The 117,879-nt window shown below is 42.0% G+C and overlaps 9 protein-coding genes across 15 annotated transcripts; 4 read left to right on the top strand and 5 right to left on the bottom strand.

The window, feature by feature from the left end:
- Nucleotides 1-240: 240 nt before the first annotated feature.
- Nucleotides 241-3,544, top strand: LOC131110028 (putative phosphatase phospho1). Its single transcript, XM_058062670.2, has 2 exons — nucleotides 241-358; nucleotides 1,897-3,544. The coding sequence occupies exon 2, from the start codon at nucleotides 1,907-1,909 to the stop codon at nucleotides 2,657-2,659; it is 753 nt and encodes a 250-aa protein (XP_057918653.2). The 5' UTR covers nucleotides 241-358; nucleotides 1,897-1,906; the 3' UTR covers nucleotides 2,660-3,544.
- A 5,704-nt stretch (nucleotides 3,545-9,248) lies between these two features.
- LOC131109496 (gap junction gamma-1 protein-like) lies at nucleotides 9,249-17,683 on the top strand. The gene is made up of 3 exons (XM_058061595.2): nucleotides 9,249-9,389; nucleotides 10,252-10,310; nucleotides 16,071-17,683. The coding sequence occupies exon 3, from the start codon at nucleotides 16,082-16,084 to the stop codon at nucleotides 17,429-17,431; it is 1,350 nt and encodes a 449-aa protein (XP_057917578.2). The 5' UTR covers nucleotides 9,249-9,389; nucleotides 10,252-10,310; nucleotides 16,071-16,081; the 3' UTR covers nucleotides 17,432-17,683.
- Nucleotides 17,684-24,868: 7,185 nt separating this feature from the next.
- Nucleotides 24,869-38,817, top strand: LOC131109493 (disintegrin and metalloproteinase domain-containing protein 11-like). The gene is made up of 27 exons (XM_078788801.1): nucleotides 24,869-25,033; nucleotides 25,125-25,316; nucleotides 25,579-25,715; nucleotides 26,487-26,563; nucleotides 26,671-26,737; nucleotides 29,717-29,799; nucleotides 30,045-30,102; nucleotides 31,544-31,601; nucleotides 31,871-32,004; nucleotides 32,210-32,284; nucleotides 32,502-32,573; nucleotides 33,510-33,676; nucleotides 33,784-33,868; nucleotides 33,928-34,018; nucleotides 34,765-34,816; nucleotides 34,953-35,052; nucleotides 36,255-36,326; nucleotides 36,407-36,499; nucleotides 36,585-36,665; nucleotides 36,742-36,792; nucleotides 36,889-36,952; nucleotides 37,662-37,767; nucleotides 37,835-37,954; nucleotides 38,062-38,230; nucleotides 38,331-38,445; nucleotides 38,510-38,600; nucleotides 38,745-38,817. The coding sequence occupies exons 2-27, from the start codon at nucleotides 25,259-25,261 to the stop codon at nucleotides 38,785-38,787; spliced, it is 2,319 nt and encodes a 772-aa protein (XP_078644927.1). The 5' UTR covers nucleotides 24,869-25,033; nucleotides 25,125-25,258; the 3' UTR covers nucleotides 38,788-38,817.
- A 1,508-nt stretch (nucleotides 38,818-40,325) lies between these two features.
- fkbp10b (FKBP prolyl isomerase 10b) lies at nucleotides 40,326-44,826 on the top strand. The gene is made up of 11 exons (XM_078788797.1): nucleotides 40,326-40,424; nucleotides 40,497-40,701; nucleotides 40,865-41,010; nucleotides 41,896-42,085; nucleotides 42,245-42,390; nucleotides 42,466-42,655; nucleotides 43,363-43,508; nucleotides 43,591-43,780; nucleotides 43,860-44,002; nucleotides 44,074-44,237; nucleotides 44,316-44,826. The coding sequence occupies exons 2-11, from the start codon at nucleotides 40,505-40,507 to the stop codon at nucleotides 44,508-44,510; spliced, it is 1,707 nt and encodes a 568-aa protein (XP_078644923.1). The 5' UTR covers nucleotides 40,326-40,424; nucleotides 40,497-40,504; the 3' UTR covers nucleotides 44,511-44,826.
- LOC131109497 (7-methylguanosine phosphate-specific 5'-nucleotidase-like) lies at nucleotides 44,268-51,781 on the bottom strand. Of its 2 annotated transcripts, XM_058061596.2 has the most exons (10): nucleotides 51,604-51,781; nucleotides 50,911-50,988; nucleotides 49,578-49,679; nucleotides 49,441-49,510; nucleotides 49,300-49,346; nucleotides 47,236-47,321; nucleotides 47,066-47,155; nucleotides 46,814-46,976; nucleotides 46,507-46,707; nucleotides 44,268-46,445 (listed from the first exon to the last, which is right to left on the bottom strand). In XM_058061596.2, exons 1-10 carry the CDS (start codon nucleotides 51,661-51,663, stop codon nucleotides 46,326-46,328), a joined length of 1,017 nt encoding a protein of 338 aa, XP_057917579.2. In that variant the 5' UTR covers nucleotides 51,664-51,781; the 3' UTR covers nucleotides 44,268-46,325. The 2 variants fall into 2 exon arrangements, with proteins under 2 accessions (XP_057917579.2, XP_078644924.1); XM_078788798.1 differs by lacking the exon at nucleotides 50,911-50,988.
- A 550-nt stretch (nucleotides 51,782-52,331) lies between these two features.
- On the bottom strand, nucleotides 52,332-64,235 carry aclyb (ATP citrate lyase b). Of its 6 annotated transcripts, none has more exons than XM_078788809.1 (30): nucleotides 64,095-64,235; nucleotides 62,299-62,480; nucleotides 61,981-62,103; nucleotides 61,569-61,631; nucleotides 61,161-61,351; nucleotides 60,965-61,044; nucleotides 60,666-60,796; nucleotides 59,812-59,930; nucleotides 59,599-59,735; nucleotides 59,463-59,524; nucleotides 59,233-59,350; nucleotides 59,009-59,163; nucleotides 58,843-58,936; nucleotides 58,628-58,684; nucleotides 58,184-58,213; nucleotides 57,745-57,886; nucleotides 57,506-57,674; nucleotides 57,330-57,434; nucleotides 57,063-57,259; nucleotides 56,916-56,997; nucleotides 56,732-56,842; nucleotides 56,437-56,564; nucleotides 56,257-56,350; nucleotides 56,027-56,181; nucleotides 54,977-55,127; nucleotides 54,752-54,895; nucleotides 54,551-54,664; nucleotides 53,642-53,724; nucleotides 53,419-53,495; nucleotides 52,332-53,336 (listed from the first exon to the last, which is right to left on the bottom strand). In XM_078788809.1, the coding sequence occupies exons 2-30, from the start codon at nucleotides 62,455-62,457 to the stop codon at nucleotides 53,242-53,244; spliced, it is 3,366 nt and encodes a 1,121-aa protein (XP_078644935.1). In that variant the 5' UTR covers nucleotides 62,458-62,480; nucleotides 64,095-64,235; the 3' UTR covers nucleotides 52,332-53,241. The 6 variants fall into 6 exon arrangements, with proteins under 6 accessions (XP_078644935.1, XP_078644934.1, XP_078644937.1 ...); XM_078788808.1 differs by having other exon boundaries at nucleotides 63,964-64,204; XM_078788811.1 differs by lacking the exon at nucleotides 64,095-64,235 and adding an exon at nucleotides 63,821-63,839.
- Nucleotides 64,236-66,482: 2,247 nt separating this feature from the next.
- LOC131109499 (dnaJ homolog subfamily C member 7-like) lies at nucleotides 66,483-74,359 on the bottom strand. Its single transcript, XM_058061600.2, has 14 exons — nucleotides 74,203-74,359; nucleotides 72,848-72,936; nucleotides 72,607-72,731; nucleotides 72,418-72,531; nucleotides 72,215-72,289; nucleotides 71,572-71,690; nucleotides 71,334-71,487; nucleotides 70,447-70,611; nucleotides 70,288-70,379; nucleotides 70,142-70,215; nucleotides 69,931-70,077; nucleotides 68,441-68,596; nucleotides 67,515-67,589; nucleotides 66,483-67,418 (listed from the first exon to the last, which is right to left on the bottom strand). Exons 1-14 carry the CDS (start codon nucleotides 74,271-74,273, stop codon nucleotides 67,381-67,383), a joined length of 1,494 nt encoding a protein of 497 aa, XP_057917583.1. The 5' UTR covers nucleotides 74,274-74,359; the 3' UTR covers nucleotides 66,483-67,380.
- Nucleotides 74,360-75,564: 1,205 nt separating this feature from the next.
- On the bottom strand, nucleotides 75,565-112,564 carry LOC131110063 (zinc finger protein 385B-like). Its single transcript, XM_058062754.2, has 11 exons — nucleotides 112,481-112,564; nucleotides 111,100-111,277; nucleotides 109,557-109,688; nucleotides 95,342-95,617; nucleotides 83,802-83,953; nucleotides 83,620-83,727; nucleotides 80,551-80,734; nucleotides 77,795-78,115; nucleotides 77,504-77,721; nucleotides 76,105-76,215; nucleotides 75,565-75,996 (listed from the first exon to the last, which is right to left on the bottom strand). Exons 3-11 carry the CDS (start codon nucleotides 109,606-109,608, stop codon nucleotides 75,766-75,768), a joined length of 1,653 nt encoding a protein of 550 aa, XP_057918737.2. The 5' UTR covers nucleotides 109,609-109,688; nucleotides 111,100-111,277; nucleotides 112,481-112,564; the 3' UTR covers nucleotides 75,565-75,765.
- Nucleotides 112,565-114,104: 1,540 nt separating this feature from the next.
- On the bottom strand, nucleotides 114,105-117,198 carry LOC131110064 (ras-related protein Rab-5C-like). The gene is made up of 6 exons (XM_058062755.2): nucleotides 117,055-117,198; nucleotides 116,277-116,545; nucleotides 115,294-115,445; nucleotides 114,947-115,069; nucleotides 114,760-114,853; nucleotides 114,105-114,437 (listed from the first exon to the last, which is right to left on the bottom strand). Exons 2-6 carry the CDS (start codon nucleotides 116,446-116,448, stop codon nucleotides 114,292-114,294), a joined length of 687 nt encoding a protein of 228 aa, XP_057918738.2. The 5' UTR covers nucleotides 116,449-116,545; nucleotides 117,055-117,198; the 3' UTR covers nucleotides 114,105-114,291.
- Between the last annotated feature and the right edge of the window lie 681 nt (nucleotides 117,199-117,879).

Raw genomic sequence — 117,879 nt, 5'->3', positions numbered from 1 at the left:
ATCTACAAGTATTTTGTATATAATATAATACAATACAATATAATAGTAATATAATGTAATGTAATATAATATAATTATATAATAATATAATAGACAATACAGTTCGTACTTTGTCCTTTTGAATTACTGATATTTGAATACAGATTTAAATGTAATTTAAACGTGCCTGAGCGGAAGAGGGTTTTATTTTGAAAGGGCGTAGCGGACGTTGTTAGATGCTTTACACGGGAATGCCCTGGTCCCCTCTGCTGCTGCTGCTTGTATTGGAGAGGAGAGTCTCCTTTAACAAACCATATCGCGTCACCGGGATGCGGCTGCTAGCCGGTCTTCTTCTCTTCTCACCTCCACCACAAGTCCGGTAAGGCCTCGTTTTCTATTTTCGGCTTTCTTTATTCTGTTTTTTTTTTGAACGCCTCCATTTTCAAATGTTAAGGCTTTTTTTTTTTTTTTTTAATCCCCGACGCTCGTGCTGGCGCTCGGCTTGTGATGACTTTCAGTGGTTGACCTGGCATGCAAAAATAGCCCTGCCGTGTTTATAATTAGATGACTTAGTGTGCAGATATGTGCTGCTATTAATAATGCACAGAGCATACTAGCCCTTTGCTATGTCAGCTGGCAGACGTGCTATACCTTTAACAACATACGTACCACATCCATGTTTGCATTATTACTACTATTATATTCTATTATATTATACTGATTGTAGCTTGACTGTACATGTAAGTGGACATTGATTAGCACTGTGAACTAATTAATACCTAAAGGTGATTTATCTTCCCTGTAAGTCTGACCCACCCGTGTTATCAACAGAAAAACACAGTTTATCCTTTCAACATCACAACATGACATGCTACACCTTTTGATTGGCTCCTTGTTGCTAGGCAGAATTCAAAGGGCTTCATCATAGCTGCCCCGTAACCCAAATAACATTACATATTAACTATATAGCCAACATCTATTTATTTTCTATGCCGCTTATACTAATGAGGGTCGTGGTATGCTGGAGCCTATCCCAAGGTGGGGTAACTAGGCAACAAATAAGCATTATTTTTATTTTTTGCTGAACTAATCACAATTCCGCTTGTTGCTAGGCAGAACTCGGTCATTGCGGCCCCAATGGCCGGTTTGGCGAATACTGTCACTAGGCAGTATTCATAGGGCTCAAACATAACTGCCCTTAGACCAATTGACTTAACAATACATTATATTTTTAACTACATAATTGTACTTTGCACGGCGATCAAGTGGTTAGCATGCAGACCTCACAGCTAGGAGACCAGGGTTCAATTCCACCCTTGGCCATCTCTGTGTGGAGTTTGCATGTTCTCCCCGTGCATGCGTGTTGGGTTTTCTCCGGGTACTCCGGTTTCCTCCCACATTCCAAAAACATGCTAGGTTAATTAGCGACTCCAAATTATCCATAGGTATGAATGTGAGTGTGAATGGTTGTTTGTCTATATGTGCCCTGTGATTGGCTGGCTGGCCACCAGTCCAGGGTGTACCCTAGTCTCTTGCCCGAAGACAGCTGGGATAGGCTCCAGCAACCCCCGCAACCCTTGTGAGGATAAGCGGTAGAAAATGAATGAATGTATTGCAATATTTGATTTGACTAATAATATGCTATAGTCAACCACAAGGCAGCGATCAATTAATTAATTTATGAATTTTTGAAACTTAATGACTGTATTATGGACATGCTACACCTTTGATTGGTCCCATGTTGCTAGGCAGATTACATTGGGCTCAATCAGAACTGGCGCTTATGCCAATATCTAACACAGCAACAGATCACAACAGAATTTATGGATGTTTCTAAGTTGGCTTGTTGCTAGGCAGAAAAATTAAAATTCACTGAAATCAGGCATTGATATTAATTTGTTTATGTTCTCTATAAAGCCTAATTTAGATGATGACGGCGCCGACCCAACAGCGTTTCCTGATCTTGTTCGACTTTGACGAGACCATCATTAACGAGAATAGCGACGATGCCGTCTTGCAGGCTCTGCCGGATCAGCAGCTTCCCGACTGGTTGAAGAACAGCTACCGCGAGGGCCACTACAATGAATACTCTCAGCAGATTCTGGCCTACATGTCTGAACAGGGTGTGTCCCCCGACGCCATCCACTCGGCGGTGGAGAGGATCCCACCCACTCCGGGCCTCCTCAACCTCCTGCAGTTCCTGCAGAGCCACCAGCAAGACTTTGAGCTAGCGGTGGTCTCGGATGCTAACACGTACTTCATCGAGACGTGGCTGAAGCACGCGGGGGTGCGCCACCTCTTCAGGAGGATCTTCACCAACCCGGCCAGCTTCAACGCCGTCGGCCGTCTCGTGCTGCAGCCTTTCCACGCCCACTCGTGCCCCCGTTGCCCTGACAACATGTGCAAGCAGGTCATCCTCAGAGAATACCTGGCTCTCCGTCAAAAGGAACGCGACGGTTCCGCCTTCCAAAGGGTCTTTTACATTGGCGATGGAGCCAATGACGTATGCCCGTCCATGGCCTTGGGGCCCCGGGACACGGCCCTCCCCAGGAGAGACTTCCCCATGCACAGGCTGCTGGTGGACCACTCACAGGAAGGCAAGTTGAAGGCCAACATGGTAGCTTGGAGCAGAGGCCAGGATGTCGTGGACTATTTAAAGAAAATCATGGAGGAGAGATGATGACGATGAAGAAGAAAACGTAACAAAAAGGTGCTCTCATCTCCCAGGGTATCATATAAAGATATCCTGTGGTGGAACCATTTTAATCACTGAGACGTTGCTATTAATACTAACCTAGACTACCACATTCATTGCACAGTTTCAAACTCCGCCAAGCAACTATCTCTCCAAATATTAATATTTTATTTAATATTAAATGCAGAAAATGTGCAATCAATAGCAATAGTAGTGTTTATCACTGTTTGTTAGCCAGCAAAGCTACTTCAAGTTCGTACGACATAGTCATGCTATTTTTCCCCCCCTACTGGGGGAATGGTTTGACCGTGTCAAACATCAGAAAAAGAAAATATTTTTTCTCGCAAAAGTGGAAAAAATAGTAATCTGTCCATTTGTTAGCAAACAAGCTAATTCCTGGTTTACAGACGATGACGGGAAAAAAAATTATGTAACATAATTGTGTCTATTGCGACTTAGACAACACAATGAAAATATATAATATTTAATGTAATAAAAGTGGGAAAATTGTAAGGCATTTTTTGTATACCGTTATCTATTACTGTTGTATAATAATATTATATTTTATTAATAATTCAATTAATATAAAATCCTATTTAATATATTAAATAATTATTATTAATAAAATAAATAAGTCATAATATAATATATTTACATACACAAATAATATTAATTTGTTAATAGTAATAAAATATTAACTGAATGAAAAGTTTAATTAAAATTTAAAGTAGCCTGTTTTTCTTTAATTAATGAAAAAAATACTTTGAAAAATAATATTATGCATATATATTATTATTATACTATATTATATGATTAATATATTTTTATAATTGTATTATTTATTATATAAAATATTTAATGTTAATTAAATTTTTAATTCCTGGTTCATGGGAAATAATTCAAAATATTTATTTGCAAAGTGAAAAAAATGGTATATTTACATTTCCTAGCTAGTGGGCTACGTCCTGGTTCACGAAAAATGATATTAGACATTAGAATAGATGAACTGGTGTGTGCTATTTTTCATTCTGTTCACAAAGTGTGAAAGTTCACATTTAATAACACGCCACCCAAATTATGAAACAGACACACAAGGGAAAATAATCACTTTCTGTGAGTTTTTTTTCTAATTATCTGATCAATCCCATAAAGCAATCAATCACGTCTTTATCTCAGCAAGATTATTTCAGAACAAAACATCTTGTCGCTGTGAGGACCGTTTCAACTCAAGATAGACGTCCGTCTGTGTCTCCTTTTAAGAGAGCTCAGATGTTGCCTTTGAGGTCAGGTGACACCATCACTGATACCTAATCTAAAACTAATCTAGGACTTTGATACAAGTGTAATCTACACCACACTAGTACATGCAAACACTAGCGTTTGCACTTTGGCCCGGGGACTAATATGCTAACTAACACGTGTGCAGTATTTAACAAGTTTTCCAAAGTATTGCAATACTATGAATAATATATGTGTTTAATATAGTGTATTTCTACACTGCAAATGTAGTACCTGTTGAAATAATTTATCCCCTAGTGTACATCATAATGCACTTTAATTTGCTGAACATGAGTCCTAATTAATGAATATATTATACCCTAAATTCAACTCTGGGTTTAATGTGCAATAATTACTGCAATATAATGTAACAGAAGTATGGATAAATAAGGGAATATATTTGTATGGGATGTGCAACTCATATTTGATTGAATTTGCTGCGTTTTGAATGGTAAATTGTGTGTACAATGCAGGTATAAAGTATAAGAGGAATATAAAGCCATCATGTCACCAACCGGTTCCTGGGACTGTTTGTTATTAGATTCATTTTAAGTCCCTCGGGGTATCCTTGTTGGTTAAATGATGGGATAGCGAGGTAAGTATTTGGTAGATGTTGCCGTGGCTTCCTCGAAGCCGGAGTAAAATGTGTGCTCGGATGCATGAGGCTCTTGTGGTTTGGACAGATAAGGATAGAAGACAACACTGGGTCTGCATGATAAAATACTGGGTACGCCTAAAAAAATATATATTTATATATTAAAATATATATAAATATATATATATATGTTTTATAAAACAACAAAATTTTTAATTTATTTTTTAATTTAATTTAATTTAATTTTTTGGGGGGGGAGGCCACCTCAATATACCAGTGTGTTACTGGTATATTGACGCCTTACCACACTACACTGGCAAGCGACTTCTCAAAAAATATATATATATTTTTTTTATAAAAAAGAAAAATATATATATTTTATAAAACTTCTTTATTTATTTATTTATTTCATTTAAAATGTTTTTTTTTTTGGAGGCCACCTCAATATACCAGTGTGTTATTGGTATATTGACGCCTTACCACACTACACTGGCAAGCGACTTCTCAAAATATATATATATATTTATATTTTTTTTAAATAAAAAAATAAATAAATATATATATATATATATATTATAAAACACATTTTTTTTTTTTTTTTTTTTCATTTAATTTTTTTTTATATACCAGTGTGTTACTGGTATATTGACGCCTTACCACACTACACTGGCAAGCGACTTGTATTGCTACATACTCGCTACATTGCTAGTGCTGTGTTTTTATTTAGACGTTGTAAAAGTTAACGCCTGATGTAGTACTTGTAAGTATTGCACGTTACCATGAATGTACATGCAAGTTACTACATATCTACAGCATGTATATAAAACCATAAAATCTTGTTGGAGGTGTTTAGATAGGTCTCTCTGGGGTGGCACGGTTGTCGAGTGGTTAGTGCGCAGTTAGGAGACCAGGGTTCAATTCCACCCTCGGCCATCTTTGTGTGAAGTTTGCATGTTCTCCGGGTACTCCGGTTTCCTCCCACATTCCAAAAACATGCTAGGTTAATTAGCGACTCCAAATTATCCATAGGTATGAATGTGAGTGTGAATGGTTGTTTGTCTATATGTGCCCTGTGATTGGCTGGCCACCAGTCTAGCGTGTACCCCGAAGACAGCTGGGATAGGCTCCAGCACCCCACGCGACCCTCGTGAGGAAAAGCAGTAGAAAATGAATGAATGAATGAAGGCCGACCTGGATGTTTTGTAACCATGCCATTGCTGCCAGCTGGTGAGCCCAATGAATATGTTGTTTATATGCTTGACCACAAGAGGTCGCCAAAAACACATCGATTGAAGCCTCTTCAGCTGTTAACGTAAGAGTCCTTCCCTGTCACGCTGACCTCAGCTAAAGTCAAAAAAAGCAACCCTTGAGGCTGCGTTATTGTTAATATGTGTGTGTGGGGGGGGGGTTAGTCATTCCCTCATGCATAATTGGGTTTGAAATGCTTCTGAGTCAACACAAAAGTTTAACTTTAGCTCATGTATTGAATTTTCAATGTTGCATTACAGTTAATGGGAGTTTATATGAATTAATGCATTTTTGTACAATCACTGATTGGATAACTACCTTCTAGTTTTGTTGTTATTATTTCTTAGGATTTGTCAGCAATAGAAAATATTCATTCATTTTCTACTGCTTATCCTCACGAGGGTCGCGGGGGTGCTGGAGCCTATTCCAGCTGTCTTCTTCAGGCGAGAGGCGGGGTACACCCTGGACTAGTGGCCAGCCAATCACAGGGCACATATAGACAAACAACCATTCACACTCACATTCATACCACTTACTGAGTCTTTTGCGCTCGCATAGTAGTTGGTTAATATTCTGCATCATACATTGGTAGTGTATTGTCTGGTTGATGTGGCACAATACTCTTACTGTAGTACTGTAGTTATATATGCAGTATATGTATTTACATTCCAGCAGCCATTTTTTATTCATTCATTCATTTTCACGAGTGTCACGGGGGTGCTGGAGCCTATCCCAGCTGTCTTCTTCAGGCGAGAGGCGGGGTTCACCCTGGACTGGTGGCCAGCCAATCACAGGGCACATATAGACAAACAACCATTCACACTCACATTCATACCTATGGACAATTTGGAGTCCAGGCTAGTAACCTAGCATGTTTTTGGAATGTGGGAGGAAACCGGAGTACCCGGAGAAAACCCATGCATGCATGGGGAGAACATGCAAACTCAACAGAGATGCGGAATCAAACTCGGGTCTCCTAAATGCGTGGCCACGCGCTACCCACTCGACCACCGTGCAGCCCCAGATCAAACAATTCATTCATTCATTTTCTACCGCTTAACCTCACGAGTGTTGCGGGTTGCTGGAGCCTATCCCAGCTGTCTTCAGGCGAGAGGCAGGGACTGGTGGCCAGCCAATCACAGGGCACATATAGACAAACAACCATTCACACTCACATTCATACCTATGGACAATTTGGAGTCCATGCTAGTAACCTAGCATGTTTTTTTTTGAATGTGGGAGGAAACCGGAGTACCCATGCATGCAAACTCCACACAGAGATAGCCGAGGGATTGAACTCGGGTTTCCTAGCTGTGAGGTCTGTGCGCTAACCACTCAACCACCGTGCAGCCTCAATAGAAAATATAATATTGTCAAACAATTTAACATGTTCACTTGTTTTACTTGTTTACGTGATCAGGATAATTGAGGCGTTGGGAGTGAAACTGACTCGGTCGCATTGTCCTTGTCACATTGTCGCCTCCTAATGAGCATCACAGCAAAGAAGCTGAATGAACAAAAGTGTACTGCCCTTCACTCACTTTTTGTTCTTTTGCAGCCCGTCTTTCCTATTAGCACTGAAGGCAACACAAAGTACTGAGCCTTTTAATGTATTTGTGCAGTATTGATGGCTCAACAACAATTCCCATTGACCTCCAGCTGTAAGTGAATGGACAGGAAATCCAATTAGCATGACTGGAGAATGATGACAAATTGAATGTCAATATCAATAAAGCATCCCATCAATAATAACAGAAGACAAAAGCTATTGATTTTGTTTTACCTTTGCTTTCATTTCATTCCCGTCTACAAAGGTGAAAGATAACTCACTCAGCCTCGGAGGCGGTCACGCTGCATTATAAAGAGGTCATCGGTGTCAAAACACTCAAAGGCTGATTAGGTTTGAGTTCCGTCTTGTGTTTGCTGATGAAGCAGACGGAGAAAGTTGGGAAGTTGGGAGAGGAGAAGCTGGGATCTTCCCAAGTTCGTTTGCATCACTTTTAGTAGCGGCAAAATGGGCGCTTGTTTTATGCACATTTTTCGACCCTTTGTATTGAGTTGTGGGCTCCTATAGAGCAGCTGCACACAATAACCCTCATGGAAAATATTTTAGATCTTCCAGAATCTGCACCTATTCCAGCTGTATTTCCTTTGATTTATGCTTCCTGCCAAAACGTTCAAATTTATTTAATTTATTCACACTCAAAGTGCTTCCTAACTATGAACCATATAAGGAAGTCCGCCCCTCTGTGATGTCACAAAGGAACGGTTTTACCACGCCTTTTCAAACAGAGCGTTTTGAGCCATCCTAAACTTTTTTCAGGGCTCCTTTCAGATTTCCAAAACGGTCTGTTTTTGGATCACTCAGCTCACACCCGGGGCACGCCCATCTAAGAAAGTCCGGCTCGCTGTGACATCACAGCGATCCTGTGTTAGAAACAACTGTCTGAAACCAAGCCTCCATAGCCATCCTAAACTTTTTTCCGGGCTCACTTCCAAATTTATTGAATTTATTCACACCCAAAGTGCTTCCTAACTATGAACCATATAAGGAATCCGCCTCTCTGTGATGTCACAAAAGAACAGTTTTACCACGCCTTTTCAAACAGAGCGTTTTGAGCCATTCCAAAGACTCACTTCCAAATGCCAAAACCTTATCATCTGAAACTTTGGCATAATTTAACACGAGAATACAACATTCTAACTACATTTATAGGTCAGAAAAGTGGAAAAATCATAATAGGTCCCCTTTAAACGTACGTACTGTACGTATTACATAATTTTCTCTGATTGTTTTATTGTTGCGAGTGTACATCCTGTATGTACAGTCTTATGTGTTGTTATTACGTGTTGTTCTCCGATTGCTTTATCACTTTACGTATTATGTATTACGTCTGTCTGTCAGCAGGAAATGGTTCGACCGTCAATCAAATGGAGCGCTAACTGACGTAGCACAACAGCATTGTTACTGATTTTGGAACATTGTCAAGTTTTGATCAAATTGTCAAAAGGGTATTACACTCCTTGAAATTCCCAACTACAATCTGCACATTGATTCAGGAATAATTTAAGAATATATAAATACAAGAATATAACACAATATTATTTTACATACAGTTGTTTGATCAAAATAAAGCAAATAGTGGAAAATAAGTAAACAAAGCAATTATTTGTGCAATACAGTTACAACATATACATTTAATAATTTAATAATATTAACAACAAAAAAAGATTTGAGATTATATACAGAATACAAGTGAAAAATATCGATCCATATCACCTGTATCGACCTGATATAATGATACTACCCTTGTTATGGATGCATTCGACATTTGGAACGATCCGCCCACCCCTTTTTCATGAAGTAGTCTCTGCTCTTCTCTCACTATCATCATTATCGCCAGCCTTTTCTGATGCAATGCGTCGCCAGTTGAAAACTATAAAGATGTTTTTGGTGATTTAAGAAGTCTTTTGGGGATGTTTTGGTGTGGTCACGTGTCCTCCATTGACGCGACCTGTGAAGTCTACACTTCAATGAGCGCCACATTTCAAAGAGGACCCCGGAGAGAGGCTACAAGTCTACGAGTGTGACAGGTTCGTGTGCTGTTACCTTCGAAAATTCAACTTTTAAAAATCCCGAAATCAACATTTTAAGTGAAATTTAAGTGAAAATGATTCAAATTACGGTAACAAAAAAGAAAAAAAATCGAGCGAGTTTAGCCAATTTGACCAGTGATGAAATTAGCTGGCCAAGTTTTTGCCTGCTCACAATGTGAGACTGTATTGTGAACGTTAAAGTAAGGAAAATAATATTTCTTAATTGATGTTAGGATGCGAATATTATGATGCGTTGACATCAAAAGGTAACAATAATTGCTGTGATTTGAGATTTCTCCGATTTAACTTTTGTATTTATTTTTTTAGGTGCAAATTATGGTAACAAAAAAGAAAAAAAATCGAGCTAGTTTAGCCAATTTGACCAGTGATGAAATTAGCTGGCCAAGTTTTTGCCTGCTCACAATGTGAGAAATCTTAGACTGTATTGTGAACGTTAAAGTAAGGAAAATAATAAATAATATTTCTTAATTGATGTTAGGATGCGAATATTATGATGTGTGGACATCAAAAGGTAACAAAAATTGCTGTGATTTGAGATTTCTTCCATTTAACTTTTGTATTTATTTTTTTAGGTGCAAATTATGGTAACAAAAAAGAAAAAAAATCGAGCTAGTTTAGCCAATTTGACCAGTGATGAAATTAGCTGGCCAAGTTTTTGCCTGCTCACAATGTGAGAAATCTTCGACTGTATTGTGAACGTTAAAGTAAGAAAAATAATAAATAATATTTCTTAATTGATGTTAGGATGCGAATATTATGATGTGTTGACATCAAAAGGTAACAAAAATTGCTGTGATTTGAGATTTCTCCGATTTAACTTTTGTATTTATTTTTTTAGGTACACCGGAATTTAACGTTTTTTTGAGACTTGGGGTTGTGAAAACAAAGAAAACACAGGTACTTTGTTTACTTCTCAGAAATACACAGAATTATGTTTTATATATTGTTACCTTTGCTGGGAGTACTTTCTTCGGTCAGCATGTGTCACTACTTTGTAAATAGTTGTTAATATTACCTTTTATTTCATATAAGTTGCTGTTTATTATGTTGTATAGTATTAGCAGTTGCTCTGTTGGTATTAAGTTTAATATGTAGCATTAATCTCTTTCATCTTTTTATGATGGTTAGTCTTCTAAGTAATTATCCCCCTTTCATTACCATTGAGCTTTAAAGGGGAACTGAATTTTGCCCATCATTCACATAAACTCATATTTATTTCCCTTTTCCGTCATTGGGACACACCTATTTTGACTACGAAGCCCTCAAAAAAAACCAACATTGCATGGTTTGATATACATGCTGTGATCATGCATTAAAACGTGATAATAACATGTAATAGTTGCAGTATGTTGCAATATTTTGATGATTTATAAACACTACGTATACTTACGCTAGTTCTGTCAACAACAGCAACACTTACAATGTCCGCTGTCATTTGGATGGTTGTGTCTTCCAGCACGTGACATGTGCTCCAGTCCTCAGGTTAAAAAAAAAAAAAACTGACGGCAAACAAGCATCTTCTTGAGTTTTTGTCACAAAATGGAGACTAGCGATCAGCTACACGTCGTGTTAGTTATAAAAATAAGTTTTTCATGTTAGCTGCTACAATAATATTATGACTGTAGCTTGGTTAATGTACAAGTCAGTGATGTAAATGGAACACTGTTGCCGTTTTTTTTTGGGGGCGGAGTTATCAAAATATAATAATTAATATAAATAATTTTCTTGCGCTAGAAACACACAGAAAGGCGAATGATGGGCCAAATTAAAAAATTGCAGTTCCCCTTTAAGCTTTCAGTTCCATCCTGACAAAAAACTAAACAAAAATATCATTAAAATATAATCATTTGTTTTACTTACAGCTTTCATGATCTGAACTCAAGGATACATTTTTTTCTATGTACACAAAATGCCTATTTTTCTGCAATATTGTTGACAAATATGTTTGAAATCTGATGTCACAAGTCTTGATGTTGCATCATCAGGGACAATTTGGCAATGCTTCCATTAATTAAATCATTTTCTACCGTTTTTTTTTACACCCTGGACTGGTGGCCAGCCAATCACAAAAGAACCAAAATTAGCATAATAAGTCCCATTTGTAGGAAAAAAATGCATCCAAATCATGTGAGACATGAACATACAAGTTTTTCCATTTTCTGTGCATTCTAAAGATATAAAAACAGATAAAAAGAGACTACTCATGAGTGTACATTCATTCATTTTCTACCGCTTTTCCTCACAAGGGTCGCGGGAGTTGCTGGAGCCTATCCCAGCTGTCTTTGCGGGGTACACACTGGACTGGTGACCAGCCAATCACAGGGCACATATAGACAAACAACCATTCACACTCACATTCATACATATGGACAATTTGGAGTCGCTAATTAACCTAGCATGTTTTTGGAATGTGGGAGGAAACCAGAGTACCCGGAAAAAAAACCCATGCATGCACGGGGAGAACATGGAAACTCCACACAGAGATGGCCGATGGTGGGATTGAACTCGGGTCTCCTAGCTGTGATGTCTGTACGCTAACCACTCGACCGCTGTGCAGCCCACACAGTGCTTCCAACTTACATCAAAACAGCAAGACCGCGACATTGAACATTTCTAAGATCGTCTGAGAATTTCTGTACAAATAAGACATCGAACAATCAACCTGACCACCATAAATGGTTTTACACTTGGGTAGCGTTTTTCCACCTGCAAGACATTCAAAGCATTTTGACAGCATTTTACCCATTGATGACGCAACATCAGGACCAACTGAGGGTCCAGTATCTTGCCCGATGATACTTCTCTAATGAGATCCCGAGGCACTTTGTGCCATTCGTCCACTTGCATCACCTCATCTTGCAGTGATCCGTACACAATTCCTGGAAGCTGAAAACATTCCAGTTCTTGCATGGCATGGAATACTCACCAACTGAGCATGTTTGGGATGTCTTAGATCGGCAGACACATCAGCGTTGTCCAGTGAGTTCCTGCCAATGCCAGGACACCCCCAAAATACTGCACGTTTTGGAATGGACTTTTGTTGTGGCCAGCCCAAGGCCGATATGTCTAATCAGCAAAGCAGAATTGCTCAATAGCAAATAAGTGAGTAGTGAAAGAGAACTTGAGTTCAGCTCATGAAAGATGAGAGAAAAAGTGTTGTGCTTGTATTTCTGTTGAGTGTATGTTATTGTATTTATTGCTATCAAAAACTAGCTAGGTATTAGCAACACACATACTGTTGGGTCCACAGCTTGAAGCCCTCTTAGATACGCATGTGCTTTTAAATTACGCTCACTTTTTTTTTTTTTACTAGCTCTGTGGTTGGGAGACATCTGGGGAAAATTTCTGCCTTTTTGGCATCCAAGGTGACACGTCTGGCAGAGCTGAGCTGTTGTTGTTGTAACTGTGAGAATGTGAGACCTAAACTTTATTTGTCATGTTGAACGGACTTAAAGGGATTGTTGGGATTACTTGACAGGAAGTTGTCTGACATCCCCATCAGCAGTGGAGTCCATCAACGGTGACGCTCTTTCTCCTGCTCTATTGTCTTGTTTTTTAGCCTTTGTAAGGGTAAAACTTTATTGTAATAGTAATAATAATAATAATAATTGTATTAGTAGTAATAATAATAATAATTATTATTATTATTATTATTATAATATAATAAGTAAAATAAGTAATAATAATAATTATTATTATTTTTTTTTTACCCCTGCGGTGCTGGGGTAGAAAAAAAGCGGTAGAAAATCAATGAAGGAATGAATTATTATTACTATTATTCATTCATTCATTTTCTACCGCTTATCCTCACGAGGGTCGCGGGGGTGCTGGAGCCTATCCCAGCTGTCTTTGGCCGAGAGGCGGGATGTAATAATAATAATAATAATTATTATTATTCATTCATTCATTTTCTACCGCTTTTTCCTCATGAGGGTCGCGGGGGTGCTGGAGCCTATCCCAGCTGTCTTCGACCGAGAGGCGGGATGTAATAATAATTATTATTATTATTATCATTATTATTATTATTATTATTGCACCCTGCCTCTTGCCCGAAGACAGCTGGGATAGGTTCCAGCACCCCCGCGACCCTTGTGAGGATAAGCGGTAGAAAATGAATGAATTAGTATTAGTATTAGTATTAGTACACCCCGCTTCTCGCCCGAAGACAGCTGGGATAGGCTCCAGCACCCCCGCGACCCTCGTGAGGATAAGCGGTAGAAAATGAATGAATGAATTATTATTATTATTATTGTTATTATTATTATTATTACACCCTGCCTCTTGCCCGAAGACAGCTGGGATAGGTTCCAGCACCCCCGCGACCCTCGTGAGGATAAGCGGTAGAAAATGAATGAATGTATTAGTATTAGTATTAGTATTAGTATTAGTATTAGTATTAGTATTAGTATTAGTATTAGTATTAGTATTAGTATTAGTATTAGTATTAGTATTAGTATTAGTATTAGTATTATTACACCCCGCTTCTCGCCTGAAGACAGCTGGGATAGGCTCCAGCACCCCCGCAACCCTCATGAGGATAAGCAGTAGAAAATGATTGAATGAATTATTATTACTATTATTATTATTCGCATTATTATTATTAGCATTAGTATTAGTATTAGTATTTTTGTTGACATGGATTCATTGCTTCTTTAATATTGCACTGAGCATCCATGAGAGAGATGTGTGTACCACTTTTGTTGTTGTATAAATACACACGAGCTGCTGTCGCGCCTATGTTATTTTTCATAATCATCTAGTAATAATACCAGTAATAATACAGTATGTGTAACATCATCCTCAAGCTGCAAGCCTTTGTAGCCATTTCCTCACAAGCCTCATGTGGGCGGATACTTTAAAGAGGGCAGGCTTAGGTACATTGTTGGTTCTAAATGTGTGATTTTACAAAGTTTAAACCAGATGAGAGGATTTCCTGTTTATGGAACATCTGGATGCTCCATAGTAATGTCCTCCAGTAAAAAAGCACAATCAAGCACATGCAGTTAACAATAGCAATTATGGTTATGCATTCCACTCCTGGCACTACCCTTCCCTTTTGTACTGGAAGCCAAAACGCTTTAGGGTGCACATCGACCAAAAAAAGCACACATACGTTGTTAACGTGTTGAAAATAAAATGAAGGCAAAAAGACAAAGAGAGACGGTTTGTGTATTTAAATGAATCTCCCAGTACGCCATGTTGGGAGCAACCATAAAAGTTTGTGTTTTATGTGTTTTATGTGTTCTATGTGTAGAAAACATCCATTGTTGCCTCCACAAAAGAGGTTTTGTTCTGTTGTTTAGCAGAATGGGGCCAAAATTACTGGACCAATTTCTAAAAAATTTACACTATAGGTAATTTTGCACGATTTCTGCCCAGTGTTTCGGGGACTGGTTTAAGCTGTAACCCGGCATGTACTTACTTACATTACACGGGTTGCTCCTTATCATGTTGAAAAACTGTTCCCCAAGGGAGGGTATCATGCCTTGCACAATGTCATACAACATGTTGGAATTCATGTTTAGCCTCATTGAACCATAGCACGGTGAGCGAGTGGTTAACGCGCAGGCCTCACAGCTAGGAGACCAGGGTTCAATTCCACCCTCGGCCATCTCTGTGTGGAGTTTGCATGTTCTCCCCGTGCATGCGTGGGTTTTCTCCGGGTACTCCGATTTCCTCCCACATTCCAAAAACATGGGCTGCACAGTGTGCAAGTGGTTAGCGCGCAGACCTCACAGCTAGGAAACCCGAGTTCGATTCCACCCTCAGCCATCTCTGTGTGGAGTTTGCATGTTCTCCCCATGCATGTGTGGGTTTTCTCTGTGTACTCCGGTTTCCTCCCACATTCCAAAAACATGCTAGGTTAATTAGCGACTCCAAATTGTCCATAGGTATGAATGTGAGTGTGAATGGTTGTTTGTCTATATGTGCCCTGTGATTGGCTGGCCACCAGTCCAGGGTGTAACCCCACCTCTCGCCTGAAGACAGCTGGGATAGGCTCCAGCACCCCCCGTGACTCTTGTGAGGAAAAGCGGTAGAAAATGAATGAATGATCGGAATCGGCAGGATAAATCCCCGATCAAAGCACCGCTAATTATAAGAGCCCTCTAGACATGAAATAACACCCCTATAGTCACCTTTACATTAGAAAATCATAACCATTTTGACCTATATGCGCCCTGTGGTTGGCTGGCGACCAGTCCAGGGTGTAACCCCACCTCTCGCCCGAAGACAGCTGGGATAGGCTCCAGCACCCCCGCCAATTAACCTAGCAAGATTTTGGAATGCTAGGTTAATTGGCCACTCCAAATTGTCCATAGCTGGGATAGGCTCCAGCACCTCAGAGAAACCCTCGTGAGGAAAATCGATAGAAAATGAATGAATGAATGAACCATAGCTCCCCAGTGCTGGTGGCACTCGTGTAGCCCCAGACTATGACGCTGTTACCACCACCATGCTTGACCCCTTGATAAAACACAATTATCTTCTTGCTTGTGTTTCCACAGCAATTACTTATTCTTACATATAATATATATACATAATAATAATATACATAAATATAGTACACAGATACTCACTATTGGGAGGCAATGTATAGCTTGTCCTTGATTTTATTTGATTATTTCTGCAGTAACAAAACATTGTTGTGTTTTCCAGGTGGTGTAACAATGAGCTGGGGTTTCCTGACCCGGTTGCTGGAAGAAATCCACAACCATTCCACATTTGTGGGCAAGATTTGGCTCACCGTCCTCATCGTATTCCGCATTGTCCTGACGGCGGTCGGAGGCGAGTCCATCTACTACGACGAGCAGAGCAAATTCGTTTGTAACACCGCCCAGCCGGGCTGCGAGAATGTCTGCTACGATTCATTTGCACCGCTCTCGCATGTGCGATTCTGGGTCTTCCAGATTATTCTAGTGGCCACGCCTTCTGTCATGTACCTGGGCTATGCCGTTAACAAAATCGCCCGTGCGGAGGAAGAAGCGGACTCTGGAGGAGCGAGTGGTTTGTCTCGCAAAAAAGCCAAAAATCATTGCCTCGCCGACAGGAAGCAGCACAGACGCAACAAAGTCCTGCAGGATGATGAAGAAGAAGAAGACCCCATGATCTATGAAATGGCTGAGCTGGAAAGCAATGGCGATGTCGCAGCAAAAGGAAGCGCTGCACAAGCGAAAGCGAAAACACGTCACGATGGACGCCAGAGCATCAAAAAAAACGGTCTGATGCGTATTTACATCTTCCAGCTTATAGCGCGTTCGGTTTTGGAGGTGGCCTTCTTGGGAGTCCAGTACAAGCTTTATGGGTTTGCGGTACCTGCCACATACATGTGCTCAGTGCGCCCGTGTCCGTACACCGTGGACTGCTTCATATCCCGACCCACGGAGAAGACCATCTTCCTCCTCATCATGTACACCGTCTCCTTGCTTTGTCTGGTCCTCAACATATGGGAGATGCTTCATCTGGGCACAGCCACCATCTGCGAGATTTTACGCTCCCGTCACGGGAACATGTACGACGAGGATGTCTTCGGACTGTCAAGAGGGCCAGGTTTGCTTCACACAGATGAATATAACAGCTACCCCTCTTCCTGGAACGCACCGTCAGCCCCGCCGGGATACAACATCGCTATCAAACCCTCCATGGTCTACACACGACCCCATGACCAGCCACTCCCGTCCACCAACCTCAGCAAAAGCAAAACCTTGTGCCCGCAGAACCCTGCCAAAGAGGAGGGTCAGCGTTACTCTAATGGTAAAGACAACCCGACCGATGCCCCCGGAAGCGCCCACAAGGTGGACCTCCAGCCTCAGCGCCGGCAGGAGGATGAATATCAAGCCGATGTTCTGCAGCAGACCCACAGCAACAACCAGCGCAAAGCTCCACGTGTACATAATCACTGGCATGCCTCCAAACATACCTCCGCTAAGGCAAACAGGGGAGGCGGCGGCGGCGGCAGCAACAGCAGCACCAGCGGAAGCTTCAAATACGGAGAAATAAAAGGTTCCGAGTGGATATAACCAGGAAGAGTTTTCTACCCAGAAGTGCCTTGTTTTTAAATGTGCCGTGTAGTATTCATGCTGCAATACTTCCAACACCAGCATATATGCAATAAGAAGCTACATCACCACCAACTTGTTCCATTGATTTACCCTGCAAAGCCTTGAACTTAACTGCTGTGTATGTGAAAATGCAAAAAAATATATATTACACCTGTTTTATTGCCCGACAATAAACTGAGGCCAACAAAGACATGTTGTTTTCAAACCAGTGTACTGTACAATGTTTAGAATATCAATCCATTCATCGATTGTTAATGTTTTAAACTCCCAAATATTCCCAAAGAATATGTGTCCTTAAAGTGTTTAAGCTGTGTTAAGGAATTTTATGAAAATTGCATGTTCTTAAAAATATTAAATGTTTTGTATGCCTCCCATCACCACTTGCCTGTGTCAGAATCGTAATAACAGTGACACCTGCTGGACAAAATAAATCAATACTCACCGTGATGCGTTTATGTAATAAGAAAAACGTGGAAAGCACATTATAACAACATTTTCATGTGCTTTTCATTTTAGTCATTCTGGTATATCGAGGTTTTTTTGTTTATTTCGGCTTTTTCCTGATTATGGAGTCGCCATAGCGGATATTTTGATCGTTTTAAATAAGCTTTTAAATAAATAAGATGGGTCCAAGTACATCATAAACTACAGTGAAATTTAAATTAACGTGACAGTGATAAAAACACGAACACATATAAGAACAACGAGAACAATTCTATAAGTTTTTTAAAATATAAGAGGGTAACCTATATTCAGTTCATGAAGAGCAAAAACGTCGATATGTTTACAGTACTGAAATTACGTAATGTGTTAAAGGCCCCCGAATGCAGCATTCTACCGGATGTGACTAGTTCGCCGGTGTTTTTAAAAAAGCGGCGGTAGCTTCTGGCAGCCATTGCTGAACAATACGTACTCAAAACTATAGTTTAAACGTAAGTGACATTGTGTTTAATTTCCCCCGGTGATGTACAGTGTATTTAACCATTAATATACCCGTTTCGACCCAGACTGCGAAGTTTGACGGGAGCTAATACGGTTAGCCGCTTAGTTAGCTTGCTTCCTTGCTAACTTCATACTGTTGTGACGTTGTAGCGTGCTAGCCTGGCCTACCATTGCTTGTAAACACTGTAGCATTATTTTGGGCTTATGTTCAAAAATAGAGCCAAATAGATCCTTTAGGTACGTGTTTACTCCTAATTACAAATTCCTGCAATTTGTTCAGTATATTCCAGTGTCTCTTGTAAAGTTTTAGCTCTTCTATTGCACCAGGACCATTATGCTGCAACAGCAGTGTGTAGAGCAGCTACAACTTTTGGGGAAACTGAGTCCGGGTCCGAGAAAGCTTGAGGGTAAGACCTTCTACTTGGACAATGTGAAGAAACGTCCTACAGCCTTGCTTTTGGAAGCCATATCTCTCCTGGGAGGGGTAAGTTTGTGATGTTATAGCATTTATGGACTGTTTGTCTCCCAGCTGAAACAGTGTATTTGTTATTCCAAAAAGAGCATCGAGAGCTTCCTGCACAGAGATGTGAGCTTTGTGGTCACTGGAAGTCAAGCGGGTCTGGAGGAGCAGAAGACAAAGAGGAATGATAAAAGCGGACAGCGGACAGTCAAGCAGATAGAAAGTGTCATGTCCAGTGAGAAACAGCGACCAGCAACTCCACGGCCAACGGTACTGGACAGACCACTAATGGATGTTCTCACAAATGATGGATGTCCACAATAGAGCAATAACTCCTTTAATTTTTTTTAATTATATTTGTCCTGTGCAGGTTTGTGGCAGCCGAGGAAAAGCCCTGCTTGAAAAAGCCATTCGCAACAACGTAAGTGACTAATCTGCAGCCTTCAAATTGGAGCAGTCAGACAGAAATAGTATGAATTGTTTTGTTTTTTATCCGATAGGAACGTCTGCAGGGGAGCAGTGTTTTGGCCAATGCCCGCTCATGGGGAGTAAAAATTTTGCATGTGGATGGTATCCTTTTAAGGCAGTGGTCTCAAACTCAATTTACCTGGGGGCCACTGGAGCTAGGGTCTGGGCAAGGCTGGGCCGCATCAGGTTTTCCAAAAAAAAACCAAACCCATTTATTAAAAACAGAAAAATATACAAACTTTTTCAGTGCTTTGGTTCCGATTTTCTATAATAAAAGCTCTGATAAAACATTCCACTGTTCTCAAATATCTTAATTTTTATTTTTCTGCACAAAATAAGATGAAAAATAAATAAACAAATCAAGAATAAAGAAAATCAATCAATCAGTAATAAATAAATATAATAATAATAAAACGGCAAATAATAAAAACTTAAGAAACCACATATAGTTGGTGGGTAGACAAATTATTTTTTTCAGATTAAAATGAACAAAGCATTATTAGAGCCCTGTAGACATGACAAAACACGACTATAGTCACATTTATACTCTTTTTATTTACAACATATTGCGCAACTGCAGGGTCTTGAGACACATGCTAACTCGCAAACTAGAGAGCTAGCGACCTAAACGGTAGCCTTCAAGTTATTTCCTTTCAACTTAAATAGCCAAAAACTTACCACTTCCACACGGATAGGGAGGATAACTATTAACAGTTATTTAACCTTTAACATGAACATTAATCAAACGTAATAATTTTTTCTGGGTACATGATACCATACAGCATCCATATCAAACTTGCGCGGGCCGCACTAACATTAAACTTTCATATCAAGGCGGGGGGCTTAAACTAGTGTCCTGCGGGTGACATTTGGCCTGCGGGCCGCGTGTTTGAGACCCCTGTTTTAAGGCTTGCGTATACTCACTTGTGCTGTGTAGTGACCCTTACCTCACAGAAGATGGCGCCATGCGAGTGTTTGTTTGTGACAGTGTCTGAATCCATGAATTCTCTTTGAAACATTTCTTAATGGAGCCTTAGATGTTCTTTCGTACTTGAAGCAGTTGAACAGTGAACGCGTCGGTGCCAAATCCAACAGACCTGAGGTAAGGAACATAACATTTGAGGATGCAAACTTAAAACTTAATAACATTTATCTGCATGTGCGATACAGAGGACGTCCACCAAGCAGCCCTCGTCTCACGTTGTTAAAGGTGAGTAGTCATTCTTCTAACATGTTAGCTTCCAGATATTAACCCCATGTTGTGTTATCTTCTCCAGCTACGTCGCTGAGATCTCCTTTTGTCAAAATTGAAGACACAAGCCGGTGAGTTTCCAATGCCATTCAAGGAACCGTGAAACTATAATGGATTCAAGTAGCTGGAAGCTCCAGTGGGGGTCTAGTGGGGAAGGTGATATCCACCATGTAATGTGAAAAGCCTACCCACCCCCCCGATGCCCAGTTGTGTGTGTACACCAGCAGGTCTTTTCATTTGCGCTAATGGAAGTGCTCATACTTAATGTGTGGGGAAATGAAGTTTGAAATTGTTTAGCAGATGAAATGGCATCACTGTAATTTATTTAATTACGTTACATTTTTTTTTTTAGCCTCATTAACGCACGCGCATCATGTCAAGCCACACCGCTCTAGGGTAGTGTAGCCACACAGTTTGACGCCATCTTTTTTTAATATCTTTATTCTGACCTCAAGACATCAACAGCAGTGCAATTCTAACACAATATATGTATCTAACTCACAAGCCTCCTCATTATCACTAATGACTAAGACGCTAAGGTGGGTACTCCAAAAATGACAACGTCTTTATTATGTGTGGTCTTAGTAAACGGAAAGGAAAAGAAAAAAAAAAAGTGAATTTTCTTATCACTCGCTAACATTAGTCTTACTGCAGAAGCACAGTTTGCTGCATTCAGGTATGCTCGGAAATCCCAGAAAATACATCCCCACTCAAAACGTGAATGGTGTCTTAACACAACTCCTCTCGGCTTGTAATTAAACGTGTGAGTCATCTACTCTTAAAGAGACTAGTCTGAAGGGAATAGGTTTTCGGACATGTGGTATCTTGTAGCTGGAGTTAATTTTTCAGTTCATTTGGAGCTGATAATACATACACATAATACAGTACAGTACAGTGTGTGTGTGTATATATATATATATATGCCTATTTTTAGATAGTTTTAGTTTTCACCTGTAATATATTTATTATTTTTATTATATTTTATCCTCACGAGAGTCGCAGGGGGTGCTGGAGCCTATCACAGCTGTCTTCGGGTGAGAGGCGGGGTACACCCTTGACTGGTGGCCAGCCAATCACAGGGCACATATAGACAAACAACCATTCACACTCACATTCATACCTATGGACAATTTGGAGTCGCCAATTAACCTAGCATGTTTTTGGAATGTGGGAGGACACCCAACGCATGCACGGGGAGAACGTGCAAACTCCACACAGAGATGGCCGAGGGTGGAATTGAACTGGGGTCTCCGAGCTGTGAGGCCTGCGCGATAACATCTCCATCACTGTGCAGACCTATATTTAATTATATTTATTATTATTATAGAGTTATTTACAGTCTGAGTGATATTCACTGACCAATATGTTTATTATTGTGGTTGTACTGACTGACAGCTGTTTCTAATAGTGTGATTGCTGTATTTATCTACATTATTTTATTTTTTTTTAAACCAGGAAGTACAAGCCGTTGCTTATACAGTCCATGACCTTCCCCTCACTGTGCTACCTGGGACGATTCAGTCCCTTTGAGCCGCCGCCTCCTCCCTGCTTCGACAAACAGTTGGCGCCAGCAGGGAATAAATCCAGGTTGTTCAAACTAAATTTATCACTTTATTACTTTTAGTGTCATAGCTCACAATAAAAATATGTTTGATTTGTGTGTGTGTCCGTGTCCCCATCAGGCCAAACAACAAAGTTGAAAGCAGCAGCAAGGACAAATCCCAGACCCCTCCACCTTGGCTGCTACGCAAGAAGAACCTCTCTTACTGCGAATGTTGCCTGGAGTCCTTCTCGAACTTGGAGGAGGTGAGATTCTACGCTTAGCTTTTTCACTAGGAGCACAGGTGCTACTAAATGACAAAATTTAGGAGCAATGTTAAATACAGCATCTTTAATAATAATAATATTATTATCCCACAATTTATTATGAGGCACATATGCGACTAATATGTTAGCATCATATCGCCCTACCTCAGTTTGTGTTTGATGTTTATGTATCGTTCTTTGGTCCCTGCAGCACTTGCAGTCGGATCAACATCGCGTTTTTGTGCTAGAGGCCTCCAATTATCGTGCGCTGGACCGCCTCGTGGCTGAAATGGTCTTTCGATTCGACACCAGTCCCAAAGAGGAAGTCTTCAATAGGTGAGCTATCATCACAAAATATACCTGATGTGACTAATTACCCTTTTTGATCTAATTAATTATGCATTTTTATACGTAGACCACCAGCATCTATTCCCGTCTTATGTGAACTGGAACCTCTGAGTGATGCTGAGATGGAACACGAAGGCGTGGCTTTAAGAGGACAAACCTATATCTGTGGACCTGATCAAGATACTCCTCTTGAAGTCCAGCCCGGCATACCACCAGACGATCCCATCCCAAATCCAGTCGCTTCTCAACTCTCTTCTGACCGCGATAGCCTGCCCTGTCCTGCGACTCTAACCATAGCAGTACTGGAGGTGGCGCCGCAGCCTCATCTGCTGTCCCCCCACCGCGATCCATCCGCACAAGACCCGTATTTCGACCCGTATTCTTTACCTCCTGTCCTCAGCCCGCAAGTCATCTCGCAGGATGATATGGAGGCGCACAGTCCCTACTCGGAACCTCCTGTCCTCAGTCCTCAGAACTACACCACAGAGGACTATGTAGACATGTGTGAAAACACTTCAAGTGTGTCAGAATCCGTCCCTACTTTAAACTGTGAACTTCCCATTGTGGCTGCGGAGTTATCCCAGTCAGATGCTCCTCCGGTTTTAAGCAAGGTCCAGTGTCCCGATAGTTTCCTGGAGTCTTTCACGGCATCTACACACCAACAGCGGCCCCCAAGGATCAGAAAACGGCGACGGTATTCCAGCGCTGAATGTAGCTGCAGCAAAAGGAAAAGGACCGCCAGCGGTGGTTGTGGGAAGGACGTTGTGGATTCATTATCGGACATGGCCTCATTTCAAATACCGCAAAAGTGTTGTAGCGAAAATGTCCCTTTATTGGACACAATGTCTTATGTGGACAGTTTGGCATCATGGCCGCTGTCCTCACATCCTCCCAATCCTTCGTCTTGCTTGTGCAACGCTCAGGTACCCGACGTCCTTTCCAGCCGAGACTCTCAACAGTCCCACTCCACCTCCGTGTGCATCGACCCCGCTCTCATCCCGGATGTCGACCGTCTTTCCCCGTCCTCCTCGGAGTGGGACTGCGAGCTGCTGTCCGGCATGCGCCCGACGGAGACCCGTCCCGCATCACCCGTCGCTCAGGCATGTGAACTAGACAAGGATATTCTCCACCGGCCCTGCGCCTGGATGCACGACACCAGCTACGAGTCACGTCTGCACACCGCCCTGCAGTTGTCCACGCCGACGGGGGAGCCATCCGCCTTCTCCAGGACTGTTGTGCAAATTGTCGAGGTACAGCACTGACTGTAGAAGTCTTTGCAGCTACGTATTGCCCGTGAACAGACCAGCTAGGCGGCAGGTAGCTGCTTCGGAACAAGGTACACCGAATAAATATTAGCGCAGAGTAACTTTATACACCTTTAAATGTACACTTTTGATTGACATTGTGGAGAGTTTTGTAAGCCAATATTGATTTAATAAATCCATCTGACAATGTTCATCAAAACTGAGCATTATCTTTGTAAACATGTTTTATTGTTGTAGCTAAACGCTGTATATATGCTCATACTTAAGATCGGGCATCCTTTCTTGTTTTCTCTTGTGTTCCTGTTCATCTGCTAAACTGCTGCCGGTGGCGTTGTGCCGACATCCGTCTCTCAGCAGCTGTCTGGAAAACACACTCTTAGAATTTAATGAGCTTTTTCTCAAAGGAGCATTATTCAATTACTTTAAGTGCTATGGATCACATCTTGCCCGTGTTGTGTTGTGATGGCCCAACATGCAAAGCGCTCGTACTTCCTGTGAGACGGAATCCACAAAAAATGACATTTGATCATTTTCTTGTAGTTGTCTGTCAAAGGTGGCAAACCGGTTGTTTGGGAAATGTTACTGTAATTGTTTTTTTTGTTAAATAAATTGTTTTAACCTGAAATATTTCCTTACTAAATGGCTAAATGGACAAGGGGAGGGTCAAACATTGTAATATATATTTTTTTATTAATATGTACAATTGAGTCCAGACAGGATTGTTTATTTTTGTACAACACAATGAATTGGATTTTAATGGGTTGCTATCATTCCAAATAACCTGCCATAGCTCTTTCCAAGTTGTTTTTGGAACTTTGCCTCTTGTTTTTGTTTGAATATATGCTTCTGCATCAATGTTTATGTACTGCTCTGACTTGTGTAAACCGCCTTTTACTCAATACCGCCTCCTTCAGGCTGGAGTAGGGAACTGCACCGAAGTGCTGTGCGCTCGAAGCGGTGGCGGCTTGCTCTCCACTCCCGGCAGGAGGCCAACCACAAGGAGCTCCAGGGACAAACAAGTAACTTCTCATGTTATCTCTTGTAAGCAGAAGAGCAGAAATATTAGGATTATTAATCATTTCTTGTTTTCTTCTATGGACTCCGCTCCAGTCTCGAAGCGTCCGAATTTGATTGCTTCTGCCTGGGTCAGGTGGACCGGACACGCCGTTCTTGCCGCTCGCCACTTTCCTGCTCGCTTTGACCGCACCTGCAACCGAAGACAACACCGGGACTATGTGAGCACAATGCGGGCTGTGAGATGCCTGCTGTTCGCTGCAGTGTTTGCACGGTGCTCCGTGACTGGTGAGCGTAGCTTTAAATATTACTTTTGTTGTATATTGTTGCAAAATTAGAGAGTAGTTGTTGGACAACTTCGCATGGCACCATATTGTTGCAAAATTAGAGAGTATGTGGTTGTTGGACAACTTCGCATTGCACCACAGCAGCTCACTATTTTTTTTGCAACTAATCCCAAATGCACACTAATTAAATCCAATTTAGTGTAAAATACAACAAAGTTGCATATATTGAGACCATACACTAATATATACTGGTGTATTTTCAGGTTTAAAGGAAAGATGGCACCCCCAAGATGAAGATCATGTGCAGCCCAAGAGGCTCCTGCACCAAATCCACTCCCAAGAGGAGCTGCTCCACAGCCACCTCAACACCCGGGTCCAAAACTCCACAGCAGGGGCACAGGTAGCCGATTACTGAAAAATGTCCTATATGTCGATTGTCAAATTAAAGATACACTCATTGAAAAGCACATACTCCAGGTGATAGTTGATTGCTTACATCTGAATGCAATTAAGGTGCAGTATGTGGCTACAAACAGGGGAGGCGCTGTTGAGTCAGCCTCAGTAATGGTAATGGTTTTATTTCATATGAACATGCATCAGATTACAATTGAGTGCATCCCATAATCAGTTCACAGTTCCACATGTCCAAAAGGAGTAGGAAGAAGCAAAGCTTATTAAATCCTACCCCTCCATCTGATACTTTTACAATCAGTAACGGTTACATTTGTTCACTTCCTGCTTTCCTAATATAGTTTAAGGGTTTTTTTTGGTTTTTTTTAATGTTTACATTTTTTGTCCCGTTTTTTTAACTTAGTCCTAGCATATAAGTGTTTCAAATTTAGTTCCTCCCTGAGATCATATTTCTCCTCTGTTTTGTTTCCTCTCGGTAGGTCATTGGAGAACAATGGCAGAATTAAATGACTATTATATACATTTCATAATATTTAATATGAAAATTAGATATATCGTAATTACATTTTAGGACTGTTTTAAGGAAACTTTTATAAATAAGTGTTGAATTTGCAAGCCATGGTCTTGAGCTGAGTAACCCTGACTGTCATGGCAATTACTTAAATATAAATATAATTATCAAGCGCATACATGGTGTTAGGTTTGAATAGACAATATGAAAAGTGTCTTTTATAAGGTATTTCTTACTGTCTCCCATCAGCCCGTGCATTTGGCTCACAGCAGCTTCCTGGTAGAGACCTTTGGCACCTCATTTATCCTCGACCTGGAACTCAACCAGTAAGTCAACACAGTGTCTCCTTGATGCGTGCGTTATTCTAATTATATTGGATACAAACTAAATAAATGTCATAATTTTGTCATATGTTTTTCTCTTTCATCATCAGCCATCTCCTGTCTACAGACTACGTGGAGAGACACTTTGAAGATGATGGACAGCCCTCGGAGTTTAAGGTAACGAACACTTACAGGTAGTGTGTTAAACGGACAACACACCGCCATCTTCCAGAAATACACAATTATATGCCATCTTTCCACGTCCGATCTCTCGTTACATGTTTCTCACCCAAAGAGCAACGATCAGTTGTCATGGTAATCATCATTACCAGCACTGTGGGCTACTTTGTTTTGGTGTGAGGGGAATTCAAATAGCATTATTTGCATTATTTTCTCTTATGTAAAAGTATTTTTAAATATTTTAAATAGTTTTTATAAGCAAATATATGATATGTGGTTAGCACGCTGGCCCAGATTAATATGTTGTTTGGGTCTGGTCCACGTCAAGATTTTCTATACATTTTAGCCTTTTTTTGAGCGTCCCTGAATTTTTGGCAAATCGTACCACTTTCTCTTAAACTTAAAAAATGATTATGGGATGGAGGATGATTTTTTTTAAGTCCTCCAATAATAAAATGACCTTATTGCAGGTTCAAGTGCCACCTGTTGCTTTGGAGTCGAGGCAATTTGGTTTTAAACATGATTTTTTACAAGGCTGACCAGTGGTTAGCACGCAGGCCTCACAGCTAGGACACCCGAGTTCAATTCCACTCTCGGACATCTTCGTGTGGAGTTTGCATGTGTGGGTTTTTTCTGGTTTCCTCCCACATTCCAAAAACATGCTAGGTTAATTGGCGACTCCAAATTGTCCATAGGTCTGAATGTGAGTGTGAATGGTTGTTTGAATGTGAGTGTGAATGGTTGTGCCCTGTGATTGGCTGGCCACCAGTCCAGGGTGTACCCCGCCTCTCGCCCGAAGACAGCTGGGATAGGCTCCAGCATCCCTCGTGATGATAAGCGGTAGAAAATGAATGAATGAATGTTTATATATAATTATATTTTCTTGTTTGTCACAATTAAATATATCAGCTAATTCAATTAATATTAAAAAATTAAATTAAAATAAATATTTAATTAATAAATATTAGTCAAAGACAACACAACTGAACACAAAATGCAGTTTTTCAATGAAACATTTTATTATGGAAAAAAAAAATCTAAAAATGAAAAGTGAAACCATGACTGAACTGAGATGAATTGACTTGTTGTGATAAACAGAACCATAAATTCTGCTGTCTACCAAAAATTGTCAAGCACAGTATCAGTTCGTCTTTTCGTGACCTCAAGCTGAAACCAACTTGGGTTTTGCAGCAGGACAATTCCGAGTCTGGAATTGATCACCAATGAAGGCGTAAGAACGCCATCTAATTATATTATGACACCAGAACACAAAACACAAAGCTCCTCGTTCCTGTGCTTCCGTTCCTGTGTGATTTACTTGAGCTTTAATGACATGCCAATAAAGTTTTCCTTTATTGGTCCTTGGGGAACGCCGACTATTCCATTGAGCCGGCGGTGGCTATGCTCCCATTGAATCTCTGTGACGAACAACTCGGAGGAATTGAATTAAGCAATGAGGTTTGTCTCGGCTTGCTCTTTTAAAGGTGTCAGCGTGTGGCGGAATACACTTTGACGTATTTACCACATTACAAGTATAGCTTAAGGCCAGATTGTCTACAAGTGTATATTCCCGACATGCTCATGCACTTCTAATGGATGTCCCACATGTCCTTTCCACTACGACAACGTATCCTGACTGATGCGCGATGCCTTATGTAATGTAATGTATGGCTGCCCTTGCCACCCTCCGGTTATAGGAAATGCTCGCGCGTCCCGCTCACGTTCACCGCCGACTGCTTCGTCAGGCATTTTGACTTCCCGCTTTTAAAGCAATGTAATCTGAGCTTTTTATTTATTAGCCTTCCCTGGCTACGTGCCAGAGCGAGCTACCCCCCCCCCCCACCTCCATTTTCAATCTGTATGATGAAAATCATTTTTGTCCTCGACCTAAGACGCTGAATCAGAATCTAAAGTCCATGAGAAACCGCAGGCAATTATTGATGCGGTTATTGGATTTATGATTATTTAGCCCAGATATTAAATGTAACAATATATCTGATGTTAAGTAAAAGGCCTGTATCTCCACATTTGTATTTATATTTTTTTCATATATACAAATAAATGTACTGTATATATTAAATACGCACACACACATAAGTGTGTTAAAACAACAATGAATACATATGGTATAAAAATATGATAGAATAGAAATAGTTTTTTAATGGTTGGGTTTCTTTCCCCAACATATTTTTCATGATCATTTTTATTACATTATATGTGTATAATTTGATTTATATTTTTTCATATATAGCAATAAAATGTACTGTATGTATATATTAAATACATACACACATAAGTGTGTTCAGGCAACAATGAATACAGATGGTATAAAAAATATGATAGAATAGATTTTTTTTTAATGGTTGGGTTTTTTTCCCCAACATATTTTTTATGATCATTTTAATTGCATTATATGTGTATAATTGGATTTATATTTTTTCATATATACAAATAAAATGTACTGTATATATTAAATACGCACACACACACAAGTTGTTTCCCCGAACATATTTTTCATGGTCATTTTTATTACATTATATGTATATAATTGTATTAATATTTTCTTCATAAATACAAATAAAATGTACTGTATATATTAAATATGCACACACACATATGTGTGTTAAGACAACAATGAATACAAATGGTATAAAAAATATTATAGAATATATTTTTTAATGGTAGGGTTTTTTTCCTCCTACATATTTTTCATGATCATTTTTATTAGATTATATGTAATTTGATCTACTTAGTAATGTCAGCGTGCATTATGTGTGGGATGCGTTGTGGTTGTCTACAGTCATGCATTTCTGTGATGATTTCTTAATGATGGCTAACATTCAAATTCCCCTTCCTATTCTATATTCATTTATTTATTTGTGTTACTTTATTTATTTATTTTTTTTTGGGGGGGGGAGTGTTAAAAATGAACACATTAACCAGTCAAACACGTATGTGTCATATATTCTCTTGCAGGGCGGAGAGCACTGCTACTACCAAGGCCGTGTCCGAGGTCTGCCGGACTCCTGGGCCGCCGTGTCCACTTGTCATGGACTGTGGTAAGGCCCCAGAACCATGCAAAAGTTCCAGTTGTACTTCATGAATCCTACCTTCTTATACTTTGACACAGAACTGTATTAACAGTTTTCCCGTCATTTTTATGACAGGTTTTATACATTTAGTATCAAAGGGTTACATCCATGCATCGCTACTTAGGAACTTAGGGACAGCTCTTTTAGTGCAGGTGTGCCTAATATTGTGATCTTCCTCCTCCCTATAAGCTGCTGTGTTGTTATCTTTGCAGGGGAATGTTCTCCGACGGGAATGTCTCCTACGGGATCCAACCTGCAGGCAGTGGCGAGGTGCCGTCTGAAATGTTGTTGCCTTAAATTAAATGTTTTAAAGTGGACCTATTATGCTTTTCCCACTTTTCTGACCTATAAATGTAGTTAGAATGTTGTATTCTCCTGTTAAACCATGCCAAAGTTTCCGATAATGAGGTTTTCGCATTTGGAAGTCAGTCCTGAAAGCTTGGTTTCAGAGAACGTTGCAAAACTGTTCCTTTGTGATGTCACAAAGGAGTGGGCGTGGCTGTAGGTGCAATATACTCTCTGCCATTCCCATGTTTTACGTTGCTAGCATAGGCTCGTAATTTTATTCTGTCAACGTACTAACCGTGTTTCTTCAGTGTAGCATTATAGAGTGTGCATACAGGGAGCGGAGTTGCTAGTAGCTGTTTCCCACCCAATCAATGGCTATACACAAGTTTTTTTTTTTAAATCACTGGTAGTCCCGCAAAAACGTTCGATGTTACAGATGCTGTAGAAAACGCTAAAATGCTAACGCTAACGTCTTGAAGAAACCGATTCTTAAGAAATTTCGGACTGATTCCAATGTGGACTTCTGGATTGGATTCGGGATCCAACACATATTGTTGTATGTTAAAGCGGACATTTTAAAAAGAAACATCACTTTTTTACCGTTGATCAACTCCTATAACGTTAGGTTCGTAGCTAGCGGCACAAAGCGGATGTCTTTCTAAGTGACCAACCACAGCGGAGTGGGTATGCCTGGAGGCGGGTCATTGGTGGAATAAATAAAAAAAAAAACAGACCGTTAATTTGCAGGAAGCACGGAATCCAAAGAAATCCATGTGGAGTAGGTGTAGATTCAGTAAGATCTAGAAAGCTTTCTGCGCGAGTTATTGTGTGTAGCTGCTCTATAGAAGTCCACAACTCAATACAAAGGGTCCAAAATGAGCATAGTAGGTCCCCTTTAAGGTGCTTTCCAAGTATATTTCACACTTCGATGGTTGAGAGGTGGAAGTGTGTGTCTGTGTGTGTGTTTGTGTGTGTTTGTGTGTGTGTGTATCCAAGAGCTCGTTTTCCATTAGCGATAGAGATGTATTACATAGAATAGATGAGAGCAAGACGGATCAATAGCAGCTCTTCTTCCTCCATCTCTTTTAGTTGTGTCCTTGGCTTTATATGTCAGATTTTCATGAAGTATTCATTCCCAGCTCCAGTGTACAACTTGCCATTACGCCCCCCCCCCGCGGAGCGGCTGATTGATTGATTAATTATGTATCAGCTGAGCTCTCCTCGATGATAAAAACTTCTGAAAGTCAAGTGGAGTGCTTTATAAATTCATGTAATGATAATCATTTAGAGAACAAAATATGACAGTTTGTTGACATGGTTATCATATATTATGATATATAGTATAAATAGATATATATATATTATTACCTGCTGCTGCCCTAATTGTGTTCTACTGTATGTTTACATATTTGTTGTGTCGCAGGTGGACCACATTGTGTATCGCATGCCTCACATCCAACTCCTCCCGCCGCCTTGTCCAGGTAAGAACCACACTCAAGTCTCATTCTGGTCCTTTTATTCACCTGATGGAGCCTGACTAAAAAAGGCCGCACAATGACAGTTCCCCGTCTCATCGGGACGTGTCCTCAACCTTCCCATCCTGTTACCCGAACCCGCTCCTCCTCATTTAGCATCCTGGCTGCTGTGCTTGTATTGATTTTCTCCTGGAGATGAGTGCACACCAGAAATACACTCATGATGACTAAGGCTTTATTTTTTTTTTAACTCGCTCTCTGACTGCGTTTCCCAGAATGCACCCAGCCTGAAGGACAGACAGGCGGCGGCGGTGGTGATGATGGCGAGAGGAAAAGGTGGGATGGAGACGACTTGGCTGAGCAGCAGAAGACAAAACTCACTAACCGTTTGAGACGCTCAAAAAGACAAGTCAGTCACTTTTACTCGTTAATAGTTTTAGTTGTTAATATTGTATTAGACCATTTTTCCATCCATAACCACTATTTATTCAATGTCCAATGAAATCAAAGGGAAACTCCTTTGAGGAATATCTAACCAATGGCAAAAAATGACTGTAAAAAGACTGTACACACGCTTTTATAAGAATCATCTTATGTGTCTGTGTTCCCTTCAGGTACGGGGGGGTCAGCGCACCGTGCAGTCAGAGACCAAATACATTGAGCTGATGGTCATCAATGACCATGAACTGGTGAGGTTTTACAGCTTTTATAGTTTCTTTGAAATTAAAATAATTTAGTCACTCACCACTTTTCTTTATTATTTTTATTTTTATTTTTATTTTTATTTTTATTTTTATTTTTATTTTTATTTTTATTTTTATTTTTATTTTTATTTTTATTTTTATTTTTATTTTTATTTTTATTTTTATTTTTATTTTTATTTTTATTTTTATTTCTGCTGTCCAGTTTGTCCAACAGCGTCGGTCCACACCTCAGACAAAGAACTTTGCCAAAGCGGTGGTGAACATGGCGGACGCGGTACGTTTGACAACCCCCTACATACACACGCGTGACACACATGACACACCATGACTTTGCTATAGTCGCCGGATGTTTTGTTAACAAAAGAAAACCAAATGAAGAAAACACTGGTATTAATGCCTGTGGCTGTAGGCAACTCCACTAAGCGCTATTACGACATTGGTTCTGTTGCTGCTGTCTTGTGCAATATACATGTAAATAAATGACATTTTCCTTTTCCACTTTCTCATGCACTCCAAATCATTAGAGGTATAGTCTGCGTTTTTATTTGCCCAAAATTAATTAATTGATGATTGCTGTTCCGTGGCTGACTATTATTATTAAAAAAACAATTATTAATTTTTTAAATTATATTTATATAATTATAATGATAAAAATATGAATATTGAAAGACAGGTTTAGTATATTAGATCACGTCACGTTTCACGCTGCATGGAGACAGGCGACTGATTCCATGCCTCGAATTGAGTTTAAAAAAAAAAAAGGTTCTCCTCTCATTCTGTGTGGAAGTGGTAAATTTTTGCCTTCTTTGTGACTGTTTAAAGAAAAAGCAACCCTAACAGTGTGTTTAATTTACGCCACCCCCATCCCTACTCAAGGTACGGCCACTCCGCTGTGATTGGTCGCACTCCCGAGGACTTCCTGTTACGTGCAGCAGGTCCGAGTTTACTTAGTGCAGGCAATCTGCGTCCCATATAAGGAAGTCCAGATCCCATTGATTGATTGACTCCAAAACTTCTATCACGGCTCACTTTCAAATGCGCAAATCTGATCATGTGACGCTTTGGCATCGTTTAACATGAGAACATTTGCAATAAATGCTTTTTTTTTTGACAAAACAGCGTTCTTTACTGACGCCGGCTTGTAACTGCTGTCACACGGAAGCCCGTTTCAAATCGGATCTTCATGTCTTTATCGTATCGTCCTCTGCAGATTTACAAGGAGCAGCTCAACACGCGCATTGTCCTTGTCGCCATGGAAACCTGGTCCTCTGAGAACCGCATCTCGGTGGGCGACGACGCCCTGCTCACGCTACGTGACTTCATGAAGTACAGGAAGGCTAGCATCCGGGAGCGCTGCGACACCGTGCACCTCCTCTCGTGGGTTGGCCCGCCTTCACGCTATGCGTTTGATCCCCCCCCCCCCCCCCCCCTTTCCATGATTTGACATGGTTGCCATGCTTAAAGTTCTCCTTGTCGCCTCGCAGCGGGAGGACGTTCATGAGCAGCCGCAGCGAGGCCGCCTACGTTGGTGGTGTCTGCTCGCTCAGCAGGGGCGGCGGCATCATCGAGGTAATTCCTTCGTAACTTTTTACCCCTTTTTTTTCCCTGAGGATAACTTTGTTTTTCAGTTTGGTACTGTAGGTCCGATGGCCATCACACTGTGCCAGAGCCTGGGCCAGAACATCGGCATGCTGAGGAACAAGGACAGACCTGCTGCAGGTCAGCTAAGCTACGCTAATGCGATGCTAACGCAGCAAAGACTTTTTATTACTTTTTTAAAATTATTATCATTTAAAATTTTACTGTCATTATTTGTATTTATATATTCATATATATTCATTTTTTTACATGGGTTGTGTGCCTGAAATAATTTTAATATCATAAATAATTGTAGTTATTTATCAATACAATTTTCTTTGTTAAATATATTTATATTAATTATTTCAGTGTCATTATTTGTTGATATAGTTGGTGTTTTATATGATTGGTGTGCCTGAATTGAAATTCTAGGATAATAATAATTCATTAAATTAATAATTTAATAAATTAATAATTTATAAAATAATAATTAATAATATTTAATGATAAAAAATCTAATTTATTGATAAATATATTTTATTTTATGGATAAAATGTAAAAATATAAAATATTATTTAATAGTTTATAAAATACCAAGTAATGTAATTACTTATTTTAAAATGAATTATAAATATATTTCATATTTGTATTACACTGCTGTATGCTATACTTTATAAAGTATTTTATAATATATTATGTAATTAAAGTATTATTTAATAATAATAAATGTAGAAAATGTATAATGTAAATTATTTCTAAATATATAGGAATATATTTATTATAGTCATAATATAATTATTTATGATACTTCATTTTTCATTATAATTTTTTTTAACCTACTTCTCTACTAAGGTCTCCTTTTTAATGTCTTTGATTTGTGTGGTCAGGAGACTGTAGGTGTCCAGACCCGTGGTTGGGGTGCATCATGGAGGACACCGGGTAAGGACAAATAAATACTCTACCAGTCAAGCATTTTGATGTACTACCTTCTCATTGAATAACAGGAAGTGTATCCAGACAATACTAATATAAACGTATATTTTATATGTATATGTGTTTGTTTCTAATTTATTAGTTATTACCTGCCGAGGAAGTTCTCTCGCTGCAGTGTTGACGAATATCTTCGCTTCCTGCAACAAGGAGGTGGAAGCTGCTTGTTCAACAAGCCCAACAAGGTGAGGGATGGTTGGACAACAAATATCGTAGAAACTCAATCATTTCTATGCACATTTTTCATAGTTGATATCTGAATCGGAAATTGAAAGTTGGACAATATCGGCAAAAATATCTGACATCCCTAATTATTCATTCATTTTCTACCTGTTATCATCATGAGTGGGGTGCTGGAGCCTATCCCAGCCGTCTTCAGGCAAGAGGTGTTACACCCTGGACTGGTGGCCAGCCAATCACAGGGCACATATAGACAAACAACCATTCACACTCACATTCATACCTATGGACAATTTGGAGTCGCTAATTAACCTAGCATGTTTTTGGAATGCACGGGGAGAACATGCATCCGACTCATATGTACGGCGTTAAACACAAAGGCCATTAGCCAGCCAATCAACAGGGCACATATAGACAAACAACCATTCACACTCACATTCATACCTATGGACAATTTGGAGTGGCTAATTAACCTAGCATGTTTTTGGAATGTGGGAGGAAAACCGGAGTACCCGGAGAAAACCAATGCATGCACGGGGAGAACATGCAAACTCCACACAGAGATGGCCGAGGGTGGAATCGAACTCGGGTCTCTTAGCTGTGAGGCCTCAATTACAGCCGCAATTTAATGTTTTGTTTCCATGAATCCATTAATTCAAATTTTCCATTAATACAAAATATTTATTAAAAAAAACAATACAAATATAATTAGTGTTTTTTTAGTTTTATTTAATAAAATATGTTTTTTTAATGAACACAAATAACTTATTTTCCATTAATACAAAATATGTATTAAAAAATTTTAATTAGCTGATTTTTAAAATATAATTAAAATAACCTAGCATGTTTTTGGAATGCAAACTCCACACAGAGATGCCCGAGGGTGGAATCGAACTCGGGTCTCCTAGCTGTGTGGCCTCTATGCTAACCACTTGACCACTGTGCAGCCATCCCTAATTAATACATCACAAATTATGTTTATATATTAGTGTACCCTGCCTCTGAAATGAAGTCAGCTGGGATAGGCTCCAGCATAGCGACCCTAGTGACATTAATAGATGTTTATTTATCAATACAAGCCGCTTATACTACAGTACATATGCAGCTAAAATGGGTTAGCAAGCTAGCGGTGGTACAAAACAAACATTCGGTGCTACTATTGGTAGAAAGTCTAGTCAGTCACTGTTAAAAGTGTTAAACGTTGCAGCTCCTGGACCCGCCCGAATGCGGCAACGGCTACGTGGAGCAGGGAGAGGAGTGCGACTGTGGATCGCTCGTGGTAATCGATTCTTTAATCCCCACTTTGTTGTTGCCGTTGTTATTACCGCCAAGTACTAAAGTTCCCCTTTGACCTTCCAGGACTGTGCTCGGAGTGGCGCCAACTGCTGTAAGAAGTGCACGCTTACCCACAATGCAATGTGCAGCAACGGCCTCTGCTGCCGCGACTGCAAGGTGAGCGGCGTTCGCTTGACAGACGTCACGTGGTTTTGTCAGACATTGTATGTTCTTAACGGCTTCCTGCCGTTGGCCCCCGCAGTACGAGCTGAGAGGAGTGACGTGCCGCGAGGCCGTTAATGACTGCGACATCCCCGAAACCTGCACGGGCGACTCCAGCCAGGTAGGACAACCTGATGACGCAATCGCTTTTTCTAAAGAACGGCAGACATTTTACCGATGTCCTTTACACTCTGTAGTGTCCCTACAACGTCAACAAACTGGATGGCTACACGTGTGAAGCCGGACAGGTGAAGTACACACAACACACACACACGGAATGGGCGTGCTTGTTCGACGCGTCCTCGTGCCTCTATTGTGACCTTTGACCTTTTTTTGTTCTTCAGGGTCGTTGCTACGGAGGCCGCTGTAAGACCAGAGACGGCCAGTGCCGGAGCCTGTGGGGCTACAGTAAGTGTTTATGTCGCCCTCTAGTGGCCAGAATACGCACTGCTGAAAAGAGATCGTTGATATTGGCAGTCAGTTGACTTAAAACCTTTTAGAGGAATAATTAATACCTCACTTTTATTGTCATTTAACATGACAATACAACATTGTAACAGCATTTATAGGTCAGAAAGGAGAAAAGCATATTCGGTCGCCTTTATCAAAATAATAATAATTTTACCCATGTTTTAGCTGTGTATAAAGGAATAAATGTTGTATTATAATGTATCTTTTACTCTGTTTACTTGCTTTTATTCAACTCAATTTTTTCTGTAAAGCGTCTAAGTATTTTGAAAAGCACTATACAAATAAAATGTATTATTATTATTTATTTATTTATTTATTTTTTAGGAGTCATTTTATGACAATAACGTCACAATACTAAAAAAAATATGAAAAACACTGACATTTTTGTAACAAAGTCCGAGTAACAATTCATTAGTAACCATTGGAGAAAATTATCAAAATTTTCTTTGTGTGGTTAATAGGAATAAATTTACATTCTTTGAAAATTAGGTTGCAGAAAAAGGTATGAAAAAAAATTACATGAAGAAATACTTGAAAAATGATGTGAAAAAGCATTATTATTATTATTATTATTATTAATTAGGACACATTTCTCTGAGCACTATCGTACTAAAAATGACTTTGCTGTCAATCATTTCTTCATCAGACTCGGCTGACAGGTTCTGTTATGAAAAGCTCAACGCCGAGGGCACCGAGAAAGGAAACTGCGGTCCCGAGCCTGGCGGTCAGGGATGGATGCATTGTAACAAACAGTGAGTGAACAGTGCGGCCATATTGAATGAGCACAGACGTATTGAAATTCTTCTTCCTCCTCGGTAGGGACGTCCTGTGCGGTCTGCTGCTGTGCACCAACGTGACCGACAAGCCAAGCGTTGGCGAGCTGCAGGGCAAACTCACCAGTTTGACCATCTACCACCACAACCGATACCTCGACTGTCGGTGAGCGTTTCATGCACGCAAGGCGTGATGCGTTCAAGGTCAACAACAACATAATAATCAAATGTTTCTTTGAATCTGTATCATTTTGTATGACTGTTATCTTACAGGGGGGGTCACGCCGTCCTGGATGACGGCTTGGACCTGGGCTACGTGGAAGACGGAACGCCGTGTGGGCCTAACATGATGTGTCTGGAACGCCGCTGCCTCCAGGTCGCCACCTTCAACCTCAGCATGTGTCCTGGATCGTCGTCCTCGCGGATCTGCTCCCATCATGGCGTGAGAGACCCCCCCCACCCCCGCCCCCTCGCTTTCTTAGCTCCTTTTTTTTTTTTATGGAACATCTTCAAATCACCCGAGGATGTTTGAACCTCTGCAGACGTGCAGCAATGAGGTGAAGTGCATCTGCGATCGGGATTACACCGGGAAGGACTGCAGCGTCTTTGACCCCATTCCCATTCCCACCCCACCTGAGGGACCAGAGAAATACAAAGGTGTTTTTGTAAAGTTAGAAATAAGTATGTAGTACTTATATATATATTTTTTTTGTACTTGCAGGTCCGAGCGGTACCAACATCATCATAGGCTCTGTGGCTGGCGCTATCCTGCTTGCAGCCATTGTCCTGGGAGGAACCGGATGGGGATTTAAGTAAGAACCCCCCCATCTTCTCTATCTTCTATCTTCCTCCCGTGTCTGTCATGTTGATTTCCTGCTGGAGCATCTCACCAAAAAACATGAAATGACGTACGTTTGTCTCTGCTCTCTCGCTTCTCGTCTCCTTGTGGAATCCAGAAACATTCGCAGAGGAAGGTACGACGCCGCCGATGAGTCCTGACTTAATTACACAATATTATTATTTACATTGAGTATTTGTCTCATGTCTCTTATAAAACTTTATTGCTATCTGGATTACAGTCGTCTATCGCCGATATCGGTTAATTGGTTCCAGACCCGACTGCGATAAGTCAATTTCCTTGAACGGTTTTGTAGATATGGCAAAGAAAATCTATTTAAGCCATTTAAGACGTAAATGAAACTCCTGCTCGAGCAGTCACAGTAAAAGTAAAACACAGACTGGCCTGGTGGTTGGGGAAATACTGACACCTAGTGGCCAATGTACAATACAGCACTAGATTCACAATTACAATGCTGCTTCTGCCTTGTATTTTAGTTTATTAGCCATATTTATGTTTGAAAATGCTTAAATTAAATTCAACAAATCTTACTAATAATAACTATTAACTATGAAATCGATCGTTTTTCTTAGTAAGCATTTTTTTAAGTCAATTTAAAGTCAATTACATGACTGTACTACCTTTGACTTCATCCGTTTGAAATATTTTTTTCCTTTTTTTAATATTTTATTATATTTGATATTTTATTTTATTAATGACTTGCATCACCATTTTCTTCTTCTCTTTCCATTTCTACCCTCCTCTCCTTCAGATCTTCTGGAGTTTGATCTTGAGGCACTGTAGTTTCTCTTTGCTTGCAGTTCCTCCTTCAGGACACTTTGAGGGGGCGCTGTTGTGCGCGTCACGTCTTCTTTCTCTTTTCCCACGTGCTGGTTTCCTGTACACTCTTTTTAAAAAGTGACGTCACTGAGGTGGGATGGACTGATTAGCAACATGATGATGATGATGATGATATGGTCCTGCACATTTAAATGCAATATGTAAAAAGTAGCATCAGCTTTAGAGCCTCTCCTTATGTAACACTGTGAGAACTGTAATGTGTAAAGCCTGCAATGTAACCCATATAATTCCATTTCCTGTCCTACATAAAGGCCGACCATATTAATAATTCATTAGAGATCATTTGGCATAAAATGGCTTCAGTATATTTTTGATGTTTTAATGAGCACAGTGGAGTATATTACCAGGCATATCCAAGAGTAATTGAAACCAGTTCCTGTTATATGCCATTAAACGTATCAGCATGTATGCAACCATAAAAGTACATAAAAGTATATGAGTATGTCACGTGCAAATTGCTGTTAAAACATTATTATTATTGCTCCAATTCACTTTATTTAATTTACTTTCTAATACGTCAGCAACATGTCCACGACAACGTTGCAAAAAATGAAGTTTTAAAGGATGTTGACCTCTGTAAAGTTATCGGAGAGCTTTACACTGACACGGATGTCATTTCAAAATAAAAGTGCAGGCTCGTGAGTTATTATATTGGAAATGTGCTTTTCATTTGTTGAGGTTGTTACTGACACCGGAAACGCAACAGAATTATACGATGGCTTTGGGCGTCGTAAACGTTAAACTCTTGATAATAATAGTCGAAGTAGTAACCGGAAGTGGTGCGTTTCCCTCATTGTCACCGCTTTGACGAGAAGCGCTTCCCCACTCCCATAAAAGCTCCAAACATTCCTTCCTTGGAATCGCTGCAGCCTGAGAAGAGGAGCCAACTGGATTTTGTCCACGGCTGCAGCAGACATCCACATCCACGAGCCCTCCGGTACAGATCACGGTTCCAATTCTTACTCGAATTTAAGTTAATTCAAGAGTTGTTTTTGGTTTTTTTTTATAGCAAAGATCATGTTTGCCTGTTGCATCGCCCCCCTCCTGCTGCTGCTCATTTTCTCCACGGTGGAGAACAACCCCAGTCCTGTGGGAGATGTAGTCGTGGACGCACACTTTATCCCCCAGCTGTGCACACGGCAAGCCCAAAATGGAGATCAGGTTCGGTACCATTACAACGCTACTTTTATCGACGGAAAAATCTTTGATTCGAGGTAAGAGCATCTTTTTTAAAAATTATTTATGAAACATTTACTTTGGTTGTGGAAAAAAATATATAATAAATCAGTGCAGTACGTGACGTGGTTCCGTCACTTCCATGCAGGAACTTGCCACGTAGGAGACGTTCTCTAACTTCTTCCCTCCCCTTCCACGCAGCCACCAGCGAGGGGCCGCCAAGGTGGGTCTCCTCGGGGAGGGTCGCCTCATCGCCGGGATAGAGAAAGGTCTGCTGGGGATGTGCGTCAACGAGAGGAGGACCCTCACCGTGCCGCCTCACCTGGCCTACGGCAGCGATGGGGCAGGTAAAGGGACTTTTCTAAAGTACGTTATGTTTTGGTTTGAGGAAAAGGGCAATACGTTAACGATTCGACGATATGAAATATTCAAGATGAAATGCACACAAATAATTATTAAAACTGACTTTTTGTTCATATAATGCACACGAAACAATGAATAACGTTTCCTTACTGCTCCGTGATAATTGTTGACATTTTTACCCACGTACGTATCCCCCTTAATGACATTTAGTGTACCACTTTGGGCATCAATGCAAACGTAGTTGTAGCACCCCCTTGTGGAGAACTTGTGCATTGCAGCTTCATCAACCATTCAACTAAACGGAACAATGTTTTTCCTGCTTGTAAAATTTGATAAATGAAATGTCAGGAAAACATGAATTTATTAATTATTTATTATTTACTAATAATTAATGATAAAAATGTCAGCGTACCAAAAACTGCTGTGAAAATCACTTTAATTACGTTAAACAAGTCAAATTGTAGTATATGTGTTGGTAAATCAAGGCGAGAGGCGGGTCCACCCTGGACTGGTGGCCAGCCAGCCAATCACAGGGCACATATAGACAAACAACCATTCACACTCACATTCATACCTATGGACAATTTGGAGTCGCTAATTAACCTAGCATTTTTTTTTGGAATGTGGGAGGAAACCGGAGTACCCGGAGAAAACCCACGCCAACTCCACACAGAGATGGCCGAGGGGGGGATTGAACCCGGGTCGGGCAGCCCTGTAAATTATGATGAATTATTAATTTATTCATGTTAATTGTTAAGTGTCGCAGGTAGAACTCCCACCTGACGTCATCAAATGTCAGCATTCCCGCGGTTCAGGTGTGTCCTGGGAATGCAGTTACGGAGTGAAAGTTGCATGATTCCATTTTGCAGGTGACGTGATCCCCCCCGACACCACCCTGGTCTTTGACATCCACCTTTTGGACCTGTGGAACCAGGCTGATCTGGTGGTGACCAAAACCATCAGCACCCCGAAGCACTGCAAGCGCTCGGTGATGCGCACCGACTTTGTGCGCTACCACTACAACGGCACGCTGCTGGACGGCACCGCGTTCGATTCCAGGTGAAGTGTTTGGCTGTCGTGACTTTATTTACAAATTCTGTTTAAAAAAAAACAAACAAAAAAAAGGAAATGACGCTGACTTGTGTGTGTGTGTGTTCTGTCGTGCAGGTGTGTTGTGTGTTCTGTGTTTGACTTTACGCTTGTATGAGCCCTACGCAGCTACGTCAGGAAGCAGACCCGCGACTCCCTAGTGGGCGAGGGCTGGCTGATCAAGGGCATGGATGAGGGCCTGCTGGGAATGTGTGTGGGTGAGATCAGGAATATCGTCATCCCGCCCTTTAAAGCCTACGGAGAAAAAGGCTCAGGTAGGGAAAACTCACCGTCCGTTTTTTTTTCCCACCATCTCATCTCGGACATTCCGGTTCTTTGTGTCCCGCCAGGTACAGAGATCCCCCCTCAGGCCACTCTGGTGTTTGATGTCCTGCTGGTGGACATTCACAACCCGAAAGACAACATCACCATCGAGGACCAGGTGGTGCCTGAGTCATGCGTGCGTAGGACCGTTGCAGGCGATTACATCCGTTATCACTACAACGCCAGCTTCCTGAATGGCGTGACCTTTGACACCAGGTGAGCTTGTGGTCCGGGTTCTACATTATTCTTATTTTCAGTGCATAGAAGATAGCAAAATGTTTCACCTTTATATTAACATACACATTAAGCTAGTAACTAGGTCATCATACCGGCATTTAAAGTACGTATATGTGGGGGTGTGTATATATATATATATATATATACACATACATATATATATATATATATACACACATACATATATATAATCCATATGTACACACCCCCCCACATGTACATACTTTAAAGGCCGGTATGTTTAGTTACTAGCTTAATGTGTATGTTAAGCTAGTAACATACACACTAGCTTAATGTGTATGTATGTATATATGTATATGCATATGTGTATGTATGTATGTATATATGTATATGCATATGTGTATGTATGTATGTATATATGTATATGCATATGTGTATGTATGTATGTATATATGTATATACATATGTGTATGTATGTATATACATATATATGTGTATGGACGTATGTATATACATATGTGTATGTACGTATGTATATGTATATACATATGTGTATGTACGTATGTATATGTATATACATATGTGTATGTATGTATATATATACACAAATACACACATATATACATTCATACACATATGTACATGTGTGTGTGTGTGTGTATATATATGTATATTTTAGGCTGAGGTACTTTGTGGATTTCTTGAATGACTTGATTGTTGAGCAGCTACCAGAGGAACAGTACGTACAACACCTACATCGGGATGGGCTACGTGATAGCAGGCATGGACCAGGGCCTGGAGGGGGTCTGCATGGGGGAGCGGAGAAGAGTCACTATCCCACCACATCTGGCATACGGCGAAGGTGGAGCAGGTATGTTCCCTAACAACCACCAACGTTTGACGACTTACCCGTCCAAGTTGCCATGGCAACGGCAAATACCCTCCCTCTGCAGGCCATGTGATCCCGCCGTCCGCCGTGCTGGTTTTCGACATCCACGTCATCGACTTCCACAACCCGAGCGACAAAGTCGACATCCAGGTTCTCCACCGACCCAATGCGTGCAACGAGACCACGGCCATGGACGACCTTGTCCGCTACCACTACAACTGCACCCTGATGGACGGCACGCCACTCTTCTCATCGTAAGTAAACACTACACCCCCCACCCCATCCTCACCCCCATTGAGTGCTTTGGTGCTGATGCTTGCTTTTGTCCAACAGACATGACTACGAGAACCTCCAGGATGCGGTTCTGGGCTCCGACAAGGTGATCGACGGCCTAGATGAGGGCTTGCGGGGCATGTGCGTCGGGGAGAAGAGGCTGGTGACGGTGCCTCCTCATTTGGGCCACGGAGAAAGAGGAGGTGAGCGCTGGGGGGAATTGCAAACACATAAACGTGAAGCGGCGTTGACCTTGACTTTATGGCGTCTGCAGCCACGGGCGTCCCCAGCAGCGCCGTGCTGGTGTTCGACATCGAAATGGTGAGCTTCGAGAAGGGTGTGCCGCCCGGGTACCTCTTTGTGTGGCTGGAGGACAGCCCCGCCGACCTCTTTCTGGCACTGGACGCCAACAAGGACGGGGAGGTCCCCCAAGAGGAGGTACGCAAGAAACACTTCCTACAGTACAAAGCTAAAGTTCCATTAAGTACAAATAAAACATCACGTTGTGGTCCACAGTTTGAAAACTTCATCAAGCTCCAGGTGTCAGAGGGCAAAGGTCGCCTGAGGCCCGGGCTCACCGCCGAGCAGGTGATCGGCGACATGTTCGCCAACCAGGACCGCAACAAAGATGGCCGCATTACGGCAGACGAGCTCAAGCTGAAGGTGGACGAGGACAAGGAGCGCGAACAAGCGCAGCATGACGAGTTGTGATGGCGGCCCCCGACCCAATTCCTCGTCTCAGGGACAAAAAAAGGACACGAGAGACTTCTACAGTTGGTTTATGTAACTTTTAGCTGGGGGGGAACGGATCTGGTGTTCTTTTTTTGGGGGGGGGGCTAGACAAACAAGCACCTTGTTTTGAAACATTCCCAGCACACTTCAATGCTTTATAGCCATGCTAAGCTAGCACGAAGGTGAGTGAATAGCACAATCCAAAAATTACTACAGTAGCGTTGTCCCTTGAACTCACCAAATGTTCCAACCCCCCCTCACCCCCCCCAAAAAATGATACTATTTTCAATAAATAATGACCTTTTCACCTGAGTGTAACAGTCACTGCTTTAAAAAAACATCCATTGTTTTTAAGAGTAATTACTAATAGTAATATTAGTAACTAATACCGCAATTAATTAAGTTAGCTACCAGTGAGAGTAAAAGCAACAGTATGGACCTTCTACACCAAGGGTGGGCAAACTACGGCTCGGGGGCCACATGCGGTACACCAAATGTTTGACTCCGGCCCGCCAGTTGCTTTCTAATTTTTTCAACTTTTTACATACAAACTGGCAACATGACTCGCAAGTCTTATTTAGTTAAAAATAACAAAAGTGTCAAATTAAATGACATAAGTTTGATGTGGTCCCTGAAGAAAGGGACACGAGAAGATACAGCTGATAGTATAACACTTTTACAAATAAAATTAGACAAATAATTAAGCATAAAAATTTTCAATTCAATTTTGTTAACTCATGCGGCCCACGAGTCAAAATATTTGCCCGCCCCTGTTGTACACAAACATGCTAAAAGTTACTTAGCACCAGATCATCCTTCAACAGTGACACAAATGACACAAGTCTTCATAGACAATACATAAAAGTGCCTAAAACAGAGTACAGTACAGTACAGTCACCCCTCCTTTACAACTTATTTACTTCCACAGTTCCGAGTTAGTTCAGAGTTAAATGAATTTCTGTGGAATTTATGTTAATGTTTCAGTAGTTCGAGAATGGAAAACCTGTTTGAGTTTCTAAATACAATTTTTAACATTAGAGCCGTGTAGACATGAAATAACACCACGATAGTTACCTTTACTCATAGACTCATAAATGTAAACTTACCACTTCCACACACAGTGGGAGGATAACTTTGCCATGGCTGACTTCATGCAGTGTTAAGGTAATATCAATATTTTCTGTCATTACTGCTGCCGAGTGACAATAATACTACATATAACCTGTATTTCGATATCTTCTGACTAATAATAAAAACGACAATCTAGCGGTGATTAATTTCAAACGCCCCCATTTGATTGATAATCCAGTCGTGACATTAGGAGGGGTGACTGTACATGTACACTTTTAAAGCTAACACTGATTACATTTTATTTAACAATGGGAGTCTTAGCTGAAAGTGACAAGTGACAACATTGTGTTAAGCTATTAAAAATTATTAGATTTAAATTTTTTATAAAAGAAAAAAAAATCAACAAACAGATCATATTTTAAAAACTGCAGCCTGAGTTAGTTGGATCTGGAAGAATAGAATTTGGATTAAATTATGAATAATGAAAAATTTGTGAAGGAGCGTACATATACAGTAGTGGTCATGTCTTCAGCGGTGACTCCATTGTTAAATTTGAACTAACTTTGTTGCTCTTTGACAAATTGGGATTTCTATTTATTTTTTTTAGATTTAGCTATGACGCTTCTATTTAGCGTGCCACATTGTCACCATGGCAACGTGATACTTGCATGAAAGCTCAAATATTCCCTGAGGTGAAAGTGAAAGTAATAAGTCCTGCTCGTCTTACTTGTTGTCGGCCGATGACGTTACAAACTTGAGGATGGCGTTGGGGACGTCCATCGTCTCGTCCTTCGTCAGCACGATGTCAAAAGAGTTGACGTACGACTCCCTCCTCTCGTCCACCTGAGAGTGGAGGTGCATGTTAGTAAGTGGACAAGCGTATACGCGATGATGGCGGCGTCACCTGGTCATTGAGGAAGCCCACTGTGAGGACGTTACGGGGATTGGACACCCCGGCTGCCATGTTGAGGTCTCCAAGGGAGTCTCCCAGCAACAGCACATTGGGGCGAGCCTGAAGTTTTGGGACCCGGGCAGCGAGCGACAGAGCTCCTTGACTCTTGTTGAAGGTGTGGATCAGCTGACCTTTGAAGGCTCGCAGGACGCCCTGATGGATGCCACAACTCATGACAATCAGTTTGATTCCAGGTGCTAATGCTAACCAAATGCTAACCAAATATTGTGTTTGTATTACAGGGAACTGCAATCCTCACAGTGTGGTCAAAGTCCATGTAGTTGGAGATGACGTGGATATTCGGATGGAAGATGTGGTTCTGGCGGATCATTTCCTCCAGGACATCGCCAACCCCACCAGAGAAGATCAGCAGAGGAATATTCTGATCGGCAAGACAGTCAAAGAAGATTTTACAGCCGTCCCTGAAGAGATGTTCGGCAGGAGAACCAAGATGGAAAACAAGGAAAGAATTGAAAGCATGCAAGGTCTTCTTATTGGTGGAATTTTTTACCTGAGCATGGAGGTGGACTCTCGGACAGCCTGAGCAAGACGATCCTTCCTGATCTTCTGCTCAACCAGGAGCTGGTGAACTTTGGTCCACCTTCACAAAGAAAACGAAGATTCTAATATCGCCATATTGGCCACAATGGTGAGAAATTATTACCAGTGTTTGCCACCTACCACTCCACCATGAAGGGCAACTTCTCCTCAACAGTCCGGTTGGTGTCGATCTCGATGGGATAATATGTGCTCAGAAGCTCCCTCATCTGGATGAAACAAGAATGTCAAGAGTAATAACTTTGATGTTTTTTTTATTGTATTTTTACATGTATGTGTATGTATGTATATATGTATGTATGTATGTATGTATACACATGTTGATTTTGAAAAAACATAAGGGGTTAGAATGCCGTTTTTTCATTTTTTTCAACTTCCTTTTAAAGCACTTTTCTGTCAAAAATAAAAGTGGAAACCTTACACACACTCAACAGTAGTACACTCAACGGAGGTGATGTAGTCATCACCTCCGTTATAACATCATAGTGTTTGCCAGAAGGATAGCTCAACTGGTAGCACCGCAGATGCATGGTGCAGGGGAGCGAGGTTCAATACCCGGTAAGGGCAACTGCACTTGTTACTTGTTTTAACATTTCTCCAGCACCTATCGTACTCATGACCTCCGTTATATCACAAGGCATATTTGCCGGCCTTGTGGCCCAGGTGATAGCACCGCTGTTTCATGGTGTTGGAGTTCCTGGTTCAAATCCCAGCATTGGTTGTTCAAACAAAAGAATATCTTTTAAAAATTTTATTTAAAGATTTAAAAATTTTTTTTTAAAAGCCAGCTGACTATGCCTATCCACCCCACGCGCGACCTCCCTCACGACCGCCATGCCCCACCCCCCCCTTCCCCACCTCGCCACCCTCCTCCCCTCCGGCCAACCCCCACTATACGTTTTTTCGCCCATTTAACTCCACCTACTTCTCATTTTATGTTGACTTCATCCAGTTGGAGGCACATATTTATTTAACAATCCCTCTAGAGGCGGGATCATTTTGGAGGGGGGATCCCCCAGGAGGCAGGATCCCGCATAATTTCAAGTTGAGGGGGGAAGTTACACACACACCCCACATTGTGCCGACTGGGAAGGCAACACCCTATCACTTTTGTTTTTTTTTTTTTGGACCGACTAGGATTTGAACACAGTACTCCAGCACCATGAATCTGCGGTGCTACCAATGGAGCTAGTCAGCTGGCAGACATTCATGATGTTATAATGGAGGTGATGACTACGATGGGTGCTGGAACTGGACAAATGGCAAAATGACCTACACTTACCCTGACCGGGTATTGAACCTCGCACCCCTGCACCATGAATCTGCGGTGCTACCAATGGAGCTAGTCAGCTTGCAGATATTCATGATGTTGTAACGGAGGTGATGACTACGATGGGTGCTGAAACTGGACAAACGGCAAAATGCCCCATACCTGCCCAGACCGGGTATTGAACCTCGCTCAATAGGGGGCCCAGAAGAACAGGGGGGCCCAGAAGCATCCAAAAATGGCATAAAAAGCCAGATTTTGAATTTGGTGATTTTTGAAAAAAAACGTAAGGGCTAACCCCTTACGTTTTTTTGGCGTTTTTTTCATTTTTTTCAACTTGCTTTTAAAGCACTTTTCTGTCAAAAATAAAAGTGGAAACCTCACACACACTCAACAGGGGGCCCAGAAGCATCAAAAAATGGCATAAAAAGCCAGATTTTGAATTTGATGATTTTTGAAAAAAACATAAGGGGTTAGTATGGCGTTTTTTTTCCATTTTTTCAACTTGTTTAAAATGAACTTTTCTGGTCAAAAAAACAAAGGAAACCTCACACACACTCAACAGGGGGCTCAGAAGCATCCAAAAATGGCATAAAAAGCCAGATTTGGAATTTGGTGATTTTTGAAAAAAACGTAAGGGGTTAGTATGGCGTTTTTTTCATTTTTTTCAACTTGCTTTTAAAGCACTTTTCTGTCAAATATAAAAGTGGAAACCTCACACACACTCAACAGGGGGCCCAGAAGCATCCAAAAGTGGCATAAAATGCCATAGTTTGAGGGTGGTGCCATTGCATAGCAATTACAATGTTAATACTCATTGTACATCCAGAGATTTACATATTTTTTACCCAAAGCCAAAAAGCACACTGTGTATAAATTGACTTAAGTCTATGGTATATAAGATAAAAATATGTAATGACCTTTTTGCCACATTCTTCATCAACCAACAGCCGGTTGTCCAGGATGTCTGCAGGTGAAAAGGGCAACACCATAAACCACTCCAAATACGGAGTTCAACATGTCCAATTTATGTTACGACAGCTAACAGTGTTCTTCCTTACTGTGAGTGGTGGGGACTCTCTTGCCATTGTGGGCGAATTTGGTCAGCGTCATGTCAAAGTCAGAAATAACCTGAGGAAATACAATGTATGAAGTTCAAACTATATTTCTGTCACATTGAGTAAGAAAGTTCACACACATGAAGACTGCCGCCGCCTTCTTGCTGCAAGGCGTGAAGCGTCTTCTCCACTCGATGACGCTCCCTGATCAGCACTGAGCTCTTACACAGCTCTGACATCATCTGAAATGAATAACAACATATTGCATTTGGGAATGTGTAGTACCAGTCATGGGAATAACGGAGTTTAAAATAACATCATTACTTTTTTCAGTTACTAATTACTTAAAATTACTAAAGTAAAATTAAAAATTAATTTAATTTTCTAAAATTAAATTAAAAATGTAGTTAATAAAATTAATTAAAATTAAAAAGTTATATTGCATCTTTGGCCAATAGAGAACTTGGGTGGGCGGGTGTTTAGAGCACATAAGCAATGAAAATTGGCTAAGGTTTAGTAAGATTGTCTTTTCAGCCAATCAGAGACCTTGGATGGGCGGGTATTTAGAGCACGTCCAAAGTGCGATACAGCATAGCGAGAGATGAGTGAGGAGGACTCTAGTGAGAAGACAGCGTTTACCGAATGGAAGTACTACTACTACTACTTTAACCTTGTTGATGTCAAAGGTAAAATGTACATTATGTATCCGAAAAAAACTTTGTCCACGTCTTGTGTGTGCAACTCAAACCCCCTCTATAAAATGGTACCCGTCTTTGCTGTGGGGGCAATAGTTACTTTTACTATGGTACCTATTATGTCATTGTATGGTCACATCACCTTGTACTTGGGCACGAGGTGCATTATAAAAAAAAAAAACAATAAAAAACCTTAAACTGTATTATGGAAAGCAGGAAGTGAACAAATGTAAGAGTTACTGATTGTAAAAGTACCAGATGGAGGGGTAGGATTTAATAAGCTTTGCTTCTTCCTACTCCTTTTGGATATGTGGAACTGGGAACTGATTATGGGATGCACTCAATTGTAATCTGATGCATGTTCAAATGAAATAAAACTATTACCATTACTGGTAACTAATTACTTTTGCAGTGGAGTAACTCAGTAACTAATTACTTTTTTAAAGTAACATGCCCAAAACTGTGTAGTACTAATAGAGATACAGGAGCACTTTAGTACACTTCAATATGTATACTATGTGTAGTTTCTGAAGGTGTGGATTTTCACAGGGTAACCCATTACTGTTATTGAGTACTTATCGGAAGTAAAATATTCATCCCATTCCAATTCTTGTCTCCTTTTTTAATTGTGAACTGCAACCACTTAAGTTAAAGAGAGGGGGGGTGGGGCACCATTGATATACATTCACCACTCCAAGTGGACTGTTAAGTAAAGTATCATTAAAGTATACTGCTAAGCGTACCACAACCAGTGTATGAGACATTTTATTTTCCTCACCTGAAGTTTGTTAGGCTGTGGAGGGTACATTTCCAGAAGAGTTCGTACCGGTGTGGAGAGCAACGCCATTTTATACACCTGGAAACACGAGGCGTTGCTTTGTCAATTTAGGTCATTTCATAATTTTAGCCTTTTTTTCGTTACTTGTGTAATTTATAAGATGTCAAGACTTCACTGCAAATAGTGACACGATTGACAGGCAAACTTTTGTTTACAGGTTAGCTAAGTCGTCTACATATTTGTTTTCACCTCACACCAACAACAATGCTAACATGTAGTACTTCCGGGCAAAAACCGCCAAACGTTAATTCATTAGTTTTCTATACCGTTTATCCTATTTCACACAATTAAACTTGAATAAAATTTCGTCTGCAGATACATATTAAAGTAAATTAATATACCGTATACCTTTATCTTGTCCTATAACTCCGTTAAATAAGTTTGAAAGGCTTAAAATTGTATTTTATTTTCCAAGCACGAATATGACGTCATGTGGTCCAACACTCAATATAAATCCGATACAAAACTGAAGCCGAAGGAGTAATCTACCTAACAAGCACGTATACGAATGAAATACATACGTTATTATATTTTTAAAAATACATTTTAAGGACGTCCACATGCATTGGAGTGTCAGATTTTTTTCATAGCGAAAATATGGCTTTTGTTGTGTTACTAACAGCCGTCACTTACCCTTCTGAGAGAGAACACCGAGCTGTCGGCGATATATTTGCTTCGTTTCAGTCCAAACATCGCGTTCACATTGTGTTTCCAAACGAACTGTTTATTTTTGACATGTATCAACAATACATTACAACATCTTTGAATACGACAGCACAGCTAAAGGCCGTACGTCGGCTGCACCAGTATGGGCTGTGCTTTGCTTGTACGTTAAACGTTCCGCATTACGTTGGTTCCGAGGTCACGTGTCCCTGAGTTGCGAATCTGATTGGTTAGTTGACACAAAACTGTTGCCTGTGGGTAATTGCGGAACTTTAAAACACCAGTGAGAGGGAAATGCAAAATCAATAGCATATTTAACACAAGACAGCAAAACAGAAAGGCACCAGAACTGGTTTTAGGACCATGGTATCCCTGTCCTTATTTGGTCAAAAAACTCGCCCGAACATAACACTATAGAAAATCTATGATGCATTTTGTCAACAGGAGTATGCTAGTAGCCAGAACCAAACAGTACAGAAAAGCTGAGGGCCACTATCTTAGTAACCTGGGCTCTCCTGACACCTGAGTGCTGCATTTATCTGCAGTAATACTACTAATATACTGCAGTAATTCAGGCAAAATTGGTCATATCCAAGTATATGCATTCTATGATACTGAATGTGGGATTGTCATTTTCCAGTTATAAACATTTAAAAAAAAAATACAGATTTGACACACATCAGTCTGTGTGTAATGGATGCATATAATACACAAGGTTCACTTTTTGGTCATATTCTAATTTATTGAGCAGCACTTGTAGAAGCAAAGCAAACAACAATGCAGGTTCTAAAATGGGAAATTACAATAACACCTCTTGAGGTTAAGAGTGAAGACTTGAGTGCAAAAGTCCCTTCTCCAAAAGATTCTCTCGTCGAAGCTCACTTGATCATTCTTCCACATTTGACTATTTCTGTCTGTGAGTAGGGGGGTGAGATACTTCTTATAACCGTTATCACATTAAAAAAAATGAAATTGTGTTTCTAGTACAGATTTGAACCAAGCTTAGAAGCAACACCGACAACCGTCTATTTCTGATTGACATGGCAAAGTAAAGGGATATTCATAAAGTGACTTGGGTTCTTCACAAGAGGTTTATAAAAACAGAAGCAGGCGTAAAACTCATTTTGAAGGCATTTTTAAAGCTAGATTTGGATGACCTTAAACTGAGGTGCAGTAGTCACAAATCACACAAGCATACCATTTGATGGCCTAAAACAGGCAAATGACGATAAAATAAATAAGGATTAATGTTTAGTACAAACTTGACAAGTATCGCTTGGCATTAACATTCAACACTTGATTCCATGCGGTCCAAACAGAGAAGCAATCCGAATTCTGTCCAAAAATATTTTTTTTTCTTTAAGTACCAAGTTTTGTGCTCTGACCACAACATACATCTCCAACCATTTTTTCATATATTGTCAAAAACTAACCTAAAAATATAGTTCCCCTTTTAATCCATTGAAATCTAGATATAATGCTTCTTAGAACTGTCAATCAGGATATACTTCCCGCCCTTCAGGATGGCTTTTCCTCTCCAAGGCAGCTGTTTTGATTCAGATCGTACACGTAATGCAGGTGAGATGCGAGCGCCACGGCCTCGTGTTCTTAAATGGACATGTGTTCAGGAAGCACGTAGGAGATGTCGTCCCAGGGGTGACGGTACAAACCCTGCTTGAGCCGCTTCTGGTCCAGGTAGTGGCCTGAAGTGTACCGTATGAAATGCGAGACTGAGAGGTAAAGAGAGACTTGCGATGGCGACAGTCCTCGTGGAGGGAGACTCACCGATAAAGCCCATACTTCGGCCCAGGACAAAGATCCCATTGAGAGCGCCGATCTCGACAAATTCGTCAGCTTCGTCACTGGAAGCGATGTAACAGTCACATGACAAAACAATACTGAACAGTGTCCAGACAATGCCCCCGTGGTGCACAACCATTGTCTACTGTGAACATTGCTCATTAGTGATGTATGTTGTCTTCATGAAGGAATGGAGGAATGTTCTTACCGCGTGAAGCCGCCACACGTCCTGAGTAGGTCCACGAAGGCAGCGCCAATAAAACCATCTACGTTGAGGATGAGGTTGGGTTTCTAAGATGGGGGGGAGATTTTTTTTTTCAGAAAGTCTAATGCAGGATACTTTTTTTTTTTTTTATTGGTCCTCAGCATATTTTAAGAATTAGTTATTGAGATATATTATTAGATATTACATTAACTTTCTTTGTCACAAATAACAAAGCTGTCTTTGCTTTGCATTGGATTAATGTATTAATGTAGCCTCCACTTGCATCCTTAATTTTTTTTTATGTGGCATAAGAAAATGTTTTGACACCCCTGGGGCTCCTTGCACAAAACTAGAGTAACAGATTAAGCCGGGATATCTTGGTTATCCTGGCTCAACTTACATGCCAGCTGGTTGCACAATAGTGGGATATGTTATGACATTCAAGTTACTCTGTAGTTTTATTCTAGCCTGCTCCAGACCAGTTTAAGGTCCGGGATCTATTTAATCTCATCCCTTGTCTCAGTCAGCAGTCACCAGAAATGTCTGCGTATAAATAAAAGTCACCTGTTGAAGCAACTAGTGCGTCACCTTTTATTTTATTTATCTGACACCATGACTATAGTTCATGTTTTGTGCCGTATGAAGGAGCCTAGTCCATTAGGGTTTGAGCAAAAGGTGCGATACATTGGACAAGATTCTGCCATTGTTGAGGACATAGTGGTATGCCTTTGCAATCCAAAATCAAAGTTGTTAAAAAAAGTCTGATTTACTGTCTTCTAAATTCAACTATTACTCCTAAATAGTTGATAGGTGGCAGTGATTAAATTACATTGACTTCCGTCTGCATCTTAATGGGCCCCATGTCTACAAGTGTTGTGTTTCATTCAAAACTGTTTTACTTGCTGAGAGTACCTTGGAGGTGGTGATCTTCTCCACATCTAAGGCATAGTCAAGCAGGTGAGTCGAAAGAAAATGCTGCTTCACAAAGTCCTTGAGTATCTGCACCCGCATGTCCGGGTTGTTGATCTGGAATCAGAGCCAAATGTTGCAATACCTAGATTTAAATATATCATTCTTAAGATGAGCCATGTCATGATTGATTAACTTGCTCACTGATTTGACGCGGTGTCCGATGCCCATGATGAGCTTGCCGTCTTTCTTCATTTTGTTGACAAACTCCATAGGCAACATACCACTATCAAATGCCTTGCTAAACTGCTTGGCAGCGGCATCGAGCGCACCGCCGAAACGGTCCCCCTGCAATGTGCAAGAATAAACCCGGTTAATGCAATGAAAGATTTCTAATGGCTTCATAGGGAACGCATGATGGGCACTGACGATAGTGAGCAGGCCAGAAGTGAGGCTGGAGATGAGGTCCTTCCCAGCTCGTGCACAGACGATGGTGTTGTGTGCGCCGGAGACAGCGGGTCCATGGTCAGCCGTCACCATTAGGCACATCTCAATGAACTGGCAGGCGTAGCGTGGCAACCTAGACACAATACAACCCATCAAAACTTCTCAAGAGCCCTCTCAGAAAGCTCCTAAAGTAGCCTAAAAATTCAAAGCAAGGAATCTTCCCTTAAGAGTGAGCAACTCTGAGCATGGAGGGGACAGAAACTTATCCTAGTGAGGAGGTGTGTTGACCCCTTTGCTAGGTATGATGCAGCCTTCTTAGAGCTGTGGTTGGTTGTTACAAAAATGAGAACGAGGGCTTGGGCGTCGGTGCCAAAATGAAGTCATTTGTCCGCATGGAATCGTGTGGACCTCGTGGATTCGGAAAGCAAAAAACAGGCTTTTTTTGGGGGAGCTTCTTAAGAGTCCTTTGGCTTTGTTTTTGTCTACACTCACTTTGCAGAAAAAAATATCGGGATATGTATTGTATGCTAGGAGACCAGGGTTCAATTCCACCCTCGGCCATCTCTGTGTGGAGTTTGCATGTTCTCCCTGTGCATGCGTGGGTTTTCTCCGGGTACTCCGGTTTCCTCCCACATTCCAAAAACATGCTAGGTTAATTGGCGACTCCAAATTGTCCATAGGTAGACTAATAATATGCTATAGTCAACCACAAGACAGCGATCAATTAATTAATTTATGACATTTTGAAACTTAATGATTCGATTCCACCCTCTGCCCTCGGTTTCCTCATTCCAAAAACATGCTAGGTTAATTAGCGACTCCAAATTGTCCATAAGTATGAATGTGAGTGTGAATGGTTGTTTGTCTATATGTGCCCTGTGATTGGCTGGCGACCAGTCCAGGGTGTACCGCGCTGGGATAGGCTCCAGCATCCCCCGCAACCCTCATGTGGAAAAGCGGTACAAAGTGAATGAATGAATGAATGTATTGTATGTTGATATTCATAACAGGCTCTACATTAGGTCTCCACACCTTCGTTGGAACCAGAGCAATCCCAGCACTCCTCCTAAACCCATCTCCTCTTTGAAGACCTCAGTGATGGGCATGCCAGCGTAGATGAGCTCCTGGCCTCGCTCGTCACAGATACTGGTCATGAATGAGGCTGGTTTACGGATCAGGCCTAATTCCTGGAAAAGGCAGGCAAATTCCTCATGAATAACGTCAGCTTTTTCCTGTTTTGTCTTAAGTGTCTTAGTTCTTACCCTGGCCCAAGAGTAATCCATGGGTACAGTTGGTGGCGGCACCTCCTGGGCGGGAACGATGGTCCCACTGGCCACCAGTTCATCATAAACAGTCCTGTTTCAAAGCAACAATAGATAGACCACTTTAAAAACTTTTCACTGACAAGCTCTATGTGAGGATCTTGTAGATGAACTTCTCACTTGATGACATCGCCCAGCTCGTCAAAGCTCTTTGGTACATAAGCTCCGGAATTCCTCAGGGCCTGGTTCTTGGTCACCGCAGTCTCAGACGCTTCGTTGGCACATGCCCCGGCATGGCCGAACTGTACCTGAATAGTGCACAGAAAAGCAGATCCAGCTGAAAAACTCCATGAAAAAATGGACCGCCGCAGCAAAATGGAGACTATGGAGTGTAAAACTGCACAGTTCAGAGCTGAGACAGGGTAAGCATGTTTGTTTATTGTTGTCGTTTGAAGTTGTTTTGTCGCCGACAGACCTCTGATGCAAACATGGTGGCGCAGGTTCCGATACACCAGCACACCACGGGTTTGGTGATCCTGCCCTCTGTGATACCTTGGCAGATTTTGTACTCCTCTGTGCCGCCAATCTGAATGAAAATGGCACATTTTTTTTAATCATCATTCAACTGATACAGTGTTGCACCATGATGTGCCTCGCACCTCTCCCAGCACCACGATCATCTTAACCCCTGGAGTGTCCTGGTAGCGAAGAACGTGGTCCATAAATGTAGAACCTGGGTATCTAGACAAAAAAGGGCAACAATGAAGACTTTATGTGAGAAGGTCCAGCGTGTGTCTTCTGAGCACCTGTCTCCTCCGATGGCCACACCCTCAAAGACGCCGTCAGTCGTGCGAGAGATGATGTTGTTCAGCTCGTTAGACATGCCCCCTGAACGCGACACATACGCCACGCTGCCCGGACGATAAAGCTTGGAAGCCAGAATGTTATCCAGCATGCCGCCGGTGTTGCCTATCTTGAAACAGCCCGGCTTGATGCCGCCGACCTGGAGGACAGACGAGAAGTCGTTGGCTTCCAAAATGAATAAATCAAAGTAACGACTGAAGGCTGATTACTGTGGCTGGGCCGATGATAGTGACGCCTTTCTCGTCCGCCTTCTTGATCATCTTCCTGGTCTGAGCTTCGGGGATGCCCTCGGCAATTATGGCGATGGTGTGAATCTGGAAACAGGTCTCCCGTTGCGTGACATCATCTCTGATGTTAACACAAGCACGGCATTGATGTTTCTTACCTGCGGGAACTGCATGACCTCCATGGTGCTGTCGAAGGCCGAGCGCAGCGACGCAAAGCTAATCAGTACGTCCACCCCGGGGTGCTTCTTCATGGCGTCGGCCATGTTTTTGTAGACCGGCAACAGGATCTCTTTGTGACCCCAGTAGAACTTCTGCTTGTGATCCCCACTACAAAAACAATATACACTTTTTTAACTGAGCTTGGAAGTAAAGACACAATTCATTTTGAGGGCCTTACGTGAATGGATAAACCATGGCGGCGACCGAGGGCTCCTCTCGGGAGCAGACGTAGTCAAAGTCCAGCATTCCTTGCACGGCTCGCGTCTGCATGCCCCAGACGACGGCTTTGGTGTGTTTGCTGAAGAGCGTGGTGGCTTTGGCTGGGAGCACAGAAGAGTGTTTTTTTGGTCAGGAATGGAAGGAGGAAAGAGGAGGACGGCAGCACAGAAGAAGGGGAGGCTGGTGAGAAGTCACAACACACGGTCACAGCATAGAGGAAAGGTCACTCTGGAGACAGTAACAATATGTAACAGCAAAAATGTTATTAATTCATACATAGTGCCACACTAATGATTTTGTCCAGCTATGGGCTATCACGGTGTTAAGGGTTTGGGACAGAAAAGACAAGAAGACTGCAATGAAGGCAGAAAGGACAGGATCGTCACACACTTCCATACCTCCGCTGCAGCCTGATGAGGCCTGCGCTTCTGAGAGGCCACAGGACCAAACAACAACAAACAAGCACAAAACAAGAAAAGAGAATGAGTGCATCGTCTTGCCTAAGTTGAACAAATTTGACACTATTTCGGCAACTGTGCATCAGCTGCGAGAATAGGCGCTTGCAGATCAGAGCATGCAAAGCTCAGCATTGCTGCCTTGTGGTGCTCTAAAAGCGATATTTCGGGTGCAGGTGACACTACAATTAAAGCTCCTAGCACAAAGGCATCTACTAGAGCCTGAAAAAAAAAGATCTTTATGCGAGATATTAACACCCAATTCAAATACCGAGGCACCGTGGTGATGCAGATGTGCACACACACTCTTTTCTGTCAAGGTAAGATGGATAAATAAAGTACATGTGCAGATCAGCTCAGTGACGGGAGGGCACACCCGGAACTTACCTTTCCAATCACCTGTGACCACATTCTTCAGAGGCCACAGTAGTGACTGAAGAGGGTCTTAGAGAAACAAGTGCCAAAAAAAAAGACGGGGGTGAATGAGTGGAGTGGAGTGGACAGATGGTGTGGCAACAAAAGAAGAAGTCAAGAAGCAGGAAGCAGAAATGTGAGCGTAAATGTGGTGGCCAACAGCAGAGGAGATCTGATCACTTTGTTACCTGCTGAAAGACCCGCTTTGCACCTTTTTGCAGGAGCGATATCGTTGGACATCTTGGATTCAGAGAAAGAGGCGGTCCTTGTGGTAGCCGGAGTCTAGAACATGAAAATAAAGATGTTGGTGCTTCGATATCCCCTCCCCCATAGAGTGTTGCAGCATCCAAATACCATGACATTGTTGCTTGAATTCAGGAGGAAGTTAGCAGTATGTGCATCCACTGGTGGCTGGTTGGGAATGGGCTTGTGTCCGAGGGCCATACCAACAATTGCGGTCATATGGGTCTCTGTTCCGAACACGTGGATAGGAATACCAGTGGTCTTCCCTGCAAAAATAAAAAATTGCTTAAAACTACTTTGGTAAACACATTTTTAAAGCCTCTCTCTCTACTCACCCACTTCCCCCATCACCCTGAGCCCCTCCTGGTAATTGGGCCCGCCACGTCGAACAAAGATGGTGACCTCATGCTCCTTCAGAGGACCTTGGTAGTCTTTGATGGCCCTGACGATGCCCTGGGGATGGAGACACAGGTCGGCTATGTGGAGGACATGGCGCGGGTCTGTATATCAGAACTGTGTTCCTAATGTTGTGGCCAGTTAGGAGCGTATTATTGTTCTTATTCACCTTGAAAGTGGCTGCAACGTTGGTGAAGTTGGCAATACTTCCTCCAATGATCAGCACCTTCCCTGTAGGACACAAATTCCACATACATAAGCATGGGACCTACACACACCATGCGTAGGGAGTGGTTTGTACCCACCTTCTGGGTGTTTTTCCCGAGTCATGAGTGACAGGATGGTTTTGGCGTAGTCATAGGTCTGCTGCTCGCTGGGTGCACCGGAGTACTCGCCGTAGTTTGCCAGCTCGTCCACGCCACCAAGGTCACAGATGGTGTCGCTCCACATTGAAAAATAAGTCAATATATGACACAGAGATAACTACAAAAAAAAAAAACGTAAGGAAACAAATATACCTGTATACAACTGAAGCGCCTCCCCCGGCCACCATCGTCCAGATTCTGCCACGAGGGTTTAGTAGCGTCAGCTTGAGACTGGCTCCACTCTTTGCATCCAGATCAGCTATATAAGCCTCCTACAAGAGACATTTGTTACTATAGAAGTACAGTATATCAGAACCTGGCCCCTCCCTCTTACAGACACACGCAGCCTTGTTTCATAATGTCATTTATATAAATGTAATTTATATAATGACATTTGCACATTTGGAAGTGAGCCCTGAAAAAACTTTGGGATGGCTCTGAACGCTCCGTTTATTTCTAACACTGGCTCACTGTGATGTCACAGTGAGCCAGGCGTCCTTATATGTGTGTTCCCAGGTACAAGCTGTAGATTTGCCCTTCCTTTGCTCTGGGCATCACCTAAAAGTAAATCACAAAGAGGCATGTCCTTATGTTGACAGTCTTACTACTTAAACTCCCTTATTTTCATTGTGTAGTCTGCTTCTTTGTGTTGCATCGTATTTTGGGTATTATAAGAATTTATATTCATTTATAGTATAAATCTTGTGTATATCAATGCTTTTATTTAATATATTATATCAATATATTGGATATCAGCTTTTTTCAGCCCCAAAAATCCCATATTGGCCAGACCCATTTCAGAGGCACTTGCATTACAGAATACTGCAACTTCAATACTACATAAAGTAAACTTGGTTTGACTCAACACACAACCATTTTCATGTAGCTAGCAGGCAATACGAGTGAAAACAAAATGGTTACTGAAATGTGAGGTGTGTAGTCACTGTACGGCTGTATGATGTGCATTACAAGCAACGTCAAAAAAAATAAAATACTCATATTCTCACCTCTGGATAAGCCTCTCTACCAAAAGGTGGCGGAAACTCCACGTCGCCCCACTTGGCCTTGCAGATATAATCCGCCGTGGCATCGATCTTAGCGGCCATGTCCAAGACGTGAACGCCATCCTGGGTAACGACTGGAAGGTAATTCAGTTAACTCACAAGATCTTCGATATGCAGCCAGTCTTCAGTACTTAATACATTTAGATACTAGGGTTACCGCTATTGTATTAAGTAGTGAAAAATATATGAAAAAACAATTAGCGCCTAACACTCACAATTAGTTAGCCGTAAATGAAAAATACCTAAAGGGTTGATCTCCAAGTAGGTGAAATAGAGGTCCTCGTAGAGGTTGAAGAGACCCACTATAAAACTGGCCAGGATTCTAAAAAGCAGGAAATCAATCGGATTAGGAGCAGAAAAGCTCAAAATGTTCCTTTTTAAGCGCTGCACAGAGGTGATTATAATGTGTTATAATGGCGGCGAGTTTGCGCCACATACTCTTTCCTGTCATCAGGAACGTGTGTGAGCAGCTGCTGCGTCACTTGATCCTCGCTGAGCTTGTCATCAATGGCGACCGTCAACCGCTGGGCTTTGGCATCCACGTCGCCCACCTCCACGCCCCCCTCGTGGTGGAAGAGCACGTGGTCACCCTCGCGTGTGGCGTAGACGCACACGTAAAACTCCTCCTCCTGGTGGGCGAAGAGAGAAAAGAGGGTGCAAGTGCGGGTTTAGACCTTTTTACACTTTTATGACAATAACAATATTAAATTAAAAAAAGCGGTATAGAAAACGAATGTATGGAAATGATGCCTGTGTCACATCCTGTTGTTTTATAGTTAAATATGTTTCACACGTGTCTTAGACTATTGTGCTAAAAACTGAGTCAACATTGTGTGATTGAAGTACCTGTTTGTGCGCAACAAACGGCTCGATGAGGAAGTTCTTCAGGACACCCTTTGCCTTACCCACCTATCAAAAAACACACACTTCATATCACACCATGTTTGTCTAACCTTGTTTAAGAAAACACAATGTCAAGCCCTGCCATGAGAAAGTCAGCCCGTGTCAAGGGCAGGGACGCCTTGCTTTTCACGCCAATGCAGCGTAGCATGTTCGCGAGTTGAGCGGACCAGAATAGACCAACCATCCTCCACTCACATTACATAACTTGCAGACGTATATGCAAACTCATGACTGGGGGGGGAAAAAAACATGTCCTCCACTTGCCGGTACTAACAGGACAAAAGGCTGCAGCTAACATTCTTATCCTTATTATACACAATAAAACCGACTTGAATTGGAAGGAGGGCACACTCACGGTGGTCTCCTTCATGAGGCGGCTTTTCAGCCACTCCTGAACACCCTGTAGGTCCAAGTTGATGCCCACCAGTCCCAGTTTGCCGCGTCGCTTGATGAGCTGGTCTGGCTTCACCACCAATTTCTTTAGATGAAAGCCCAATGAGAAGAAAGTGAACAAAAAGAATACATCCTGGCTTGGTTTAATAAGATCTGTGACAGGGAATTAAACCTCACAGGCCTAAAGATCAAAGTGTAATAAAAAGCATGCACTGTTTACTTAAAATATCCTTGCATTATTATCTCATTATTAATTGCACTGATAATGACTTTGTCGTACTTCTGTGAGCAGCCAAGGATGCTCCTGCGTGAGACGAGCCCAGTCGGTCTCGGCGGTAACGTTGGCATAGCGGAACCGGTTCTGCACAGCCGCTGAGGTGCAGATGTACTTGGACAAGAAATCCTTTCCAGTCTGCTCCGAGATGGCTTTCGCTGACATGGCAGCACTAGATCACACAGGACCTTTTGGGGAGGGGGGGAAAAAAAGGAAGCAACATCTTGCCATTAAAGCAATCGAGATGAAGCCCAACTTCTGTCTCAGGGAGATTCGCTTTTGCATTCGCTTGTTATGATAATAAATGTATTCCAAATCTTGAATAAATGTGTTAACAGCAGCAGAAAATTATTATGAAGGATTAAAAGGAAGCAAGTTGGACTACGTAACCACTAACCAACACCTGACAGACCTGTTTCTCGACTGAGGGGTTTCTGCTTATTTTACTATATGATCCTGCAAAACAGTTCATTTCTCAGTGCAAGTTAAATACTACAAAATGGACCTGTTACAGACGCACTTTAACACTGTGATGTTCTAAACCGATAAGATCTGCAAGCATCTCTAAGTGAAAACCCTAATCTACCCTAAAAAAAACAACCTAATCTAATCTAAACAGATATGACAGATGACAAGAAACCTACGGCTACAGTACTTCAGGTGTCACTCATAGGCCTGACAATCCAGTTTTCAACGTGTCCTCATGCAGTCAGACCTGCTCGTCCTCTTGCCCAATTTGGAGTGTAAAAGATCCCCTTCGGAGGAAATGCAACAAGCCGAGTGCGAGAGAAACTAGTCTGTGCAACTGTCCCAACTGGTCTAGTAAATACTTTTACTATCTCTATAAACAAATGGAGGGATTAAGCCATCTTGTTTACGCTAATCTACATGAATATAGACTAGTGCATTCAGTGGTTTCAAGTTTGCAGTTAAATTTGCATGATAGCTAAGCTAATTGATGACTGGCAATTAAAACAGATGTTTTATGTAAACAGACATTGTTTGGTGCTATTAAGCAATAAAATGTATGTCAATGTGGACTTTGCAGCTAGATGTGTAAGAGGAATTAGGATGCTACATGACATGCTAATGTAGTGTGTCATGGCAAAAAATCTTCGCAATTTATCCTTACCCATCTTGTACACAGGTCTCAATTTTTGGTAGTGATGGAGGAGCTTCCACAGGAGGAAATCCCCCACCTGAAACCCACCTGTGTGTTTTGTAGCATGGGTTGCGTCCTTGTCTTATCAAACGGGTGCTGCATTCAGGGACCACTACTGAGAGGGTGAATATTTTGGGGAGGGTCGTGCCCGGGACCCCTAAAATATGTCATTTTTCGACAGGATACAGACGCGCTTGTAAAATATAATGAGTTGTGCAGTATGTTAAAGACTGAAAAAAGCACAAGATGCTCAGACTAGTAACTTTGCACCAATGAAAATGTACGGAAATAAGGAAGCACTTCCTGGTCAGGAGGGAAACAGTGGATAAATGTACTAGTGAGTATACTATACTAGCAACGCCTCACCTCAATTTTAGCATGTTGTATGAAGATGTGAGTTCACTCAAACATTATGGATAAATATTTCAGACAGGAAACAGCACTAAAAATGAAGGTAAAAGTGACATTATGACATTAAATGTAACGCTAGCAATAAGAGCATCACTCACGTGCTCATCCGCTACGCTCGGAGCCGTCACGAGAGCTAACGAGACAAAACCTAGCTAGCTACAGTCCAGGCAAAGATGCTTGATAAAAAGTACAACAATAAAAACAAATAATATCAGTCGCCAACACTTGCCTAGTCAAAAGCAAATAAAGCGACTGCCTCCCCAAAGGGTATAAACACCACGACTACAAAGCAGACTTCTTGCTCAAGCGGAGTGAGCTCACTTCCAGCAACCTCAGTCGTCGTACCATAATCTGGCGAGTTGGTTAGGCGTCAGAGCGGCTTCCTGATTGGTTGGCATCTTGTCACGTGGTTGATCCTGGGCCGCTCCTACATAATGAAAGAAGTCAAGGGATGACGTCAGAAAAAGCAACTTTTTAGTCATGTGTGATACCATTATAGTCTTTTAGAGCAATTCTAGGCTATTAAATCGGACTTTTCTGTTTTGTGTTTGCAGTAATTCCTCATTTGTCGCAGTTAACTGATTAACTGAGTTTCTTTGTCACCTTGGCAATCAATTCACACATTTACTGCAACACACACTTTTATTTGTATTATTTTCTCTAATTATACTTACTATATTGGGTAATATGAATTTTAATTGTGACCGGTGGGATCATAGAGCCGTACCCATACATAAAGGTGACTATATGAGTATTTCATGACTAGAGGGCTCAAATAATGTCAAAATTGAATTTGGAAAGTTTTATTTTTCTATGCTCTAACTACAAAAATATTCAATTTATAAAGATGGAATCCTACTTTGCAGAAATTCACTTACCACCACTAATTAACTGCAAAAAACAGAATTATTGTAATATCACAAACGGCTTAATTACTGTTATGTCAATGGGAACCTCTGTCATGTTAAAAATATTTACTTCTCCAAACTGTAGTCAGGAATTAATAAATATATTTACAACTTAGAAGCATTATATTGCAGTATGTACTGTACTCAAAAGATCCTGTATGACAAACGTACTCTGCAGCTTTTAAGAACCTACTGCAAAGATCCTCTATATGACATGAGTGTTCTTCTGTTTCAAAGATGCTGCAGATGAAAGAAAATCTGGATTTGCCATTAGCCAGTCTCAGGGGGAGGGGCATTAAATCTTGGTCAGCGACGCATCCATGCACGGTTGACCCTGGGGGAAAAATTGCTCATGGACACAAAAGTAGGGAAAATCTCTGGTAATCTCTGCAAGACTATTGCAAAACGCTAGTTAAACATCTTTTATACAAATATATATTATCGTGACAATCACTGCAGTCTGTACTTAGCAATACTGTATAGCAGCGGTCTCAAACACGCGGCCCGCGGGCCAAATGTGGCCCGCAGGACACTAGTGTGAGGCCCCCGCCTTGATATGAAAGTTTAATGTTAGTGCGGCCCGCGCAAGTTTGATATGGATGCTGTATGGTATCATGTACCCAGAAAAAATTATTACGTTTGATTAATGTTCATGTTAAAGGTTAAATAACTGTTAATAGTTATCCTCCCTATCCGTGTGGAAGTGGTAAGTTTTTGGCTATTTAAGTTTAAAGGAAATAACTTGAAGGCTACCGTTTAGGTCGCTAGCGCTCTAGTTTGCGAGTTAGCATGTGTCTCAAGACCCTGCAGTTGCGCAATATGTTGTAAATAAAAAGAGTATAAATGTGACTATAGTCGTGTTTTGTCATGTCTACAGGGCTCTAATAATGCTTTGTTCATTTTAATCTGAAAAAAATAATGTCTACCCACCAACTATATGTGGTTTCTTAAGTTTTTATTATTTGCTGTTTTATTATTATTATTATATTTATTTATTGATTACTGATTGATTGATTTTCTTTCTTTTTGATTTGTTTATTTATTTTTCATCTTATTTTGTGCAGAAAAATAAAAATTAAGATATTTGAGAACAGTGGAATGTTTTATCAGAGCTTTTCTTGTAGAAAATCGGAACCAAAGCACTGAAAAAGTTTGTATATTTTTCTGTTTTTAATAAATGCGTTTTTTTTTTTTGGGGGGGGGGGGGACCTGATGTGGCCCAGCCTTGCCCAGACCCTAGCTCCAGTGGCCCCCGGGTAAATTGAGTTTGAGACCCCTGCTGTATAGTGTAAAAGAAAAATGGCAGCAAAACATGGTAAATAACCAACTGCCAAGACTATGAAAAAAAAAATCAACATTACAATAAAAGACGAGTCTTTATTAAAAAAAAAAAGCATGTTTTAAAAATATGACAGAGTAGAATTAGCACATGTGTTCCACCTAGTTAAAGTGGCTTTTTAAACAGGTGGAGCAAGTGGGAGGGGATAATAAAGCGAGTCAACATGCATGACAACACGACGAGTGACGGTGGCCAAACAAGACGTCTTTCACTACAGTACGTATTGCAATCAACGGTTAACTGGCGTCATCGCATCATTTCCTCTTTCTGGTAAGGCACCACTTCAAATAAGCAGATAATACAGTAGTACAAGTGAGTGCTTGGTGCTGCAAATGTGTCGAGTTAACTTTTTTTTTTTAAAGGAGGCGCATTTAAAAGGATAAGTCTGCACAGCAAAATGAACGGAAAGGAGAAATAAAGTATTGTTTCATTTCATAAAAATGCTGCATACAGAACAATAAATATAAAAGACCAAGGAGGATAGATAGAGAGAAAAAAAAACATTTATGAACATCTAAGAACTTTACATTCAAGTCAAATATACATTGCAGCTTGATGAGCAGGGAAAGAGAAGAGAAGAAGGAAGAAAGCCAGTAAAACCTGGACTTGAAAAAAAAAAAACTTTTCAGGTGTTGAGGATGAAAACAATAAAAATGTACACTTTGTATCATGTAAGTAATGAATTACAATGATTCGATTTCCAGAGGGAGTTGTAACATACAAATCAGTTCATTTCATTTTGGCAACATGCTCCAAATGCTGCTCGTTTTGTTACATAAACAGCATTATTGGGAATTTGTAAGCATTATTACAAGGAATATATTTAAGGTGGCGAGTAAAAGTGTTTGCCCCCTCACAGGCATCATCAAAGAAACTTAAATATTAGTCAATGGCAACACAACTGAACATAAAATGCTATTTTTAAATGAAACGTGCTGCAGAATCCAAGGTTGATTTTATTGTTTTTCCAGGTCCTGAAGCAGCAAAACCGCCCAAAATCACTTTTTCCACACAGGATCATATAGGTTTGGATTTTTTCTCTCTTAATAAAAAGGTTCGTTTAAAAAGAGCATTTCGTGTTCAGTTGTGTCGTCATTGAGAAACATTGAAGTGTGATAAAATCAAGAAAGGGGCAAATCCTTTTTCCTACCACGGTATAGAAGTCAATCCAAAAAGCTGCGTGAGTCTTGGTGTGGCTTGTGGGACCATCATCTTGACAGGGTACACCATAGGGCGAGGTTTTATTATGTGCTCCTTTTTTTTTTTTTTTAGCCAAACTGGAAAAAGAAATTTCCAGGTCCGGAGTCTTGGAACAAAAATTAATGTGGGGAAGAAAAAAAAAAGTTAAGTGAGATATTTTTTGTGTAAAAAAAACAAAACAAACAAAAACAAAACAACTAACCTGCACTGGAATCAAACGTAAATCCTCCACTGTGGCCACCGAAGAAAGCCCTGAAGATGTTGTTTGCATCAAAATCTAAAACACAAAAATATATATATTTTTTGCAATATTTAAACAGGTCAGTGAAAGGGTGAAGTGAGGGTGCTGGAGCCTATCCCAGCTGTCTTCTTCAGGCGAGAGGCGGGGTACACCCTGGACTGGTGGCCAGCCAATCACAGGGCACATATAGACAAACAACCATTCACACTCACATTCATACCTATGGACAATTCGCCAATTAACCTAGCATGGAAAAAAACGGAGTACCCGGAGAAAACCCACGCATGCATGTGTGCAAACTCCACACAGAGATGTCCAAGGCTGGAATCGAACTAGGGTGTCCTAGCTGTGAGACCTGCGTGCAGCCCCTTTTTAAACCATTCATTCTTTTTCTACGGCTTAACCGCACGAGGGTTGTGGGGGGTATGCTGGAGCCTATCCCAGCTGACTTCGGACGAGAGGATACACGAGAGTACACCCTGGATTGGTCGTCAGCCAATCACAGGGCACATATAGACAAACAACCATTCACACTCACATTCATACCTATGGACAATTTGGAGTCGTCAATTAACCTAGCATGTTTTTGGAATGTGGGAGGAAACCGGAGTACCCGGAGAAAACCCACGCATGCACGAGGAGAACATGCAAACTCCACACAGAGATGGCTGAGAGTGAAATTGAACTCAGGTCTCCTAGTTGCATGCTAACCACTTCCACACCGTGCAGCAGTAACATAAATTCTGTCTTGCAAAAAGATTGACACTGTCAGAGACACACTGATTAAACACTGCTAATTAATAATAATTGGTCCATAATCATACACATGTATGTACTCACTCGTTCAAGATTTACGAGCGACATGAGCGTGAAATGACAGCATTTACCTCCGCCATCGAAGGAGCCGTCATCAGCGAGGTCATGCCCGTTGTCATAGCGGACCTTCTTTTTAGGGTCAGATAGAATGGTGAAGGCCTCGCCAACTTCCTTGAATTTCTTCTCCTCTTCCTTTTGCACCTCGGGAGTGGCCGAACTGTGGCGGTCTGCAACACAGTAGACTGAGAGTTATACGCTAGCTACAAACTGCAGTTAGCCAGCGCCATGAGCTTACAGTAACATCAATAACAGCACAAAAGCAATCATAAGGTCAATGCCACAGGCACAGTGTGGGAATATTTTGTTTTTAAAGAGAATGAGCGCATTAGCACCGACGACAGTCATTGGACAGTTTTCTCTACGGATGGAGGCACTCGGGTATATTCATTAATTTTCTACCGCTTATCCTCACGAGGGTCGTGGGGGTTGCTGGAGCTGTCTTCTTCAGGCAAGAGGCAGGGTACACCCTGGACTGGTGGCCAGCCAATCACAGGGCACATATAGACAAACAACCATTCACACTCACATTCATACCTATGGACAATTTGGAGTGGCTAATTAACCTAGCATGTTTTTGGAATGTGGGAGGAAACCGGAGTACCCGGAGAAAACCCACGGGGAGAACATGCAAACTCCACACAGAGATGGCCGAGAGTGGAATTGAACTCTGGTCTCCTAGCTGTGAGGTCTGCGCACTAAACACTAGACCGCCATGCAGCCCGCTTTAAGAATTGAAATAAAATTTAATTTGATAAACTGTACCTGCAGAGCCAGACCACGGCGGTCTAGTGGTTAGTGCACAGACCTCACAGCTAGGAGACCAGGGTTCGATTCCACCCTCGGCCATCTCTGTGTGGAGTTTGCATATTTTCTCCGTGCATGCGTGGGTTTTCTCCGGGTACTCCGGTTTCCTCCCGCATTCCAAAAACATGCTAGGTTAATTAGCGACTCCAAATTGTCCATAGGTATGAATGTGAGTGTGAATGGTTGTTTGTCTATATGTGCCCTGTGATTGGCTGGCCACCAGTTCAGGGTGTATCCCGCCTCTCGCCCGAAGACAGCTGGGCCGGGATAGGCTCCAGCACCCCCGCGACCCTCGTGAGGAACAGTGGTCGAAAATGAATATATGTCAAATATCATGACATCACTACTCTTAACAGAACATTACAATAGTGGTGGGCCTCCATGTTTTTTTCTACTCATGTTTAAAGAGCGCTTGATACAGCTAGCATGCAATGCGTTCGAGGTAGTGGGAAGGTCCTACATAGTGGACGGCATGTTTGTTTATGACACGTACTTCAGCTCGTCACGCGTATAAAAAAAGGAGCACTTGATTTGTGCAACCCGACCTATAGCACGGTACAGGTAATCCATGTTCATTTGAGCATTTTTTTAATTATCAGAGCGACTTTTAATGTTCTTGCATTTAATAGGTATGATTTCATAATTCCTCATTCCTCCTATATTATCACCCAAAATGTATATTTTTCTTCTACTGTACCTGGATGGTGCATCAGGGCCCTTTTACGGTACGCTTTCTTGATCTCGTCTTCTGTCGCATTTTTGCCGACTCCTAGCACCTTGTAGTAGTCTTTCCTCTTGCTCTTCTTCAGCTCCAACTTGGCCGTCTTCAGCAGATGTTTGTGGTCTGTAAATACGGTTGTACGGAATGTAAGTACCACGATGTAACCGGGTTGAATTTTGCTGCGTACCTGCTGTTTTTTCAGTCTGGTATACTTTCTCATAGTCGCGTACAGCCTCTTCGTACTGTTCTGTGTCCATGTAGCTGTAGTCACACACAGGCGAGTTCAGAAAACAAAGTAATAAAAAAAAAAAGACATTTTAAAATAATACATACCATTGAGCTCTTCTCAAGTAAGCTTTGATGTAGCTGTCATCTAGTTTGATCGCACTGGTGCAGTCGTCAATGGCCTGATTCAGTTTACGCAGCTGTTTTGGGAGTAGGAAGTGTCAGAATAGAAAGATATGTAACATGCAAACCTTCGTGTTGCGTTACCTTTACACCCGCTGTGGCTCTGTTGCAGTAGAGTTTGGCGTTGGTCTTGATGTTGTTCGGGTCGATCCCCAGAGCTTCGGTGTACAGCTGGTAGGCGGCATCGTAGTTGTTGTTTTTAAATGTCAGGTTACCCTCCTCTTTCTTGGCTTTCAAGGCTTTGGCATTCTAATTTTGGGAGGAAAAACACATGCAGTCACGTGTACACAGTCTTCTTCTCCTGAACCGCTGCACACAAAAAGGGTGAACATTTGTCAGAAGTTAAACCCCCTACCATGTGGCTGTGCTACTACAGTTCTGACAAATACAGACATGGTGGTACTATAGCTAACCCCATCAATCAAAATTGGTTGGAAATTTCTCACAAAACACCCGCTTATCCTCACAAGGGTCACGGGGGGTGCTGGAGCCTATCCCAGCTGTCTTCGGGCAAGAGGCGGGGTACACCCTGGACTGGTGGCCAGCCAATCACAGGACACGTATAGACAAACAACCATTCACACTCACATTCATACCTATGGACAATTTGGAGTGGCCAATTAACCTAGCATGTTTTTGGAATGTGGGAGGAAACTGGAGTACCCGGAAAAACCACACATGCACGGGAGAACTACGAGGGTGGAATCGAACTTGGATCTCCTAGCTGTGAGGCCTGCGTGCTAACCACTCCTCCACCGCACAGCCCAGCTCATAATATATCTAATTAATAATAATAAAAAACAAGCTCCAAGCCAAAAATGGACCCACACTTAGGACATCTCTGCCATTTGAACGCCATAGGGTGTCCTAATTTTCTCACACGACTGCATCATTTTAAAATCCATACATTCAAACTAGTAAAAAATTGGCGTGTTTTAGTTAGCTAATTCGTGTTAGCTACAAAAGTTTACCCTGCAAGCAAGCCGGGCCTTTTCATGATCGGGTGCCATGCGCAGAGCCTGGACAAAGAACTGTACGGCTTTATCGATGCAGTCCTCGTAGTAGAGACACAAGCCACGGACGTAAAGGGCGTCTGCGTTTGTGGAATCCATGCGTAGGATATCACTGGAGGAAGAAGGGGGGGGGGGGGGTCAACAAAAAAAAAACAGAAAAATGTAACTAATAGAAATGACAGGAAATGGTTTCTACCTAGCGACAGACTGAGCTTCGGGATAGCGTCCAAGCAGAGCCAGACACTCAGCCTTGAGGATTTTGAAGCGGTGGCAGGCAGAAGCCAAAGCTAAGGCCCGGTCCATACAGTACACCACCTGGATCAAGACAAGACCGGATTTTGTTTAGTACAGTGGAACTCGTTAAAGTCGACTCCCTTCTGACTGGCTGACCCCCGTCGACATGACTGAAAGTAGCCATCGCTTGCATATTTACTTGTGACTTTGGCCACAGATCAGGACAATGGCTAATAATATATGAAATATATATATCTATGAAATATATATATATATTATAATATATCAAATATGTCATCATTTTTAACCTGCGGCAGTTTGTTGATGTGGTTTTCCTCCAGTCATGCATATGTTTATGTTGTCTTTGCCTCCGTCCACCAGGGCAATCCAGAGAACCCAGAGGGAGGCTGACGTTATTGCAGCACAATTAACATAGCGCTGAGAAGGCAATTCATTATGGGAAAACTTTACAATATTGTTTTTTTGTTTCATATTTGTACATGTTTGTATATTTTTGTATAACAGTTAGTTAAACAGGTTTTTCGTGCTACAACCTATTCAGTAAAATTAAACTATCGCCAATGAGATGAGTTTCATAAAGTTACCTTTCGGAAGTCTCGCTTTTCAAAGCCAAAATCTGCAAGTCGTTCAAACTCTAGCAGCGTTTCCGCATTCTTGTTCTAAAAAAAAAACACAGAAGAAAAAAAACACATCATGTCACGTACTGAACCAGCGTTTTTTTTTTTTTTATTTTATTATTATTATTTTTTTTAATTGTATGAATAAAAATGTTCAGGCATAGTGTCACCTCCTGCTGGGCCTCTCTGTTGCTGGGCTCCATTTCCAGAACCTTCTGGAAGCAGCGACTGGCGGCCATGGCATTCCCCAGAGACAGGTGGCACTTCCCCTCGCGTAAATGACCCTGGGAGTGAAAACTCGTAAAAAGGACTGGCAAAGTTACATAGCGGATCGGTGCACCGGATCTGTCGGAACCGACCTTCATGAAACAGTCGTCCAACCGCACTGCCTGCTGGGAATCTTCCAACGCCTCCCGAAAGCGGCACAGCATCATGAGGGTAGCTGCCCTGTTGCCGTAATAGCTGGCATTTTTAGGACATGCGTCTTGATGGAAAAGACAAAAAAAACGGTCTTACACGTTTACACGTCATCCCTCGATATGATAAATATGAAAATTTAAAACAGAGACGACTAAAACAATCAAAGAAAAGCAATCTTACCGATGGCCTTGGTGTAGTAATTGAACGCTTTGGAGTAGTCCTTCTTGCTGTAAAATGCATTGCCTTGCTCTTTGAAGCCTTCGGCCTCACTGAACCAGAGGCATAACGGGATTAAAAAAAAAGAATATTGCGATTATTGTGACGGCACTCATACTAAACATTTACATAATGTCACTGCATATAAACCCAGCTTCGGCGGCATTGTTATTGTTAATATTATTAATATTGTTATGCCATAGAACTATGTATAGTAACACCTTCCCCACATACTTGCTAACAATGCCTCAGGCCGCTAGCTAAAGGTAATACTGTATGTATATTGGAGCTAAAGTTAACATTAGGGCTAGCATTCGTTTCTATCTTGCTATGTGAAAGTTCCGCTAATACTTAAAATGACCAAAATACAGCAAAATACTGTAATTATTATCGGGTTCTTAGACTTCTGCATTAACTGAATCATGGAATTGGCATATAAAGAAATAAAGAATTAACTATTAAATGCGTAATCTCACAGAAAGTCAAATAATGTGAATGAAATGTCATTGTGACATAAAGGAAGAGGTCCAATCTCAGCTTCGTGGGCATGCCCAGATGCTGCCGTAAGTGGAATAAACTATGCAGTTTTGGAAAGCTTCGTACATACGGCTGGAATAGGTGCAGATTCTGGAAGATCTATAAAGATTTCTGTGTGGGTTATCATGTGGAGCTGCTCTAAGAGTCCACAACTCAATACCAAGGGCCAAGAGGTCCCCATAATAGGTCCCCTTTAAGAAGTTTATCACAGGACCCTGGAAATCTCGGAGCCCTTGGCAATTGCCTGTGTGTACCTAATGTTAGGTCCGCCCCTGCATGGCTGCACACTAAAAGTAACCCTTATGAGGCAAGTTTAGCCGCTAAAATATCACCGTATTATGACTGATGATGAGCTACAAATAGCCAAACAAGGCTCACTACGAAAGTTCACTTTCTGAAAAGGCGAATTTTAATATATTCCCTTTCATTTTACCATGTGAGCCTTCGGCGTAACATTAAATATATATATATACAGATAACGTAATATACAAGTAAACGACAATAGCACCCACTTTGGTTTTCATCGTATTTGGCAGTTACGGCAATATTGTTTCACAGTGTTGAATATAAATCCAGTTAATTGATTCATGAATGGTAGAATAAAAACAAAACATCGTGGTGCTCTTTCACTTTTTCAAGCGCATGCTATCTTGGCTAGCTTACAGCCTAGCATTGTTGTCCCCGGACAACTCGTCAAATGTTACCAATGTTTTTTTCCAATTGTATTGTATTCAATGTCAATTTATGACAGACAACTAATGCCAAACTATTCCCCTTCTCACCGTTCCAGGTCGTCCTGACTGTGAAGCTGAAGCTCGGCATCCACCGGCACGTCGATGTCAACAGCCGCCATTTTTTTTCTAGAAAGGACGACCAACGACTTGACGTAGTGATGTGTCGGTCGTGAATTAAGCGGCTTTCAGAGGCTTTTCTGATCAGGTGAACCACGGGAGTCGGCTCTTTGAATTGAACCAGCGGGTCGATTTTCTCGTCTATATCTGTTAAATCCACGCGTGAATGTTCATATGTGCCAATACTTTAGTTGTGTAACGTTTTGTTTGTTGTGTTACTGTAAATAATTATAAATGTGCAATGATACAGTATGGTACAGTCTTTGTTTTTGTGTAACAGAATTACGAAATCTGTTACAACTAAACAAACATTTTATATAGTCATGTATTTACTTAGAAAATTAATTTGACACATATTTTGGAAAGAAATTACAGAAAAATATTAGCCGTTTGGAGCATAAAAATCCGACTCATTTGAGCCGATGCCAATGTGTCGGTTCTCTATAAAGAGCCGAACTTTTCACCAGTATACACGGTCATGTCACTTCCGTGTAACGAGTTTTTTTGGCAAGCCACTAGCTAACCTTCAATGTAACTCTTACATTGCATATATATTTACTTACATTTTTAAAATAACTTTTAAATTACATTTTATAGCAGTGAGCGTGTACATTTTACCGATACTATTACATTATCTGTATTTTTTACCATGCAATTAATACTGCCTACCGATAGAGGGCATCAGTGTATGTTATAGTGGCAAAGTGTGCACTATTGTAATGAATGGATGTTATGTTTACATTTTATAATATTTCGACACATTAAAAGAGTCATATTATACACGAGACAAGTTTTTGACTTTGCAAAAAAAAAACACAAAACAGGAGTCTGTATAATAGTACATTATTCACACATATTTTGTCATATTTTATATTATTGTCATTGATTGCACATTTACAATAGCTTTAAATTGAAGTGAAAACCTACTACTTAGGATGGTAATGAGGCAACATCTATAAAATAAAATCTATAAAAACACTTTTAAGTCAGCTATTATATAAAAAAAAACATTATTCTTCATATTGCACAAAATGTACAGTAGTATCCGAAGAATATGCTTTAATGGCTCAAGTAAAACAGTTTTCCACTTCATTTAAAATCATCTGTTCTTGTTTTTGTGTTCTGGCACATGACACTAACACAGACGGATGGAACGTTCATTATTCACTATGACAAAGTTCCAACAATCCACATTTACTCTACTATTATTATTATTATTATTATTATTTCCTTTGTGCTTCGTAAGACAAGTCATTTGTGGAGCGAACCTAATGTAGGAATGATATTTTTTCCCCCCCAGAGTACAACCACAAAGCTTAAATTGAAAAAAAAAATGTTGGCAACAAAAGCTTCACATTTACACACTCTTTAGTCATGATAGATTGTTCTTCATATATAAAATAAAAACAAAAAATAACTACAGTATTATGGCTTTCAGTGTGCATTCTGTGCTTTTGATGTGTCAAATGTAGCACCGCCTCACGACCTCGCTTGTCAGTAAGGAGAAAAGATAATGGGTGCATGAGTGGCCCTCAGAGGTCCCGGGGCGGGCCGAAAGAGGGCGGGGCTTATCAAGGGACCGTGAATGATGGCTGCGGGACCCTGTGGTAGTCGTAGCGCCAGAGGTGCAGATGCCATGGCGCATAAAGTAGCTGGATTGAAGGGGCTGGTCAGGAACCCTGCCGGCAGGGACTTGGACAGCTGCTTCTGCAGGGCAAGTTTAGTCTAAAAGACACAAAAGGTTACATTCTGGTGCATCAAGGCAGAATTTAGGCTAAGTTTAAGTCAACATCAATTGTAGATATTCAAAAGGTAAATAATGTGTATTCTTACCGCTAATGCAGTGCTGGGCTGCAGTTTATTGAAAGGAGTGAATTTCGCCTTCATCTTCACCCTCACAGGCTTCCCGGCCAAACGCTCTTTGTGTCTCCTGCTGTTCATGTGCTATCAAAAACAGGATATGCAATAACACAGTTGAAACACTTCCGATATCGATACCATGCTTTTTCCACCAAATATCGACCAGTGAAACTCGCCTCATGTGTATAATTTCACTTTTTATTGAGTACTTTAGACAACTGAATGTGTATACGGTGGATGAGTGTTTACGCGTGGGCCACACAGCTAATAGACCCAAGTTCGATTCCACCCTCTGCCCTCGGTTTCCTCCCACATTCCAAAAACATGCTAGGTTAATTGGCGACTCCAAATTGTCCATAGGTATGAATGTGAGTGTGAATGGTTGTTTGTCTATATGTGCCCTGTGATTGGCTGGCCACCAGTCCAGGGTGTACCTCCCGCCCTAAAACAGCTGGGATAGGCTCCAGCACCCCCGCGACCCTCATGAGGAAAAGCAGTAGAAAATGAATGAATGTGTATACGGCGGAGGAGTGTTTACGCCAGGCCACACAGCTAGGAGACCCAAGTTCGATTCCACCCTCTGCCCTCGGTTTCCTCCCACATTCCAAAAACATGCTAGGGTAATTAGCGACTCTAAATTGTCCATAGGTATGAATGTGAGTGTGAATGGTTGTTTGCCTATATGTGCCCTGTGATTGGCTGGCCACCAGTCCAGGGTGTACCCCGCCTCTCGCTGGAAGACAGCTGGGATAGGCTCCAGCATATCCCCCGCGACCCTCGTGAGGAAAAGCGGTAGAAAATGAATGAATTAATGTGTCTACAGCGGAGGAGTGGTTACGTGTGGGCCACACAGCTAAGAAACCCAAGTTCGATTCCACCCTCGGTTTCCTCTCACATTCCAAAAACATGCTAGGTTAATTAGCGACTCCAAATTGTCCATAGGTATAAATGTGAGTGTGAATGGTTGTTTGTCTATATGTGCCCTGTGATTGGCTGGCCACCAGTGCAGGGTGTACCCCACCTCTCGCCTGAAGAAGACAGCTGGGATAGGCTCCAGCATACCCCCCGCGACCCTCGTAAAGATAAGCGGTAGAAAATGAATGAGCTCCATGGTGACCCCTAATATATCCAGTAGTACTTTAAACATTTACACTGTATCTGTATTTGTACATATTAAACATATATACTGTACACTGAATTATTGGGAGCAGTTCTGATTATGAATCCTTCATTGAATCCAGATTAATCCAGAAGTAATGTAAACTATCATTCTAGTAAGCTTAAGTGGTTATAAAGAATCCTATCTGAAAAGACAGTAAAACTTGAAGTGTTTTTACCACCTGAGTACTCATCGTAGTAGTCATCGTAGTACCTGTTTGAGCTGCGTCTCCGAGTTGACGGCCACCTGGCACAGTTCACAGTGGAAACGCTTGCCGGTGAAGCCCACAAGTGCTTTGGTCTTGATGCCTGTTCTCGGTTTTATTATCGGGAACGCGTGCCTGGATGATGATGATGATGATGATGTCCGTTTGAGTCTGCGGTGTGACTGGGTGCCGCTCGGGCTGTCGGTCATCTGTTTGTGTTTAAAGCCTGGCGAAGAAGGGGACATGGATGAAACCATATGATATATAAATACAGTACGGTTATGCTACGTGCTACGTACCGCTGCAGTGCGCTTCCAACTGGGAGCTGGAATTAACGGTCACTTTACACGTGGGACAGTGGAGATGTTTTTTATCGTTTTTGTCCTGTTCAGCGTCCACTTCTTCACCTCCTGCAGGGGGCTCCAGAGGATCGGAGTGGGCTGTCGCAGCGGGTGGTCGTGGGGTGCAGTCATCCATAGGCGGGGCCTCCGATGTTGAATGGGATGGGTGAGGAGACCGGTTTGAAGCGGAGTCTGACAATGACGGCTGGGAGGTGCCGTCTTTGGGTGTCGAGGAGCTCCTGGGGACGTTTTCCGGTTGCTGCGGCGATGTGCTTAAATCTGATGTGCACATAAACACACAGGTGTGGCATTATTAAATACTGTGGGTGCTCACAGCTAGGAGACCAGGGTTCAATTCCACCCTCGGCTATCTCTGTGTGGAGTTGGCATGTTCTCCCCGTGCATGCGTGGGTTTACTCCGGTTTCCTCCCACATTCCAAAAACATGCTAGGTTAATTGGCGACTCCAAATTGTCCATAGGTAGACTAATAATAGGCTATAGTCAACCACAAGACAGCGATCAATTAATTAATTTATGAAATTTTGAACCTTAATGAGTGAGCGCACAGGCCATACAGCTAGGAGACCAGAGTTCGATTCCACTCTTGGCAATCTCTGTTTGCATGTTCTCCCCATGCATGCGTGGGTTTTCTCCGGTTACTCCGGTTTCCTCCCACATTCCAAAAACATGCTAGGTTAATTAGCGACTCCAAATTGTCCATAGGTATGAATGTGAGTGTGAATGGTTGTTTGTCTATATGTGCTCTGTGATTGGCTGGCCACCAGTCCAGGGTGTACCCCGCGTCTTGTTCGAAGACAGCTGGGATAGGCTCCAGCACCCCCGCGACCCTTGTGAGGATAAGCAGTAGAAAATGAATGAATGAATGAATGTATTGCAGTATTTGATTTGACTAATAATAGGCTATAGTCAACCACAAGACAGCGATCAATTAATTAATTTATTAATTTTTGAAACTTAATGACTGTATTCTGGACTGAGTGTTTAGCGCGCAGGCCACACAGCTAGGAGACCCGAGTTCGATTCCACCCTCGGCCATCTCTGGCTGGGTTTTGTCCGGGTACTCCGGTTTCCTCCCACATTCCAAAAACATGCTAGGTTAATTAGCAACTCCAAATTGTCCATAGGTATGAATGTGAGTGTGAATGGTTGTTTGTCTATATGTGCACATAAACACACAGGTGTGGCATTATTAAACACTGTGGGTGCTATACAATGAAAGTGATTGATGGGATTCCACTATGAAAGATTAGCAAAGCTCTTTTCCATCCATCACTTTGAGAGACTCTTTCATTTGTTCCTTTTTCTGTTTACCCCAGATATTACTTCTACTTCATATCGGATTTGTACGTTTCATTCTCTATCCCCCCTTTTTCGGCCCCTCAATCATCCCCCGATGTTATTTGTCCGCCTCACACAGGCAGCGGAACATCAATCAGCTGCCATGGCAACGTGCTGCTGAATGCAACAAACTTATCATTTAAGTGGACGACGGAAAATGGATGGAAGTGTAACAAAAAGGTAACACTTGTAGTCGGAATATATTACACCAAAACGCTGAATGGCTTTTTTTTGGGGGGGGGGGGGGGGGGTCTGTATTTGCATGCTCCAGTGCCTCTCGTCTTACTTGATGGGAGTAATTAGCCATCTGACAGAGGCCATGATTGCAGGGCAGGTAATAGCGGGTAATCACTCAGCAGAGTGGCGGCTACGGGACTTCGCCCCCCAAGTTGCCTCAATTACCACTAATCACCTGGAGGAGGGAGAGGTGGGGGGGGGATGTGGCATCTTTGAAAATATGCATAGAAGATACGGGGTACAGGATCTACAGGATGTGAGGACATCTGTCACATTTCATCAAGAATCCTTGAGAAAATACACAACAATAATAAAAATGGCGGCTGCACGGTGGACGAGTGGTTAGCATGCAGAGGCCACACAGCGAGAAGACCCGTGTTCAATTCCAGTTTGCATGTTCTCCCCGTGAATGCGTGGGTGTAGGATGTAAAATGTTGATATTTTGTTTGAATCTGGGCTGCACGGCGGTCGAGTGGTTAGCACGCAGACGTCACAGCTAGGAGACCAGGGTTCAATTCCACCCTTGGCTATCTCTGTGTGGAGTTTGCATGTTCTCCCAGTGCATGCGTGGGTTTTCTCCGGGTACTCCGGTTTCCTCCCACATTCCAAAAACATGCTAGGTTAATTGGCGACTCCAAATTATCCATAGGTAGACTAATAATATGCTATAGTCAACCACAAGACAGCGATCAATTAATAAATTTATGACATTTTGAAACTTAATGATTGAATGCGTAGGCCACACAGCTAGAAGACCAGAGTTCGATTCCACTCTTGGCATGTTCTCCCCGTGCACGCGTGGGTTTTCTCCAGGTACTCCGGTTTCCTCCCACATTCCAAAAACATGCTAGGTTAATTAGCGACTCCAAATTGTCCATAGGTATGAATGTGAGTGTGAATGGTTGTTTGTTTATATGTGCCCTGTGATTGGCTGGCCACCAGTCCGGGGTGTACCCCGCCTCTTGCCCGAAGACAGCTGGGATAGGCTCCAGCACCACCGCAACCCTTGTGGAAATGAATGAATAAAAATGTCTGCTGGAATGTAAATACATATACTGCATATGTAGCTACAGTACTACAGTATTGCGCCAGAGGTGTACATGTTCTTTACTAATACCTGATCCTTCTTTTGATTGCAAGTCACTTTGGGGTCCATTTCCTCCCAGCGCCCTCGTCTCCTTGCTTCTATTCTTCTCCACTGCAGGTCCACCATGCCCGTTCGTCCGTCGGTTCCTCTGGTTCTCCAAGGCCTTGAGCTTGCGAGCGTGTCTGTGACCCTTGTAGTGGGCCTCGGCCTGGCTCTGGTGGTGACACACAACAACAATAAAAACACACATGCAGTATGAGCTGAACAAAGTACTACCGTGATGTCATTAGTTGAAGGGCAGCATGAAACCAGTTCACTGGAAATGTCTCCATCTGCTTTGTCTCTTTGGCTTCACATGCAAGCGCGGAGCTGGGAGATAAATGATAATAGTCAGCGTTTGACTGTGAGGAAAGACTCGCATCGCCGTCCTGATCATCACTGTCGGGCTACGCGCAAATGAGCGCCAGTTAGGAGTCATGGCATCTCATGACCATCCTCTTGTGCTCATTTGCTCATCTCTCCCGTGATGCGATGTGACACAAAATGCCCCACGTCTGTTAACACTCAAGTGACCTCACGTGTTACGACATGCAAACTGGGGGGGAAGGGGGGGCTCTGCGGGGCTCTATAAATAAAAACAAAAGAAAAAAAAAGAAGGTAGAAGAGCAGCCCACAATGTGATTCCATGCACACAATCACATACACACATAAAGATCATCAAGATGACTATCACATGGACACTCGCATCCATAAACTCTAATCAAATGTGTGCATTGACGGTAGTGTTCCACTACATCCAGCAGATGGTGCTGTGGTGCAAAAAGCATGATTTTTTTTTATTATTCATTCATTCATCTTCTACCGTTTATTCTCACAAGGGTCAAAGGGGTGCTGGAGCCTATCCCAGCTGTCTGTAGCATGTTTTTGGAATGTGGAGGAAACCGGAGTACCCGGAGAAAACCCGGCCAGAGATGGCCGAGGGTGGAATCGAACTTGGGTCTCCTAGCTGTGTGGCCTAACCACTCAGTCCACAATACAGTCATTAAGTTTCAAAAATTCATAAATTAATTAATTGATCGCCGTCTTGTGGTTGACTATAGCCTATTATTAGTCAAATCAAATACATTCATTCATTCATTTTCTACCGCTTATCCTCACAAGGGTAGCGGGAGTTGCTGGAGCCTATCCCAGCTGTCTTCGGACAAGGTGGCCAGCCAATCACAGGGCACATATAGACAAACAACCATTCACACTCACATTCATACCTATGGACAATTTGGAGTCGCTAATTAACCTAGCATGTTTTTGGAATGTGGGAGGAAACCGGAGTACCCGGAGAAAACCCACGCATGCACGGGGAGAACATGCAAACTCCACACAGAGATGGCCGAAGGTGGAATTGAACTTGGGTCTTCTAGCTGTGAGACCTGCATGCTAACCACTCAACCACCATGCAGCCCATGATTTAAATATATAAATGTTAATATATTCATAATTATTAAAAATTAATTATTTTTTTCAAAAAATTATATCCATTAATATATATAATTGTATATATTAAAATATTAAATATTTTATTAAATACAATTTTAAAATAAATATTTTATATATTATTTTTTAAAAGGACAGATTTATAGTTACTTTATTAAAATGACTTTACTCACTTAACTTAATATTACAGCCTATAACTGAATGATTGACAGAATTCTTAGCAATAGTTCATTATTATGCCCATACTGTAACTTGGCCTTATAATACTCATTGTCATTTTTACCTTTGACTTCTCTTCCTGACAACTCTGCCTCTGCAGCATGAAACAGCACCCCCCCCCCCCAATTCCCGTGTCCCTCGCTTAATAACTATGTTTTCTAACTAGCAAAGAACAAAATAGAGCAAGCCTGATGGTGTTGTACCTCCTAGCTCGTCAATTAGCTAGTGTCAATTGTGTAATAAATAGGGGTGTCACAAGAGCTCATGAGATTAAAACGTGACAAGATTTTTTTTTTAATATTATGTATGCACACAAGATATAAATTATTACTTAATCACACAATATATGACAATGAGGTTGATTATTTTTGATATTGTGGGCATGTATGAAAGGAAGAGAATTCACTGTGCATTGTTTCCGCAGTTTGTTCCATAGAACAATGGCATGTCAGTCGTACAGTTTTTTTGTCCCCGTGGGTGGAGGCGGGGCCCGCCAGCATACACAAAACACTGCAGAAGAGTGTATATTATTGTTTTCATTGTAATTTTCTTAAAAAATCTTATCTTGTCTCGTTCTTGTGGACCCAATCTCATGTATCGTCTCGTGTCGTGACACCACTAGTAATAAATCATGTCGACTATTTATTGTCTCTGACATTAAGCCAGAATACAAACTGGACGCCCGGCGCACATTGAATGTTGTTCCACACAAACCATTCAGCGTGACGTTCTAGATTCAGAAGGGAAGAATCAGCGCCCACCTGCATACTCGTCTGGGATGCAGGTGTAGTACGACTTTACTATGTGCCACCATAGTAAGAAGAAAAACATAGGACAGAAAGATTGTTGCTAAAACACACCAGTACTCCTCATACATAGTACCCGGAGTACATGTTGGCACCTGATACCTGCCTGCAAACCGGCATCCAACGCCTGCCGTCAAGCAGCAGCACTCATCTCGGCTGCAGTTAGCACAGAGGGGGGAGGAGGAGAGTGCCTGTTAGCTAGCAAACGATTTATTTTTTTTAGGGGCCTACAGCGAGGACACAAAGACAAAAAAAAAGAATGCCAAGTAATTGTGCTCAACTTGCACCTATTCTTGCAAGCTAACAATATAAATGCAAATAAGTCTAAAAATGTATAAGAAAAGGAAGCTAAATGAATATGAATAAAAAGGTGTGATAAGGAGAGAACGACGCTGATTGGTTTCCTCTCCAGAACGCAGAAAAATGGCTGAAATATACAGATTTTACAGATAAGAAAAGCCTTCCTGAGGAATATTTAAGTGTGTGGACCATTTGAAATGTGCTCCATGTACAGTATGAATGTGCATTTGAATGCACCATGAATTACAAGAAGGTGATATGTATCGACGGGTGTCAGACTCACAGTCGAGTTAAAGCGCAGGTGACAAATATTACAGGAGATGACCGTTCTTCTCCTGGGCGGGGCCACGCCAAAGGTGTGGTTGATGACCGCCTTTTGCACCGGATCCATCTGCGTAAAACAACAACAGCGCACACGCTTTGATATTAGGTCCAAAAATGACAACATGGACCGTTGAAGCTCACCGTGTTGAAATTAGGAAAAAGGCTGAGGGGCGATGAGCTGCTGATGCTGAGCGGCAGGAAGTGCTCCAGGCGGTTCTGTGGCTGCAGACTTGCTCGGCCTGACAGAGGCAGAGAACCCAGGAGCGGGTGGACCTGGTTCTGGGATAGTGCACCTGTAACATGGACCACAACCAACATTGTTAACACAAACAGCTTTGTCTTGCTGCCAAACAAAATGAATACTGTTAAGCATTGATTGTATGGAGATCAGCGACAGCGTTCTGCTCTCGTATAAATAATTCCCTGTGACCGCTAAGCTCATCACACTTCATTTTCGCTGGCCAGATTTCTCATAATTTACAGCGCACAGTGACCTTCGTATAGACCGGTGGCTCTCAATTATTGTCAGGCGTGATGTGTGATGGAAGCATTTCAGCTAAAATGAAAGGAAATGTATGCAAAACTGTGCTTGTTTGGTCTAGAGACAGTCCCACTGAAGAAAAGACAGGAAGCAGAACTGGAGGTAGCAGAGATGAGGATGCTGAGGTTCTCATTGGGAGTGACCAGGATGGATAGGATCAGGAACGAGTACATGAGAGGGCCATTACATGTTAGCCGGAGGTAGCAGAGATGAGGATGCTGAGGTTCTCATTGGGAGTGACCATGATGGATAGGATCAGAAACGAGTACATCATTGGGACATTACATGTTAGCCGGAGGTAGCAGAGATGAGGATGCTGAGGTTCACATTGGGAGCGACCATGATGGATAGGATGGGAAACAAGTACATCATTGGGACATTACATGTTAGCCGGAGGTAGCAGAGATGAGGATGCTGAGGTTCACATTGGGAGCGACCATGATGGATAGGATGGGAAACAAGTACATGTTAGCCGGAGGTAGCAGAGATGATGATGCTGAGGTTCTCATTGGGAGTGACCAGGATGGATAGGATCAGAAACAAGTACATCATTGGGACATTACATGTTAGCCGGAGGTAGCAGAGATGAGGATGCTGAGGTTCTCATTGGGAGTGACCAGGATGGATAGGATCAGGAACGAGTACATGAGAGGGCCATTACATGTTAGCCGGAGGTAGCAGAGATGAGGATGCTGAGGTTCTCATTGGGAGTGACCATGATGGATAGGATCAGAAACGAGTACATCATTGGCGACATTACATGTTAGCCGGAGGTAGCAGAGATGAGGATCCACACAGAGATGCCAGAGTGGGGAATCGAACCTGAGTATCAAACCTGTGTGGCCTGCGTGCTAACCACTTAACCGCCGTGCAACACAGAGATGATTTTTGTAATGTTTGCTGCTCCTAAACAGACATCAGGGCCACGTCACATCATTAAAAAGCATCATAAGGGATCTCTAACGACCATCTTTGTTGTAGTGAATAAGAGTGAAAAGTCAGATGGGTGGATTTACCTTCCACTCGGCCTAATCTCCCTGTCAATATGACTTCCTGTGCGAGGACAATGATTCCCACTCATACACAAATCTGAAATGAATCTCATTAATCTCCTTTGCTGATAGTCACATAGTGCAGCTGGGCGAGATGTTTAATTAACCGAATTTACCAAAAAGCCTGCCGTCATCTGCGGTAGTTTTGCACAATGTCAAGAGGCACTTGTGACTCCATGGCACCGAGTCCACATTGCATTAACTTCCACAAAAGCGTCATTGCGGCAGATTGAAAAAGGACAGACGGACAGCTTGTTAGTAACACTTGTTTAAGCTGCTCTTTGTTGGGAATGTGCGACACTGGCAGGCCTTGATGGCTTTTTAGAAATAGGAACTCATTCTAGTGGGACTTTATGCAGCCAGAAGTGGCACTTAAGTTATAATGAAAAGGCTAAGAAGTGGCTTTTACTTCAAAAATAATCTGTTAATTAAAGTTGGCATGTTAGCAGTGGATGGTGGATAATATAATCGCATATATGCATCCATGGGCTGCACGGTGGATGTGTGGTTAGCGTGTGGACCTCACAGCTAGGAGATCGGAGTTCAAGTCCACCCTCGGCCATGTGTGGAGTTTGCATGTTCTCCCTGTGCATGCGTGGGTTTTCTCCGGGTACTCCGGTTTCCTCCCACATTCCAAAAACATGCTAGGTTAATTAGCGACTCCAAATTGTCCATAGGTATGAATGTGAGTGTGAATGGTTGTTTGTCTATATGTGCCCTGTGATTGGCTGGCCACCAGCCCAGGGTGTACCCCGCCTCTCTCTCGCCCGAAGACAGCTGGGATAGGCTCCAGCATTTCTTGTATTATTCTTATTCATTCATTTTCTACTGCTTTTCCTAACTAGGGTTGCGGGTGCAATCACAGGGCACATATAGACAAACAACCATTCACACTCGCTGAAATTATCATTCGCCTAAAATACATATTTAATCACAAATTAATCACACTTGGTACATAGTTAACTCATAATCACAGATAGAAATACTTTTTTTGCGACCCTCGTGAGGATAAGCGGTATAAAATGAATAAATATCCATTCATTCATTTTCTGTACCGCTTATCCTCATGAGGGTCCTGGACATGCTGGAGCCTATCCCAGCTGTCTATTTTGTCGTAAAAACAGTCAACATTGCAATGCTAAGGTAAATAAAGCTGCTGGGTGCTCACCACTCATCATTCTCTAAATGTAGATACTGCCATCTTATGGCATTAAATAAAAAAAAAAACATCAGAAGGTTGCCTACAGCCACAGCTGTTGCTGATATTGTCCAACTCTCAATTTCCGATGCGGATATGTGTAACATGACATATCTCCTGTGGTGGATGCTGTGCTGAAACACAAAGCTAACACAATGTTTTGTCTTTAAATACATAAAAAAAAAATTTTAGTCGTTTTACAAAATAAAAATTCAGTGTCCTAAACTTTTTTCCAAACATTGCAATTCTCAGGTAAATAAAGCTGCTGGGTGCTCACCACTCATCATTCTACAAATGTAGATACTGGAATCTTATGGCATTAAATAAAAAAAAAAAACATCAGAAGGTTGCCTACAGCCACAGTTTCTGATACTGATATCAGCAGATGCGGATATGTGTAATATGACATATCTCGTGTGGTGGGTGCTGACACAAAGTGTCAGCAAAAAAACATGTTGTTTTCCAAAATAAAAATTCAGCATCCTGAACTTTTCCGTACGCGGCCCCGGTTGGGAAAAACTGTGGACATGCCTGATGTAAAAGTATATCAATCCAAGCAGGTTTCTCGTTGCTAATCTGCATTTGTTCCATTTTTCTATGCCGGAAGAAGGTGTGGGTCACAGAAGCGTATACCTTTCTCATTTCAAGCGGGTATGAAAGATTATGAGGACAATAATAAAAAAAAAAAACTGCAAGAAAAGCTTAATCTCTATTATTTCCCAGATTAGTTTCTTGGTGACTCAGTAGCGTACAACAATTGTGCAGAGAGAGCATGGAGCGTTGGGAAAGGGAATAAAAAAAGAGGAAATAAGAAGCTTTCGCAGCGGCGAGCCGGAGCCCGAAAGCATCAGTAGGAAAGGCTGCTTTGGTTGTTTTCACGGTGAATGCATTTCCTCGGATCATCTGTCTGAGTCAGGTTCTCTGTCATCATTCTCCACCAACACGGACGGCCTGGTGGAGGCTCACTCTCATTTCTCAAGCTTCTTTCTGCCGCGTTGAGAGTTTCAACAAATAACCAAATGTTAAATGACTTATCCGCCTATGGAGTCGACTTTAAGCAGGGTGACATTTTAGTGATACAAAGCAGACGCTGGAGGATAAAATACAGATGGAAAATACTGTTCTGTGAAGTACTGATGGGCGCCCAGTTGTGTGGCCCCCGGTTCTGAACTGCCCCTGTGGGGTCTGGTCACGGTGAAGCGGTGATGGGGCGCTCTTAGGGCCGGTTTTGGCTAAATGCTGTTAGCAACTTCAGACATCGGTGAGTTAGTAATTTGCATCCATGCAGGAAAGACGCTCACAGTATGCACACTCTATAATGCTACACAGACAACAGCTTACTTATACAAAATAAACACACATAGGACACTGATAAATTGCTACTTAGAGCTCACGCTACCGACTCCTCAACATGAACAAAACTCCTCCTCAACAGTGTGAGGGGAGTGGGCAGCTTGTACCCGGGGCACGCCCGTTGATCCAGTGTCTTCCAACCATTCACACTCACATTCATACCTATGGACAATGTGGAGTCGCTAATTAACCTAGCATGTTTTTGGAATGTGGGAGGAAACCGGAGTACCCGGAGAAAACCCACGCAATGCACGAGGAGAACATGAAAACTCCACACAGAGATGGTTGAGGGTGGAATTGAACTCTGGTCTCCTAGCTGTGAGATCTGCGTACTAACCGCTTGACCGCCGTGTAGCCCAGATTTCAACAAAATATCAAAATTTTACATCATACTCTGCAATGTGAACATAGCCCTAAAAAAAAAATATCGTTATTGTGTGTAACTGCTCTACAGGAGTCCCCAACTCAATACAAGTGACCGAAATAAGCATCATAGGTTGTGAGGAAGCCTAACTCACCCCAGTTGTTATGAGTCTGCCTAATCAAAGTCACGCTGTCAACACTCGACGTCAACTGATTGGGCCTGTTAGAGTAAAAACTGGCAGGCTGCGTGCAAGCTTGAAAATGCGGAATCACACCCTTTTCTATGCAAATGTATTCAAATAAGCTCCTGTAATCTGATTGTGTGTTTATGTTAGTGTAATCACACACAGTTCATGCAAGGACGGTGTTAAGACGGGTTTTTATTAAAGTTTCTATGCATCCTCGTCATGTATATTTTTGTCCAGCAACAAATATTGGTGTCTGGAATTAGTGTGAGGTGTGATTTTCTCAGCATTGATATAGACCAGGGGTCTCAAACTCAATTTACCTGGGGGCCACTGGAGCTAGGGTCTGGGCAAGGCTGGGCTGCATCAGGTTTTAAAAAAAAACAAAAAAAAACGCATTTATTAAAAACAGAAAAATATACAAACTTTTTCAGTGCTTTGGTTCCGATTTTCTACAATAAAAGCTCTGATAAAACATTCCGCTGTTCTCAAATATCTTATTTTTTATTTTTCTGCACAAAATAAGATGAAAAATAAATAAACAAATCAAGAATAAAGAAAATCAATCAGTAATAAATAATTATAATAATAATAATAAAACAGCAAATAATAAAAAACACATATAGTTGGTCATAGTCTAACTCACAAACTAGAGAGCTAGCGACCTAAAAGGTAGCCTTCAAGTTGTTTCCTTTAAACTTAAATAGCCAAAAACTTACCACTTCCACACGGATAGGGAGGATAACTATTAACAGTTATTTAACCTTTAACATGAACATTAATCAAACTTAATATTTTTTTTCTGGGTACGACGATGAATTTTTCTTTCTGGTATTACGATTACGATTTTAGTCATCTTACACTCACTGTTCAGCCAAGCACTTATTGAGTCAAAAATTTAAGTTGATTAAAATTAAGCTAACTTTTCACTATTGAACGACTACACGGAAAAGGGTAAAAATGCATCAAATCGATGATTTTGTCGGTTAAATACACCACATGGTGGTGCTGTTTTTATACTATACCCCACCATTAGTTCCTGATCCTATCCATCCTGGTCACTCCTCAATCATCTTCGGGACTCCACCAAAGTGCTAGTACAGCCACGTGAACAAATTAGGATTTAAAAAGTCAAAGTAAAAATAAGCATTGCGTTGAAAAGATATACACATTAATGAGTGAAAAACTCCCCACGCACGGCGCCTTTGTCTTTAACAGACTGCAATTATGCGAGCTAATCTGGTCATATTTCCTCAGGGAGGCATTGGCATAATTGGCAGCAATCTGCACCGTGACACGGACGCCTTTCCTTAAAGTGACTTGTCACATCTGGGAATGGCGCTGTACTTGGCCCCCTATAAGTGGGGCCAATTATCAAAACAAATGAGCCGCATCTAGTGACGCAGAGGCAGATGGCTGTCGGGAACGTGACTCCGCCTCTAAGTCAATCACACACAGGCGGGAAAAGTGCGGGATTGTTTCGAATAAACGGAGGAACTATGACAGTTTTCCATGAAGAATTGGTTCCGTTTGTTTTTTCAAGAGGTAAGCGGTCTTACCTAACAGCATCTCCACGTGTTTAGGAATGATTCCGCTTGTCACTCTCTTTTCCGTGTTCAAGTTTCTCTTGTCAGAATTCCTTCCATCAAGGAAATTTAGACAAATCCCGACAGTGCGACTCCTCTTTGGAATCTCGGAGGTGAAATGGCAGTCCTCTTGTCAGTGACACATTGTGGCTGTGATTCAAAGTGGCACGAGCAAAGAAAGTCGGGATGTACGTGCCGCAATTAAAAGCGTCATGCTCTGCTGGTCCCGATTTTTTTTTTTTTTTACCGAGACGGCAGAGCGCAAGGGAAGTGGATGCCGAGTGTGTCTGAAGAGCAAGTGTGTATTCTTCTGTGTGTGAGCATGTAAGACCGCGAAAGAGCGCTAGAGTGAGCGAGAAAAGGGGGAAGTGAGAAAGAGACTGATTATTAACAGCGAGAACATCCTTCATCCGAGCCCTCCTTCTTCCTTCTTTCTATTCAGGGTTCCCACCTGCATGCTCCCCTAAGGACACTCCACTATAATGTCTTTCCTTCCAGGAATGACTTCAAAACAATAGCGATAATTTATTAGTCTTTCACTGTTTCAATGCTACAGGGTTGTTGCCACCAGGCAGTGATGATGGCAAATGGATGGCAAACTATTTAAAAAGGGGAAATTATACTTTTTCATCATAAGTCAGCCATACTGGGACATTGTTGTGGTCCATATAGCAGATTAGAAGGTCCTGATTCATTAGAAATGATTATATCCACACTCCATGTTAATTATGCAGACTGATAACAACTGGGGTGAGTTAAGCTTCCTCACAATCATTGATGCTTATTTTGGTCACTTGTATTGAGTTGGGGACTCCCGTAGAGCAACTACACACAATAACGATCATTTCTAGGGCTACGTTCACACTGCAGAGTTAGGATGTAAAATTTTAATATTTTGTTTAAATCTGGGCTGCACGGCGGTCGAGTGGTTGGCGCGCAGACCTCACAGTTAGGAGGTTCAACTCCACCCTCGGCCATCGCTGTGTGGAGTTTGCATGTTCTCCCCGTGCATGCGTGGGATCTCCGGTGTCCCTCCACATTCCCCAAATATGCTAGGTTAATTGGCGACTCCAAATTGTCCATAGGTATGAATGTGAGTGTGAATGGTTGTTTGTCTATATGCGCCCTGTGATTGGCTGGCCACCAGTCAAGAGTGTACCCCGCCTCTCGCCCAAGACAGCTGGGATAGGCTCCAGCACGCCCGCGACCCTCGTGAAGATAAGCGGAAGAAAATGAATTTTTAAAAAATGACGATATCCAGTATGTCAGCCAATATCCGATATATTGACCGATAACGGATATATCAGCCCATTAAATAAGAGCATTGATATTAAGAGGATATACATATACTGTACATTAGCATATATTCTTATAATAACCAAAATACGAAGTTTAATTAAAAACACGGCTGTACGGTGGTTAAGTGGTTAGCAGCCAGGCCACACAGCTAGTAGACCCGAGTTCGATTCCACCCACGGGGATCTCTGTGTGGAGTTCTACAGGTACTCTGGTTTCCTCCCGCATTCCAAAAACATGCTAGGTTAATTGGCGACTCCAAATTGTCCATAGGTATGAATGTGAGTGTGAATGGTTGTTTGTCTATATGTGCCCTGTGATTGGCTGGCGACCAGTCCAGGGTGTACCCTAGTCTCTAGCCCAAAGACAGCTGGGATAGGCTCTGGCACCCCCCGCAACCCTTGTGAGGATAAGTGGTAGAAAATGAATGAATGTATTGCAATATTTGATTTGACTAATAATAGGCTATAGTCAACCACAAGACAGCGATCAATGAATTAATTTATGAATTTTTTAAACTTAATGACTGTATTATGGACTGAGTGGTTAGCATGCAGGCCACACAGCAAGGAGACCCGAGTTTGATTCCATCTCGGCCAGGTTTTCTCCGGTTTCCTCCCACATTCCAAAAACATGCTAGGCTAATTAGCGACTCCAAATTGTCCATAGGCATGAATGTGAGTGTGAATGGTTGTTTGTCTATATGTGCCCTGTGATTGGCTGGCCACCAGTCCAGGGTGTACCTCGCCTCTCGCCTGAAGACAGCTGGGACCCTCGTGAGGAAAAAGCGGTAGAATGAATGAATAATTAGTAATTATTCAGTAATTGTTTGCCATTGCGAAAGAAACAGTCGGCAACCTAGTTTTCCACCAAAAGATGACACACAATAACCAGAACTGTCATGCATTTCAAACATCTCATAGACTAACATTTTCGTCCAGTCTCGTCAATGAAAACTCACACAGCACTAGCAAAAGGTGTTATAAGAGATGAAAATGGTGGTTTGTTCCATTCCCTTTTGAAAAGGGGAGACCCCCACTGAAGATCCCCATTAAACCTCTTTCACGCTAGCCTTTCCATGCAGCTAAATAAAGGCAACGTTCGCTCAGCTGCGGGAAGGGAATGGGTATTATTAAGGTGGCGTAATCGTCACGCAACCCGAATTATGTTAATCGTGACCTTAATTGACTTGGCTTGTCCCCATTTTGCTGTCGCAACCAAGAAATAGAAACAAAGGCAGGGGGGCTTGCAGAAATAATTGTCACGTAATAATTTATTTTGTCTAAGCTTGTAGGTTGATCATTAAAATTCAAACAAAGGTTTGAACATTTTTGAGTGTTTGAGAGAAATGTGAGAAAATGTTGTTTAAGTATATATATATATATATATATATATATATCATAAATGTAAAAAACTTCGCAAATTTCCCTTATTGCGTGCTATTTTGGGAAGCTATCCCTTGGAAAATACTGTATTAAAAATGGGGCTGCACGGCGACTGAGTGGTTAGCGTGCAGGCCACAGAGCTAGGAGACCCGCGTTCAATTCCACCATCTGTGTGTTCTCCCCGTGCATGCGTGGGTTTTCTACAGGGACTGGCAACCAGTCCAGGGTGTACCCCGCCAGCACCCACCACGACCCTTGTGAGGATAAGCGGTAGAAAATGAATAGTTTGATCTGGGGCTGCACGGTGACCGAGTGGGTAGCGCATGGCCACGCAGTTAGGAGACCCGAGTTTGATTCCACATCTCTGTTGAGTTTGCATGTTCTCCCCGTGCATGCGTGGGTTTTCTCCGGGTACTCCGGTTTCCTCCCACATTCCAAAAACATGCTAGGTTAATTAGCGACTCCAAATTGTCCATAGGTATGAATGTGAGTGTGAATGGTTGTTTGTCTATATGTGCCCTGTGATTGGCTGGCCACCAGTCCAGGGTGTAGAAGACAGCTGGGATAGGCTCCAGCACCCCCGCAACCCTTGTGAGGATACATAAGCGGTAGAAAATGAATGAATGAATGTATTGCAATATTTGATTTGACTAATAATAGGCTATAGTCAACCACAAGACAGCGATCAATTAATTAATTTATGATTTTTTTTCCCCGCGACCCTTGTGAGGATACATAAGCGGTAGAAAATGAATAAATTAATGTATTAAAAATATCAAAATGGCTGAACAGAACACTTTTATATTACGTATTAGTACTATTCCAGAATCTATGTCCTGCATACAAATCCGCACAAACTCCGTGGAAAACTTTTAAGTCTGAGTGACAGTGGACAAAGCCTATTATCCGACACATAAAAACGGCAATAAGGTTGTGATGATGACAAAATGAGGTTGAAATAAGGTAGACACTAAACAGTGGCCATGGCATTAATTTAATTTTATGTGCCGTGCTGCCCCGCACCGGCTAAATACGCCTGTTGAGCTTATAGAAAGAGACAGCATCGTAAATCAGCATTAGATGTGCCATTTTATTGGCCGGCGTTGCTCATTACAGATTCTTTCTTCGGAGTAATGGCGGTGAGTGAGGGTGATTTATGGCCGCTTGTCAAAAACAGGTGTGGAGAAAATAGCATCACTCGTAGAATAGTAAAATATATACATGGCCGATACACATTGTAAATATCTAAATAAGTCTTTACTCTCCTGGTAATATGTCTCGGAAGGTAATACTACTATATAGATACACAACTATTGCTTGGTTCCTCCTTGGCACATTTGGGGCAACAGGAGTCAATATTTTCTTAACCAAATAATCCTGCACAGCAGATTAAGAAGAAAAAGGGCAAAAATTTGAGCTATGACACTTTGTGGGGAACTGTGAATATTAGAATACTACACGACATGTATTGCAATATTTGATTTGACTAATAATAGGTTATAGTCAACCACAAGACAGCGATCAATGAATTAATTTATGAATTTTTGAAACTTAATGACTGTATTATGGACTGAGTGGTTAGCGTGCAGGCCACATAGCGAGGAGACCCGAGTTCGATTCCACCCTTGGCCATCTCTGTTAAACATGCTAGGTTAATTGGCGACTCCAAATTGTACATGAATGAATGAGTATGAATGTGAGTGTGAATGGTTGTTTGTCTATATGTGCCCTGTGATTGGCTGGCCACCAGTCCAGGGTGTAACCCGCCTCTCACCCAAAGGCTCCAGCAACCCCCGCCACCCTCGTGAGGACAAGCGGTAGAAAATGAATGAATGAATGAATGTATTTCAGTATTTGATTAGACTAATAATAGGCTATAGTCAACCACAAGACGGCGATCAATTAATTAATTCATTAATTTTTTAAACTTAATGACTGTATTCTGGATTGAGTGGTTAGCGCGCAGACCACACAGCTAGGAGACCCAAGTTCGCTTCCACCCTCGGCCATCTTTTCTCCGGGTACTCCGGTTTCCTCCCAAATTCCAAAAACATGCTAGGTTAATTGGCGACTCCAAATTGTCCATAGGTATGAATGTGAGTGTGAATGGTTGTTTGTCTATATGTGCCCTGTGATTGGCTGGCCACCAGTCCAGGGTGTACCCCACCTCTCGCCTGAAGACAGCTGGGATAGGCTCCAGCAACCCCCGCAACCCTTGTGAGGATAAGCGATAGAAAATGAATGAATGTATTGCAATATTTGATTTGACTATTAATAGGCTATAGTCAACCACAAGACAGCGATCAATTAATTAATTTATGAATTTTTGAAACTTAATGACTGTATTATGGCCTGAGTGGTTAGCGCGCAGGCCACACAGCGAGGAGACCCGAGTTCGATTCCACCCTCGGCCATCTCTGGCCGGGTTTTCTCCGGGTACTCCGGTTTCCTCCCACATTCCAAAAACATGCTAGGTTAATTGGCGACTCCAAATTGTCCATAGGTATGAATGTGAGTGTGAATGGTTGTTTGTCTATATGTGCCCTGGGATTGGCTGGCCACCAGTACAGGGTGTACCCCGCCTCCCCCCATGAAGACAGCTGGGATAGGCTCCAGCACCCCCGATTTAGTAGTGTCAGGTAGACAGGTAAACAGCAGAACAATACATATGTGATGTAATGGTGACAGATGAAATATACATTAGAAAGAGTCATGTGTCTACCTGTACCGAGAACCTTCGCCAGCCTCCGTAGTCTCCTCTGGTGCGTCTTGCCCTTGTAATGTATCTGAGCTTGGGCGCCAGAATTGAGTTGAATGTTGCACACCTGGCACACGGTGGCACTGGTGCTACTGCCTTGACGGCGCTCCCGTTTGGCCCGGTGTCCTGGTGCCGCCTTCTTCTTGTCGTTGTCATCGTTTTCCTCCTCGTCTTCCTCTTGACTCTTGGGAAGAAGACCGCTCTCCTGAGAGTCCGACATCGTCCGGGGACACTTCATATCTATAGTGAATGAAATGAAATGGCGTCAGCGTGCATGTGTGGTATGTCACTGACGCTTCCACAGGGGGGCAACATGACTCCATGGTAGTGGAGTACCCCTGGCACTATGATGGAGAATCCTCATAGTGACCATTGTTTTTTTTTCCCCCAACAGGCTTTGATTTATCGGTTAATACATCATTTCAACAATGGGAAAATAACGCAAAATAAAGACAATACATCACAATCATCAACTATCATGTTTAGCCTCGTTTTTCTCCAATTCGGTAGAGTCGGGTATGAAATGCCCCAATGTCCATAATGGCGTCTTCAAGCGACGGCAACAACCCACCATCAAATATAAGACTAAAATTCCCACAATTATTTGTTTTAGTACTTTTCATGTGATAACAGCAACTGCAAATTAGAATTTTTCTCCTCAGACGCCTCACTTTAAACATCCGCCGCCATTTTGCACGGGAAAAAAAAAAAAGGTGCTGAAATTTCAATTCGTCCGCGCGAGAGATGAAAGCGGAATGGAAATCTGTTTTTGTTGGAATTTATCTGCCTCCGAGCAGCGACCGGCAACTTCAAAGCTCGCAATCCGTCACCAGGATTAATTTTCAGTGATGCTCCACGCTGCCATCATGCAGCAGGGACATGCACAAAAGACGATGATGGCGTAATAGGCAGTCGCTCAGCACAAGCAGGTGTTCATTCAGGGAGCAACTTACTTTGTTTAAGATTAGCGGGCATGGATTAAAAACATCTAAAATCAGGGCTCATCAACCACTGGGCCCCAAAAAAAAAATCACCTTTTTTTTTTTTTAAAAACATATTTTATTTTTGGAAATCAATTATGTCAAATTAAATGTAAATTATGTAGTTTCTTTAATTGAAATATCAAACTTGAGAATGTTCAATATATTTGTATTTGCTTTTCTACTGAGTGTCGCGGGGGTGCTGGAGCCTATCCCAGCTGTCTTCAGGCGAGAAGCGGGGTACACCCTGGACTGGTGGCCAGCCAATCAATCACAGGGCACATATAGACAAACAACCATTCACACTCACATTCATACCTATGGACTATTTGGAGTTGCTAATTAACCTAGCATGTTTTTGGAATGTGGGAGGAAACTGGAGTACCCGGAGAAAACCTGGCCAGAGATGGCCGAGGGTGGAATCGAACTCGGGTCTCCTAGCTGTGTGGCCTGCGTGCTAACCACTCAGTCCATAATACAGTTATTAAGTTTCAAAAATTCATAAATTAATTAATTGATCGCTGTCTTGTGGTTGACTATAGCCTATTATTAGTCTAATCAAATATTGTAATACATTCATTCATTTTCTACCGCTTATCCTCACAAGGATTGCGGGGGTGCTGGAGCCTATCCCAGCTGTCTTCAGGCGAGAGGCAGGGTACACCCTGGACTGGTGGCCAGCCAGCCAATCACAGGGCACATATAGACAAACAACCATTCACACTCACATTCATACCTATGGACAATTTGGAGTCCATGCTAGTAACCTAGCATATTTTTGGAATGTGGGAGGAAACCGGAGTACCCGGAGAAAAATTCCTCAGCTATGTGAAATCAACGTGCCAAGGAATGGAGTTTGGGTAATGCTTAAAATGACCAAAATATTGCATGAAACCATAAAACCTTTTTTTGGAGGTGTTCCAATAGCGGCCATTACATGCCGTAATGATATGTTTCTTTTTATCTGTTTTTTTTTTTAATCATGAGAATGCACAGAAAAGACATGTCTTAATGTCTGACATAAGAATTATGGGCAAAATTTGTAAAAAACAAAACAAAACAAAAAATTTAAAAAATGACAGATTTCAAAAACAGAAAAAACATGGCCTAAATTACTACAAATTTAAATAGTAACATTTTTTGTCAGTGAAGTATAAGGATACCGGGAGCGAAATACACCCCTGTGATGAATATCAGTACACCTTCCAGCTCGCGCATGCCTGACCCCTTCAGGCTGCAATGGTACTGCAAGTACCTCATGTATGACATCACCCAATTAAAGACATTAGTCCTGGCGTATAATAAATGTTTCTGCAACACATAATGGCAGGCGCCATGAGCGTTAAGACGGTAGGCGGGGCTTGCTTACTAAACTTCCTTCCTGTATTTGATCAGGAAATATGCAAAATTCTAAAGATAACGTCCTTATTTTGCATGTTATGCTGCCTGTTGTCACTAGCAGCGCTCTAAATACCAAACTAAATCCAATCACATAAAGCAGACGTCATAAAAGCTAATTTATGTCTCTATCTCCCACAGTGAGTGTGACCCCTGTGCATGCCCACATCACAATGACAAAACACTGAATCACGGCGTGACCAGACGGAAGAAAAATGATGATGTCTGTTCGGAATGTTTGCTATTCCGCTATAACACAATTCTTTCTTAAGCTGCAAAGTACACACTAAACCCACAAAATACACAGGACTCATTTCACCAAAATACACCCGTCACTCCAAACCGACAGTCAGAACCAATACTGAAAAGCTTGATTAATGCAGAATGACAGGTGGACTATAATTAAAGTTGTTGCTAGGCAACTGTGTGGCTTTTTGTGAGAGTTTGAAACCCCCTTCAACACACTAATGGTGGCTCAATCATACTGTAATTTGTGCACAAAAGGCCAAGAAATTGGACAGTTTCTGGTGAATTCGACATGTAGCCGCCATCAACATGACAGAGCCACAGCGGGAAATGACTGACTTGGTTTAGGTACAGTAGCTTTGGTGAGCATAAACACTTGGTTGCATTTACTGCGATATTATTATACAAAAGTCATTCATTTATTCATTTTATACCGCTTATCCTAATGAGGGTCGCGGGGATGCTGGAGCCTATCCCAGCTGTCTTCGGGCAAGAGGCGGGGTACACCCTGGACTGGTGGCCAGCCAATCACATGGGGAAGACACTTTGGACACTTTTTATCAATTGGCCTGGTAGTCTGGGATTCCTTGCTTAGGAGTATCGATCCATCTGTCTGTCCGTTGTATTGTTCAGGGAAAACATACTTTACATTAAAATTAACCAGAAATTGCAGAAACAAGATTGGTTTAATAATATTTCCACATTTTGTAAATCAGCAGGAAGTCATTGCAACACAAAAATATACACCGTATCTCCTTCTGTGTGTCACAGCACTGTGTCAAGGTCATTGGCTAACTCATACAGCAGTGATTCACACTGTTAGGTAAGTGAGTGGGAACGCTTAAGAGGGAGCATATTTTTAGTCCCTTTATTTCCATGGGGGTGGCAGGGGTCCTCAACATGAGGAAACGGTGCCAGACAATGTTTATTTGTTCCTATTTCAATAGACAGTAGACGCTCCGTAAAACGTTAGCGGGTGAGCTAAACTACTACGACTGTATACTGTACATGTACAAACTCATACATAAATACTGAATGTATTGGCAGTGTCCCATCGCAAACATCTGCCCCCCCCCCCCACCCGCGCCCCCATCGAGTGGACACCTCACAATAATCAGCAGATAACACACAGCACTGTGTAGCAGGAGATTAGCGGCAGTGTTAAACAAAGAGGCTGAGCAGCTTTGTGACATGCCAGCTCTTTAATTAGACCCGTGGTATCTGACAACATTCAGTACATACATACAAGTGGACACGCACTCTAACGGGCACCAGGCAACACAATATACACAACTTTACAGTTTAAATCATAAATAAGCAACAATAAATAAGTAGCTATGTGGGGCAGGCACCTACAGTATATAAACAGTAGCAGCACAATAGTCAATGTTCATTCATTCATTCATTTTCTACCGCTTATCCTCACGAGGGTCATGAGGGTTCTGGAGCCTATCCCAGCTGTCTTCGGGCGAGAGGCGGGGTACAGCCTGGACTGGTCGCCAGCCAGCCAATCACAGGGCACATATAAACAAACAACCATTCACACTCACATTCATACCTATGAACAATTTGGAGTCGCTAATTAACCTAGCATGTTTTTGGAATGTGGGAGGAAACCGGAGTACCCGGAGAAAACCTGGCCAGAGATGGCCTAGGGTGGAATCGAACTCGGGTCTCCTAGCTGTGTGGCCTGCGTGCTAACCACTCAGTCCATAATACAGTCATTAAGTTTAAAAATTTCATAAATTAATTAATTGATCGCTGTCTTGTGGTTGACTATAGCCTATTAGTCAAATCAAATATTGCAATACATTCATTTTCTACCGCTTGTCCTCACAAGGGTTGCGGGGGGTACTGGAGCCTATCCCAGCTGTCTTCGGGCGAGAGGCGGGGTCCACCCTGGACTGGTGGCCAGCCAATCACAGGGCACATATAGACAAACAACCATTCACACTCACATTCATACCTATGGACAATTTGGAGTCGCTAATTAACCTAGCATGTTTTTGGAATGTGGGCTTACACCGGGAGAACATGCAAACTCCACACAGAGATGGAAGGAATTGAACCCTGGTCTCCTAGCTGTGAGGTCTGCGCGATAACCACTCGACCACCGTGCAGGCCCCGATAGTCAATGTAACACAGATAACAGTAACCTACTCAAAAAGTCATTTATTCCCATTCTCCTGGGAAATAAAACCACAAAAGTCTTCCTCTCATAATTCCTTCATCACACACGTCATCCAGGGTGTAACACCCCGCCTCTGGGATAGGCTCCAGCACCCCCCCCACGACCCTTGTGAGGATAAGCGGTAGAAAACGAATGAGTGATGGAAGGTTGTGACTACCGGGTTGTCACTGCGTATTTGCACAACATGTATACATTCCGATACAGTAGGTGGAGGTATGCTAAATGTAGCATAAGAATGCGTCTATACTAAAGTGAGTGGATATGACGTAGCTTAAGTTCCACGTAGGGTCACTTGGGGAATGGCTGGATTTTCCACACTATTTCTGCAGGAGTTATTTGTGCTGTGGACTTGCTAAGAAGTACGGTACAAAGGGATCAGTTATATCATAGTCTGCCTTTGAGTCATCATAGTGTGAGTGGAGGCCCTGACGAAAGCAGGTATGAGTCAACAATGTGATCGCCGCACAAATACCAAAACCTGATTTCTCTGTGTGTAACGGTTAGTAACGTACAGGGAGGGGTTACCCGCACGAAACACACTGAATGACGGACAGGAAGTGTAACAGCCTTGCAATTTAGTCACACATCAACTGGATGTAAACAAACACAGTGCAAACTTGTGCTGGAGCCTATCCCAGCTGTCTTCGTACGAGAGGCGGAGTACACCCTGGACTGGTCACCAGCCAATCACAGGGCACATATAGACAAACAACCATTCACACTCACATTCATACCTATGGACAATTTGGAGTCCATGCTAGTAACCTAGCATGTTTTTTGAATGTGGGAGGAAACCGGAGTACCCGGAGAAAACCTGGCCAGAGATGGCCTAGAGTGGAATCGAACTCGGGTCTCCTAGCTGTGTGGCCTGCGCGCTAACCACTCAGTCCATAATACAGCCATTAAGTTTCAAAAATTAATAAATTAATTAATTGATCGCTGTCTTGTGGTTGACTATAGCCTATTATTAGTCTAATCAAATATTGCAATACATTGATTCATTTTCTACCGCTACCTGGAGAAAACCCACGCATGCACGGGGAGAACATGCAAACTCCACACAGAGATGGCCGAGGGTGGAATTGAACCCCGGTCTCCTAGCTGTGAGGTCTGCGCGCTAACCACTCGACCACTGTGCAGCCTTGTTTTATTTACATTTATTTACACAGTCAATAAAATGAGCTTTAATCCTTGTATGGCCATTTTTTTCAAGAGTAAAAGTGCATTTTTGTACCTATTTTTACAGCAAATGTGGGCAATGAGCTCCTCTCATGTAACAAGACACACACACACACACACACACACAAGAAAGAATAAACTATTTGGACACCTTGTGATTGTGAAACCCCTTGGCAAGCACCCAGCTGAGTAAAGGACAAGGGATCAAACCAAGGACAAGAGCGTTGCGGGGAGATAAGAGGTTAGCGAGGCAAAGAAAGTGGTGTGTTTGTCCAATGATGAATATATGTATGTGTGTATGGGAAGTGGGGGCGTTCAGATAAAGCCACTGAAGAACAAGATTTATCTGCGAGAAAACTAAAGGCAAATATTGTATGTAGGACTCAAGACAGAGGTTGATGAAATTATGGTCTGGAAAAAAAAAAAGCGCAAACAGTGCAACACTGGAGGGGATTGATAAGTTGACTGCACCGCAACCAAGGACAACAATAGTGGGCATCTGCTGTGGACCATCTGGGGAGGCCTTAAGGCTGGTAAAGGGGGTGTGACCTCTGCTTGAATGACAGCAGTAAGACTGGAAAAAGCCATTAAAGGAAGTACACACGCACAATCCAATACGTTCATATGACATGTTGAGGGCCGTAAAGCATACAGCATCGGTTCTTTGGCTCCGACTGGGAAATGTGGGACGCAGTCAAGATTTCTTACGCCTCTTCCTCTTCCTTTCACACGCAAAATAAAGACGTGACCCACATTTTTTCATAATAGATTTGGGTAGCTTTACCAAAGGAAGGTTGCAGCTAGAGTTAGCATGGCTCAGTGATGGAAAATTCTCAGAATTTATATTATACTGAATGTGGAGTGGGCTGCACGGAGGTCAAGTGGTTGCTCACAGCTAGGAGACCCAAGTTCGATTCCACCCTTGGCCATCCCCGTACATACGTGTGAATGTGAGTGTGAATGGTTGTCTATATGTGCCTTGTGATTGGCTGGTGACCAGTCCAGGGTGTAGACAGCCGGGATAGGCTCCAGCACCCGCCGCAACACTCACACTTCGCCATCACCGTACATGCGTGTGAATGTGAGTGTGAATGGTTGTTTGTCTATATGTGCCTTGTGATTGGCTGGTGACCAGTCCAGGGTGTAGACAGCCGGGATAGGCTCCAGCACCCGCCGCGACACTCACACTTCGCCATCACCGTACATGCGTGTGAATGTGAGTGTGAATGGTTGTTTGTCTATATGTGCCTTGTGATTGGCTGGTGACCAGTCCAGGGTGTAGACAGCCGGGATAGGCTCCAGCACCCGCCGCGACACTCGTGAGGACAAGCGGTAGAAAATGAATGAATGTATGTGGAGTGGGCTCCATGGAGATCAAGTGGACCCAAGTTCGATTCCACCCTTCGCCATCACCGCACATGCGTGTGAATGTGAGTGTGAATGGTTGTTTGTCTCTATGTGCCCTGTGATTGGCTGGCAACCAGTCCAGGCTGTACCTCGCCCGAAGACGACTGGGATAGGCTCCAGCACCCCCTTGCAACTCTCGTGAGTGAATGAATGAATGCATGAATGAATATTTTGCTTGCATGGAAATGTCACACAGTCCAAACCTGTCATGTATGGCAATGAGAAACATATTACATATTAATGCATTCATTTCGCACATTATACACATTATACACTCTACATGTGTACCTAATATTGTTATGACTGATGGACAGAGTACCACTCCAAACATCACTCTACCAGTACTGAACAGGAAAGACACTTTGTCCATTATTAGTCCTGAATATTTAAATCTCGGAGAATTGCGCTATAAAAAGCCATTGGTGGACATTTCATCCAAGAACTATATGAGTGTTCTTGGCACGGATACAAGGTTGTGAACACGTGTATACATTTGGAAACAATCTCAGGGCATAGCAGGGTTATGACACTTCCTGCCTCATCTGCTTTGGCACTCCTTGACAGCTCTCGGAAACACAGCAACTGCCTGACGCTGATAATGGGAGGCTGCGAGCGCCGCAGACACATGACTTGTCCGTCTGCGTCCCGCTCAATGAGTGGATGTTTAGATTCCGCTTCCAGCCATTTTTCCTGGAAGTTCTATAAAATACAAAACAAATCCCGGACTGCATGCCAAGCAGACCATATGCTTTGCATGCAGAGTGACAGGAAGTGGGAGGAAGGCAACATGGAGGCAGGGATGACTAAGGAGGATGGCTAATATCGGGACTTTTGGGCTGTTATTTGTCTAGCCGAGGCCCCAGGGTGCATTTTTCAACCTATTCCCAGAGCATTCAATCCATAACGACGGAGCCTATCCCAGCTGTCTTCGCGCGAGAGGCGGGGTACACTCTGGACTGGTGGCCAGCCAATCACAGGGCACATATAGACAAACAACCATTCACACTCACATTCATACCACTTACTGAGTCTTTTGTGTTCGCATAGTAGTTGGTTAATATTCTGCATCATACATTGGTAGTGTATTATCTGGTTGATATGGCACAATACTCTTACTGTAGTACTGTAGCTATATATGCAGTATATGTATTTACATTCCAGCAGCCATTTTTATTCATTCATTCATTTATTTTCACAAGTGTGGTGAGGGGGCTGGAGCCTATCCCAGCTGTCTTCAGGCGAGAGGTGGGGTACACCCTGGACTGGTGGTAAGCCAATCACAGGGCACATATAGACAAACAACCATTCACACTCAAATTCATACCTATGGACAATTTGGAGTTTTTTTTAGGGATGCACAGTGGAGGAGTGGTGAGCACACAGGCCTCACAGCTGGGAGACCCAAGTTCAATTCCACATGTGTGGGTTTTCTCCGGGTACTCCGGTTTCCTCCCACATTCCAAAAACATGCTAGGTTAATTAGCGACTCCAAATTGTCTACAGGTATGAATGTGAGTGTGAATGGTTGTTTGTCTATATGTGCCCTGTGATTGGCTGGCCACCAGTCCAGGGTGTACCCCGCCTCTTGCACTAAGACACCTGGGATAGGCTCCAGCACCCCCGCGAGGGCTCATGTGAAAAGTGGTTAGCGCGCAGGCATCGCAGCTCGGAGACCCGAGTTCAATTCCACCCTCGGCCATCTCTGTGTGGAGTTTGCGTGGGTTTTCTCCGGGTACTCCCGTTTCCTCCCACATTCCAAAAACATGCTAGGTTAATTAGCGACTCCAAATTGTCCATAGGTATGAATGTGAGTGTGAATGGTTGTTTGTCTATATGTGCCCTGTGATTGGCTGGCGTGTAATACCATAAAACATATCATACTGGTTTCATGCCAGGGCTAATTAAGCTACTCACTAGTCTCGCTTTCTTGGCTTTACTATGAGTTCTTAGCTATCAATCTGGTTCAAGCGTTATGTTATTCTGCCCCATCCGGTAATGATGATGTAAACAGATTTAAAACGACACAACCTTCAGTGAAAACTGTATCAGAAGGGGGAGCAAATCCAATATTTTATTCCTGGACGCTGACATACGAGTGGTGATAAGATCTCCCATTCCGAGAAAGCCTCCATCCTGCAAATTTCTTATCTATGCCGACTCCTTTTGGAGCCCTGACAGGCTAAATTGGATAGATTTTTTTAAATGAGTTTGACTCTCTAGGTAAATGAGCTTAATTGTGGGAATTATCTCAGCGGTTCCTTAAGGTGGTGCAGGTTAAGCACAGTACGCATTGCTGTTCCAATACACAAAGCAGTCAGATTCAATCGGATTCTTATCAGGAACGAACAGATTATTGTAATTAAAGGCCGGCATTATATGCTTACTGTCGGCTCTATCCAGATAGTAGCCATATTTAGATGGCTTGTTTGTAAAAATAACTGCAAGGACAAATTAAATACATGTGCTGGAAATATGGCTTTCTTGCTGTTTTTTGTTTTTTTTTTTATGGATAAAAGATGGTCCGACTAAATGTGCATTCAGTTGTGGCCAGGGTAACAAAAAAAGGGGGTGGGGGCCACAAAAATCAGCAGAGCAGTGAATGCGGTAATGACTCCCTAATTTAACAACAATTTCATTTCGTCTGGAGGGCGAGTCTTTTGTGTTGAGATAAAAAAAAAAAAACGATTTCACTAACAGGAAATGTGTGGTTTTACTATGCATCGGTTTTATCGGAATGTCTAAACAATAGGCAAATTTTTTTTCCGCAATGCCGATTCGTCGCGCTTTGTTTTTCCACACTGCAGAGGTTTATTTGGGGGGCGGGGTCTGCGCTCTTTTGCTTTGCTTCTGAGCAGCAAGAATAAAGATCACGGTTATCAGTGCTCGGGCAGGTTGAGGCTGCCACAGTGGGGGTAGTAGGGGGGGTACTGTCATGTGACTTGTAATGACACAGCCCCAAAAGGCGAGCTATTAGAATCTCTGAAGGGGAGCTTCAACACAAAAATCCATTTGGGCTTGTCTGAGGCGGTGGACGTGGCGTGGGGGGATCAGGGGGGGACGAGAGATAAGGCGGCGCCCGATCTCGGCATGTCCATTTCGCTCGCATTCGCATTTTTTTGACACGGATAATAAAGTATTTTTTTTTTCTTAATTTTTTGGTAATGACTCAATTGTGGTGTCCTTCCATCATGACATCTTAAGAGGAAATTTGCAACGCTAGGACGAGGGGGGGGTGGCGACGGTCGGCGCGCCATGACAGAAAATGACTGCTCGAGGCACATGGATGGATGCACAATTCCATCATAGTGTTTGTGTGCACCCCCCACTCCGATACACTCCTGTCAAACTGCTATTTTAGCATTTGTTTGCCTTATTTACAAGTTTAAATAATCACAACTAAAATTCTCATATTTCCGTGCACGATTCCCGACTAGAACGTGATCTATAATGCAGTGAAGGGAGGGGCGGCGGGTTGTGGCTCAAGCTGCTCCCATCGCAATCCTGTTCGACTTGGTTAGTCTCAATTTCACAGATGATGTTCTTCACCGAGACCGAGGGTGAAAGTCGTATTCCAAAGATAAAGTTGGAGGAGAGACTTCATCACCATTGTCTGGGCATACAGAAGTCATCTGTCAATGTCGCCTTCTGGGTACAGAGAAGGCGGAGTGTAGCCTAAAGAGACCAGGGTTCGATTCCACCCTCGGCCATCTCTGTGTGGAGTTTGCATGTTCTCCCCGTGCATGCGTGGGTTTTTGTCCGGGTACTCCGATTTCCTCCCACATTCCAAAAACATGCTAGGTTAATTAGCCACTCCAAATTGTCCATAGGTATGAATGTGAGTGTGAATGGTTGTTTGTCTATATGTGCCCTGTGATTGGCTGGCTGGCGACCAGTCCAGGGTGTACCCCGCCTCTCGCCCGAAGATAGCTGGGATAGGCTCCAGCGCCCCCTTGACACTCGTGAAAATGAATGAATGAATGAATAAAAATGGCTGCTGGAATGTAAATACATATACTGCATATATAGCTACAGTACTACAGTAAGAGTATTATGCCACATCAGCCAGAAAATACACTACCAATGTATGATGCAGAATATTAACCAACTACTATGCGAGGTATGAATGTAAGTGTGAATGGTTGTTTGTCTATATGTGCCCTGTGATTGGCTGGCCACCAGTCCAGGGTGTACCCCGCCTCTCGTCCGAAGACAGCTGGGATAGGCTCCAGCACCCCTGTGACACTCATGAAAATGAATGAATGAATGAATAAAAATGGCTGCTGGAATGTAAATACATATACTGCATATATAACTACAGTACTACAGTAAGAGTATTATGCCACATCAGCCAGACAATACACTACCAATGTATGATGCAGAATATTAACCAACTACTATGCAAGCTCAAAAGACTCAGTAAGTGGTATGAATGTGAGTGTGAATGGTTGTTTGTCTATATGTGCCCTGTGATTGGCTGGACACCAGTCCAGGGTGTACCCCGCCTCTCGCCCGGAGTCAGCTAGGATAGGCTCCAGCATACCCCTGTGACCCTCGTGAGGATAAGCAGTGACAGTGACATGAGTAACATGTCGACCAACAACAGTGCAGTCATACCGGCGCTGCTCAAAGCTAACAAGGAAGCTATGTCGCTATACCCATGGCGGCCGCCATGGCTGGACCTCCACTTTCTCTCATATCATAGGAATGGTATTATGCGTCATTTTAGTCGTTTTGAAACCATGACATCATCATGCCGTGGTATACCCTGAAAGCGGTACCCGGCCCATAGACACCATTAGCAGAACACACACCGCCTGCAGAGCAGACATGGCATCCGTAAAGCTGACATTTACAGTGGAAAAATCATTTTAAATTGACCATATTATTTCATATTATAATAAAACTGCATTTATAATAAAACTGAGTGTACTCAATAAAGGCCCTTGGTCATTATATGAGAAAATGAATATAAAAATATTAATAACAACACTAAAATGTTCTTTCTTATAATCTAGTTTAAAAACCACACCAGCACCAAAAATATGTGTTTCAGCAAATCTGCAACACGCCAGATATGAGCCATTTAATTAGCAACGTGAATCTATCACACACATTTTTACAAATCCATTTTGATGCAAATGAGGTGGAAAAAGCACCGCGGGAATTGGAAAGTATATTTACGATTTCTGCGCAAAAACAATGCCTGCAAGTATATATATATATAATGGCTGATTGGGTGATGGGTGATGATGAAAAACATATACGGTGAACGACATGCAAACTATCAGACGTAAAAGGCGATTTTGTGCTTGAAAAGAAATTTAAATGTGTTATTTTGTCTGGTTTTGATGTGTGTTCATCTAAGCCCCAAAGGAACTTGCACAAGGTAGGTGAAAACAGCTGGCGAAAATTACAGCATCACTCCAAGGAGTGGGCAGCGGGAAGGTGCGGGATTTGATGAATCAAGGACCTTTTGTTCACAGTGGAAAAAGAAGAAAAAAAAAAAAGAAATGACTACTTGATGAACAACAGGCAGCTGTCGTTGGGAAGCATTTAGGTTTGAAGCCGACGCGGAGGAGGACAGAGGGGAGGAAGGTCATTTAAAAGAGGATGCGGGAGATGATGATGTGGCCAGAGTGGGGTGTATAAGTGGGCTTTCTCCTGCTTGAATCAATTCCACGCTCAGTAAGCCACAGAGGCATCACGGCTGTGGCACAAAACGTTGACACGACGCGGCAAACAAAGCAAAAAAAAAATGTCAACACAAACTGTGGTTCTATACAATTTGTTATATGCTGATTTTATTAGTGTCCTTGAGCGTCATACAAGGCACTATTTTAATGTATGCTACTTAAATATTGATTTGTCAAAAAAAAAGCCCAAAAAAAAAACCCCCGCATAAACCTCTCCATGCGTGGAGACACACGCGCACACACACAAGCAACATAAACAGGAAAAACTCCACACCCAAAATCTTTGGAAGTCAATTTTCCCGGTTTCATCGAGGCCACAATAATAAACCATATCCTGAAGTACGTAAATGTATATTATTTCACACCACAAGAATCACAAGGTTGGTACATTAAATTAGTAATCCATCAAATGTATGAATAAAAAGTCCCACATATTAGTAGTCAGCTTTTATGTCGCTTAAAATAGCAATATGATCAATACCAGGGCGGTATTGGTGTCAAAAATACATAGATCTGTATTTGTTTATTTTCACTAATAGTGTTTTTGTGTTCAAATATATTCTATATATTTGTATATTGTCAGCAAATTCAGGAAATTAGTTATTGGACACAGGATGTATTTAAAATATCTAAAGTAGGATTTGCTTTTGTTTATGTATTCTGCTCAAACAATTCTATGTAACAAAAGAAGAAAATTGCCATAATTTTCTTGATACTGTTACTCTGCTGTATTTAATATTGATAAATTGTTCATAAATTAATACAGAAATATTTTCTTGCCTAAAATTGTTATCGAAAATATTCATGTCGTAGTGTTAACTTGGTATCGGATTGATACAAAAATATGTATAACGTTACTGTGGAGCAAGTTGTATAATAACTACTTGTGTCTTTACATTTTATTTAAACACATACAAATACATTATTTTATAACAAAATTAGCTTTTAATAAGTTTTTATGTATCATGAAGATGGTTACGGAATTCTTTTTAAATTCATTGAGACACTTTCAAATGAATAAAAATAACTAATAATCCCCACCGTGCCACCTCGGAAATAAAGAAGAGAAAGAAAGGTTATCCTACTTGCGCAAGGTGAGGGTGACTCCTTTGCCTCCCCAGTGCCGCTGCACTCCATTTCCTCTCAACCGAGCGCGCTCGCTAAAGACAGGCAGGCAGCGGCTTCCTCCTCCTCCTCCTCCTCTTGTCGGTGTGAGTCTGCGAGTGTGAGGGAGAGAGAGAGAGAGAGAGAGACAGACAGAGAGGGAGAGAGAAAGAGAGAGAGATGACAGTGAGTGAATGGATGTCTCAAACCATTGTAACTAAACGTAACACCACCTCCATTACAGGTTTTTCTACATTACACTGTACTTTGTTATTAATGTTGAGCGGTCTTAAAGGGGACCTATTATGCCATAATAAACCACTTTCCAAGTAGCTCTCCAACACCGACAAAATTAGAAAGTGAGTTTCGGTAGTAGTTCAGAAGTCCTCGGGAGCACACTTGGGAGTGTGACCAATCACGGCTCTCCAAATGGGTTATTCATTTATTAGCAACTCCTACACCGACAAAATTAGAAAGTGAGTTTCGGCAGTAGTTCAGAAGTCCTCGGGAGCACTTGGGAGTGTGACCAATCACGGCTCTCCAAATGGGTTATTCATTTAATAGCAACTCCGACACCGACAAAATTAGAAAGTGAGTTTCGGCAGTAGTTCGGACGTCCTCGGGAGCACTTTGGGAGTTTGACCAATCATGGCGGAGTGGGCTTGTACGGAGGCGGGCTGTGAGTGGAATACTTTAAAACAGACTGTTTCGGAAAGCAAAGGGAAATACAGCTGGAATAGGTGCATATTCTGGAAGATCTACAAAGCTACATCGTGTGTAGCTGCCACACACACACGTGTAGCTGCCACACACACACACACACACACACACACACACACCGTGTGTAGCTTCGTGTGTAGCTGCCACATCGTGTGTAGCTGCCACATCGTGTGTAGCTGCCACATCGTGTGTAGCTGCCACATCGTGTGTAGCTGCCACATCGTGCGTCGCTGCCACATCGTGCGTCGCTGCTACATCGTGCGTCGCTGCTACATCGTGCGTAGCATCGCGTGTAGCTGCTACATCATGTGTAGATTATAATGTAGGTAACGGTGGTGGCCAAAGTGTGGCCCGCAGCACATTATAAAACTAGAATTAACTAATGTATTGGGATAAAGTAGAAATGTTGATACTAATAACATTCATAATATTAATATTCATAATACACTTTGTGTTTGGGACAGATACTACACAGTATAGACGTACCCCAACGTGGACGCATTTCAGGGCAATACGTGGAAAAACTATGGAGGATGACGCTGTCCACATGACCTGCTTTAAACCCTTCTATTTTACACTGACAGGTATGCTAATGCCTTCAAGCTCTGCTGATGCAGCTCTGACTTATGGTCAATTAGTCCCGTGGCCAAAGGAAAAAGTTGTGCGATGCTGACACGTCCAATCCACCACACCTGTCGCCCCTATTGTCTACAGCGGGAGGCCTGTCATCGTGCCATCCCGCCCACTTTCTACCCCCCCCCCCCATTAACATTGCTGGGCTACGTTGAATAGGTGGCAGCTCACCTGCTGGCTGTGGCGGAGCGTGGCGGCTCAGCTGTCGGTTGCACGCTGACGGATGTACAGTGGAAAACATACGTGGAAGTTTGAGCTCCCTCCTTCTTTTGGCAGACGGCCTGACCTCCGGCGTAAAGGCAGCTTATCCTAAAAAAATGAAGGGCACGCGACTTGATGTCCCCCGTGGCTGTAAAGCAACACAAATGCACACACTGTAATGTCAGAGTGAGTCTTCGCTCACGGTGCAACAAAAGCACGCTTGGTCCATTTGCATGGATCCTCAATCAGCACACACTCAGCAGCGGCACTTGGCTCTGTCATTATTGTGGGATTGTTAAAGTACCTTTTAAATCTTCAGGTGCACGCATTGCCAAGGAGCTCGCCACTTACACGTCACTATAGCAACGTTTTTCTTTAGATTCCTACTCAGCCTGAGGTTTGGAGGTTAAACTAATCTTTGTTGTTTATAATTGCGCTTGCGATTGTTGAAACGGATAAATATTGGGGTGCCACAAAACAATACATAAAAGTTTAATATTACTTTTAAGAAAATGACAATGACCAGGATGGATAGGATCAGGAACTAATACATCAGAGGGACATTACATGTTAGCCGGAGGTAGCAGAGATGAGGATACTGAGGTTCTCATTGGGAGTGACCATGATGGATAGGATCAGGAAGGAGTACATCAGAGGGACATTACATGTTAGCTGGAGGTAGCAGAGATGAGGATGCCGAGGTTCTCATTGGGAGTGACCAGGATGGATAGGATCAGGAACGAGCACATCAGAGGGACATTACATGTTAGCCGGAGGTAGCAGAGATGAGGATGCTGAGGTTCTCATCGGGAGTGACCAGAATGGATAGGATCAGGAACGAGCACATCAAAGGGACATTACATGTTAGCTGAAGGTAGCAGAGACGAGGATGCTGAGGTTCTCATTGGGAGTGACCAGGATGGATAGGATCAGGAACGAGTACATCAGAGGGACATTACATGTTAGCCGGAGGTAGCAGAGATGAGGATGCAGAGGTTCTCATTGGGAGTGACCAGGATGGATAGGATCAGGAAGGAGTATATCAGAGGGACATTACATGTTAGAGGCCTTGGAGATAAAGTCAGAGAGGCCAGACTGAGATGGTTGGGACATGTCTAGAGTGAATATATTGGTAGAAGGATGTTGCCAGGTAGGAAACGCCTTACCTAAATGCCCGGTAGTCTCTGCAGTTGAGTAAATTACGGCGGTATGAAGATTTTTTTTGTGTTCATTGTGTATTTCCATCGGAGCAACACAGTGCGATGTTTCATTATAGATAAGAGACAATTATTGTAGCACATCACTGATATGTTATCTGCACACACACACACACACACACACACACACACACCTCAAAGCAAACACTGTGCGATCCAGATAGTGCGTCCCGATGCCCTTGGTAGTCCGTGACAATTCTTTTTCTTTTTTTTCAGCCCTGCAAAAGATAAACAGAATCCATTAGACAGAACATTTGGAAAGTGTATTTTGTATTTGCAAAGCGGGTAAATGGGTTGTTATGACAACCACGAGGGCACTTATTTGCCGGCTTGGTTTGTTGTGCAAATTGGACGCTAAACAACAATTATCGCCAATGAAATATGGATTGAGCGAAGCCAGCAAGTCAAACCCAGTTTCCTTTCCACCGCCACCATTCACACAGGCCAAGCATGAAATGACACATCTTGATTGACAGCTCCACAAATGAGAAATTATTTACTGTGAACAGAGCGGCCCGCCTGCTTTTGGCAGAGACGCTAACCGTGTCTTGGAGGCGAACGTGTGAGCGGAAGGTCTGATGATGCGTCATCACAACCGCTGCAGCAAAGGACCATCCCCCCCCCCCCAAAAAAATGACATTCCCTTGGAGACATAACTTGTATGGATGGAAGTGAAATACATGATTTATGTCAAGTATTCCAGTCAGGTTATATTCACCATTAAACTGGCACACATACTGAGTAAAAGTATTGGGACACTTGGATGTTGACTCTATTGTCAATGTCAGTCCAAAAAGGTGTTTTTAAATAAGCTTTCTTCTACACCAAACTCCTCCAACCATGCCTTTATTGCACTATGTAAACAATTTGCAGCATAGAATTGTAAAAAAATGCAATAAAAAATTCACTAGCATTATCAAACATGTCCCTTCACTTATTTACTTCACAACAAATAAATAAGATAAACATTTGTTATATTGTATTTAATTGATGAAGAAAAAATAAACATAGAAAAGATGTAGGTTAGTTCAAAAAAGGACAATTTAAAAAATAAAAAACAATATCTAAAGATACCATGACATTGAGTGGAAATATACAATATAAATAATAATTTTCCTCCAAGAGCCTCCCACATCCTGATCCCAAGTCCGATGCTACCATCTAGTGGGCAGAGATACTTATTACAGCAGTATCACCTCCCTCAACTGGAACTGTTCTAATTTTGTGGGTAACTTCGTTTGGCAAACATAATCATCATCATATTTAGAAGTAATAGTGATTGACACTCATAAATAATGAGCACAAACCATAAGAAATTATTTTGAATGAGCTTTATTCCATTTATTCCCATCTTTACATAATACATAATAATATTTTTTTTTTGTCCGATGACTGCTGGCAAAGCTAATGTACATATTGTATGTATTATCATTTTTATTATTATTATTATCCATCGTTACTTATTTCGTCCAGTTTTTCAAAGTTTATTTGATGCAATTTGTTTCTCTCTTTGAATTATTTTTGAGTATGTGTACTGTACAGTATATATTATTCATGTGAGTATATAAATATAACAACTGTTTTATATACACATAAACATACAAAATATACACACACAATAAACCCCACACAAAAAAAAAGAAAAAAATCATCCACCTAAACACACACACACAAAAAATCAGCCCGGTGAACCAGGAAGTGATGAGGCTGGAAGGAGGCCAATCAGGAGAGTCTACCAAATCACTTTTGATTATTATTTTTTATTTTTTTTAAATCCTTGTTAAAAAGACTATTTACATAATCTCATCTTTAAGAGCGGGAGGTTGGCGTTAGGAGGCGAAGGACCTCTCTGCCCGTCCTGTCCCCCCGAACTCAACTGTCTTTTCACGTTTCACAAAAACGTTATCCTCCTAGCGAATGTCTCACTCACTTCTTCTCGTCGCGTCTAACTTCTGCCGCCGCCGCCGACGACGAGAGCGCTGCAACACCTGCTGCGGTTCTGAGGGTTGCTGTCGTGCAGATCCACTCCCGTCCTGCCGCGACCTGCTTGGCCGGCTCCAGCCTGAGGGTCATTCTTTGGTAGCTTGTTAGCTAACATGATGAATAGATAGAAGAAGAAAAAAAAAACGATCATCAATGTCACTTGTTTGTTGCACGACCTTCACCGCCCACCACTTTAAAAAAAAAAAAAAAAAAAAAAAAATAGACAGGCTTTGCTACACACCTTAAAATCAAAGCCATGCCAGCTTCAGTATCTGATCGACAGCGAATACGCTAACCTAGCATGATGTGGTGACATTATTGATACATGTGTAATGTTAGCATCCCCAACATTCGTTGTGCTTGGTTTGTTTACGTGGATCACAAGCCCAAGACAAATTCCCGGGAATGTCAACCACGAGCCGCCACTTACCAATGGCCATAAAAATATCGTTGACGTTGAGGCCAGTCTTAGCGGAGGTCTCCATAAAGAGAAGCCCATTTTCCTCAGCGTATTCCTGCCCCTCCTGAGGACAACAACAACAACAACAAAAAAAGTGTCAGTGTTGAATACATTAAATGATGTCGTCATGTGACAATGTCACATTTCCTCGTCATACCTGATGCTCCACCGCTCTCTTGTCCCCCATGTCCGCCTTGTTGCCAGTCAGAGCGATCACCATGTTGGGGTTGGCTTGTTTATAAAGCTCCTTTACCCAGTTCTTAGCACGTGCAAACGTCTCCTGCAAGCAGCACAACTTTGCTTTGTTATCACTCCTAATTGTTTTTTTTTAATAATAATTATATTATATATGTACAGTATATAATTTACAGTTCTTCGTATGTGCAAACGTCTCCTGCATGCAGCACAACTTTGCTTTGTTATCACTCGTAATTATTTTTTTAATAATAATTATATATGTACAGTATATTAATTGCATAGTTTTTGCCCACAGGCGCGACTGACCGTGCTGGTGATGTCATAGACCACAATGGCTGCCTGAGCTCCTCTGTAGTACATGGGGGCCAGGCTGTGGTAGCGCTCTTGACCCGCCGTGTCCCAGATGTCAAGCTTGATGGTGACGTCGCCCAGACTGATGGTCTTAGACTGGAAAGCAGCTGGGAATGACACCAAGTACGTCTTAGGTAAAAGGTAAAAGCTATTAGGCATGGCTACTTGGAATAGCAGTATTATAGCATAGCAGAATACTTTGAGTGTATTGTACGGATACTTAAAAGTAATTCAACATATTGCAATATATTGCCAGCATAAGGCAAAAGTTTCCCCCCCGCCCCCAACAGTGTCATACCAAAGAAAGTCTATTTGTGCTGAAGTGACAGAAAAACTGCTCAGTTGTCATTACTCATATTCAGTGGGTTTGATTCCCTTTACCGGAAGTACTGGTTATTATATTCTGCTGATGGTTGGACGACTTAAACCCGAACCATGTCCAAATGATGGATGTAGTTTTGTATGAGCTTCTCCTGTTTGCTTTCAGCCATGTTCACTTATTACGGCGACTATGCGTTGCAGCTCGTCACTGTTGATTTTGCGAGTCACGGCTCGATTGCGTAATCGATGTGCATTATTGCAACAGGGCAATAGAATGCTAATGTTACCAGTGCACACCGTAAATGCTGACAATATAGCTGGGGTGTGAACAGGGCATCAAAACATTTGTTTTATTCAAAAAGAACAAAAAAATGAATGAATGTGTGAGAACTCATTATATACAACAAGTTTTTTTTTGTTTTTTTTTAATAATTAATAATAATATTGCCAATCACAGAGCACATGTAGACAAACAACCATTCACACTCACATTCATACCTATGGACAATTTGGAGTCGCCAATTAACCTAGCATGTTTTTGGAATATGGGAGGAATTATACAGTACATATATATTATATATACAGACAGAACTGACAATACTTGTGACTTGCCTCACCTCCTATGGTACTCTCCTGGAATTCATGGAACTGGCCTTTGACAAAGCGCAGCACCAGGCTCGACTTCCCCACCGCCGACTCCCCCAGCAGCACGAGCTTGAACTGGAAGTTTTTATTTACTGCTGCGGAAGTGCCACCAGGCCTGACTGCTCCTCCGCTGCGGCTTGCCATTGCCGGAGATGGAGGAATGTTGTGGACGAGGCCGCCCTGGGCTGGAATGAAACCTGACTGGCAACTCAGGCACTGGCGGCGAGTCGATGATCACACTCTGGAAGATGTTGCAAAACAGGTTACAGTTAGGGTGAATCCAATAATGCATGGGTGCCTGTGAATAAAAGCAACAAATATAAACACTTAGTAGTTTATTTCCCTGTTTTAATTAATAGTAAGTAAAATGTTTAACAAAGTAAGTGAGCAGGGTGGGATAAGCTCTTTCTTAACGGATAACTTGTGATGGATGTTGTTACTTTGTTAGCATGTTAGAAACTCTCATTGCTACAATGTACAAACTTGTTCAAAATTGTTTTCTTCTCAAACCATGTGGACATAAATCGTCATAATTCAGGCCTAAACTGGTGATACATGAAGAAATAAGCACGCGTGTTAAAGAATGTTAGCATAGTAACGCCGAACTTAGCAACATGTTTACTATGTGTACTACAAAGCAGGTGTCAACAACAGTAAGTTAGCAGCGAGGCTAAAGCTAACTGACGCCAGTGAGCAGCCCAACCGTAACAAGAACCGGAAATAGTCGATAAACTGCACCAAAGTGCTTACCACTTACGAAAGTCCAGTCAAAAGTGAATTAAAATTATGATATTATTCTGTTATAGCAACACCGTCCACTTTCCCCAAGTGTTGACAGGAAAAATAAATGTTGCACTTCCGCCTTGTTTGTCGTCTTCTTCTTCGTTGCTTTATTAGGCAGACTATGCGGTCTTGGCACACTCCTGCCACATCTGGTCAGTTTGGTCATTGCAACCTGACTTTTTTTCATTATTATTAGCATATTAGCTCTTAAACTCGTCCATAAAGTTGAATCAAATCCAAAATGTGAGCGAGTGAGACCTCTCACACTGATGATTATAGTAATTACAGTGTCAAATCAAAGTAAGATTTGTTTATTGATGATACTTGTTTTAAATTCTAAATGATTAAGAGTAGAAAATCCAATTTAGGAACATTCATAAATGATAATTATGAAATATTTGCCACAATGCACCTTTTCTAAATGAAATGTACAAATGAAAATACCTAAAACATCTTGGAGCAGGACGAGTCATAAAACATTCAAAATAATGTTATTTCTCTTTTAAAAAAGTCATTAAAACACATAAATATTAACAATTGGATTATAGTAAATTAGTAATGTAACTATTAGTTAGAAAGGTAAATTTTGCTGACTTTATTGAGTACTTATGTGTATATTTGTGTTACACAACCTCTCTGAAAAACAACTGTATATGACAATAAAAACAATTGTTATCGTTCATTGTGTCATGTCACATTTAAGCCACTAGATGGTACTCAAGTGTAGTGTATCCGTGTGAGGCAGCCTATATTCATCACACACAATTCCGACTCACACACACAACAACACAA

Source organism: Doryrhamphus excisus, unplaced genomic scaffold, assembly GCF_037039965.1.
Source record: "Doryrhamphus excisus strain RoL-2023G ecotype Guam unplaced genomic scaffold, RoL_Dexc_Guam_v1.1 HiC_scaffold_24, whole genome shotgun sequence".
Taxonomy (NCBI): Eukaryota; Metazoa; Chordata; class Actinopteri; order Syngnathiformes; family Syngnathidae; genus Doryrhamphus; species Doryrhamphus excisus.
This window is presented reverse-complemented; position numbering and strand designations above follow the sequence as displayed.

What these genes read in the sequence shown, in the direction of transcription:
- LOC131110028 (XM_058062670.2), top strand. Translation starts at nt 1,907, where the DNA reads ATGATGACGGCGCCGACCCAACAGCGTTTCCTGATCTTGTTCGACTTT.
- LOC131109496 (XM_058061595.2), top strand. Translation starts at nt 16,082, where the DNA reads ATGAGCTGGGGTTTCCTGACCCGGTTGCTGGAAGAAATCCACAACCAT.
- LOC131109493 (XM_078788801.1), top strand. Translation starts at nt 25,259, where the DNA reads ATGCGGGCTGTGAGATGCCTGCTGTTCGCTGCAGTGTTTGCACGGTGC. An exon ending in CTCGACCTGGAACTCAACCA is followed by an intron (nt 26,564 to 26,670) that starts GTAAGTCAACAC and finishes TTTCATCATCAG; the next exon opens with CCATCTCCTGTCTACAGACT. An exon ending in GGGGCGGCGGCATCATCGAG is followed by an intron (nt 33,869 to 33,927) that starts GTAATTCCTTCG and finishes TTTGTTTTTCAG; the next exon opens with TTTGGTACTGTAGGTCCGAT.
- fkbp10b (XM_078788797.1), top strand. Translation starts at nt 40,505, where the DNA reads ATGTTTGCCTGTTGCATCGCCCCCCTCCTGCTGCTGCTCATTTTCTCC. An exon ending in GGCACCGCGTTCGATTCCAG is followed by an intron (nt 42,086 to 42,244) that starts GTGAAGTGTTTG and finishes AGCCCTACGCAG; the next exon opens with CTACGTCAGGAAGCAGACCC. An exon ending in GGCGTGACCTTTGACACCAG is followed by an intron (nt 42,656 to 43,362) that starts GTGAGCTTGTGG and finishes ATTGTTGAGCAG; the next exon opens with CTACCAGAGGAACAGTACGT.
- LOC131109497 (XM_058061596.2), bottom strand. Translation starts at nt 51,663, where the DNA reads ATGTTTGGACTGAAACGAAGCAAATATATCGCCGACAGCTCGGTGTTC. An exon ending in CACAGCCTAACAAACTTCAG is followed by an intron (nt 49,680 to 50,910) that starts GTGAGGAAAATA and finishes TATTCATTTCAG; the next exon opens with ATGATGTCAGAGCTGTGTAA. An exon ending in GAGAGTCCCCACCACTCACA is followed by an intron (nt 49,347 to 49,440) that starts GTAAGGAAGAAC and finishes TTTCACCTGCAG; the next exon opens with ACATCCTGGACAACCGGCTG.
- aclyb (XM_078788809.1), bottom strand. Translation starts at nt 62,457, where the DNA reads ATGTCAGCGAAAGCCATCTCGGAGCAGACTGGAAAGGATTTCTTGTCC. An exon ending in GGCGCTTCAGTTGTATACAG is followed by an intron (nt 59,736 to 59,811) that starts GTATATTTGTTT and finishes TTCAATGTGGAG; the next exon opens with CGACACCATCTGTGACCTTG. An exon ending in ACGTTGCAGCCACTTTCAAG is followed by an intron (nt 59,351 to 59,462) that starts GTGAATAAGAAC and finishes CTCCATCCCCAG; the next exon opens with GGCATCGTCAGGGCCATCAA.
- LOC131109499 (XM_058061600.2), bottom strand. Translation starts at nt 74,273, where the DNA reads ATGGCGGCTGTTGACATCGACGTGCCGGTGGATGCCGAGCTTCAGCTT. An exon ending in AGTCAGGACGACCTGGAACG is followed by an intron (nt 72,937 to 74,202) that starts GTGAGAAGGGGA and finishes CCTCTGGTTCAG; the next exon opens with TGAGGCCGAAGGCTTCAAAG. An exon ending in TGGACGACTGTTTCATGAAG is followed by an intron (nt 72,532 to 72,606) that starts GTCGGTTCCGAC and finishes TTTCACTCCCAG; the next exon opens with GGTCATTTACGCGAGGGGAA.
- LOC131110063 (XM_058062754.2), bottom strand. Translation starts at nt 109,608, where the DNA reads ATGGAGTGCAGCGGCACTGGGGAGGCAAAGGAGTCACCCTCACCTTGC. An exon ending in ACCTGCGCTTTAACTCGACT is followed by an intron (nt 80,735 to 83,619) that starts GTGAGTCTGACA and finishes TGTCACCACCAG; the next exon opens with AGCCAGGCCGAGGCCCACTA. An exon ending in AGCCCAGCACTGCATTAGCG is followed by an intron (nt 75,997 to 76,104) that starts GTAAGAATACAC and finishes TGTGTCTTTTAG; the next exon opens with ACTAAACTTGCCCTGCAGAA.
- LOC131110064 (XM_058062755.2), bottom strand. Translation starts at nt 116,448, where the DNA reads ATGGCAAGCCGCAGCGGAGGAGCAGTCAGGCCTGGTGGCACTTCCGCA. An exon ending in AGAGAGCGGTGGAGCATCAG is followed by an intron (nt 114,854 to 114,946) that starts GTATGACGAGGA and finishes TGTTGTCCTCAG; the next exon opens with GAGGGGCAGGAATACGCTGA. An exon ending in CGATATTTTTATGGCCATTG is followed by an intron (nt 114,438 to 114,759) that starts GTAAGTGGCGGC and finishes TCATCATGTTAG; the next exon opens with CTAACAAGCTACCAAAGAAT.